This window comes from Microcebus murinus, chromosome 16 (assembly GCF_040939455.1).
Source record: "Microcebus murinus isolate Inina chromosome 16, M.murinus_Inina_mat1.0, whole genome shotgun sequence".
Classification (NCBI taxonomy): domain Eukaryota; kingdom Metazoa; phylum Chordata; class Mammalia; order Primates; family Cheirogaleidae; genus Microcebus; species Microcebus murinus.
Genome location: NC_134119.1, coordinates 31,171,116 through 31,272,216, shown reverse-complemented (window position 1 = coordinate 31,272,216; position 101,101 = coordinate 31,171,116). Strand labels below are relative to the sequence as shown.

Genomic DNA, 101,101 nt, shown 5'->3' with positions numbered 1-101,101 from the left:
CTTCTACTTATTACAAAAGTTAACTGTAAAACAGCCTTGGGCAGGTCCTTCAGGAAGTCCTCCAAGAAGGCATTGTTAGAAGAGATGACAGCTCCATACATGTTATTTTCCCTGAAGACTTTCCAGTGGGACAAGGTGTAGAGGTAGAAGACAGTGATATTGGTAATCCTAACCCTGTAACCCTCGGCTTAACGTGTGTTTGTGTCTTAGTTTTTAACAAAAAAGTTAGGTTAAAAAAAAGCCAGGCATGGTAGTGGACACCTGTAAGTCCTGGCTGCATCACTTGAGCCCAGGAGTTCAAGTCCAACCTGGACAACATAGCAAGTCCATCTGAAAAGAAAAAAGTAAAAAAAAAAAAAAAGACAAAAATAGAAAAAAGCTTACAGAATAAGGATATAAAGAAAAAATATTTTTGTACAGCTGTACAATGTGTGTTTAAAGCCAAGCATTATTACAAGAGTTAGGAAGTCAAAGTTTATTAAGTAAAAAGCTACAGTAAGCTAAGTTTAATTTATTACTGAAGAACCAAATTTTTTTAAATTTTAGTGTAGCCTAAGTGTACAGGGTTTGTAAAGTTTACAATAGTGTACAGCAGTGTCCTAGGCTTTCCCATTCACTCACAAATCACTCACTGACTCACCCAGAGCAATTTCCAGTGCTATGAGCTTCATTCATGCTAATTGCCCTATACAGGTGTATCATTTTCTATCTTTTATACCACATTTTTACTGTACCTTTTCTGTATTTAGATATACAAACACTACTGTTACAGTTGCCTACAGTATTCAGTACAGTAACATGCAGTATAAGTTTGTAGTCTAGGAGCAATAGGCTGTATACCATAAAGCCGAGGTATGTAGTAGATAGACTACACCATCTACTATTGTTTAAGTACACTATGGTGTTTGCACAAGGACAAAAGCCAAACGACGATCATTAAATCAGTAAGCAATGCATGGCTGTGTTAACCCATTTACTTTTCACAGCTACCCTTTGAAGTAGGTGTACTATTATCCCCATTTTACAGGTGAAAAAATGGAGACTTGGTTTAAGTAACTCACCTAAGGTCACATAGCTGGTAAGTGATATAGCCAGGATGCAGTTCCAGGCATTCAGGCTTCTGAGTCTGTGTTCTTAACCATTCTGCTATGCTGCCTCTCAGAGACAGTGTCACACATCCAAAAGTAATGTCTGAGTACCTGTAGCAAAAGGCAGTCTCTGCCTCCCAGGAACTTACAGTTTGGTAGAAACAGCAGGTAAGCAAACTATTGGTAAATATAATCTGGTAGGATCTGTGGTGGAAGTAGCACGCAGGAGGCAGCTCTAATTTGGGTCAGAAAGGTGTCTTTGAGCAGGTGACTTCTGAGCTGAGCTACAAAGGATAACAAGGGTTAGCCAGTGGGAGAAAGCAAAGCATTTGCAGTAGAGTTCTTTCCACAGTTGGTTCTAAGTGGTTTGAGACTCGGGAGCAGTTGGCAGTAGGAGGGGAGTTGAGCTAGAGAGGAAGGGGTCAGATCCTGGAGGGCTGGCCTGTATGTCATGCCAAAGGGTCTGGATTTTATTCAGTAAGCAGTGAATAATTGATGGTGGTACAGGGGAAAGACTGGTAGGAAATAAGCAGCAGGGAGACTAGTTAGGTCAGTCCAAAATTCCAAGTAAAACATGAAAAGGGCCTAACCTAAGGCAATGGTGGAACAGGGCTTAGAACCAAAACATGCCATGGAAAGGTTAACATGGCAAATAATTAATTGGGGAGTGGAGATGTTGACATGGACAATAGGGTGGGCAGGGGTGACACTCCCCAAGATAAGAGATTCCTGAAGGCAGACAAAGATGGGGCTGGACATGTCAGGGCTCGACTGAAGTTCTTGTGGACATCCAAGTGCACTTGTCAGATGGGCATCTGTACCTGCATTCCCTGGTGTTCTTAAGGAGGTGAGTTAGAGGTAGAGATCATGGAGCCATGAGTGGAGTCTGAAGCCATGCATTAGGCCATCCAGGGAACCAGTACAAAGAAAGAGGATGGAGAGATACAAGCACATGGGGAAGTCAGCAAAGTTAAGTGGGGCCTGCATAGAGGAGAGTCCTGAGAGACTCGGCACAAAAACAGATTTCAAAGAGTCATTTATGACTGGGTAGGGGAAGGTTTGCATCCTGCCTCTACCTCCAAGTGACATGATCTTGGGCAAATTATTCACCCTTAAGTCTCAGTTTCCCAGTATCTCTACTCCTAGGGGATTACTGTGAAGAGTGAATAAAATAATGCAATCTGTGTAAAAAACTTAGCAAAGTACCCAGGAAATGCTGATACATATCCCTCTTTCTATAGAGCCAAATGCCGTAGAAGTGGAGTATAATTAAGAACACAAAGGTAGATGCTAGATTGTTGCTATTTGCTATCTATTTATTTCCCACACTGCAACTCCAAGCTCCACAATTATTTAGTTGGCCAAGTCACACATTCATTTTTAAAAGACTTATGGGCAAGGATGATAGTCTCTGGCCTTAGGTAGCTTCATTGGGTGGTCAGGGAGATGGACATTGGGGTTGATAGGAGATGCAGTATATGCTGAAGGTGGAGTTTGAGGGATGAGGAGGCTTAATTGTTAGAAGAGACTGGAGGGTCACGAAGGGGTCCAAGTCAGGGAGAATGTGTGACCCTGCCTGTGCACCCAAAAGAGCCAGACCCATGCACTTGCCCAAACAAGACCTGGCTACTGTACCTTTGTGTAGGATAGATCATCTGGGCTCCCCCAGGAGTTGAAGGGGGCTGAGGTGGGGTCTGCCAGGAGCCCACACAGAAGAGGGAGGTATCCATTCACTCAAGCACAGTGAGCCAGCTGGGCTTGCCCCACAGCCTTAGTGACCAACCGACATACCACTCTTGACTACAAGAACTCAAAAGATGTTGGAACAGCAAAATGTCTTCTTGCCATTATCTTCCTTCACCTAATTTTTATATAATAACATTTTATTCATTTTCTCTTTATAAGATGCCTGAAACGTTTTTTGGAACATGGCGGGTATGAAGAAGTAGGAAAAAAAGGAGGAGAGAAAATTATGGTCTGTTATCTTTTAAGAGAAAAATCACCTGAACAGGGATTGGATGAGGTAATAGCAAATGCTCTCATTTATTGTCGTAATAAGGATGTGCTCTCTCTGTTTTTCAGATGAGAAAGATGAGGCTCAGAGAGGTTAAGTAACTTGCCTAAGGTCACACGATAAAATAGTTCGGATAGGAACTCAGTTCAACACACATTCCATACTCTTAACCCAGTCCCCTAAAGTGGAGCAAGCTACTTAGCCTCTTTGGATTTCAGTCTGTTCTATGTACCAATCACAACAAATCACTCCAAAACGTAGGGGCTTAAAACAATGATCAGTTTATTATAATCCTCCATGGTGCTGGGCTTTGACTGGGGCTAGTGAGGTGGTTCTTACTCAGTTCTCAGTCAGATGGTGGCTGGAGACATCTTGAAGGCTTCCTCATATGTCTGAGAGTTGATACAGCTGTCAGCTGAACATGTACACGTGGCCTCTCCATGTGGCCTGGGCTGCTTCACAGCATGGTGGCTGGGTCCCAAGAAACAAGAAGTAGAAGCTGCTAGTTCTTAAGTCCTGGACTATAACACTGGCATAGCATCACTATCACCATATTGTATTGATCAGTCATAGAGTTCAGATAAAGGGGAGTATAGACACCACTTCTCCATGGGGCCATGCTTTAAAACCTCCCCATCTATAAAATCTACACAGTGGGCATAACCATAATGAACACTTGTTGTTTCTGTCAGCCAACCATTGTCTTTCTTGTGTGGATTCTCTCCTCTCCCCCTCCACCTTCACAGGCCCTATGGCCATGCTCTACCACCTCTTAGAGCCTGCCTCAGAACCATCAGATTCCTCATGGCAGCTGTTGGACCCAAATCCCCGTCTGAAGAGCTACCCCTGGACTTAACAATTCACAAGTCAGTAAACTTCCTCTTGCTAAAGGAGGTCTTACTTCAGTTTCTGTAACTTGAAACCAAAATCCTCACTATATCCACTAAGGGTTGGTTGTGGAGATTCAAGTGTCAAATGTGCCATTTAACAGCAGGTGTACAGGAAGTGGTTTATTATTATGGAATCAATTTATTATGAAGAATCTGGCCACAGATAAAGGGATTCTGATTTGCCCAAAGCCCCAGTGAACCAATAATCCGACTGGGATTCAGACCCAGGATGTCTGGCTCAGAATCTTTTGCCTTGCTCTGCTTTCTGTATTTCTGTGGTCTTGTCAGACAGGCACACTGCATAAAATGTCCTTATGGGACAGGTTGTGAGCTCATGGGTCATCTGGCTGGGATTGGCAAATACCTGACACATATCCACATTTCAATTCCTTGGCCATAAGAGACATCAAATTATCATGTTAGTATTTCCAAGTAGTCTAAATATTGCTCCAAATCCTTAACAAGGACTACTCCAGGCAGCCACTAAGTGTTCTGTGTTAGCAAGTGAAATGAGGCCTGAGGTAGATTTAAAACATTGTGGCCGTATTTTGAAGCTCTATTAAGAGGAATTTCAGCTTAGCCTTGTGACTTGTGTTGACCAATGGAACCTTACAAACATGACACAAGCAAGATCTTGAAAAGCACTTGTGTATTGGGGATGATCCTTTCTTGTTGCTCTTGGAACCCAGCTGTGATGTGAACGATATGGGTCAGCCTGCTAGATGCTGAGAACATGCCGCCCAGTTGCTCCTGTTGTCCAGCCAACCACCTGACATGTGGAGGAGGCCCTTTGAGACCAACCAGCCCCCAGCTCATTCCAGCGACGACAGCCCAGATAAGAACCAAGCTAAGCACAGCCCAAATTGCCAAGTCACAGAATCTGGCATTCATCAATGTTGTTTATTAAAGCTACTAAATTTGGGGGTGGTTTGTCATACAACAGTCAGTAACTGATACAAGGCCCATTTATTAACCCTGATCTAGACCAAATTTTCATTTTACAGCTGAGGAAACTTGAGATCTAGCAAAGAAACAAATGTGCCTAGGGTCACCAGCCCTGCTGGCCGCAATACAGGGGAAAGCCCCAGGCCTCTTAGCTCACGATCCAATAAATGCACTGGCTGCCATATCCTTCAACATGGCTGTAAGGATCACAAATGAGGCTTTTTTTTTTTTTTTTGAGACAGAGTCTCACTGTGTTGCCCAAGCTAGAGTGAGTGCCGTGGCGTCAGCCTAGCTCACAGCAACCTCAAACTCCTGGGTTCAAGCAATCCTCCTGCCTCAGCCTCCCGAGTAGCTGGGACTACAGGCACGTGCCACCATGCCCGGCTAATTTTTTCTATATATATTAGTTGGCCAATTTCTTTCTATTTATAGTAGAGACGGGGTCTCGCTCCTGCTCAGGCTGGTTTCGAACTCCTGACCTCGAGCAAATCCTGCCTCGGCCTCCCAGAGTGCTAGGATTACAGGTGTGAGCCATCACGCCCGGCCACAAATGAGGCTTTAAATCTTGAAAACATTTAGAGACAATTGATCATTTGGTATCTGGTATCACATTTCTTCACCATCTCCTTTTGGAGTTTTCAGAGGTTAGACAGAAGAATGGCAACTGTTGACCAGCAAATGGGAGATGTCTTTGTTGTACCCAAGCTCAGAGAAGGAGGGCATATGTACACAGGGCTTCGGATGCCAGTATTCCACTCGGGCCCAATTGTGAATGTTCTCAGGGACTGAAGTCGTTCAGGGTCTTCTCTGGGGTGCCAGGATAGGACTCCCATTCTCCCTCTGTCTAGCACATGTCCTGGTGCCATGGTGATTAAGCAGGGTCTTATGGGCAGAAGTAGGTAAGGACAGATGCCTCCTGTCCTTAAAGGTGTCTTTCCTGCTCTCCTCATGGCCCTCCCAAGCTTGGCATACTAAGGAAGCTCATGGTCACTGCTGGTCAACCTGCCCCCTAAACTCTGAAAAGTCAGTGTCTCAGTTGACACCAGGCTCTGGAGATATAGGGTAACAATGCCTGGTGCTATATGCCTTCAGCGTGAGGTTTGCTAGACTCCAAATCTTTGGATTTTGCCCACAGTACAGTCCAGGGCAGCTGTTCCCCATGTTGTACAGATGGAGTTATCAAGACCCAAGAACAGCTGTGACCTGCCCAGTTTACAAGTGGGTCTGTTAGAGCTGGCTATGATCTGGGAGTGGAGGAGTGTGTTCCAATGGACCTAGCCCCTTCCACTGTACAACTTCTTCATCTCTCCAGATCGAAGCCTTTTGATCTGGAGGCTAAGCCAGCTGGGCCAGAATCCGGCCCAGTTTCAAAGGGCCTATTTCTAACCCACACCTCAATCTCTCAGCCTGAAGGCCTCAGCTTCTGCCATGTGGTTCTTCATAAACCCCTACCTGCTCTATTGCTCCTGCCCAGGGTCCCTTGGCAGACATACGGGACTATGATCCCACTGGGCAGCTAACACTAAGAAGGGGCAGAAATATTCCTCCAAATCACACCAAGAGGCAATGCCAAGCAGGGATTGGAGCCTTTGGCTCAGGTGTGAAGCCCGATCTCTGGCTGCCTTGGGGCTGGCCTAGTCAGGCCCCTGCAGAACTCAGGACTGCCTAAGCCTAGAGCCACACTGGGGCTTCAGACAGCTGGCCTGCCAACGACGGTGGACAGGAGGGCTGCCCAGTGAGGGAGACATGAGACAACAAAGACTTCCCTGGGGAGCCTGAGCACTGTCCCAAGCCCAGCCTGCAACCTCCACCTAAACCTAGAGCCAAAGCACAGGAGGAAGCTTTGGTGAAGGCTGTGATAATAGAACTGGTAGCCTGAAATGGGATTTTCAATAGGATTCCAGCAGGGCTGCAAACTGTGAGAGACATGTAAAGATGGAGGGAAAGAACCCAAACCCTTTCTGATGATGGGGCTGAATTCCATGTGTTGGGGAAAGGCAGCCCAGGAGGGGAGGGGTCCTTACAGAAGAGCAGTCAGCTGCTCCGAGAGAATTCTCAGAGGTGCTGACACTAGAGCGGCAGCTTCATGCTGAGCAAGTTTTTTTCCAGATGGAGAGAGTAGTGAAGGGAGCAGAAGAGTCTGTGCTGGGCTTGGGACAAAGTATGTTTCTGGGTGCTGCAGTCTCACAGCCCCACACCAATGAGACCAGCCTATGTGGCCACATTTTATCTCCCAGTTCACTGGACCAGGATGGGAACTTGTAACCTATGAGTGACTCAAAAAACTCTGCTGTGGCACTTGATTCTCTCTTGGCAACCTGAATGTAGGGAAAATTTATCAATTCATTGTGGGGAATAAAGGGAAGGGAGTGAGTTAGGAGGACATCATGGGCCACGTTGAGTTGTGAAGAAGTGGAAGTTAGAATGAAACTGGCCAATTGTTTGAATGCCAGCAAATGTCTAGACAAGTGGCCCGAGAGGGGCAGACAGTCCACTTGTATCCTGACACAAACTTCCCACTGCTGGAGGCCACTGGGGTATCTTTCCTTGCTTCCCAAACTGCCCAGAGTGAAGAACTTGTATGTTTTGTGAGGCTGAGGTGCAGGGTCTGTGTGTGGGCAGCAAATAATGGTGCAGGCAGGAGACAGAGGCCAGAGCAAGCAGCATCTCGAACCTCACACATTTGTTCTGATGAGGAAGGGATGTTTCAGAAAGGACACTGGTGGGTGGGTGGTGGCTGCTGAGAAATGATATAGGGGAAAAGCTGAAGACTGAGAGGCTGGTAAGAGGACCAAGTGAAAAAAACCAGTGTCCTAAACCAGTATAGAGAAGGTGGAGGAAGTGGTGGATTCTAGAATCATTTTAAGAGCTTAGTGAAAAGCTAAGGAAAGAGATGAGGCCTCAACTTAACTACTGGGTGACCAAGTGGGTCACACCTGCTTAACGTTTCAGCCAGCAAGGTGCTCATGGGCACCTTGAGCATATCCAACCCTTCCCCAACAGCTCTACTGGCCATTTTTATCACCACTTTAGCTGAGGAAACTAAGGCCCAAGTGGATCAGTATGAGGCACCCTAGACCATGTTCTCTGGCAGGGAGGAGTGAAGGAGGTAAGAGCAGAAGGGGTATAGCAGACCAGCTTTCTGGAGAGAAGGGCCAGGATACCTTCGTGAGAAAACACAAACCATCCTGTCTCAAGAGCAGGTTGGGATCCAATCTCTTTATTGTCAGGGTCCTTCCTTTGGGCCCCCCTCCAAACCTATAGAAAAACCCCAAGCCTAGGAGTGTCCTGGGGGGAAGGGAGGCAGAGTGTGGGGAGACACTTGTGCTCTGCCCTCTGGCCTGGACAGTGCACACAGGGAAGGTGCACAGGGAAGGGGTAGGCTGGAAACTCCACCTGCAGAGGATGTGACATTGTCTGGGATGCATGGGGGAGGAGGAGCCTGCTGCCCGCTCTCCTCTGATACCCGCTGGGGGGTGGCATCCAGGGCGGGTGCCCAGCTTGAGGCCTGGGGCGGCGATGCCTTTCTCCTGCTGGTGACCATTGCTCCTGTCAGGCTGAGAAAGAGAGAGGCAAAGGACACTAAGGCTGAGAGGAAGAGCCCCTGGTGCTCCTAGTATGGGTAGGGAAGAGGAAAGGGTGGGATGATGCCTGCAGACAGAGCTCTGGCCTCATAATCTTCTGGCCATGTAAACTTGGGCAAGTCTCACCTCCTTCCTGAACCTCCACCTCCTCGCAAGAGCCTCTGTAACTCACCTGTGAACTAGCTTAACAAGGTAAAACTTAGCCTGCCAAGTAAAGCCATGAAGTTCCAACAGAGATTATATCTATACAGAATTTTCTAAACTTAACTGTTCTTGAAGCTCCTTTGGTGGAGCATTTTACAGCATGAATGTGTCCCATAGGAAGACACCTCCCTGGGAGCACACTGGTGTTTGAGACCTTCCTCCACTCAAGCCTGTCTTACTCTGAACATGGCCCCAAGGGAACAGGTCAGAGAGTAGACAGGGCTAGTTGTGGCCTGGCTTCCCTCCAGGGTATGACAGAGTAGTAGCGTAGCAAACTGTGGCCAGAGAATGGGCTTTCAGGCCACGCACCACTGGATTCAAATCTAGGCTCTACTAATTACTACCTTGGAATGTTGTGAGACATGTGGTACCTCCCCATACCCTTCAGTTCCTCAGTTTTCACATCTATTATACTGGCACAACCATAACCTTGTGGGGTTGAAGGTGAAATCAAATAAAGCAGGTGCAGCTCCTGCCACCCAGGGCATTTCCTCCCCACAAAATGATGACGTCTAAGCCCCTAAGCCTGGTATGTAATGACCTTCACAATCACCACCCTCTGATGATGAGTAGTGCCTCTCCCTACCAAGCGGACTGAGGCTGCAGTCACAGGAGGCTCATGGCCTCACCACATACCAGGGACTGTCACAGCTCTGTGCCTCTGCTAAGGCTGCTCCCTCAAGCAACAGCAGGCTCAGCTACACATAATTTCTTCTACCACCTGGGCTCCTCTCTGCTGTCATCCTCCTCACGTTGGGTGCTTAACAGTTTGTGTCTTTCTCCACCAGATTAGGAGCTCCACAAGGGTGGAGACAGGTGATATGGCTCAGAGTATGCTGAGGGAGCCACTGCTGGGCAGGCTTGGCCAGCCCATCCATAGCACCTATTTGCTCAGTCTGCCAAGTCCCCACCACAGAGGTGTGGCAGGATGGCTGGACATGGAAGGGGCTTCATTCCTGGGCACAGTGCTACCTTGCTAGGTCTGCTTCATGATACTTCCTGTCCCACCCAGGGAAGAGGCACGGCCTCAACTTCATTGCTTCTCTACCCCTGCCCATCAGGACCCCATACCTGCTTACTGCAAGGCCCCATCCTCCGCATCTGTGTCCTGGCTGTGCTCCTGATAGGGAGAAGGCAAGAAGAGAACACACATCACTCACTGCAAGCTCCAAATTCTGTCCTAGGCCATTTGTCTAGAAAGACCTCAGGGACCAGAGCACACCTAGAGGACACAGTCAGAAAGCGGGAGAACAGCCAATGGGAATGCCTATGGGACCAGACAACAAGGATGGCATAAGATCTTGAGAGAGTGGTCTGAGGGCCCCATAGGAGAGACAAGGGGCCAGTCAAGGAGTTCTGGGAGTGGCATGGGGCACATTTCTGTATATAGAAAGAATTTGGATTGGGGCAGCCTGAGAGCCTTATAGATTGGTGAAAGGGTTAGGGCTTTTATAGAGACTGCTATGCTGGAAAGAGTAAGATGAAGTATCAGGCTAGGTTCAAAGCAGGAGATGTGAGCTGGGCATGAGGAAGACCCCTTGACTATCATGGCCATGAGCCGATCTGTCCTCATGCTGGAACCCAGCAGTGATGAAAAGGAGAATATTCCAGACCGAGTGAAGAAGTCTGGGCTCCAATCCTGGCTCAGTTCTTATTAACTACGAGGCCCTGAGCAAGCTACTCAACACCCCTCTGAGCCTCAGTTTCCTCGTGGGCTGCAATGTGGGAACCATAATACTATGCATGGTACAGGCTGTTGTTAAGGTTAAATGAAGTTAGAATGTATGGACTGCAGGGCCTGGTGCTCAACGAACGTTCCTTAAGTAAGTGAATAGCAAGTCAGCAACAGATATTTTACAGACTCAGAGTCCGGTCTACCCTCCTTCTCAACAGAGGCTCCTTGTCAAATGGCCTCCCAGCCTCAGCCTGAGTCATTACACTTATAGGCAGGGAGCTCACTCCCTCATGACACAGCTTGCTTTGTGTCTGAGCAAGAACGGCTTTTAGCAAATCCTCTATGGAGGTAACACCCACCTCCCCATGCCTTCCCCAAGCAACCCCAGTCCTGCTCTCTGGAATCTGCAGGCTGTGTGCTCCCTTGTGCCCAATTCTCCCCTTTCTCCAACTCATGTGGAGAATGGAGGCCAGAATGGGCCCTGGACTTGAGTCTGCCCCAGCCCTTAGTGGGACTTCTGACTGGCATCTGAAATAGGCAATTGCCCCCTGCTCTTTCTTCCCTCTTCTCTACAGGACTAGAAGCCCCAGGAGGAGGGAGCTCACAGGAGGACCAAGCAACTCAGAGGTTCTCCCTGCCTTATTGCCCTCCTGAGACAAGGAGTGCAAAGTCCAGTCCCAGCCCACCCTGCCATGCCCCTGGCCAGGCCCTCACCAGCTCTTCCTCGCTATGTGCCAACAATCCCTCTTCGTCACCATCATCTCGAGCCTGTGCTTCTCCTTGGGGCTTGCCTACCCCGGAAGGCGTGTCCTCTTTGGGGGCTGGTGGCCGGCCGCTGCTGCCACTATTGCCACCACCACCAGCACTGCCGCTGCCAGCGCTGCTGTCGCCCTTCTTCTTGCCATCTTGAAGAGGAAGGGGTAGAGGATGAGGAAATAAAACTCAGCCTGGGGCACTTTAGGAAAAGCTGGCCTCAGCACAGTGGGTCCAGGTGGGCTGGGATCTGCAGGGCCATCCCACCCCCTTTCACCTATGTATCTTCCCACCCTCTGCCCTATGCCTTGGCCATGTAGCTGGGTGAGGACCCTCAGAGGCTGACCTGGATTGGCTTTTTGCTCCTCAGCGATCTGTTCCAAGCGGCCCAGCAAGGCATCAATGTTGGACTTGATCTGCGTCAGCTCTGTCTTGATGGCCTGCAGCTCACTGCTCTTTACTGGGAGTGGAAGGAGGAGACAGAGCTGTCACCTAAGGGCTGAAAGCTTGACACACAAAACCTCAACCCTATTCTGTCAACTAGGAATGCAGTTCTTTTTTGGTTCTTTCCCTGGTCATGGAAAAGGCCTCCTCCTGAGACTTCCTGGAGGCCATCCCTACAGTGACCAGCCCACACTTCTGAACCTGGCTCTCTTTTCCCCAGAGCTCTCGATCCTGAAAGGGACTGAGGATGGACAGGAATGCAAGTGTACGGTGTGCTCTTCTGTGTGCACCTGAGGAAGAACATGAGTCTTTGTGTTATGGGATAGGGCCTTCTTTCAAGGTATACAAATGTAGGTCTTTTGTGATAAGATTTCCTGGGTGTTTGACTATAGTGTGTGTACACTGGAGTGAATGTGGAATTGTGGGCCTGTGTAGACCTGTCCTTGTCCTTACTAGAGAGGAGAGATGATGCCATCTCCTATCTGGGCACCATGTCACAGCACTAATCTCTCTGTGCCCAACCCGCAGCCCTCCTCCTCAAATGTCAGCCTTTTCCTCTTAGAAATGGACGAAAATACTCACTTGGTTGTGTTAGAGCTGCAGAGCTGTGGGAGATTTGTTCCTTTATCTATTTTCCAATGTAAAAAAATGTGATTCTATTATTTTGCTAACGATAACAATACAAATTATCTCGGAAGAAGATATAGTCACTCACACTTGATCTTGGCTGAGCTGGTGGTGATGGCTGTGGAGCGGGCAAAGAGCTTGACAGGTATGGTAGTTTTGACACGCCGGACCAAAGGGACTGTGACCCGGGGTCGCTTCACGGGGACCACCCTGGGCACTGGCACAGGCGACAGGCGGCCCCGGTAGTCAAAGAGCCTGTAGGGCAAACAGGCCAGAGGCTGCAGCATGGCCTGTGGCCACCACCAGGGGGCATTGTGGCTGGGAGGCCAGCACTATACACTGTGGCTTGGCCCCCAACAAACCCTGGGGTGAGAAGCAGGGCTTGGGCTCTTGGAATCCTCGCTACATCCAACTCTCCCACAAGCTACGGGAGGTAAGAGCAGATGAGTAGGTGGTAGTGATTATATCCCATTCAACGGAGGAGCAAAGTGAGACCAGCCCCACAGAGGTGCCTTCCCTAGTCACTCTTGACACTCAGGCCAGCTCTATTGCATGACCTGGCTTCTGCCCAGTCAACTGCCACCCCAACCTCTGATCAGAGTTCAGAAGTCTCAAAGCAGCACAAATCCCCAGCTGGAAATAGAGAGGTATGAGAGTAAGGATCAACCCCCGAGCCTCAGTTTCCCTACATGCTTAATAAGGATGGCTACCCAAATTCAGTGTCTACCCAAGTCTTCTGTAGGGGTAGAGCATGAAATAATTTAGCTAAAAATATACTTTGAAAGATGTGATAGGTGACAGGTAAAAGGTTAGGGTACTGAGACCCTCAAGGCATGAGCCCATAGTCTCAGAGACATGAGGCTAGATTCTGAGCCCTTTCCTGCTCTGGGCCTCCTTAATCACCCCACCCTTCCTGCTCCACTTCAGAGACAAAGGCCAGGAGCCCAGTGGGAGATGATCAAGGCTGGGCAGTTCAATCAGATCCCAGGGCTCCCAGACTGTGTGCTCCTTACCACAGCCGTCACTCAGTCCTCTCCAGGGATTTGGGGGTCTTTTCCTGCTGACGAGGCAGAAATTTAGTAGGCTGAGAAGGGGTCTCCCCGCCATCTGTTGCTACCATCTTTCTGCAGGGACCCGCAGCCTTACTGGGTACACATTGGGACCACTTTCCGGATGACAGCCAGGAAACCTGCCATTCCTTGGTACTCCCTTATTCAGGGAGCCCTGCCCTAAGGGTGGTGATGGCTGGAGATGCAGAGTTTCTGGGAAAGGATCTAATCCCAGACCCTGCATTTCTGCCCCCAAGGGGAGGGGGCGGCTCTGGCCTTGGTCAGAATCACTGGACCACAGAATCCCAGAGCTGGAGGAGCCCTGAGAGATCAGTTGGTGCAAGCCCATTTCACAAACTTGGAAGGGGATTTGCCTAAAATCACATAATCAATCCAGTGGCAGAGCTGAGATTAGCACCTAAATCTTCTCACTCCCAGGTTAGGACACTTTCCATTATATCAGTTTCCTGAAACCATTCTCAGGTGAGAAAAACAAGGCTCAGAGAGGTTCTTCTACCTGGGCCCCTGGGGGTGTGCTGAGCTGGAGGTAGGAAGGAAAGCAGGGAGGAGAGGTCTGGGCTGGTCCCCACTATGATTTCCACTTAAGAGTATGGTGGAATGGGGGCCCACAGCCCACCAGAGACTAATTCAGGCCTCCAATTAGCTCTTGGCCTTGTGGCTATAAATATAAGGCCAAGAGGCTCAGTCTGAGCTCTGGAGTTCCTTCCAGCTGGTTGGGTACTTCACACAAGGAAGGGAACTGAAAATAGAAGTGTGAGGCTCACACTCCCTATAACCAATGCTGTACCCTGTTGTGTATTCCAACTGGCTATGTTTATACAGCCCTTGGCTGTACCATCGCCTTGAGTCTCACCCCAGAAGTAGTAGGAAAAGGGCAGCCAGAGTGTCAGCATGGTATGGTAATGGGAGCTTGGGCCTGGGCACCTGCAGAACTGAACCCTACACCCAGCTCTGCCATTGACTTGTGAAGCAACCTTAGGCAAATGCCTGTCCACACCTCTGGGCTTTGATTCCCATTTGGAGAACTGAGTGGACTGCACCAACAATCTCTCAGTTCCCTTCCAGCTTGGCTGTTTCATGCCTGGGCACGCCCCTCCCCTGCTCACCTGTCGTAGAAGTCGTCCCGGTAGTAATCATAGTCAAAGCTGTAGCCACTGGGGAAACAAAGGGGAGAGGGCCAGAGCTTAGGGACGGCCACTCAGCCCACTCTCCACAGGCCCTCATCTCCAAACACCTCCCCAAGTTCTAGGCTCAGCACACTATCACACTAGCGTTTACTCCCTCTGTGGGAAGAGGGACCATCCCACCCAGACAGACAGAGTGCCCCACCTGTATATGGCAGATGCTGCTCTCTTTAGCCCCTTGGGTCTGTTGGGCTTGGGCTCTCCAGCCATGTTGATGTCTGTGTGAAGGGAAGAAGCAGAGTCAGAATGCTGGCATGACAGCAGTATGCCCACAAACACATCCCCCTCATGTACACACACAATTCATGTGCTTACATGATGGAAGCATGGACTTAATTCACTGATATGGTCAACAAAAGTCTTCGTACATCTAGTCTTCAAACATTAGACTCATACCCAGACATCACATAGATATGCTTGTTTGCATGTCCACATACAGACACATCCATGTGTGCTCAGGGAACATATCACACACACACACATGCAACCATGTACAACATACATGTATGCATTCCCAAGTACATTCATGTAAACACATATCAGGTACACAAGAACATATACACAGATGCACCCTCACACACAAATTCACATGTCCACATAAGAAAGTCACACACACAGATAACATATGTACTCTTAAGTACATTCAGACTTGGCTCCAACATCATATTATAACTGGCCATAGGCAAATGAGCCAATGCACATTCACAGACATTCTACTAAATATCTCGATGCCTAGAACAGTACATGATAGGATCTCAATAAATATTTAGTAAATAAGTATGTGTATATCTGCTTATACACGCCAGTATATTTGACACATACACACACATACAGGTATGTGTTCACATCTCCACATGTTCAGTCACAACATTCTTATTCAGGAATACATATATAGATATTCCTTCTCAAACATACATGTATACACAGAATTACGTGCACACACATGAACACTGCACACACTCCAAGGCATAACAGGGTAGACTCTTCCTCCTAGTTCTCAGAAAGTGTTCTAAGTCATCTGTTGCCCAATGTAAAAGGCTATGTTAGTCCACTCTCTTCCCTTTTCCAGGGGAATCTGCATTTTAACAGGAGCCCTAAAGCCTGTCATTAAGAAGGACCAAGAAGGTAGGGACAGGATAGAACTATTTTCCAGGGGCTTCTAAAATTCTCCCCTCTAGGCATCAATTTTATGACTTAATTTATAATAAATATAGCTTATTTAATTTACAAAATCTCAGAGCAGTGGTAGTGGTAGGAGAAAGACAGGAGGGGGGCTGAGAGGGGAACTGGAACATGAAGGAAGAGGGGAAGTGGAAAATGAAGGAAGGACAGGAGCTACCCTGGAGAGCACTAGGAGAATACTGTGGTGAGAGGCTTACCCAGGGTCTGCCCAGCCAGCACCCGCCCATTCTCTCCCAGCACAGCTGCCCGGGCATGGCGCTCGTTGGCGTACTGGACAAAGGCATAGCCCTTGTGCACAGAACAGCCGGCCACACGGCCATACTTCGAGAATATGGTCTCCACATCTGACTTCTTCACCACAGCTGTGTTGAGATTTCCAATGAAGACCCGAGAGTTGATGGATTTGGGGTCATTCTTATTGGTTACATTGCTTGTCTGGATCTTCAAGGACATGGTGGCCACCTAAAGAGAGACAGAGAGAGAGAGATAGAGAGCCTCTGTAAAGCTAGGACCACAGGCTGGGCTCAAGGGCTGCCCAAGGCCCACATTCTGGCTAACTAGTTGCTTCTTGCCTTCTTACAAACGTATACCCCGACAGCATCGCACCTCCCTGTTTCTCCAACTTGTTTTCTTGTTATATTACGAAGTGTTGTTACTTACTCAGTTGGTATTCATGTGGTAAGCAGAGCACAACACTTCATAAGGGAGGAATCAAACAATCAGAGAGGTCACAATGCTAGCGAATGGCAGTGCTGGGATTTGAACCCTGGACTGCTTGACTCCAATTCTTTTAAGTCCACTCTGTCTTCAATGCTCATCTCAAATATTACCCCATTCAGGATCTACATGTGAAGATCTTCTACAGCTTTTCTACTATTCCTCCAATACAGAACCGTGACAAAGAGGTCCCATGGTAATTGCATGTAATGCTCACTTTAGAACAATACTATATCATGAAAATTGCTCAGTCTGATCCAGACATGGACTTAGCTATGTGTTTACTGGTATCAGCCATTTTGAAAAAGGTATGGTAAGTCTCAAAGTGGCATAAGCTAAGAGTGGCATACAATATTGGATAATCTCAAGACCCCATGAGTGTTATTATTGCTTATATTTTATCAGAAACTAAGTTCATTAACTTGCCAATAATGGGCATTCAAGCACAGGTCAGTCTGTCCCTAAAGCCCATTTCTTCCAACTTTATCATTCTGTTTCCTGGAGCTAAAGCCAGCTTAAATACTATAGTAAGTCAGCATATTTATCTGAGAATTGTTTTCAATAAATGAATTTTTTAAGAGTTACTCATTTCTATACCTACTCATTCAGATTTTGTTGTTTGGCTTAGAGATGAGACTACACCTACTCTTTGCTCTGGTAATGTCTTTTGCCCCAAAGAGCAGTACAAATTTTTGCTATTCTATTGCTGGATAGGTTATACTTGGGCACAGGCTTCAAGGTGAACAAGGAGAGGAGGCTCAATTTCAATAATAAAGGCCTAAAGTTAAGCCTTGGCATTTATACTTTCTGGCCTAGTCTTCTACTCATTGGCATGGGTTGGTGCAACTCCCTTTTAGGATCCTCCGACCTCAAAACCCTACCGGGCCATTTAAGAAGGTGCAAAGGCCCCAAACAGCATGTACAAAAACTCTCATCAGCCTGCCAGCCTATTCACTAATATTTTGGGGGAGAAGTGCTTCTTTTTTGTGAAATGGAAAAGAGAAATCTGTACCTTTTGTCCCACTAAGAGGTAAGAGACCCTTTTCTCCTAGATCCTCCCAGCCTGGAAGCTGGCACGTTCTGACCAGCAGATGGCATTGTTTACCAGGAATTCCTAGGCTGATTCTGGGGAAGATACTGCTCCTAGACCTGGGCTTGCTTAAAGTAAGCCCACGGGACAAATTATGGAAGAGTACACTATCCTAGACAAAGAAGGGGACTGAGAGGGTGCCATCACTCCTAATGATGAAGGAGCTGGTGCCAGCTTTGGAACTGACTTGGAAGGGATAGATTCTTGTTACTCAGTTTATCTTTGTATGTATCCAATCATCATTTATTAGACTGGTGCAAAAGTAATTGCAGTTTCAGACAATTTTAAATCTTTATAAATAGGCTCAAACACATCTTTATTAACCAAAATAGGAACCATTACAGCCAACGCATTTTTGCCAATGAGAAATAAGTTTGCTTATTCCTGTAGTGTAAAAATCTGTGCTTCAGGATTTGTGGAACTCTTAGAAAGCATTTTCTGCATCCTGCTGGTTGTGGAAGCATTTTCCCTGCAAAAACTTCTCAAGATGTTTAAAGAAGCGGTAGCCAGTTGGCAAGAAGTCAGGTGAATACAATGGAGGAGGCAAAACTTCGTAGCCCAATTCTTTCAACTTCTGAAGCATTGGTTGTGTGATGTGTAGTCAGGCATTATCAGACCTTTCTGTTGACCAATGCTGGCTGCAGGCTTTGTAGTTTTTGGTGCATCTCATCAATTTGCTGAGCATGCTTCTCAGATGTTATGGTTTCGCCGGGATTCAGAAAGCTGTAGTGGATCAGACCAGCAGCAGGCCACCAAACAGTGACCATGACCTGTTTTTGGTGTCAAAACATGACCTGGTTTTGGTGTCAAAAACAGGTCATGTTTGGCTTTGGGAAGTGCATTGGAGCTTCTTCTCAGTCCAAACACTGAGCTAGCCATCGCTGGTTGTCGTATAAAATCCACTTTTCCTCACACATCACAATCCAATCAAGAAATGATTCATTTTTGAATACAAAAAGAGAAGATAACACTTCAAACTGACAAATTTTTATTTTCAATCAGCGCATGAGGTACCCACTTACTGAGCTTTTTCACCTTTCCAATTTGCTTCAAATGCCAAATGACCTTAGAATGGTCAACGTTGAGTTCTTTAGCAACTTTTTGTGTAGTTGTAAGAGGATCAGCTTCAATGATTGCTCTCAATTTGTCGTTGTCAGCTTCCAATGGCCAGCCACTGCGCTCCTCATCTTCAAGGCTCTCAAACTTTGCAAAACTCCTTGAACCACCATTGCACTATATGTGAAGTGTTCATTAGCAGTTCTGGGGCCAAATGCACTGTTAATGTTGTGTATTGTCTCTGCTGCTTTATTTGAACTCAAATAAGAAAACTGCTTGAATTTGCTTTTTGTCTAACCATCATTTCCATAGTCTAAAATAAATATAAACAGCAAGTAATGTCATTAGCAAAAAAACACAAAGCGAGAAATGCACATTAAAACGAGGCATAACATAACCACATTTATTTAAGAATGTATTCCAATATCAAATGGCAGATTTTAACGCTATAACTACAATTACTTTTGCACCAACCTAATACTAAGCAGTGAGGGACATAAAGGAGGTTACCTGTGAAAACACCTAACACAATGTCCATGTGCAGCAGAAATGCTCAATGCATGTTGGTCTCTTTGGGTGCCCCATTCCTCACAGTTCTGATAGTCCCTCTCCTACCTGGATGACAAGCCATTCAAGGGTTAATTCCTTGTCTATTCAGGGGTAACCAAGAAGTTCACAGGGCTCCTGTATGAACATCAGATGATCTCTCCTGGGTGGTTCAGCTCAAAGTTATCAAGTTTTGGCTCAGAAAGAAACCACCTGCTTTGGCTGGAGGGAGCTGGTCTAGCCTGGATGGTGGACAAAGATAGTAAGAGAGCGAGGAATAATGGTTCAGAGATCTGCTGATGACTTCTAGCTCCGCCACTAACTGGCAGAGACAAGACAGTTGTGGGTTCCCTCAGACCTCTGCCAAAAGCCTCTAACACCACTGAACAGGAAGCATTTGCTGAGTATCTGTGGTTGGTACTGTGCTGAGATCAGCACTCGACTAGTAATAAGCATAGTCTTTTAGGTTTGGCCCTACTAGTCTTTTCTCTCATCCCCTAAGAATAGGGACACTGTACATAAAAGGATTTTGCAAACTATAAAGCCCTGTACAAGATCTAGTAACCTCTCTGGCTACAAGTACTCAAACACTGCCATTTGTGAGCCCATTCTACATGAGGATTTAAGGTCAAACTGGAGCACACTCTGTATGATGCCAGGGAGGGGCAGCCAGAAACCATGGCACGTGAAGATCAGTTTTCTGATATGTAAAGAAGAGACTTAGCAAGTGTACATGGCTGCTCTGGGTGAGAAACCTGCAGTGCTGAGGAAAAATGCCCACCTGGAGCTCCTTGTCTAAACAAACCCAGACCCACTTTTCAAGACCTGCACACTCCTCTGGGAGGGGCAGGCTGTGCTACTGTTGTATGGACTCACGAAGCCCAAGGGAATAGCTATCTGTGGGGATGTGGAAAGGCTTGAGTGATGGACATACATGTTCATGAGGCTCCTCAAAGTGAGGGATGGAGCTGAAGGTAAGAAATGAAAAGGAGACGGGTCCTGATGAGGTCTCTCTGAATTGCCAGGCTCAGGTACAAATCCCAAAGGGTTCAAGAATTCTAAATTCAGGCCGGGCAAGATGGCTCACACCTGTAATCCTAGCACTCTGGGTGGCCGAGGCAGGATTTGCTTGAGCTCAGGAGTTCAAGACCAGCCTGAACAAGAGGCAAGACCCTGTCTCTACTAAAAATAGAAAAAGTAGCCAGGCGTCATGGCACACGCCTGTAGTCCCAGCTACTCAGGAGGCTGAGGTAGGAGGATCATTTAAGCCCCAGAGTTTAAGACTGCTGTGAGCTATGATGATGCCACTGCACTCTAGCCAAGGCAACACAGTGAGACTTTGTCTCAAAAAAAGAATTCTAAATTCAAACATGGTATTACAACATTACAATTTATTAGCTGTACTTATAACTTTTAAATATTTAGACATATGGTACATAGGTCTCCATCTGTACTCTTAACTCTGCCCTGCAAATGTTAGAGGGCAGGCCTGACAAAGCCTGGGGCACAGTAAATGCTCAATGTTAGGGAGAAAGTGGTAAGGATATGTCCTAGGAGGTGGGGCAAGGTCTAGCTATGCTCTGGCTTAAGTGGTGGGGACCACAGAGGGCAGAGATCCCAGGCACCTTTTTCTAATCTCTGACCCAAACACCCACCTCCATAGACCAACTATCAATTCTTCCTACCTAATTCTTTCTAGCTTTTCAAGGTTTCCCTAAACTTAAAGTGGGAGCCCTCGAAAATACTGACATCCTATTCAGCAGAAGCTCCTTGACTTGATAAACTATTCCGGCCCGCTAGTCAAACTCTGCCTCACAGATTAGCTGTGTAATTGAGATCTAAGCATCTGCAGCACTGGGAGGCTCTGAGTTTAGCAATGAGCTAAGGAGAGGTGGGTAGAGGGATTGTTCTCAGTGGTGGGGGTGAGGGGAGGGAGAGACAACCAAATTTGTCCCTAGAGGCTTCTGCAATGTGAGATTAGCAGGGACCTTAAGTGAGCATGGACTTTATATATCCTCACTCTGAGGAGCAGAGGGTAAGGGACTTGGCCAGGATGCCACAGGTAGTGAGTAACAGAGTCGAGATTACCCGCAGGTCCTCTGACTCTAAGGTTCTTTATTATTGTTGTTGTTTTATTTATTTTTTATTTTTGCTTTTATTTTGTTTTTGAGACAGAGTCTCACTTTATCACCCAGGGCTAGAGTGCCGTGGCATCAGCCTAGCTCACAGCAACCTCAAACTCCTGGGCTCAAGTGATCCTCCTGCCTCAGCCTCAGCAGCTGGGAGCTGGGACTGCAGGCATGTGCCACCACACCTGGCTAATTTTTTCTATTTTTAGTTGTCTGGCTAATATTCTCTATTTTTAATACACACAGGGTCTCACTCTTGCTCAGGCTGGTCTCGAACTCCTGACCTCAAGCAATCCTTCTGCCTTGACCTCCCAGAGTGCTAGGATTATAGGCGTGAGTCACCATGCCAAGCCAAGTTTAGGGTTCTTAGGATACTGGAGAGCATATAGCATCTCAAAAAAATTGCTATGTTTGAGAAAACTAGAGACTAGTTATCAAATAAATGTCTTCACCTTGCCTACAAGAGAAGCAATTGCTGCATAAAAGCTGAGCTCTTAAGCTAATGAAAACCCACCAAAGACACGGGCTTTGAAATGCAATTTATAGCTCAAAGGGATGAGCTTGCTTCTCCAGACTAATAAGAACAGAAGAAATTTGGCTAAAACAAATTTGGTCTTTTCCCAGTTAAAATACTTCACATGGAAACTGTTTGGACCACAGGAGCCAAGTCTGAACACGTAGAAAAGTGACAGGGCTTTGCAAAGGTAAAAAGGCCCTAAAATGTACCTCCACCCCTGAACTTGGGGTAAATGAGACCCCCAAAAGAGACATCACAGTAAGAACAGCCCCTAATTACTGAATGCCAACCATGTGTCAGAGACTATACATACCTTACATCTCCTCACAATAGCCCTGTGAGGAGGTATTTTAGATAGGGAAACTCTGATAGACTCAGAGAGGCAAAGTAATTGGTTAACAGAGCAAAGCCAGAAGTAGAACCCAGGTCTGTTTGACTCCCAAAACGAGAAAACAGAAAGGGGCAAGATGACATATGCACACAGATGACTTGGGTACTGATTTCCATGGTAAGAATAAGTTACCCAGAGTCAGCCATACTCTCTCCATGGTCCTTGCCCTTCCCCTTTTCTACTACAGTTCCTTTTAGGTGCACAGAATTTTAAATGAACAAAGTTTGTATCTATTATGGTCTGAAGGTACCCCCTCTCCCAAATCCATATGTTGAAACCTAATTCCCAATGTATTAGGAGATGGGACCTTTGGGAGTGATTAGATTATGAGGGCCCTGCCCTCATGAATGGGTTTAATGTCCTTATATTAATAAAAGAGGCCCCAGAGGTTGCCTTGCCCCTTCTACCATATGAGGACACTGTGAAAAGACCATGAGCCAAGAGGGCCCTGACCAGACACCAAATTTTCCAGTTCCTTGACATTGAACTTCCGAGCCTCCAGAACTGTGGAGAAATAAATTTCTGTTTATAAACCACCCAGTTTATGGTATTCTGTTACAACAATCCAAACGGACTAAGGTAATATCCTTTATCCTGACACTGTTAGTCCTATTTCATAAATGAAAACAGCTGAAGATCAGTAGTAACTTACTTAAAGGCAAATAGCTAGTGAGGGGAATAGCTAGGGAACCTGAATCCAAGCTTCTCGTTCACACTGCATATGCCACTCTCTCAACAACTGTCCTAAGCCTCTGACTCTGCCATGTCACCCCTCAAAGTACTCCACGCTGCCTATCAGCAAGTCTGATCTTCAGCCTGAACTCTCAGGCACTCAACCATCAGAAAAGGCCCACTCTCCCAACTCTGGAAATCCTCCCCAGCACTGGACCCTTCCTCTTGAAATGCTCGTTTCAAAAGAGGTGCTGCTTTTGGTCTTCACGCCCCTGTGCTATTTAGAGCCTCTATCTTGGCCAATACTGCTGGAAACCTCTGGGCTTGTTTTCCTGCACAAGATGAGGGTCACAGCAGCCTGTGTTTGGCTCTATGCCCTTAGATAACCCTAGAGACATCTGGGTGGTTTTACAGGAAAATAGCTAGATTATTTCTGGAGAAAGCCAAGCAATTAGACTGATCAGTGTCTAGGGCCTCCTTGGTCCAGAGGCTCCTGGTTACTAAGTGGCCAGAGAAGACAGAACATCCATTACTCTCATTAAACTCACCATGCCCTGGCTCATTAGCATTGCCCAAATGATCATTACTGGCCAGACAGGACTAATTTCCCAAGGGGTGCTCTTTAGTTCCTGGCCATTCTCCCTCCTATGAGAAATCCCAGCTCCCAGCATGCTGAACATGGAAGGCTTCTGGATGAATTGAAGTGTAATGGGTGCACGCTATAGGTCTAGAAGGCTTGGCCTTGGCTCTGCTGTTCTTAGTCATGTGACCTGCAACAAATCATGGCATTTCCCTGACCCTTATTCTTACTCTAAAAACAGAAATAATCACCTCCCTGATTTCAGATCTGACAGAAGAATCTAACAGGCTAACTGATGTGAAAGTGTCCTGTCACATCTGCAAAATACTATAAAGGGATATGGGATTATACCTATTTCTGTTATTACCCAATCCTGCCCCATTCACTCATTCAACACATTGTTTTTTTGTTTGCGGGGGGGGGGGGGGGGGGTTTGAGACAGAGTCTTACTCTTTTGCCCTGCTAGATTGCAATGGTGTGATCATAGCTCACTACAACCTCAAATTCCTGGCCTCAGCCTCCCAAGTAGCTAGGACTACAGGTGTATGCCACCACACCCAGCTAATTTTTTCTATTTTTAGTAGAGATGGAGTCTCGTTCTTATGCAGGCTGGTCTCAAACTCCTGACCTCAAGTGATCCTCCAACCTTGGCCTCCCAGAACACTAGGATGACAGGCTTAGGCCACTGCACCCAGCCAACACACATTTCTTGAGTATTCTCCTCTGTGCCGGCACCGTGGAGGGGCTGGGAAACAGAGCACTCAACAGTCTTGTGCTCCACTTACTGATCAAGAAACACTCTCTCCAGGAACCTCTTTTTTGATTGTTTCCTAATAACAAAGGAAAAAGGCACACAAAATAGCAAACACAGCACAGGCTCTGGAAGTCAGACAGGACTAGATCTAATTCCAGCGCTATCACTTATAAATGTAATCATGCCATGTTCCTTAACCTCGCCTCAAACTCCTCAACTGAAAAATAGCAATTATACCAATCCTGGGATTAGGGTAAGGATTGGAGATAGTATGTGTAAACTGTTCAGTATGATGGCTGGCACCAGTAGGTATTTAGAAATTAAGAAACTGGATAACCCAAATGCCCTATGAAAGCAGATGAATCTAGCCTGGCATTCTAGGTCCACCACATTCCAGCTCCAGTGTTCTTTACCCATGTCTCCTCATGCTCCACACTTCGCCTGAAAATAAGGAGTCAGGGGTAGGGAGGCTATGCATGCTCTCCCTTGTTCTAAGTATCTGGAACCAAACCTAGAAACTTCATAAAGGTGTCCCTTCCCCACACCTGTCAGACCACTACTGAATGGGGTAGGGGGAATAAAGAACACTGGCCAGGAGGGGTTCCAGGCCTTGCTGACCACTGTCACCCCTCAACTGTACCATGAAGTCTCTAGTCCTATAATGTAGCATTGGTAGGCCCTGAAGAGACACCCCAAAGCAGAAATAGGTGGCAGGGCTGGGCCTCAGACATCTCTTTCCCCACAGTGTGATCTGGTTATATTCCCTACTTTCCCTGCATCTTGTACACTAACTCCACTCTTCTCTGAAGCCTTAGGCTGAGACTCACCATCTGTGTGACAAGCTCACCTTCGTAGCTATGGGGAGAAAGGTAACAAACGATGGGTAGGTGACAACCTTAGGCCTACAATCCCTAACACTGAGTTAAGAGTTAGGGACCTACAAATGACTGTCAACCTTTATTTTTGCCAAAGAATTAATCTAAACACCCCCCCATCCAAATAATCACAATTATAAATATTCAGATATTTAGCTAACTATAGGCCAAATGAATCATTTATTTATTCATCTAGCAATTCGTCTGGGACCTGATCTCAACTAACTCCCAACCCAGCAGGGGATATCCACCACTCCCACAAAGCACCTGTCCCTTGGGATGGAGTCCACTGCACCAGAAGCAACTCAAGCAAAGTAGTCTGGGAGATCTGAGAAGGGTTAGGAACATCACAGAAGCCTCCACCAAAGGGAAGAGAGTTTAAGATGAATTCCCACTGGGTGGTGACATGGGGAGAGGCCTGGCAGGAGAAACTACAGGAACAATGTGCAAAATGTGTCCCTTTCTCCTCTTTGATCACCCTATTCTCCCCTTCCTCCTGTAAGCAGGGCTGGAAATAGACATTTGAAACAGGAGAGCATCTTCATTGCTGTCCCTTGTTCCCCTGATAGATGCATATTTATTCTTGCCTTCAGAGAGAATAAAAAGAGAACATATGATTTAATATGCAGTAATTTTATACCAGGCGCTGTTGGAAGTGTTACAGGCATAATCTCTCATAATCCTAGTCACAACCTAATGAAATAAGTAGGTATCATCTGTACTCTACAGATGAAGAAACTGAGACTCAGAAAAAGCTTAAATAATTTGTCCATAGTCACAGTAGGTAGCTTGATTAGAAGGCAAAGACTCCAAGCTTTTCTAATTCTAAAGCCTATGTTCTTTCCATTCTACTAGATTGTTCCCATTGAACCCTTCACCCACAGGAAGAATAGTCCTGGCTTTGCTGATGTGCCACATGACCTTAGGTTTTGAACTATGTGACCACAAAAGGCCCTTCTAGGGCTAAATGTGTGATCATGATGACAATCATCACCAACATTTGCTGAGTACTCACTATGTACCAGAAACTGCACTAAGCCTTCTGCCACGAGACAGGCGATGAGATGTATTGTGATCATAGCACATATGAGGAAACTAAGGCTTGGTGCTTGCTCAGTCCTATGCAAGCCAGGAAATGGCAGAGCTGGGACAATTACGTGTGAGACCAGAGCTGGTCCTCTTAACCTTGGCTCAGAATGGCTCTGATGCTGAGTGTGCCCTGTATTTGCCTGAAGGTCAGTTTCTTCTCTTCCTCTATCTCCTAACACTGATCCTCTGGCACAGACTCATGGGGCCTTGCTGAAGGGATGCGCTCAAGTCCAAGAGCCAATCAGCACTTGCTGTGAGCTTGGGGGTTGCCCCTTTACCCTCAACGCCTTATGGGGCTGGCTCCTCGTAGTGATAATGTGGCAAGATTAGTCACTGCTTGCTGTTGGTTGATTATAGCTATTCTTTTCTGTAAATGAAGTTTAAAAATCATCAAAGGGTTTGTCAGCTGTGACTTATGAGCCTCTTTCCCGCAGGGAAGTTGGGCAGTGACAAATGCCCCTCTTGTTCTGCCATCCATTACAAGTTGGAAGGTGCCATGTTCCAATTACTGGAGACCCGGATGGAGCTCATGGAAAACCCTGCTCCAGGCTGCAGCCATTACTCAGGCCTGGCAGGGCTGCCAGCAGAGCTGCCCTAGGCCCAGGGCCAGTTGGGTAGGAATGGAATAAGAATGTTTTTATGACCTAGTGAGCAGGCCCCTTTCACCCTTTAACTTGTGTTATCCCTGGTGGTTTATCCTAGACATATATCACAGACAAGTAAAAACACAGACATCATGTGGGCTGTCTCGAAGTACCCAGAATCAAGACTCCTAAGACAAACATATACGAGGAAATAAGGTCATGTTGCCAGGTTGACTAGGTGGGAAATATGATGCTGAGGAAGGGGGAACAGTGGATAAAGTACCTAGGATGTTTAGAGAAAGAAGAGATTGAAAGAACCCTCAGAGACCCCTAGTGTAATCAATGGCCTCAGTATTGAATATCCATTACATACCAGCCCTGTTTAGCTACATGCTGTGGAAAAGATGAATAAAATATAGTCCCTGCCATTGAGGGTAGATGAGAAAATAATTAAGGTCCAGAGAAAGTAACTTACCTAAGGTCAAAATATACATTAGGGAATTAGAATGCAGATCTCTACTTCTAGTGACAAGGGAGTCTTCATGTGTGACAGGCTCCTACGTAGAGCATGCTACATACATAACTCCCATCCAATCCCACCTACTTACTTATTGCATGCTTAACTTCTGGCAAGTCTTATAACCTATCCAAGGTCTCAGAAAAATGATGATAAAACTTACTACAGCACTATGGTGAGTATTAAATAATACACATACAATGCACAGTGGTGGGTACATATTAAATACTAAAAATATTATTTACCATCAAATAATCCCCAAAATAACTCCTTGAAGCACTTATCATTAATCTCATTTTATAGACAAAAAGACCGAGGCTGTTTTTCACATTGCCACAGAACTAAATAATGAATAAGCCAGTGCTTCTCAAAACTATTGTGGTGAAGGACCAAGCTTTTGTTTTGTTTTGCTTTTTAAACTTCACTTTTGAGTAGTATGGCTCTAAACCACTCTGGCCCAATCCTGTCAACCTCTATGAAACCAAAGCAAAGAAACCATGAAGTTTATTTCACTTCTTTCAAGTTCTTTAGGCTGATTTCTTTTAGATTTTGTTATTAATTTACAAAAACTATCCTGTTTTTTCTCCTTTCCTTTTCTCTCAAGAGAGAAGAGGGTAGGCAGACTAAAGATTTGCCACTGAACACTTCTGGTGGTGATTTATCTTGGTCATCAGCTCTAGGTCATGCTATCTCCTGCAAGGGAAGATGATCTACGCTTAATGGGGACTGGAACAACTTTCCTGGGACCTAGGGGTGTGAAGAGAAGGTATATTCCCAAAGAAGCTGGTACTCTCAGACGTTCTCTCCCTACGCAAAAGAACATGAGGAAACCAGCCAGGAAGGGGAAAGGCACATAACTTTTCTTTTGTTCTTTCTAATTTTTAGTATTGTATCATGGCTATTTACAAATCAGCCTTCTCTTTCCATTTAAGGAATTGAGAACAAAATGGATACCTGTTTCATTCCCAGATGTTACTGTATATCTATGAGCATGACTGGCTGGGCAAATGAATAGCTCTTAACCAGTGTTCAAAGACACAGTAGGGTACTTTGAATCTTCCAGGTGCATAGCCGAATTTTTAGCAGTGTACAAAACTACTTTTTTACTCTGAGCCTATCTTTCAGCACAACCCAGAGCTGAGTAGATCATATGACACAGTGCAAAGAGGGGTACAACTTACTGTAAGTAGAAGTTAAAACCATGGTCGCCATCAAATGGGAGCCAAAACCAGAATCTTTACTATCGTTTGAGAGGCCATGCATGGAAGGTGGTCAAGAGAGTAATTTCTGAAATCAAAATGCCTTCATTCTCCTACTGAACTAGCTGTGGGACATGACCTTTGCAAAGTGTCTTAACGTTCTTTATGCTTTAGTTGTCTCACCTGTAAAGTGAGGATAGTAATATATGTCTCTACAGTTGCTAGAGGATATTTAATTCAATGTAAGCATTCAGAACAAGGTCTGGTACATTAGAAAGCATGCAAATATATTAGTTCCTGCTGCTGCTACATGTTGAGTATCCCTTTATCCAAATGCTTGGGACCAGAAGTGTTCTGGATTTCAGATTTTGGAATATTTGCAAATACTTAACTGATTGAGCATCCCTAATCCAAAAATCCCAAATCCACAATGCTCCAACGAGCATTTCCTTTGAGCATCATGTTGGCACTCAGAAAGTTTCAGATTTTGTAGTAGCATTTTGGATTTCAGATTTTTGAATTAGGGATGCTCAATGTGTATTATTATTATTATTTTGAGACAGAGTCTCACTCTGATGCCCTGCGTAGAGTGCAGTGATATCATCACAGCTCACTGCAACTCAAATCCCTGGGCTCAAGCAATCCTCTTGAGTCAGCTTCCCAAGTAACTGGGACTACAGGTGCTCACCACCACGCCCAGCTAATTTTTCTATTTTTAGTAGAGATGGGGGTTTCCCTCTCACTCAGGCTAGTCTTGAAGTCCTGAGCTCAAGCAATCCTCCCGCCACGGCCTCCCAGAGTGCCAGAATTACAGGCGTCAGCCACTGTAACCGGCCTTAGTCTGTATTATTACTGTTGTAGTAAAATCTGTAAGGATTTTTCCTTGTGAGTATAAAGGGAAAGGTGGTCAGTTCTACTAGAACATTAACCTAGAGCTGAACTGTAATCAAGGAAAGACTACTATTACTAGAGATATAATAAAGTCTCTTCAAGTATGTCACTAAAATTATAGTATTTGGAAATGAGCCTTGAACATAAAAGTAATCACAGGAATAGGCACTCATGAAGTGGTGAATGAACAAATATATGAGTATCTAGAGTAAAACAGTCACCAGAGCCCAAAAAGATACAACTTGAGAAGTGAGGCAGGAAGAGTCCCCTAAGCAAAGGTTCCCAGAAAGGCCTCTTTGTACCTTGAGGACCCCTGCAGACAGAGCTTCCCTTCTGGGGAACAGGAACCCAGAGGTTGATATGACAAGAAACACCCACTTGCTTAATATTCTGTGTCTCTGATGGAATCTTCACATTCTGTGGCTGCTCTATTCCAAGTAAGGCTGCAGAAGGCTACGTCATGGTAGAGCACACGTTCCCATTCCTCAGTCTATATTAAAGGAAGTATGGGACTCTGAGGAATAGAGATGGAGGCCTAACCCCTCCCCACAACAGGATTAGCCCTAACTTAAAACAGTAATAGTGGCTTATTAGCTTTGGATTCCTCCTTGCCAGTGGAGTTCTAGGACCTGAATCCATCTACTGCTGTGTGACTCTGGAAAGACACTTCACTGCTTAGAGGTTCAAAGTTCTGTGAAATGGGGATAAAAATCCCTGCCCTGTCCACCTGCAGCACAGGTTGTTGTGAGGGACAAAGAAGATAACATATTATATTACCTGAGTTGTGCTATATAAATTTAGACAGGAATATTCCCTGGATGCAGCTGCTGCAGGTCTTCCTGGACAGAGGCACACAGGCAGAAAGCCAGTCAGCTGGAAGGTGCATAACTTGGCACTGCAGCCAAGTACTGTGCCCCTCAGGTGCAAGGGCAGTTGATTAAAATCCTTTCATGTGGAATCACTATTTTCCTCATTATAAAAATCCTTCTTGAAAACACTGAATGCCACCCCTCACAGCCTCCCACAGACAGCATATACATTGGCATATTTTTTATTCCTCACATTCAGACAGGGCAAGGGAGGAAAGCTGACCTCTCTCCAGGGAGCTGATTCAAACTTAACTTAGGGCTCTAAGCACTGTCCCACAGTGGCACATTTCTGGTTCAAAGAGGACTACTAAGAATGACACCATAGTCACAGCCACTCTACCTTTCTCTCTCTGGCAACAACATTAACTCCACAAATATTACTAAGCTAAGCATCTGCCTGTGGTGTGATCAAGGAAGTGTGCCCCTGCTGCCTCTTTTTTTTTTTGAAACAGAGTCTTGCTCTGTTGCCCAGGCTAAAGTGCAGTGGTGTCCTGGCAGCTCACAGCAACCTCAAACTCCTAGGCTCAAGTGATTCTCCTGCCTCAACCTCCTGAGTAGCTGGGACTACAGATACATGCCACTATGATGGGCTATTTTTTTTTTTTTAATCTTCATAGAGATGAGGGTCTCACTCTGTTGCCCAGGCTGGTCTTCAACTCCTGGCCTCAAGTGATCCTCCTACCTCAGTCTCTCAAAGTGCTGGGATTATAGGTGTGAGCCATGGTGCTTAGCCCTGTTAAGATCCTTCAGGGGCTTGCCACCACCAAGAACCAAGTCCAAAACCTTTAATAAGGCCACCAAATCTATACATAGTAATCCTCTAAGTGGATATAAGTCACTCACTTTATAAATGAGTAAACCTAGTATAGAAAGGCAAAGTCAGTTGCCCAAGGTCATACAATGAACAAGGCAGTATGAATTAGGTTCATACTGAAGGGATGAGTATCATACTCCAAAATGCAGACTTATCTAAAAAAAACACTTCTCGTTCTCTCTGTGTCTCTCGATTTCTCACTATTATAAATAATAGCATCTGACGGAAAGCTTATTATACATACTGGATTATTTCCTTCGGACAGACTCTTAAGTGGAATTACCGGTTAAAATATATGAACACTTTTTAGAGCTGGAACCTATTCTACTAAGCGAAGTATCTCAAGAATGGAAAAACTAGCACCAGCAAATTGGTATTAACAGATCAACACCTAAGTGGACATATAGGAATAACATTTATTGGGTGTCGGAGGGGATGGGTATATACAACCACAACGAGTAAGATGTGCAACATTTGGGGGATGGACATGCTTGAAGCTCTCACTCAAGGGGGTAGGGAGGGCATGGGCAATATATGTAACCTTAACACTTGTACCCCCATATTACACTAAAAAAATAATAAAAGGAAAAAATATATATATGAACATTTTTATGGCTCTTGAGATACACTGTCTAATTATTTTCCAAAGAGTTGTACCAATTTACATTGCTCTTCCTGGTAACCTGAACAGGATCATGTCTCATCATATGGGGGTGAGGGGTTAAATTAGAGGGGAAAAAACAAATCCTCATTGCTGTTTTTACACATATGTGAAGATGGATATATGTGAAGACTCTCCTTTGAGTCTGCAGAGTTTTGAATGCCACAAAGAAGCTACTGTAGGATGCGGAAAAGATTTAGTTATTTACTAATTTATCATGAAATCACTTATTGAGCACCTATTACTGCCAGACAGACACTGTACAAAGCACAGAGATTAAAAAAGAACAACCCCTGCCCTAGAGGAATTCACAGTCCAGTCACTGGTATAGATCTCATGAAAACCAGAACATATGTTTCATCTTGATAAGAGCTAAGACAGGAGCAACTGTGAACTCAGAGGCATGTCACTTACCCAAAGGTCAGAAAGGAAAGGAGAACAGAAAGTCAGAGAAGAGTCATCAAGAAGTTCTGATCTTGTCCCAAAGAATAAGTTCAAGTTAGCCCACACATAGGTGAAGGAGAATATTTAGGCAAGAAGAAAACAGCATAAGCAAAGTTACGGAAGCTTAACAGAGCTTCCATATATTTAGTGAATAATATGTACTGTGGTTTGGCCAGAGTCTAAGATATAAGAATAAATGTTGCAAATGACACCAGAGAGCCTGGCAGAGGTCAGTTCAGAAAAGGCTTTGTGGCCATTGAAGAGCCTGAACTTCATGCAGGCAACGACCACTCCTATGTCATATGCAGCACAGTACTCAGTTAAGGAGGCACTCATTAGGTCCCTACAGCTTTTTTGTTGTTGTTGAGACAGAGTCTCACTCTGTTGCCCTCAAACTCCTGGGCTCAAGCAATCTTCTTACCTCAGTCTCCCAGGTAGCTGGGATTACAGGTATGTACCACGACTTTTCTGTTTTTAGTAGAGACGGGGTCTCACACTTGCGTTAAGCTGGTCTCGAACTCCTGAGCTCAAGGAGTCCTCCCACCTTGGCCTCCCAAAGTGCTGTGATTACAGGCGTGAGCCATGGTGCCTGGCCCCTACAGCTCTTGAGAGTCTGAACCGGCAATCCAACCCCTAAGCAGAGCATCTCATCTTGTGCCAGCTCCTTTTTGTCTCATATTAGTCTTCTCTTATTAAGCTGCACAGAGCTTTTTTTGGAATTTTCCACATTACCTAGGCACATTGCTAGGCACATGACAGGAGTTCCAATAATGCTCATGGATCAATTAATTGGAGGTATCTCATGCAATAATACATATACTCATGAAACCCTAGCTGTCCTGGCTCCTGCCTATCTCAGCAGCTGCTCAGTCACTGCCTCTCTTGCAGATGTCTTGCCTCAGAAAGTTACCTCCCCCTTCTTGCTTATTCTGCAAAACAAAAATGTGCCTGGGTACAAGAAGCTATAAAGTATGTGATAACTAAGGAGCACATCAGGTGGCCTGGAGGGAAGTCTGGGTGGACATAAATCCTTCCCCACAGTACATTTCTCAAGCCTGGGACTCCCGCAGCTCTACCAGCAGTTTGGAACACCACCACCTTCCCCCACCCCCTAAAAATAAAATAGGCTTTTCCAATTGAGCATGTCAAAAGTCTCTTTTGAGTAGCTGCTGGCCTTCCTCTAAGGTATTACTACTTTCTACATTAATAACAACTGCTTTAATTATGTCAAGGATATTAACAAGACGATTATTTTAACAATATAATAGCAAGGCATTCTTGCCCTGCTAGTTGTAGTGTGAGCCATGGGCAGTAGGGGCTGATGGGCTGGCTAAAATCCACCTGAAGAGACTATATTAAAATAATCTGTTTCAGTGTCATCTCTGCTCCTAGATGGCAGGAACCACAATATACTTCATCTTGGCATCCCCAATGCCTTTCAGGATATGCCCTAGCTCAGAAGGGGTTCTCAGGGAGTATTTACTGGATTGAACTCCAGCTGAGGCACACCCCTACCTTGCCCCATGCCTCACCCATGCTGTTTAAGAAACAAAGAAGCAGGCTGAACAGATGCTAAAGCCAGGAGAGGTTGGGGAGGGGCAGAAGGAAACATCTTTGCAGAGGTCCAATCCACCCCAACCTTAGGAAAGGCTATTTTGTAATATAAATGATTGCTATAATTTATTAATTGCTTATTATGTGGTAGATGCATTATTACTGTTTCACTTCTAATCCTTAACAACTCTTTGAGGTAAGAACCCTTTCTGGAGAATGACTCTGGATTCAAACTACCTGTGTTCAAAATACCAGCTCTGCTATGCATCAGCTGTATGATTTTGGGTAAATAATTTAACATCTCTGTGCCTAGTTTTCTCATTTGTAAAATGGAAATAATATTACAGTACCTTTCTCGTGAGATTGTTATGAGTATTCAATGAGATAATGTATCAGCAAGAACTCAGGAATTTTCTAAATGACAATGGTATTAACTACTATTGCCTCCATTTAATAGATGGCTCCAAATATCATACTCTTAACATTGTGTAAGGTGGATAGAAAGACTACTTCATCAATGAAGCAGGACTAGAACCCATTTCTGATTTGGTGATGGAGGCTGGGGCCAGGAGTTTTCTGAGTACAAGTGTGCTGATGTGATGCCCCTGATGGAAATTCTTCAGGAAAGCCTTTGTTTCCCATGCCCAGGCAGATCCAACCATTCCTCCCTCTGGACCCAGATATACTTTACAGACCTCTTCTGCAACAACATCTGCTGCACTTTTGTATTCATACATCTGTCTCCTTCCGTTAGATTCTGAACTTCTTGAAGACAGAGACTATTTTGGTAGCCTTTTGCAGTCCTAGTCTCCTATACTACCCTGGCAACCAGTAGATGCTCAGGGAATTTCTGCTGATAAACAGGTGAAAGAATCCTAGGTGTATGCTGCTTCAGTGAAGGGTTTCCCAGGGTTCCTGACCAGGCAACTCCTAAACAGTGAACCATACTCCTGGTATTCAAGAGATTAGCTCAAGTTCCACTAGTAGGGCAGAAGGAGAAGCAAGACAGTGATAAGAGAGAAAATAAAGGAGGGGCAGAGTGAGAAGCTGGGGGTCACTGGTGTCTTTGCTCAGTATATTACAGGAAGCAGAAGCAATAAGAGCTTGAATGTACAGCCCAGAGACTAATAATCTAGGATTTCTGTGATGGAGAGAATATACGAGGTCCTCACCAAGCAGAGAGCAGCAAAGGCCAGAAAATGCCATCCTTGTCAGCAACCAACACAGTGAGTGAGACCCAGCCCTCTTTCTCTTTATTATCTGGTGACCCTGAGATGAGCCCAAACACTGGGACCCAACATGCTGACTTAATGGAAAGAATATTGGACCAAGAGTTAGGAGACCTCAAGTTCATTCCTGAGAATGTACTAAATCTTTCAATTAATAAATATTTCTTGAACATCTACTACATGTCAAGCTTGCACTAGGTACCTGTGACACAACAAAGAATCCATCACTAATTTGCTGTCAGACTTTGGACATGTCATCCCTTCTGAGCTTTAATGTCTTCATATGACGTGTGGAAGATAACTTCTATGTAACAGGATTGTTTTGAGATCAGATGTGCTTTGAAGAGTCTACTGTATAACCTTGCAAATTTAAAGGTGACATTTTTATTAGATTTGAACTAGAGGGCTTAGTACAATAAAATGCAAGGATAGCCCCACCAAATGCCAAGGACAACTCTCTCTGCCAGATCTGGAGAGAAATCTAGCAGCACATTCCTACTCACTAAATTTTGTTGTGGAGATGGTTATGGAGGAGCAGAAACTTGACACCTCTCTTCAAACCTCCCTCAGAATCCTTCCCATAATTACTGGTGTCAGAGTAGTTCTCATTAGGAGCTGCATTGTGGACCTCCAAGATGAATTCCCAAGATGCAATTCAAACTTCTTATAGCAAGAAGAACAGAGTTCAACTTTACAAGGTAGGGGCACCTTTCCAGTCACTGAGCTAATTACCTGACCCCTGGACCTTCAACTGTTTGGAAACATTTGGTGGCCATTAAACCTGTTATTTCCTCATTTTCCTGCTTACTGGAATAAATACACATCAAAACAGAAAGCTTAATGCTGTAACAATACTCTCTGATTAGTGGTTTGCAGAATCCTCTGTAACTTTAGGATTTGCTGGCTAAAAAAGGAAGAATGGTGGAGGGCAAATAATGGCACGGCCCAAGAAGGAGTCAGGCATCCTGAGATTTAGACTTGGTTTTGCCATGGGCTAGCTCTGTAAACTTGGTTTCAGACCTTACATGTCTCATCTAGAAAGTGGAAGAACTGAGGCCAGGTACCATGGCTTGCACCTGTAATCCCAACAATTTGGGAGGTCAAGGTGAGGGGATTGTTTGCGCCCAGGAGTTTGAGATCAGCCTGGGCAACATAGCGAGACCCTATCTCTACAAAAAATTTAAAAATTAGTTAGTGTGGTAGCATGTGCCTGTAGTCCCAGCTACTCAAAAGAGGCTGAGGCAGGAGGATCACTTGAGCCCAGGAGTTCAAGGTTACAGTGAACTATGATGGGGCCACTGCACTCTAGCCTGGGCAATACACTGAGACCCTATATCTAAAAAACAAATAAGAAAATGGAAAAACTGGACCAGATTAGGGTTATAGGAATTCTTTTGTGGAAAACCAATATTCTTCAAGATGTTAATGAGAGTTCCTCATAAAAGGGGCTCCAAGGTCAAATAAGAATAGAAAACTTGGCATATTCTACAACTATCCCCTCAAGAGTCACATGCACAGTAAGACTCTGAGAAGTCAGCAGTAAAGGAATGTACTTTGCGTTATTCGATCTGACATTTCCCAAATTATTAAATCTCTTCTGAGAAAGACACAGTTTGAGGGAGACACACTGGGACAGATGTCTAGGGTCCCTATCAGCTCTAATCTACTGTGATTTGCATCAGAAGTACTTAGCCAGTGCCTGGAGCACCCTGCTTCCCTCTTATCTACTTCTGTTAACCCAGTGAAGCACTTAAATGATACTCTGGTTAATGGAATTTATTATATGTAGTTCATTTAACCATAGTGAGAGTAGCAATTTTCAAAGTCTTGGACTACAACACACTTAAAACACTGAAATGGGAAACCTGCAGTTACTGAGCTCCTAATACTTGTTCTGCACTATGCCAGCATTTTCCATATATTATATCATTTAATCCTTATACAACCATAAAAAGAGATACTGTTATCCTCATTATTACAGAGAAGGAAACTGAGGCTCAGAGAGTGTAAGTAACTTGCCCAAGGTCACACAGCTAGAAAGTAGTAAGCACCAGATTTCAAACCCAGGACCACTTGTCTCCCAACTCTTGGTTTTGTTTTGGGTTCTGCCACCATGATTATCAGAGAGTCCCTAACCCTCCTTGGGCCGTAGTCTCCTACACTATCAAGTGGAAATAGAAATCCTTATACTGCTTCCTTCACAGAGTTGCTCAAAGGCAGTAACAGGTATGAAAGGGCTCTGCAATGTATAAATGCATGATTATTAGTAGCATTTGAAACATCATGAATAAATGTTGTTATTTCTGTTCATGATTTCTAAGGTGCTCAAGGTTCTTGCAGAGTTCCCAGTCATCACCACCCCTTGCCCCCAATGGCGCTCCTTAAAATTTTCCAGTTAGGATTTTGGATAAACAGGAAACACGCCAGTTTCTCTCAGTATTAATTACTCTTTAGGAGTCACATTAAGTTGCCAATATGCTTCTTAAGGAGTCAGGAGTAAAAAAACAGCAGATTGAGCAGGAACCCAGTAGCCAGAAGTTATCTAGATAGAGGAGATGCCAGATTGGCTGTGGGGCTAGATTCCTTAACCTCTTCTTGGAATATGGCTATGAAGTAGGTCCAAAGGGTCATCTGGACAGCAGATCCTAGCAGCCTTTGTATGAGATCTGTCCAGAAAACTAAGGCCAGTATGTGGGGTGGTGAAAGTACATAGGTGCAAAGGGAGGTGACTGGAGATGAGAGATCAGAAATTGGACTAGGTTAGCTAGCATCATTTTGCTTTGGGGTGGAGACTACCTTGGCAGTGGCCTAGGCACAGAAACAGCAGTAGTTGGATGCAGGGCTCTCAAATCACCCTCTAGCCCTGCCTGGGATCACATCCTTGTGACCATCTGACCATATTGCTGTGGCCATCTGCTCCCTCCAGCTTCTGGCAGACTAAGACCAAAAACAGCAGCAAAGCATTTTTGGATCTAGGCTCTGGCTGGAGACAGAGAAGTAAATAACACAAGCCCCTGCTCTTAAGTAAGACACTGCACCAAGATGGTCTGAGCCTAATTAGAGGTTCTCTTGCACAGCAAAGTCTCTGGCACATGGAGTATACTCAAGAATTGTTTGAACTAAATTGAATCTAAGGAGCCTACATTCTATGACTTGAAAGTACCTGTTGGTATTGGGATCCTATTTCAATCCTGGTTCTGGTATGAATAATTCAATGACTAGATCTCAGTTTACCCATCTATAAAGTTGCTATGAGTAGCCAGTGAGATAATGGCTGAGACAGTGCTCCGTAAAAGGCATGAGATGGAACAGCAGGAACTGATGGGAGCTCTGGGGCACATGGTCTTAAAAGTTCTGAGTCCAGCTTGGGGAAGACCTGAAATAAACTCCCTTTCTTTCTTCCTAGCCAGTTTAGGTCTGCTTTTCACACACAGTAGACATTCTTTGCATTTCTAATAACTCTGAAAGAGGAAGAAAGTAAACAATTTGTCACTCAAGTAGGGGACAGAAAGAAAGGTTGCCATCTTTCCACTTTTCAAAGTTTGTTCAATCCACTGCACTCCAAAATAGAACACAGGATTTGGATTTATAATCCTAACTTTTGTTAATCAAAAGCTGTAAAACCATGAACAAGCCTGAACCTCTGTGACTCTTAATTTCCTCATCTTTTAACCAGGGAGAAATTTGCTAAGTCATAAGATTGTAGTTAAGATTCAGTGAATTAATGTGAAAAGTGTTTTGTAACCCACAAAATGGCAAACTAATACCAGTCATTACAAAGTTGTCTTCCCATCAGCTTATGAGCTACACTGGACAGTGGCTATTTACCATCCAACAGGTGAGATCATCAAAGCCCAGAGAAAACGCTGAAAGTAACACAGAGCTCAAACTCTGACTTCCTCCAACAGAGGTAACTGTTCCTTTCATTTATTATAGGGGTTATTAGTCTGCTTGCCTCATTAAACTGACCGATGTCTTAGGGAGGTGACTACATACCTCTTATGTACTTTTGTACCCTAATCCCCAGCGTGGCACACCTAAAAAATGTGAAATAAATGTTACCGGAATGATGATTAACATACTGGTAGCAGAACCACATCTAGAACCTGGGACTCCTAATCTCAGGTCCAGGGTTTATAACCATAAAGTAGCCCAAACTCCATAGATTTTACCTGCCTCAATTTCTCATCTCTTCTCAATTCCTCCACTCTAGCAAGACTCAACTTTCCCTTCTGAGTCTCTGGCCTTTGTAGGCACCAGTTCCCCAGCCTTAACATTCTTCATCTACTAATGGGCTTGGTGATCTTGGGCAAGCCCCAGTTCTTTGGACCATTCATAAATGAGCTTCAATTATGAATAATCTCAGAAGGTCCTTCTAGTGCTAACAGTATATGAAACTTAGACTCATACGAAATCCTAGGGGTGAAGAGCTTTTGAAGCCAGCTGTATGCTCCATAGTATAAAAGGCTCAACACCCCCATCCCCCCGCAGTACCAAGCACATAGGACTCTGCTGTCAGCAGCCTCCCAGCCTGTTGGTTTACTTAATTTCTCCTGATGAAGTGCCAAGAATAAATTGTAGGTGAGCAGCAGAGCATTTTAATGAGTCCAAAGCCTAATGAATCTTTTCCTTCCTTTGTCAATTAGAATTTCAAAGCTAGGATCCCCAAGGACCAATTTATTGGGAACAGAGAGAAGCTTTTTGTTCATAAGCTGCTGCCTGAGATACCTGCCCTGGCCCTGTATATCTGCCATGTAACAATCCTGCTTACTCAGATATAACACCTAGTAGGATAGAGCCTGACCAGGGAGGCTCCTTCTTGCCTAACATTTTTGGATCCTGAACTTGAGGAAGGAAAGGAGAGGTCCAGGGCATTTCTGAGGGTGGGGATAGGGTTGGTCAGAGAATCAGAGCAGCCCTGACTTTACTGCCATCTCCTAGGGATACTAGTCTTCAAAGAGCTAATAGTAACAGATCAACTTGCCATTTACCCAACTGAGTATCAAGTATTGTATGATACCTATTTACCTTATTCTGAATCCTCACAACCTCAAAAATAGGTATTAACAGCACTATTTTACAGAAAGGGAAACGGGCTCTGAGAGATAAAGTAAGAATTAGCCTAAGAAACACAAGTAGTAATTGGCATGCAGAGATTTGAACTCAGGTCTGTGCAATTCTAAACACTAGGCTCTTTCTATCAAACCATAAAAATAACAGTCATATTCAGGAGCCAGCAGATGGTCCTGAATGGCAGACATGGCCTGTGGGCAGACACAGTCATGTTAGACACTTGCCACCAACGCACTATGTTTTGCCCAGGCACAAGCAAGGGTGGCTGTACATCGCTGGTCCTGGCACTCAACAGAGTTGGCAATCATCCATCCCTAGAAGATAATCCAAGTAGAGTCACCATCAACACTACCCTCAGCTTCTACCCCAGAAATCTTTTCATGTATTTGGTTTGTGAAGGATTTCTAATCCTTGATGATCTAATGGCTCGCACACACCAGTTCTCTACTGTTAAGTCACGCAGGGTCAGCTGAGTTACTACTGCTTTGTCATCAACCACAGGCATATTTTCCAAGGTGAGCATATAAGCAAGTCAGGTTCCCAAATGCTAACAGAGTTGAGTTTTAGTGCTTTGTTGGGAAAAATACCTAAGAGTAAGGTCAAGAGGCTTGTCCAAGTTTACACAGCTAGAAAATCAAACAGCAACAACTAGAATATAGGTTCATACTGAATTCTAACCTGGCTTCTATCTATATACAAGAATAACACAAATAGGCCGGGCGCGGTGGCTCACGCCTGTAATCCTAGCACTTTGGGAGGCCGAGGCGGGCGGATTGCTCAAGGTCAGGAGTTCGAAACCAGCCTGAGCGAGACCCCGTCTCTACCAAAAATAGAAAGATATTAATTGACCAACTAAAAATATATATACAAAAAATTGGCCGGGCATGGTGGCACATGCCTGTAGTCCCAGCTACTCGGGAGGCTGAGGCAGGAGGATCGCTTGAGCCCAGGAGATTGAGGTTGCTGTGAGCGAGGCTGACGCCATGGCACTCACTCTAGCCTGGGCAACAAAGTAAGACTCTGTCTCAAAAAAAAAAAAAAAAAAAAGAATAACACAAATATATAAAAAAAAGATTAATGCTTTTAAAATTTTTTTAACTTTATTATTTTAAGACAATTGTAATCCTCCTGCCTTGGCCTCCTAAAGCAGTAGAATTATAGGCATGAGCCACCATGCCCAGCCCTAAGTGCATTTTAAAAGCACTGGACACTTACCATAGTGCCTGGCACATAGAAACCCTCCTAAGAAACGATAGCTATTAGATAATTAAGAAAAAGGGAAAGGGCTTTCAGGAGGGGCCTTTAAGGAGGAGTGAATCCAAGTTTCTCTTTACAGAATGCTTAAAGTGTGTACACATACAATACCTTAAATAATCCTTCCAGGGGAAATGGGCATTTATTGAAACCTTAAAATCTGTACCCCCATAATATGCCAAAATAAAAAAAAATTAAAAAAAAAATAATCCTTCCAATAACCTATGAAGTAGTTAGTAACAGCCCCATTTACAGATTAGAAAACTGCTCATAGATGTAACTTGTCCAAGATTACTATGGCCCCCGTATGTGCCAAAGTTGGGATTCTAATCCAAATATATCCAACTTCAAACTTTATCCTCTTCCACATTGCTTTTATGGGGTAAGACTGGGGCTGGGCTTCAAAGGCAAGCCTGTATATAGATCGGTGGTTAAGAGCAGGCTGCCAGTTCAGGTGTGGGGGTAGCATGAAAAAGGACACAGAAGTAGCAACCTGCTATCTTTGCAAGGGGTGGTAGTTCAAATAAAACAGTAAATTCAGATGACAAAACTCAAATAAAAAGCTAAAGTAAGGGCAGGAGGCAGAGGGCCCTGGAATGCCAACTGCTCTTGCCAAATATGTGGGTTACAACTTAACTCCCTTCTGATGGAAACTAAAGAAAGGGAGGCAGTATGCAGAAAACAAAGAGCCAGACACAAGGAGGCAGGGGAACTGGGGAAAGCAACTCAAACTATTAATAGATAAGTGGCCTTAGGCATGTCAATTTCTCTCTCTGGGTTTCTAAAACCAGGGCTTGAACTCAAACATGTCCAAGGACCTCTCTAGCCTTAACCATCTAGGAATCACTCTATTGCCAGGTCATGTGAGCAAATATGGGTCTAAGAAATGCTGGAAAAGAAGGCTGCGTAAGGTAGGTGATTAGGTATTCAATGGGATTCAAGTTAATCTTGGGCAAAAGACAGAAAATGGCAGGGAGCAAAGGAAAGGAGGCTGAACCAGAATGGTACCAATCCTGGCCTTGCTCTTACTTAACTTGTTGTGCAGCCCTGGCTACATGCCAGCCTCATTTCCTCATCAGCCAAAGGGCCCTCACAATGGCTGCCTTCTAGTTATTCTACAAACATGCTCTGCCTCAGGGCCTTTTCACCTGCTCTTTTCTCAGCCAGAAATGACCTTCCTGCTTGTAGAGGCCTTCTCTTTCTTCATAATGCATATGAAATTATGTAATAATTATTGATTTATTTATTTTCTGTCTCCTCCATTAAAACAAGTTCCCTGTATGGTCTGGCCTCAGCTGCCCACTCTCTAACCTTATTTCCTGCCTCTTTCCCCCTCACTGGTGCTGCACCAGCCACAATGGCTGCCTTCTAGTTATTCTACAAACATGCTCTGCCTCAGGGCCTTTTCACCTGCTCTTTTCTCAGCTAGAAATGACCTTCCTGATTGTAGAGGCCTTCTCTTTCTTCATAATGCATATGAAATTATGTAATAATTATTGATTTACTAATTTTCTGTCTCATCCATTAAAACAAGTTCCATGAAGGTAGTCCTTGCTTTGTTTGTTACTATATCCCAGCTGTAGAGCAACATCAGGCATTTGTTGAATGGATAACTGAATAGATATATGTATAAACTACTGGTCCCTAAGGTCCCTTCCAATGCTAGTACTCTGTACTAACTTAATGGCTTATGAAACTGGTGAACATCTCAGAAGTTCCAAGCCTGGGTGAGCTTAGGTCTAACCTGTCCATCTGGCTCCAATTTTTGATACCTGCCTCGTCTCAATGGTTCTTCAAAAATGTAATACACATCCTACCATAGCTGCATACATGTACAAATAGACAAATACATATCACTTAATTCTTGAATCATTATTGTATGTTATGTGTGAAACACAGTGTATATATATATATATATATACACACACACACACACACACACACACATACATACATACATACACACGAGAGCCTGGAACATTGGGTACTTCAGAGTTTGGTCTCAACTAACTTCTATAACTTTAACCCTTACCACACTCCTATTCCTGAAATCCTTATATTCTGGCTACACTGGACTGTTTTCCCTTCTCTGAAACACCTATGTAAGGCTTTATGCCTTTATGCTCACTGGTCTCTTTGCTGGGAAGCTACAGTCTCCCCTCTGCAACTGCCAAATACCTCATCTTTGAAGTCCAACTCAAGTATCACCTCTTCTGTGAAGCCTTGCTTGATCTCTCAGTTAGTGTTCCCTTCCTCCAAGCTCCTAAAGCACTCCACATGCTTCCATTTATAGTGATCACCACTATAGTCTACTTACTTTACCTCCCTGTCCTTCTTAATCAACTGTGGGCTCCAAAGGCCTTAACCATGTGATTGGCTTCTTCTTATCCCTGAGGACCTATTCTTGTGCCTGGCACAAATGTTTACCAAATTGTATCTTAACATGGCTCCACAACAAAGAATGTTTCCTGACCTTCATTGACAGACTTGATCAGGAAGTTCTTCCTTCACACTGTCTAAAAGTTGGTTTCCCTAATATTCCTACCTACTATGAACCCCCATGAAACAGAGAGCATGAGGAAAAGGAGGCTGGAAAGAAAGTGGAGATGTGTCTTTGCAGAGCCTTGAATGTCATGCTAAGGAGATTAAGATTTATTTTAGAGGTTTCATGAGCAGGGAAGTGACAGGAATAAGATCTGTGCCTTAAAACTAAGGAGAGAGATAGAGAGGTTTCAAGGACCAAGGCTAGACATAGAGAGGCAAGTGAATTGATAATTAAAATAGTCCCAGCAACAGATAATTAAGGTCTGACCTTACATAGTAGCAATGGGGATGGGAAGATGGGCAAAATCTGTTCAGAGAGAACACCACATAATGAAAATCAGATGCCTACTTTACTATGAGTAGAACTGGCTCTGTGTGCAAAATAAACTTCCTCCAGGTGGAACTCTGTAACCTCTTTGCATCCATAATGGCCCCAAGGGCAACTGCCAGCAAGTAAAGAGCCCCCTTGACCAGAGAAAGGGGAAGAAACAAGTCTAGGATAAGCAAAGGCCAAAAGCCCCTGCAAGAAAACTCAAGATCTTGCTGATAGCTACTACCCACAGAAACTTCAGTAAAGAGGTCAGGTCTGTGCCCTGAGCAGAAAGGTGCCTTCCTGGGTTGGGATGGCTATAGCTGGCTTTAATACAAGAAGTTCTAATTATTTTCAGTGGCTGTGTATTAAGAAAAATTATCCAAACTTGCAAGTAAGGCAAAAAGATGATTGTGTGACTCTTAAAGTCATGTTAGAACATTATTTATTATGCATCTGAGAGTCATCTGACACTCTTGGAATGGAATTTTGTATGACTTATCCTTTATGTAAGAAACTGAAAAGCATTTTTTAAGTAGAGAAAATAACTCCCAAGGTTAATTTTCATTAAGATATTAACCTATTTTGGATCTAATTTAGCAATCTTATTTCAGCAATCCTTCTAATAACAACCTAAATCCAGTTTCTTAGCTATTTTCTTTCTGCTGGTTTCTGCACCAATCAGTTAAACAAAATTTGACACATGCCTGCTAAATGTATGAGAATTATGCCCTGATACACATCCACAGGCCTACCTACCTCACAGGAACCAGATGTAAAGAGGCAAAGAGAAGCCTAAGCTAGGCACAAGATGCCAATAAAGTATTATAGGTAGTAGTCACTTATGAAATGACATAAAATTCAGTGTAGTAGAAAGGACACTAGGCTGAGAGTCAATGTATCTGCTACTAATTCACTGTGTGACCTTGGGCACATTACTTACTTTCCTTTGTTGGACTTCAATTTCACAATTACAAAATGAGAAAGTTGGTCCAGGTCAGAGTTGTTTGACAAACTGTGATCCTGGGAACTCTACAGGTTTAAGGCAGATGCCTCAGGGGCTGTCTTTGGTAAGGAAGTGGGGAGGCTGAGCCACCAGGCCTCCTGCTGCTGCTTCAACGAAAGCAGCTATTTTAGATGTTGTTTAAATAAAAGGTTCCTCAGTAAACTTGATTGTTAAGGTCCTTTCCCACTCTGATATCCTAAAATTTCATGATTTTATGGCAAATGGTCCTAGGGAAAATGCAGAGAAAAAAAACAACTCCTCTCACCTTATGCCTAAAAATACCTCTCATTAAGAAGGGTAAGCCCAAGGCCAGGGACAGAACCCTCTAAGGGAGGACTCAGACTCACCAGCATTATTAAGACTATGGATTTGGGATTCTAGCTCCTGATTCTGCTACACAAAGGCAGATTCCTTCAGTTTCCTCACAGTACTACTTCTGAAGGTAAAGTGCTTTCAAACTGAAAAGTGAGTACAGATTTGAAAACGTATCAGAACAATCTTATACCTAAAATGTTTTATGTATGTATATCTCCTCTCCTGTTAGGTCCCTGGAGGAGGCTCATCAAGGTTGAAGTGTATAGACCCTTTCTCTTTCCGTCCCTGCACTTCAGAGTCAGGCGTACAAGTAGGGGCTTATTGCTTGAGATACTCTCCCCACTCAACGTTGAAAATGACAAGTATGCTTTTTACTAGAGACTCTATTCCATGTTGAAGATGGAAACTTGGCTTCTCTGTTACTGCTTGGATCTCTGAGCTCTACGCCTGAGTTCTGGAGAAGTTGGTTTGAGGCCAGCAGAGCAGAAACTCTTGAGAAAATGCACTGAAGGCATGAAAGATATTCCCATCATACCTAGGCCACCAAATGCCTCTTTTTGGGCACTCCTGAATACTCTACCCTCCTGGATGGGCTGTGGCCAGAGGCCAAGGAGGCAGTATGGTACTTACGGTACTCATGAAGGAGCTTAGTCTATGGGGTCAGAACCTGAGTTCAAACTCCAGCTCTTTCACAGACTAGATGTGACCTCAGTAAATTCATTGACTGCACTGAGCCTCAGCTTTCCCCTCTGGAGCTATTAATAGCTTAATGAGTTATAAAGATTAAGAGAGATTATCTATTTAAAGTACCTATCACAATACCTGGCATACAGTATACACACAATAAATGTTACTTCTATTCAAGAGGGAAAGGGCAAAAGCAAAAAACAACTAAATGTCATTTATATAATAGGTAGGGAAGACTTGGGGGACAAACCCCAGCCAGCAGCAGATCAGAGCTGTGAGTGGCTCAGAATGGGAATGGGCTGATTTGGAAAGTCTGTTGTGCTATTCTAAGAGCATCTGTATCTTGTACCAGCCAAAGCAAATCAAACAGGAGTGCTTATGGAGCACTTGTTTCTAAAACAAGTACGGGCTGTGTTATTGACACACGCCACAGGGGAATTGAGGAGGCAGTTGGCAGAGATGTTAAGAAAGCTGACAGGCTTTCAGTTCCAATCTTTGCTACTACATAATATGGGCACAACTGACCTTGGCTCTAGAGGAGAAGAACACCCTGATATGAAACACAAGAGACCTTGGATTCTGGTCTGAGCCTGAACCCGAGCAGATAGATGACTTCACCTCTTGGGCCTGTTTTTTCTTTCCTCTTCTGCATAATAATTTTGTATGTTCCTACTCTATTATCACTATTGCCACTTTCAGATGATGCTATGGTCCAGAAAGATTATGCTAGTACTGGCAGCAATCTGAATTCAGGGTCTGCTATCAAATACTGTAGTCTTTCTACTCTGCTGTATTCTCTTTCAGGATCAGGTGGACCAAGGCATTTCTAGATTTGAAAACTGAATGGTTCTTAGTGGCCTAAAAATGTAGTTTCAAGAGCATTCTAAATACTTTAGGGTTAGACAAAGCCTGGCTGGTTAAAAAGCCTTCTCATATAAATGAAATCCTTAATACCAAGGACAAAAGCTGGGGTACAATCACAACTTAAGAACCAGAAGGAAGTGGATAGTAAAATTTCAGAAAATCGTCCCTGGAGAGGACCTTGGAGAATATACTGCCTAACTCATTTTCATATATAGGGATACAGAGGATACAAAAAGAGAAACAGCTTGATTGGGAACACCCAGTAATATGGAGCACAAACTAGGTCCTATGCCTCATGGTTCTTCTCACACTTGCTAGCTACTCAGTTTCCAACCTTCTAAGCCATTATGATCATCTCTTGGATATTTCTTTTCCAAATGCTGGGTGGCAGGCAGGTCACTGTTCCTGCAGCAGACTTCTAGTCACTTCTAACACCTTCTCACTGCAGATGATGGCTCTTTCTTTTTAACTGTCCCTGCTGTAGCCTTCACCCTCTTGGTGCGGCAGGCCGAAATATCGGCTTTTGTGTCTAGGGTGAAAAGTGCGGTGGGCCGATATATCCTCCTACATAGGAGCCAACATATTGGTCCGCCGCACTTTTCACCCTAGACGATATATCGGCCCACTGCACTAAGGGTTAAGCAGCACTGAAGTTGAGGCTTCTCCTTAGGTCTCTCTTGACTCTTTAATCCCTTTGGACCACAGAGCAATGTGCCGTTGGAGGCACAGAATAGGAAGAGACATTAGCAATTGCATATCAACCTTCTACATCTTTCCCTCTTTGCAGAACTGAGGAAATTGAGGCCCAAGTATAAAATGCTTTCCCAAGGTTGAGAGTTAATGGAATACGGTTAAAAGCCTGGGTTACCATACTCTCCTACTTCAATCTGACACTGAACACACTAGTATCAGAATTTATTCCAATTACTAGTAGTTGAACACCAATACAGGACAGGCAGTTTTTTCACCATATCTTATTAGCAACACAATAACCATATAAAGTAAGCATTATTATTCCCATTCTGCAGATGAGGAAACTACAACTCAGAGAGGTTAGTCACACAGAAAATAAATGTCAGAGCAAAGACCCAAATCTTAGTAACTTTGGCTTTAAAACCTCCTCTCTTTCCCCAACATCATATGGCCTAAGGTTTTAAAGAATATACAAAAATGGCTGAGGCCAAGGCAGGTGGACCGTTTGAGCTCAGGAGTTCAAGACCAGCCTGATCAAGAGTGAGACTCTGTCTCCACTAAAAATAGAAAGAAATCAGCTGGACAACTAAAAATATACAGAAAAATTTAGCCGGACATGGTGGCACATGCCTGTAGTCCCAGCTACTCGGGAGGTTGAGGCAGATGGATCACTTGAGCTCACGAGTTTGAGGTTGCTGTGAGCTAGGCTGACACCACAGCACTCTAGCCTGAGCAACAGAGTGAGACTCTGTCTCAAAAGAAAAAAAAAAAAAAAAGAATATACAAAAATGGTGGGAAAGATATAGCTAATTAATCTTCCCAAAGACCAGTTACACCACAGGTATCTTTAGTCTCTTGCCCTATGAGACCTTTAGTCTCTTGACAAATTGGGGGTATAGAGGGTGGCAATGGGGAAGGGGGGTAGACAGTGGAGACTCAGGTAATACAAAACGACAGAAAATTCCAAAGAAGCAATTTCTGCTTTGCGTTAATGAGGTCTTTTATAAAACAGGTGTTTTCCCCTCCTGCATCTGCCCCATTTGATGATAAGTCCCTTTTATTCATCTCTTACTCATCTCAGGGTTCTAGCACCATAGTTGCTGATGGACTTTGCTTTCCTCAGATGAGGAAAGTTGTTTCTCAACTTAGATTTTGATCTCTTGGTCGTATTCTTAAGCTCAGGACCTTGTCTTACTGCCATAGCCAACATCCCTAGAAGTGCCCTCTAGCTGATCTGACCTGTTAGAACCTGTCAGTCCCTCTTCTGTTTGGCTGATCTCTTGCTCTGGCCTGCTGCTCCAGTGGGACAGAAAGATGCTCTCTAGTTTTAATGGAAATTGGAGATGAAGCAGGGGGACCCAGAATTCAATAGTGCCCACAGCCCTTTGCATGCTATTCTTTTCCCCTAGCAAGCTGGACCTTATTGCTTTGCTATGACAGCAACCCTCAAGAAAGCCAGCCAAAGTAATAAAATATGGCCAAAATCCCTGGGTGGGGAGTGAATAGGGACAGGTGCTTCTGGTGGCCTCCCTCAAATTCCACTCCCACACACAGAATCCTCTGGGAGCCATATGATGATTACACTGGCAGATAATGAACCTTCTGCCCTTCTAAGCTACCAGGTCCACCTTGGTCAGACATTCATCCCTATACCCTGAAGAATGATGATGCACTTCCACTGCTTCTGGACCTTCTCAGACTCTGTCCTAGGTCTCTATCACTATAATTACTAACATTAATAGTCCCTTAAATTTGTACAATACCTGAAAGTTTTAAATAGCACTTATTCGAAATGTGCCTTATACAGTAGACTGGGTAGAAACTATTATTCTTTGTTTATAGATGAAGAAACTAAAGGCTGCAAGTGTGTGCCCAGCAAGCCCAGGCATTGCTCCCACCTCAATGTTACCTATGGGACCTGCATTTTAAGCCGTATTTAATGGAATCAAATCTCTGTTTAGAATCGCATGGGCAACAAAGGTGTTCAGTAAGGCGCCCAAAGCCATCTCAAAGCTTCTGAAGTCCATGAGGTGTGCAGCAATCTCCTCCAGCTCTATATCATGCAACCTTCCTCAGAAGCCTGGGAGTTCTGGCTTGCTGTGTGTTACCTGACTTCCTGCCAAACCATCCCCTATTTCATATTTGAAGCTCAGGCCTGCCTCATTAAATCAGCCTGTCCAGTGCTGACTTAAGGGCAGGCAGGATCCCAGCTGCCCAGAGCTACAGGTCTAGCCCTAGCCCCCTTTTTGTTGGTAACACACATATACTATAGACCACTTGTCTCCCCTATTGTTTCAGAAAAGGCCCTCTCTGAAGCTCTAAATCAGGTGTCCTCAAACTACGGCCCACGGGCTACATGTGGCCCACCGAGGACATTTATCCTGCCCGCCGGGTGTTTCTGCCGCTGCCACTGCTTGTCCTGCTTAGCAGCCGACTTGTCCTGGGCCCACAGTGCGCATGTGTGGAATGGGTGCCACACTCTCCAACGGCCCTCCAACGGTCTGAGGAACAGTGAACTGGCCCCCTGTTTAAAAAGTTTGAGGACCCCCTGCTCTAGATACTTCACCAAAGACTCCTACATCAGAAGGAGCAAACTGATAGTCCCCAGATATAGTCAAGCTGAAAAGAGTTTGGTTTAGGCTGCACAGTACCTCAAAAGTCAATAACCTAATACTTAAGAATCTAGAAAAAAGGCAAACTAAACTCATAACAAGCAGAAATTAGGAAATAATAAAGGTTAAGGTAAGAAATCAATGGAATAGAAAAACAATGAAACCAAAAGTTGGTTCTTTGAAAACATCAAAAAAATTGGCAAACCTTTAGCGAGACTAAAGAAAAAGAAAAGACAAATTACCAACAAATTAGACAATTTTGGATGAAATGGATAAATTCCTAGAAAGACAAATTATCAAAAGTGTCTCAAAAAGAAAAAGAAAAACTAAGTAGACCTATAACAAGAAAAAAAAATTGAATTAGTAATTTTTGAATTTTCCCAAAAAGCCCAGGCCCACATGGCTTCACTGGCAAATTCTATCAAATGTTTTTAAAGAAGAAATAATACCAACCCTTCAAACTATTCCAGAAAACAGAGGAGAAATGAACACTCAAATTCACTCTATGAGGCTACAATTGCTGATACCAAAAACAGACAAAGATAACAAAAGAAAACTATAGACCAATATCCCTCAGCAAATCAAGGCCAACACCATATAAAATAATTATACACTACAATCAAGTGGGATTTGTTCTAAGAATGCAAGGTTGGCTTAATATATGAAAATCAATTAATGTAATACCATCTTAAAAGAATAAAGGACAAAAACCACACAATCAACAAAATCCAACACCCATTCATAATAAAACCTCTCAATAAACTAGAAATAAAAGGCAACTTCCTTAGCCCAATAAATCATTCCCTCCCCCCCTCCCTCCCTCTCACACACACACAAACGTACAGCTAACACCACACTTAATGGTGAAGACAGAATAATTTCCTCCTAAAATTGAGAACAAGGTAAAGTCATCTGCTTTCACCAATGGTATTCAACATTGTACTAGAGATCCTAGCTGTGCAATCAGGCAGAGAGATTTCTTTTTTAATTGATGTTAGATTATATCATTCCTCTACTCAAAACTCTACAGTGAAACTCATAATTTTCTAATTATTTTACTATTATCTATACTCTTAGGGTTATTTATGTCTATTAGGACTTTAGGTAGAAATACTATATAATGATATGATACTGTGCATCTTTCTCACCTCTCTGGTTCAGTGACTTCTTATTGGTAGCTTACAACTGACCATAATGGAAGTATTAATATTTTTTCCAGAGAAGTTGGCAAATGCTATAAATCAGGGCTTGATTTATTGCTTTGGTATATATCTAGGCTTAAGATAGTTATGGAAAACATATTAATAATGCAGATTAAATTTAAAAATGTGCTATGTTTGTAGCTATTAAATAGTGAATAGCACAGAAAAATGAGGAAATATTCTTCTAGTATTCAAAAACTATTTCCAAAGAAGACCTTCACATCACTGATGAATAAGTAAAGTTATTCATTATTTCATCTTACTGCCTAATGTAAAGGGAAATAATCAGTCTTCACATTGTAAGTATACTAGTTTGTCAATTGCAACTACAGGTTGGCTGTGGGCGCAAGTTCAGCAAAAATCAACAAAAGCATTCTGTGACAATCAGTTGGCTATATGGAATTTACAATAAGGAATATTGTATATATTATTTGTAAATTGTTATACATCATTATTGTCAATAAAATTTATAATAAATTTATATTTGTATAAAAAAAAAAAACTCTACAGTGGCTTCCTAGTTCGCTCAGAATAAAGCTCCATATGATCTGGTCTCTATCTACCCTGTGACTTCTCCACATTCCACTCTCCCCCTTGCTTTACTTCATCAGTGGCCACACTGGCCTGCTTTTGTTCCTCAAACACAATGAACACACACCAGTTTCAGGGCCTCTAACCTGTTGAACTCTGCATGCCTGGACTGTTATTCCCCAAGATATACTAATAGCTTATTACTATTTCAGTTCCTGCATATTTCTGCACAGATTTTATTTTCTCAGAGAGGCCTTCTATGATAATCCAGTCTCTCCCTATTCCCTTATCCCACTTTATTTTTCTTCATATTTATTCATTTGTTTACCAGCTTTCCTTCACTAGAATTTAAACTGCAAGAAAGAAAGCCTATTTTATGCACTGCTATATCTAAAACACTTGAAACTGTGCCTGGTACATGATAGACGCTCAAATACTCAATGAACAAATGTCTCCAAAAAGAAAAATTTATATAGGAGAATGAGTTTAAAAGGGGGTGGGGGAGATAATACTGGCCCAAGAGGCTGAGAAGGATCAGGGCTTTAGGTCATAAGGAAAGAGCCAATGTAGTATAATAGAAAAAACTTGGTTCTATGGAGCCACATTCTTCTGGGTTCTAAGCTTAGCTCTTCCAATCACTGCCTACACGTCCCTCTCTAAGTCTCAAATAATTTATAAAACAAGAATATCACCACCTACCTCCCAAGTTGCTATGAAAATGAAACAAATTTAAGTAGAGAATTCAGCATAGTGCTTGATAATGTTAATATATTAATAGCAGAGACTATAATCAATTTAACATTTTCTGATAACTCTGGCCTTCAACAGGAACCTAGAACCACAGAAATTACCTAGCCCCATCCCCATCTTACTAAGCACACAGATGTTTGTAGAGCTGTTGCTCCTAAATTCAATGGCCTCCAGACTGCTGTCTTAACTTCTCATCATTCTTTCATCCCTCCCCTTACTGTCAGTTTTCAGCTTTCACATCTAGCTGCTATTAATGTAGCAGCTCCTCTTCCTTTTTTTACATGCTGCTTTTAATCTTATGGAGGGTTAGAAACCAGAATGCTAAACTTGTTACAACAACAAGTAAAAATAAGAATAAATTAGCAGTGTACAAGGGCTTAAGGATGACAATACTTTGTTATTGTTTGTTTTTTAGTTCGGCTCTGGAAAAATGAGGCTGTTAGATAAAAAATCTATTATATAGATACCTATATATTATACACTTATCTGCATTTACATGGAACCATTCATATTTTAAAACTGTCAATACTGGAACTTTTCCATAGGGCAGTTATTACAGGAAAAATAAGATCCAAGCTTGGCACCAAGGCCAGGGAAAGGCCAGAAGCTACAGAACTTTAGGTTAATTAAGACAAAAAGAGGTGGCAGCAAAATCCTGGAGTAGGAGGGAAGGTTGGAGCTGGCCAGTGTGACACGAGCCCAAGATTACCAGATGGGTGCCAAACCCCTCTATGCACCTTCTGGCAGACAGAGGGAAGAACAGACTGTTGTTAAACAGAGTATAAAGAAAATGGCCTACATATCATTGGCCAAGGGAGAAAGCAAGATGGCAGGCAAACTGGAATGACCATGACCTCCATAAGATATAAGGCTTTAGTGTAGTGTCCCTTCAGAGGGACAGGCAGGGAATCTAGGGCCAAAATAGGAATAGCCTTCCTCTTCTGAGATGACAGCAGGGAACAAGGTAACATCTCAGTGGGATGAGTCGCATTAAGTGGCGACTCATTTTGGGAATGGCTCTTGAAAACAACTTTAATTTCTATGCCAGCAATAGTCTTGCAGCCAGGGTTTATAAATGCACTTAAACCTGCACCCTACAAATTATGGATGCCAATGCTGCCTGGCTTTGTCATTTATGCCCCAGAATCCTTTTCCTCGCAGAAAGATTGAGCTATGGGTAGGGCCTGCAGAAGGAGAGAAGGGCATGGGAGAAGATTTACGGTGCTAATTTTAAAAGAAAAATTCTCCCTTTTACCTTTGGGGACTGAGGTGCCCCAATACTGCTATAGTTTGGATGTTTGACCCCTCCAAACCTTTTGTAAAAATTTTATCTCCAGGCCGAGCATGGTGGCTCACATCTGTAATCCTAGCACTCTGAGAGGCCGAGGCAGATCGTTTTGAGCTCAGGAGTTTGAGACCAGCCAGAGCAAGAACAAGACCCCATCTCTACTAAAAAAACAAACAAAAAAAAAATAGAATGAAATCAGCTGGACAACTAAAAAAATCATATATATAAAAAAATTAGCCAGGCATAGTGGTGCATGCCTGTAGTCCCAGCTACTCAGGAGGCTGAGGCAGGAGGATCACTTGAGCCCAGGAGTTTGAGGTTGCTGTGAGCTAGGCTTGACGCCATGGCACTCTAGCCCAGGCAACAGAGTGACACTGTGTCTCACAAAAACATTATCGGCCAGGTGCAGTGGCTCACGCCTGTAATCCTAGCTCTCTGGGAGGCCTAGGCGGGCAGATCGTTTGAGCTCAGGAGTTCGAAACCGACCTGAGCAAGAGTGAGACCCCGTCTCTACTATAAATAGAAAGAAATTAATTGGCCAACTAATATAGAAAAAATTAGCTGGGCATAGTGGCGCATGCCTGTAGTCCCAGCTACTCCGGAGGCTGAGGCAGTAGGATTGCTTGAGCCCAGGAGTCTGAGGTTGCTGTGAGCTAGGCTGATGCCACGGCACTCACTCTAGCCTGGGCAACAAAGTGAGACTCTGTCTCAAAAAAAAAAAAAAAAAATTATCTCCAATGTTTGAAGTGGGGCCTAATGGGAGGTGTTTTGGTCCTTGGGGGCAGATCCCTCATTAATAGATGATTAATAGATGATGCGGGAGTGGAGGAGAGTAAGTTCTATTAGTTCTCAGGAGAGCTGATTATTAAAAAGAGCCTTGGCACCTCCCCTCTCTTGCTTATTTTCTTGCCATGTGATCTCTGCACATGCTGAGACCACATGCTGTCTTCCCTTTACCCTTCCACCAGAAGTAGGAGCAGCCTAAGGTCCTCACCAGATGCAGATGCCCAATCTTGAACTTTTCCAGACATCAAAAAATAAACCTTGCCTTCTTTATAAATTACCCAGACTCAGTGATTCCTCTACAGCCATACAAAACGAACTCAGACATATTTACAATGCTTTCTTCTCACTTTACTGTTTCATTCATGCTGCTTTACAATTTGTGAAGACTCCCAGCGTACATTTCTCATTTGATTACCTATAACATCCCTGCATGGCTGATACACACACAATAGACATGTAGGGTGACAAGAAGGCACTCTAGTTATACAAATAGGGAAATGAAGATTGTCCAAGGGCACACATGGAGAGAGAAGATTAAAACCAGTTTTCCTAACTTCAATCCAGCTCTCCAGGTCCCTATCTTGTGCTAGACCAAGTGTTTATGGGACTCCATATGTTACAGACGTTTTCTTCTCCTTCCAGTCACAGCAGCCTCTGCCTGAGTGAAGGTTCTATCTTTCAGACTATTAGCCCTCTCAGAAATACCACTGCTCAGAGGGACCCCCAACTCCTACCTGCTCTGCTGGGTCCCTCAACTGAATCTCCTTCCTCAATCTCTAAGGAGGTCTGTCTTCTTTAACTCTGTAAGAAAAATCAGAATTACAGGGAGATAAGCAGCCCAAGAAAAGCCTGCCCAGTCAGGAAGAACAATGATATTTATAGTCAGAACAGGGTCCTAACATCAGCTTTGTGAATTCCCAGGTGTGAACCTTGGGCAAATTATTTCAGATTCCTAAGCCTCAATTTCCTCATCTATAAAATGGGGTTTTAGAGCCGGGTGCAGTGGCACATAGCTGTAATATCAGCTATTCAGAAGATCACTTGCTCAGGAGTTCAAGACCAGTCTGGGCAATGAAGAAAGATTCCATCTCAAAAAAGAGGGGAAGGGGTTGTCTAGACTAAATGAGATCCGTAACACAGTAAGTTCTTAATGTATTGATTTTCCTTCACTTTTCACCATCAGTGGCCTCCCCATTGAGCTTCCCTTTCATTCAGCCCTACTCTATCACTCCATCTTCATCACTTGTCATGATCACATTTTTCAGAATTGAGAAAACTACAGGATTTCCTGAAACTGACATATGGACTTGATAGGTCACAGTAGAAACCAAAGTCAGGAAAGTCTCTAAGGGCTGTGAGACCACATTAAAGATCTTAAGGGAGGACATGTATAGCTGTCAGGTCCCCAGATAACCTCTGGCAAAAGCAAGAAGGAAGCAAGCCAGTTCTGCCTTATTCATGGCAAATGATGCTAGACATTCTCATGGCAGTTCTAGGAAAGGAATCTCAACCTTGCTCCCAGTTCAGGATGTTGCCTAAGCCAATATCTAATCTCTTAGACATGGAGTAGGAAAGTAATCACCTGTAAGTTATCTGTACTAAAGGTAAAACTAATCCCAAAACAAGTTACCCTCTATCTTGGCCCAAGCTTGTCCACAGTTTTCCCAAGCACCCTCACTCACCAGTACCAAGGCTGTGCTTAGCACCAGCTATTTCCTCCTTTGGGTTACAGGGTCAGCACCAGCTGCCTCTGGGAACAAAGCTCACCTACAATAGAGAGAGAAGACCATTGGGTGTCCTGCTCAGAACAGGTACGAAGTCAGGGTAGTGTGGGCATTCAAAGTTCCTGCCCTCACACATTTTACATCCTAGTAAATACTAATTATTTTAAGTATATATTCAAGTAGGTAAGGGGAGAAAGAATAACAAGGGTTAAAGCAGAGTCTACTTTTAGATGAAATGGTCAGGGAAGTCCCTTCTCCAAAGAGTGACATCTGGATAGAAATCTGAATAAAATGAGGGTGTAATATATGCAAAGATCTGAGGAAAGAGTGTTCCAGAGAAGGAGAATAGCAAGTGTAAAGGCTCTGTGGCATAATACTTAGGCAAGAATAAGCTTGGTAGGTTTAAGGAACAAGATGACCAATACAGCTAGAATGGAGTGATAGGGAGAATGAAGTATATACGAGAGACACATGGAGGAACTATTTTTGTTCTCTATTTTACATACGAGATAACAAAGGCTCAAAGGTCAGGTGACTTGCCCAAGATCAAAGCTAAATCAGTGGTAAAACTGGGAGTGGAACTCAGGTCTTCTAGACAGCTCTACTCTGTCTCACTCCTGGTTCAGGTTCTTCTAGGCTTAGATAACCTGGACCCTAGTTGAGACAAATTTTCAAGCATTCTGAGATTCCTTCAGGTTTCTGTAGCTCACCTCCCTCCTCTGCTGGGTGAAGACAGTGGAAAACAGAGAACCTCTACATATTCTCAGAAATGGGGGGTAGAGGTGACTCTGGAATGAGGAGAACAGTAGCACATATTGGGCACTCTTCTAAACCTTTTACTGGCATTAACTCATTTAATCTTTACAACAATCCTGGAAGGTTGGCGTGTTATTATTTTATTAATGGGAAAACTGAGGCATAGAAGTTAATTAAATTTGCCCAATTCATACAGCTAACAGATGGTGGAGCTGGGACTTGAACCCAGAAGTCCAAATCCAGGACTTGCCCTCCAAACCACACACTGTACCACTTCTCAAAAAGAGAAGGCAGAAAAACATGTTCTCCAGTTTTAGTTGACACAGCTGAGAGCCCCCATCCATTTATACCCAAGCCTGACATCCTCTTCCATTTACTTGCAGTCCAGGCTTTCCACTGAATACAAGTTGGATGACTCCAGAGTCCTTCAGCCAATTGGTTCCAAAGGCTCTTCTAATCTCTAGCTACTGTGATCTCAAAATTACGATGATAACAACCAACAGCCATTTAATAGCCTTTTTTTTTTTTTTTTTTTTTTTTTTTTTAGAGATAGAGTCTCGCTTTGTTGCCCAGGCTAGAGTGAGTGCCCTGGCGTCAGCCTAGCTCACAGCAACCTCAAAGTCCTGGGCTCAAGTGATCCTCCTGCCTCAGCCTCCTGAGTAGCTGGGACTACAGGCATGCACCACCATGCCCAGCTAATTTTTTCTATTTATGTTAGTTGGCCAATTAATTTCTTTCTATTTATTGTAGAGTTGGGGTCTCGCTCTTGCTCAGGCTGGTTTTGAACTCCTGACCTCGAGCAATTCGCCTGCCCTCAGCCTCCCAGAGAGCTAGGATTACAGGCGTGAGCCACCGCTCCCCCAGCCTAATAGCCTTTTACTGTACACTTGGAAACAGACTGAGTACTGGGCTCAGCACTGTCTTATTTCAGAGAAGGAGTGGGAGTGGGAACTGCTCCAAGACATCAGTGGAGAGATCGTGGGGGGCTCCAGGCTTGGAACAATGCAGCAAACACATAGAACTGAAGGATCTTTGCAGCTCCAGGTCAAAGGACAAGGCAGAGGCACCAGGGGGTGGGTAGTAAGGGGACTGGACTATCAACGCCTTCAACCCAGCCAGTCAAACCAAAATCATGTCCTACTTCCCAGCCTCCATGGCTCAGCAAATGATGTAGCCATTCTCCCAGGTACTTAGATTCCAACTGTTCATGCTCTAAACCCCTCCTTCCCACAATTGCCAAATCCTTATGGGATATTTCTTTTCTTTTCTTTTTTTTTGCTCTAAGAACCCTATATCCAAACCATTCTTCTTTATTCCCTACAGGGTCAACTTCCTCTTGGTTCAGGATCACATTATCTTTTGCCTACACTGCTGGGATATTTCTTAAAATTTATTGCCACTGCAAGGACAGAAAGTTATAGTAGTCTCTCCTCACCTTCCTGCTCCAATCCATTGGACTCACACTGCCAGACTAATGGTCCTAATGCCACTCTCCTGCTCAAAGATGACTCCCAATCATCTCAGCCTTGCTCTCTAGGTATGCCAAGATCTAGTCATCACCTACCCTTACCTCTACCGTGGGCTTTCCAGCTCCCATACTTTCATCGGTGGGTGATGTTCTCTCACAGGAATGTCCTTCTTCATTGTACATACACAAACTCTTCTTAACCTTCAAGGCATAATTATCTATGGATTTACCCTGAACCCATTCTCACCACTCTTTCTCTGCCCTGTTCTTGAAACATCTCTGGCATGTGGCTACATTCAGTTTTGGCCTCGCCATCAGCTAAGGCCTCAGTAATACAGCTCCTCTGTTCCCCTTCTTCCCTGTCGAGATTCCTACTGCTTCTAGAAGTATGGAGACCTGGTCCCTTCCAAGATTTCTGTTCCCATTCCCCCTACTCTTATCTCAGTCTGGATCTAAGAGACAATAGACCTGGGTTCTAACCTGAGCTTCAGATTCCTCATTTGCAAAATGGGGATACAATTTCCACACTACCAACATAGAAATGTGAGAATTGATGTTATAATAGGTGAGGAAAGAGCAAGAGTTAGGATGGGAGTTCTCCCACCCAGGTCTTTAACAACTCTGTCAGCTGAAAAACAGTGAGTATATACATGAGTCTTCTACCCAACCAGTCAAAAAATATTTCCTGATATTGGCCTTACTGTGTAAAGAGCTCTGAGTTAGGTGTTATGGAAGATGCAGGGATGATTAAGAACAGTCCTTAGGCACTCTGCAGTCATGGTGGAACTGTATCGACTTCCTGAAATGGACTATTAAGAATATTAGGCAGGCTCTAACAGTTCCGAGTGTTATGAACTGTAAAAGTAGAGAAAGAAATGAGTCCGACGTGGGTGGACCTCAGAAGCTCACAGAAGGAGCAAAGATTTACACCAGTCCTTGATTTAGGTGACAGAAAGACAAGGGCTGCTACTATACCCTACCTAGGCACTGGGCTAGGTGTTAAACTGTTAATTCTAATTAACACCCTGTGAAGTAGGTGACAGCATGTCCATTTTACAACCAAGGTAACTGAAGACAGTCAGGATAAGTGTACCATTCAAACAGCTAGTAAGTAGCAGAGCTAGAATTTGAACCTAGGTCTGCTTTACTTTACTCCAAAGTCTATGTACTTTCCCTTCCTTTACAATCTGCCTTACTTCATTACATGGCAACATGAAAGGAAGAGCAGAAACCCTAAAGTGCTTTCTACCTTAAAACTCAATGATTTGATTTGTGGGGCGGTCACTACTATATCTTCCCCATAAGACTGTGATTAGGGTCTCATCACTGTGACAGCACAAGTATCTAACATAGAGGAGCCTGGCAGGTAGGAGGAACTAAGTATTTGGGGAACATATGAGTGAATAAATGAATAAACAAACACCTGCCCCATCAACTCTTCTTCTGAGGACTAAAAAGTTAGGTCCAAAATCTCAAGCTCCATGTTCTGACACCTGTCCCATCAACTCTTCTTCTGAGGACTAAAAAGTTAAGTCCAAAATCTCAAGCTCCATGTTCTGAGTCTCAGTCCCTGTAGCTATATAAATCACATACTACTAATCTGTTGGCTGAGGAGTCCTTTCCTACGGTTGTTTTCACGAGTTAGGGAAAGAACTGAAGAAAGATAGGCTAGGAAGAGATGTTGGATAGGGAAGAGAGGAAATGGAAAGAGAGAAAGGTGGTTGAAGGAGAGCAGGTAAGGAAGGAGAAGCTTGGGCAGGAGTGAAATGTCTGAGGCCTAGACTTTAGAAAAGGTTTATTTTTCCTTCTGGTTCCAAAACCAATGACTTTTTTTTTTAAGAGCAGTAGTAGTCCTAGCACTCTGGGAGGCCAAGGTGGGCGGATCGGTTAAGCTCAGGAGTTCGAAACCAGCCTAAGCAAGAGCGAGACCCCATCTCTACTAAAAATAGAGAGAAATTAATTGGCCAACTAAAAATATATATAAAAATTAGCCGGGCATGGTGGCACATGCCTGCAGTCCCAGCTACTCAGGAGGCTGAGACAGGAAGCTAGGCTTACGCCACAGCACTCTAGCCAAAGCAACAGAGTGAGACTCTGTCTCAAAAAAAAAAAAAAAAAAAAAAAGAGCTGTAGTAGGAATTTCTCTTCATGAATTTTTTTTTTTTTTAAGACAGACTCTCATTCTGTTGCCCGGGCTAGAGTGGCTTGGCATCAGCATAGCTCACAGCAACCTCAAACTCCTGGGCTCAAGCAATCCTCCTGCCTCAGCCTCCCATGTAGCTGGGACTACAGGCATGCACCACCATGCCCGGCTAATTGTTTTATATATAGATATAGATATAGTTGTTTTTTTAAGTTGTCCAGATAATTTCACTATTTTTTTTAGGAGAGACGGGGTCTCACTCTTGCTCAGGCTGGTCTCGAACTCCTGAGCTCAAATGATCCTCCTGCGTCGGCCTCCCACAGTGCTAGGATTAATGAATTTTAAATGAAGGAAATTTGCTTGTCCAAATCCTGGACTGTCAGCAGGATGTGAAGTGAGGCACTTCATGACAAGCTTCTCAGGGCTTCCATCCTCAGTCCTCACTAAGGTCCTGTCCCAGCCCAACACCTGCCTGGTTGAGGCTGAAGCCTGTAGAGATCAGAAGATAAGCAGGTTCTTCCTCTTGCCACTGCTTCATCCCTACCAGCATTACTCCAGGCTAAGAAGCCCTGGGAGTCTATCCTTCTTCATGGATAAGGGGATACTGACATCCTCTAGATCCTTCCCCACTGCTCCCTGTCATGAAAGCTTCTTTGAGTTCTACAGGAAGGTGTTTCTCCCTTTCTGTTAAATTCCTCAAATGCAGAATTCACCTGGGGTGAAGATGTGGATGGAGGAGGCAAGGCCCCTTCGGAATCCTCTAGATCTACAGTTCAACTCTCTTTAGGTCTTATCTGCACATTATATGCATGTACCTCTCCTTACTAAATTAGACAGCACTAGGCTGAGAGTCAGAAAGCCTAAGGATTAGCTCCAGCTCTGCCTCTAATTCACTGTGTGACCTTGAACAATTCATTTCACCTTCCTGGACCTTAGTTTTCAGATCTGTAAAATGAGGGTGCTCATATCTGCTCTTATGAAGGATTTTCTGAAGGTGTATCAAACAAGACTGACAAGAGCAGGTTAACTGTTTAAATCTATGACTGGTTTGATATGAAGCAGTAAAGAATAATGGGCTGTCTCTTAAAAAAACAGTGAGCTCTACTACCTTTTCAGTTAAAATGATCTGCCCTGAGTGAAAGAATTCGAAAGAGCTGTGGCAGACACAGTGTCACACTGTCTGTACCTCCATCAAAAGACAGGCACCAAGACTAGATAAAGTGCAAAAACTACATGCACGCAAATCCCAACAGGTGCAAGTAGACACCAAGAACCACTAGAAGTCAAATATTGCTTAGAGAAAGTAACAGTAAGGTAATTTAGTGGTAAAGAGCGCTAGAATCAAAGACACCTGGGTTTGAATTCTAGCTCTACCTCACTAGATTTTTTACCTTAGGCAATGTACTTACCTTCTATGCCTCAGTTTCCTACGTTTGTTTTAAAAGTTTTCTGTCCCATAAATAGGTTATTAAGAGAAATAAATGAGACAGCATGCTATAGGAGTACTTATATGGAAACCAGGCATCTACAGCTGGAGGCTAGGGAAAGGAGCCAGGAAGTGAATTAAGAGAGAAATTATGGGAAGCCTGGGGCCTGCACATCAAAAGGTAATCAAAAGGCCTGGGACAAGAGAAAGGGAGCATTTCAGGGGGCAGAAGAAAGATTTTGACAGAAGAAATCCTCTCCTACATTTGTAAAACAAATTTTTTAAAAATAGCATGTCCCGGGCCGGGCGCGGTGGCTCACGCCTGTAATCCTAGCTCTCTGGGAGGCCGAGGCGGGCGGATTGCTCGAGGTTGGGAGTTCGAAACCAGCCTGAGCAAGAGTGAGACCCCATCTCTACTATAAATAGAAAGAAACTAATTGGCCAACTAATATATATAGAAAAAATTAGCTGGGCATGGTGGCTCATGCCTGCAGTCCCAGCTACTTGGGAGGCTGAGACAGAAGGATCGCTTGAGCCCAGGAGTTTGAGGTTGCTGTGAGCTAGGCTGACGCCACGGCACTCACTCTAGCCTAGGCAACAAAGCGAGACTCTGTCTCAAAAAAAAAAAAAAAAAAAAAAAAGCATGTCCCTATAGAACCCTTGCTGTTTAGAATAAGCAAGCCCCATGGCCTGTAGGAAGATTGGTTGAAAGAGGTGTTGCTGAAGTGGTATCTTCCTCAGGGAGGAAGGAAAGGGCAAGCTGGGTTCTCTAGGCCTCTGGGGTGGCAACCAAGGCAGGAGTGAGCAGCCAGGAGACAATCAGACCTAACAGCTCTAGGCTCCCTCAAGCAGGGCTCACTTGAAGGTGGCCTCCAACCCACTTCTACTACAGTCAGTCAGCAATTGAGGGCTCATGAATGCCCACACACACAGAGAAAAAGACTGGCACAGGACAAACATCCCATGAGCCAAGCTTGCCAATCTACTTGCTAGCTCTGTTCTGGCTGCTCCTAACCTCTCAGCCTCAAAACTACCTCAACCCTTCTGGGAGGCTTGTCTATCCCGGCCTTGACCAAACCCCATGGTCTTGCAGTTCTACCAGACTTCTCCCACTCACAAGGATATGTGACCTTGACTCTTGTGACTGGCTGTACTATATGGATGCCTATGTCCCAGCATAATAAACCAACTGGCTATGTTGCTGTGGGGGTTAAAAAGATGACCTCACAACATAATAAAAATGTAGCCAGGACACAAAATGGTTCAGTAAAACCCTCCCCTAACTCCCCACAAAAGACAGGTGTCAGGATGCCCAGCATATCAAAAAGGAGGCCCTAGAGGGGCAGCTGGTTTCTCAATGACAGGTGACATCAGGGCTCTTGAGCCCAACCCATGTCCATGTACGAGAACATAATACATCCCATACATAGAAAAAACTCAATCTAGGCAGTTTCCAGGCTGCTTGGAGGAAGGTCCACAGAATATAACAGACATGCAAGACAATCAGTCTTCTCTCCGTATTTTCTGGGCAGCTAAACTGCATTTCTCCTTCCTCAGCTGAAGCTGTCTCCGGTTTTTTCCCCTCCTCCTTCCCTAGAAGAACCAACCCTGCAGGAATTATCAAGGGAGGCACAAGTAATTACTGTTTTCTTTTCTCCATGCTAATGAGACAGTTGGATGGTTCCCCTTCCCCCTCTTGAGCTGCAAGCGAGAATCTAAGGCTTTATAATCAGTAACCAACACACCAAAGCCTGGGCCAGACAGTGCTCTGTGTAACTGAGACTGTACAGAAGATGGCTTTCATGCCCCTAATGAGACCAGAACTGGAAGGGCCCCACCTATATAGAAAGGGAGGTAAGATAGAGCAGCGAGATCTGTCCAAAGTCACAGAGGCAAGTCAGTGGCAGGGCCAGGACCAATCTTCTTACTCCTAACCAGGGTACATCCCACATCACCCAGACTTCACACCGTACAGAATGACTTTGGAGGTGTCCTTGATGTGGAGACTGGAATTGCAAACTTCAAACTCCCATATCAGTTTTTGAATAGGTATTCAAAAAGCAATGACAATGCTTTGCAAATGCAAACTTGGCCCCAAAACCTCAGTTCCATGGTGAAAGGCCAAGACCTGAGAGATGATGCCAATTTTAGCCAAAAATTAAAATCACAAAGCAGATGGCCAGGCAAAAAGAATCTGTGAATTGTAGCTGGGATTCAGCTTCAGCTCAGTTAAGTGAAAACTGTAGGTAAAATGGTGGGGTTTGGAGTTTTTCCTAAGACTGAACTTGAGGTCTGGTAGATACAGGAGCTCTGGAATATAGAACATTAGGGCTTCAATCGGCTAGTTCAATCCCCTTAGTTCAAAGATAAAGATAGTAAACCTAGCACTATCAGGGGCTTTACAGAAGACAGCCCAACATGATGTAGGAGGACTGAAGGATGCTATAGCCCAGAGCTAGCCATGGCATGCCTGGCTAGCCATGATCAGAGGAAAGGAAGACAAGAGTCTCTGGGAAAAAGAGCCAGCATTTGCAAATGATTCAAGTTTTTAAGCTGAAGTAACTTGTAGATCTAATAAGGCTTGTTTTAAACCTAAAGATTAGCTTCTGTCAGTCTCTAAAGTCCCTTGCCTTACCTTGCCTCTTACTGCCTAACCTAGCTCTACCATTTCAGATGGGATTCAGCAATTCAAATCCAGTTCTCAGACTAATTCTGACTCTTTCACCCATAAGGCCTGGATATCAACCCTTCCTCCATATTATTCTTATACCACAGCTAACTGTGGAGCTCTGATGGTATTCTAGGATATGGTCAGTGCTGACCACCAAGGCTTCACCTTCTAGAGCGGGCGTCCTCAAACCACAGCCCGTGGGCCACATGCCGCCCCCCTAGGACATTGATCCGGCCTGCCGGGTATTTGTGCCGCAGCTGCCTGTCCTGCTTAGCAGCCAACTCGTCCTGGGCCCACAGTGCACACTCTCCAACGGTCTGAGAGACAGTGAACTGGCCCTCTGTTTTGAGGACCCCTGCTCTAGAGGGAACAAAATCAGGTGCTTTATTCTATAAATAGGCCCAGGTCCATGTGAGAGACCCTGCCTTGGTCACCTGACTAAGCTCTCAGGACCCTCTTAGGACTATAAAGCCCAGCTCTAAATCCAAGGCCAGCCCTACCCCCTAATGGCCATTCTCCAGAGGCTGCCTGCCAGCCTAGACTTCCACTTGTGCTTGCTGCTCCCCCCACTCTTCTGCAAGGCAGACAGCATGGTTTAGTAGAAACAACATGCAGACAGACCTGGGTTTGAGCCCTGGCTCTGCCACCAAAACTGGATAGCCTTAGTGCTTTGATCACTATGTTTACTTGTCTGCCTCTTCTACCACTCTTCCCTTCTTGGAAGCAAGGAATATTTAGTTGTATCCTCAATGAGTCAGTCACTGTCAATTGAATGGTACTATCTAAAACTTAAGATCTCACATGTGTAAAATGTTAGTCACCTACCTCAGAGTTGTGGGGATAAATGGGGGAAAGAAAGTATGTCAACTGCCTAGCTCAGTGCCTGGCCCTTCTTCCTGTACTGTATCTTAGATGCCCAGGGCCAAATGTCTGCCTGTACTAAACCAGACAGGAGACTAAACCATCTTGGAGACATCATATCTTGCTGAATCCCTGGAGTGAGTGAGGTGGACCTGACCCCCAGGGTCTGTCTACTGTAATAATCACATCAATTGCCAGTTCTTAGAACCAATAAAAATAGCTAGAGAAATGACTACTCTCCTCACAGTTGAAGGCAGTGAATTTGAAGCTAATGATTTGTGGGCATATATTAATATCCTAGATTAAAAGAAGGGGGGACCTTTGGGAGAGCAGATACAATGAAAAAAGCTGTGCTATGAAGTTTGGGCCTCTGAGAAGAAATCCCAAATCAAAAAAATGTCTGAAGATATCTGCACTGGAGCTTACAGAAGAGCCAGAGACATGAAATGAATTGGCTGAGGTCACACAGTAAGCTGAAGGCAGAAATGAGCCTGGATCCCATCACTACAATCTCCGTATATAGTGTTTTTTCCAACCTACAGGGCAGATGCACAGAACTGTAGGCAAAAGGGAGTGAGGCATATGGAGCTCAGTATAGTGGCACTGAGAGGCACACAGACATGTCAAGTGGGACTTAATGCAGTTTCTGCCTGGAAAAGGAGACTGAGCGATAAATCCGTGCTTTAGTTCTGTAGGGATCTTATGTGCTCTGTCAGTTTAAGGGCAGAAACAAACTCAATCTAGCCAGAACAAGCATCAGCAGTTATGGTGGGAAAGGGTACAGGGTATGATCAAAATATCATGAGCTAGCCGGGCGCGGTGGCGCACGCCTGTAATCCTAGCACTCTGGGAGGCTGAGGCGGGCGGATTGCTCGAGGTCAGGAGTTCGAAACCAGCCTGAGCAAGAGCGAGACCCCGTCTCTACTATAAATAGAAAGAAATTAATTGGCCAACTAATATATATATAAAATTAGCCGGGCATGGTGGCGCATGCCTGTAGTCCCAGCTACTCGGGAGGCTGAGGCAGCAGGATTGCTTGAGCCCAGGAGTTTGAGGTTGCTGTGAGCTAGGCTGACGCCACGGCACTCACTCTAGCCTGGGCAACAAGCAAGACTCTGTCTCAAAAAAAAAAAAAAAAAAAAAATATCATGAGCTTCTCCCCACATCATCAGCTATTCTGGGTGATCTACTTTGGGTAGATTCTGCCCACCCATCCCCAACTTCTCAACTCAAACTATGTTCCAGGTTTTCTAGGATATCTGCCTTTCCCACCAGAGGGCGTTCAGACTTATAAACTAGAGGTGAAGTATAAGGTATATAGAAGAGGCAGAATAAAATCTTCCTCATGAAGAAGATCTGATTGATGAATCTTTTCTTTACTTACCAGACTCACCTGAACTTCCGAGAAGTGAAGTGACTGGCCCAAGGTCAAACAGAAATAAAAGCAAATCAGCATTTGCCTATGTACCAAGTGTCCCTTTTTGGCCATTGTGATCATGGTTTGTATGTGTCCCCTAAAGTGCCTGTGTTAGAAACTTAATACCCAACATAGTATTAATAATTTAAGAGGTGATTAGGCCACGAGGGCTCTGCTTTTATGGATGGATTAATGTTATTGCAGGAGTGGGTTTGTTATCTCAAGAGTGGGTTTGTTATCTCAAGAGTGGGTTTGTTATAAAAGCAAGTTTGGCCCTCTTGCACACATTCTCTCTTACCATGTGATGCCTTTCACTACATTATAATGCAGCAAGAATGCCCTTATCGGATACAGCCGCTCAATCTTGGACTTCTCAGCCTCCAGAACCATGGCCAAATAAACTTCTATTGTTACCCAGTCTGGGGTATTCTGTTACAGCAGCACAAAACAGACTAAGACAGTGACTTTCAACAAATCTGGCCTTTACAAGTTTTGAGAGGTAGGTAGGTAGAACAGGTGTTCTCTGCTAAATCATGTTGTCCCTTCTTCTGGAGTTTTATTTAATTCCTCCAATCCATTTTAGGCCTAGTTCTGACATTTATCTTCTCTTACACACTTGTATAACTACCTTCTAGCTCAGGGGTCAGCAAACTTTTTCTTTATAGGGCTAAAGAGTATTTTAGGCTTGGTGGGCTACAGTATTCTTATAGTATTCAACTCTACCACTGTAGTGCAAAAATAATCATAGACAAACAAATGAGTGAGGCTGTGTTCCAGCAAAACTTTACAAAAAGCAGCAGTTAGCTAGATATGGCCCATAGGCCATAGCATGCTGACACCTGTTCTAATGATTTAATCTGGCTCCCATAACCTCTATAACCCAATCCATCATACATACTCCTATTATAGCCTTGCAACCTCCGCAATGGATCTCCCTGGCCTACCAGATAGTTTAAATTCTACTGGCATTCTCCACCATATCCTTTTCCTGCACACTGTACTCCAATCACACCAGGCCGTCACGTGGCAGTTCCTAGCATTTCCTATGCTGTTCCCTAAAACCTGCAATGACCTTCTTCATTTCTCTGCCAATATTACCTGTTCAAGGACAAGCCTGAATACCTCAGGGGCTGGGAATGGTCTTATTCAACTCTGTGCCCCTTGCAGCACCTAACATAGCACCCAGTGTTTGCTGACTGAACAGGCTTCTAGGCTGAGAGTAGACTACTAGAACATGGGATCTCTGGTTCTAGGAGAACCCTGAGATGACTCACAACACCAATGGATTCTTCACTTTGCTTCAAGGGCTTACTCCCACCCTCCACCACATCATGTTTTTTGGGTCTAGCCAGGTAACTAGTTAAAGCAGGGGCTAAGACCAGGCATCTCACTAAGTGGCTCTAGACTGTACTGAACTGAAGGAACTGGAGATAGGTGAAGAGAAGAGGTATCCTATTTTCAGGCCTCCTTGTCTCTGACCTCAAACTACATCCTTGATACTAGTCATAAACTGACCACTGATCCATATTTAGCACTAGGCCAGCAGACAGCCTTCCTTCTAACAAGTACAGATCCTTGGTCCCCCAAGGCAAGGGATTTCACTGAGGGAAAGGTTGCAGTCTGACCTCAATTGAAGAAAAAACTTGAAAATGTGTGGTAAGAATCATCAGTGGCATCATTTCTGGGTGCAAAAGGATAGCTATTGAGATTGAGGGTCCTAGGCAAGCCTGTAGCCCACAGGTACAACTATTTCAGCTTGAGGAATTTGTGGGGCCAAAGACTAAACTGTTGTGGGGGGATGCGGGGGACACACGAAAGGATTTTTCTCTTAAGCCCAAAACAGAACAACATTCCATCTGGGTAAGTGAGCTTGTAACAGGCATGGGGTACTTAGCATATCTGCCATTCCAGGATTACGGCTGTCAAGTTTTAATTAGGGTAATTAGAGTTAAAAATGTAATTTCATTTCAGGGGTATTTTGAACAGATTTGATTAATTTTTTTTTTTTTTAAGAATACAGAAAGGAGGTGCAGGCTATGTGAAGCAAACAGAGGATTTTGCCATGAGAGTAGCAAATCCATTTTCCTGGGCCAGGCAAACCTTCGAACCACTGCCAAGAACCCACAGCACCTCTGCAAGCTTGACCCAGAGGACAGAGGGCTGCTGGTCTGCAGCTTTCCTCCTTTTTCCCTCACAGAATTCTACAAGTAAGTTTCAGTTGGCACCTGCTAATAGATATACCTTCTCCTTCCCACCTGCTGCTCCTGCATTACTGCCATCCAATGGCTACTACTACAGCCCTAAATCTGGCAAAAGACAAAGGCTCAGAGCAGTCAGTGTTTTGCCACATATTAGGGACTGCTCTAATAGCCACTCCCTTATCAAGATTCACTAGACACATCCTTATGCTTTTGTTTGTGCCAGTTCCTGGTTGAGTGCCCCCACCCCCGCCTTAACTCTTACACTTCCTTCAAAACACAAATCAGTTATATCCCCCAGCAGCAAAGCCCTCCATCATGCCTCTGTAACCCCAGCCTTGTACACTCTTCTTTTAAGGCACACACATTATACTGTGGTTTGTATCCTTGTATGACTCTAATGCTAGACTATTAGGGCATCTAGGGATCCTTAACACTAGCACAAGGAGATACTCAACAAATATTTGTTGAATGACCACCTGTAAGTAGATTTTGGTCTGACCACACTGGTTGCTAAGCATGTTAAGCCTTCAGGTTCTCCAATGCCCAGGAATATCGAGTCACAAGTCCCTTCCCACTCCTTGCACAGGGCTAGTTCAGAAAACTGACTCTGCACTCCACACAGGAGAAAGCCCTCACATTGATCCCAAATGATGATTAATCTCTCCCATTAGAGCCTGGTCATTCCTCAGGGACCTAGAAAGGTGATGAGAAAGCAAAAGCAAGCAGAGCATCTCTCCCCACCCCATGCACCTGCCTTACCACTGGTTTTAAAGATGTTCCTCCAGTTCAGTCTGTAGAAGGGTAAGAGAGGGCCCTAGTAGAAGACAATTTTTCAGCTTGGAATCAGTAATACAAATTCTAAGAAACATAGTACAGTACCAGAGAGACTTCTCTGAGCTTCAGTTTCCCTTGCCAACCTTCCAGTAGATTGTTAGGAAAAATAAACACAAAAGGCTTAGCCCAGTATTTAACAGTTAGTAGCTATTCAGTAAGTGCTATTTCCATCTGAGGAGGGGGCCTGAACAATGTACCTAGCACCACATTATAGAAGAGTTTATAAAAGGTGAGGGAAACATATTAAAGGGTGATATAAGTTAACCACTTCCCCACTTGCGCAGGGCAGCCCTGCCCGCTGGGCCCAGGGGAAGAGGACTATACCAGCAGAACTGTTGTGTTGACAAGTGTAACCAGATCCATTTCACGGTAATCAGATTCTCCCTAGCTAGGAGCACTCACTCCTCCAGCCTCCTCCCAGGCCTGGCTGCAGGCCCATATTGATCCATTTCTAATTAGGAGCAGTGTCAGTGCTTCTGACAGAAGGTCAGGGTCTAGCCTTCTTCTGCTGGCCTCTGGCCAAATGCCCTGAAATGCCCAGCCCAGGGAAGACCCAGAGAACAGACACTTTGAGGTAGAAAAAGATCCCAGATAAACTCACCATAAAGCAGCATGAAATTTTAGAATTGAAAGAGTCCTTTATAAGCACAGGCTTTGTTCTATTTCAATTGAAAAAGCTGAGGTCCAGAAAAGACACTTGTCCAAGGTGGTATAAGAAGATAATGCAGATCTTCTTACTTCTAGTTCTTACCTCTAGATAAGTATTTCCCAACCTGGCTACACAACAGAAAGACTTGGGAAACTCTCAATTTCTAGGCCCCACCAGAGATTCTCATTTGGAACACATGCAGTGGCTCTGGCTCTCTTTTGCTAAGCATATGATCATCTTTCAAAATAAATCTAAAAGCACAAGATCTAGCTTGGACCTAGGTTCAAACTCACCTTGGATCATAACAATAACATTTAGTAGCAGCCCACTATTGTCTGATCCAGTCCTCCCCTACCCCGATCATAAAAGGGTTATTCTAGGGGCCTGAGGCCAAAGGATCTATCATAAATGGTTCAGAATTCCTAACACAGTCTGCTAGCCTGGCTGCCAGCAAAGACATTTCTTTTTAAAACTAGTCTGAAACTAAAATGTCTATTTTAGACAGAGAAAGTGAAGGAGGGGCATAGTAGTAGCACCTGGTATAAAGAATATGGGGGAGATGCTGTGCTATTGAGTGTGTGGCACCTGGGGCATTGGCAGAGATGTCAGTGTACGCACAGGCATGTGTGGAAGGAAGGACTTGTGTATGTTTATGTAAGGGAGTGGACAGTGTGGTGTCTGTGAGATAGGCTTACAGATACTTTTGTAGCACACACAATTCTGGGTATCTGGGTAGAAGACAGCATGATGAGGAGTCTAAATAGGTAAATGTGTGCATATATAGGAGGAGGGGGAAATAGATGACTTGAAAGTATAAGGGAGATAGTACAGATGTATACAGAAGAAAAGAAATGTATCACATTCGTGACTCAATTGTGTGTGTGTGTTGTGCATGTTGCAAGGCATATGAGCTTGCAGGGATGGGAAGCAGTGTGTGTGTGTGTGTCTGTGTGGCCTACACATCTGTATGTGTGAGAAAATAGATCCGTGAACATTTCTGATTCATCCAGCCCTGGCTTTGCCTGAAGGCTCATACCACTCAAGGGCAGGCCCATCTACAGAAATTTCTCATTAAAATTGACATTTTGACAACTACTAAAAAATAGAATGATAACGACACCCCCAGAATCATGGGAGGTTAAAATAAAGTCAGTGCCAATAAAACACAAGAGACAGATGAAAAGCAATTATGCCACGATTCCTTCTCATCTTCACAAGGGGAGGTGTTACTTGGAGTTAAATATTGTATGGCTGATTCACATCTCCACCCAAAAGCCTGGGCTTCTTGAGTTACCTGGGAAGAGGGCAAGAAAAAAGAAAGCAGATAGAGAAAGGTAAATAATAAAGTTAAACAAAACAAAAAAAAAAAAGGACTGGAGAAAAGGGAATATGAAAGAAAGGGAAAGAGTTGAGAAGAAATAAAAAATAAAAGGCAACAGTTATCAAAAGACATACGGAAAAGGGAAGAAAAGAACAGGAAGAGGAATTTCCCAGAGAGCACACATTTTAGCAGGAATTCTGGATGAGGGGATGGGTAGATTAGTTAGTGGGGCCTGACCTCTGTACTTCCTCATTACTCCAACTATTCTCTCCACCTGGAATATTCTTCCCACCATCTTTTGCCAACAGAACTTATTCTGAATGTTTAAGGACATACCCAAATGCTACCAGCTTCTAGAAGCTTCCAAGATGTCTCAGTTAGAAGTTATTTCTCAAGAATTCCAGTAAACTTCCAGAGCACTCTGTCGTATTTCATCTGTAGCACTTAAATGTCCAGCTTTATACTATAGGTATCAGTACAGACACATTTATGTCATTCAATTTGCAAGTAATATTTGTACAAGGCATATTACAGAGATGCAAGGAAAAGAGAGATAAGTAGCACACTGTCCTCTGGCCTACAAGGTCTCAATCTTATGAATGAGAGAGGATTTGGATAGGATAAAGCACTACAGTGCCACTATAGAACCAAAGTGCACAAAGGCTCAAAATTAATTCTGCCTGTGTAGTGATCAGGGAAAGTATTACTGAGGAGGTAGTAGCATGGGAATTGGTAGGAAAAGATGAATAGGAGTTTAACAGGTAAAGGGGGCTGGGAAGTGAGGGGCTTTGTACTTACAGGAACTACAGATGCTTCTTGACTTAGGATGCAGTTACAGGCCGATAAACCATTAATTGAAAATATCTTTTTTTTTTTTTTTTTTGAGAGAGTCTCACTTTGTTGCCCAGGCTAGACTGAGTGCCATGGCGTCAGCCTAGCTCACAGCAACCTCAAACTCCTGGGCTCAAGCAATCCTCCTGCCTCAGCCTCCTGAGTAGCTGGGACTACAGGCATGCACCACCATGCCCAACTAATTTTTTCTATATATATTAGTTGGCCAATTAATTTCTATTTATAGTAGAGACAGGGTCTCGCTCTTGCACAGGCTGGTTTCGAACTCCTGACCTTGAGCAATCCGCCCGCCTTGGCCTCCCAGGGTGCTAGAATTACAGGCGTGAGCCACCGCGCCCAGCCTGAAAATATCTTAAATTGAAAATGTATTTAATACATCTAGCCTACCGAACATCCCAGCTTAGCCTAACATACCTTAAATGTGTTCAGAATACTTAAACTAGCCCATAGTTGGGCAAAATCATCTAACACAAAGCACAACGCCTATTTTATAATGAAGTGTTAAATATCTCACGTAATTTACTGAATACTATATTGAAAGTGAAAAAATAGAATGGTTGTATGGGTACTCCAAGTACAGTTTCTACTGAATGCCTATCACTTTCACACCACCACAAAGTCAAAAAACTGTCAAGTCAAACTGCAAGCTGGGGACCATCTATAGTCAAAACAAAGTCATGACAGAGCCTCACACATCAGGGAAACTTAGAAGTACAGAGCAACAGGTGGTAAGCACTGTGCCACTGACATAAGGCAGCAAAGTGACATGACACCAGACTATATGAGCCTCAGCCAAGGCCAGAGTTTAGATTTTATCCTTTACAACTTAGGGTGGGGGTGGAGTAGACAAGGGGGGACAGTTTAAAGTCCAATCTCCCATATTTAGTTGCCCTACTTTTTAGTGCAAGTTCCCTTAAAAAACATGGAAGGTTCAATCTCAGGTTCTGCCTATTGGAGCGGTACTATAACAATTTCCCAAGGAGGAGAAGAGTAACAGTGAGAGAAAAACAAAGGAGAGAGGGGGAAAGTGAGGGAGAATGTAGAAGTGGGGGTAACAGGAAGGAGGTGGAGAGAAGGAAACATAAGACAAGAGACAAGGAAAGCAAAAGGAAGGACAGCTCTATCTCAGCTCTGAGGCTCCTTGTTGCTGAGCTGTCTTCCACATCTTTCTAGGTAAAAAAAAAAAAAGAAATAAGGTCAATCTGATGCTAGCGACAAAAATAGACCCTCTGCACCAAGAAGAGGCTGAGCACATTACCAACTGCCACATCAACCCTCCCCCACTTCAGGATGATAGGGATGCACCAAGAAGTGGCGTTAACCCAGCTCTACCAACCCAAGTATGCCAGCAGCCCCTTGCCCCATGCCCTAACAGTGTATGAGGCAGGAGCACCAAGAAAACGTCTGGAGTTTGAAGTGGGGCCTGTCCAGGACCTATGGCTGCTTCTAAAGGTCCTAGAGGAAAGTTCAGGTTCCTTCTGGGACCTCAGTTTCACTGCAAAATAAGAGTAGTAAATGAGAAGGACTAAGCCTGTGAGTTACAGATACTGCTTCCCACAGAGGGTGGTGTTTAATGTGGGAATTTGTCCTAATCTATCAAGTCTCTTGGTTCATTCTTTCCACTCCCAGCTATAGCCAGTTGGAAGCCTAGAAGGGGCCAGATACAGAATAGCAGCCATCCCTGATACCACCACCTATTTGGCCCCATCCGAAGTCTAGTTCCTGCCCCTGCCCAGAACAGTATTTTTATGTCACAAGTCACAAACACATACGCAGGCCCAAGGATATGTTTTGTCTGATCTACCCAAATTTGTTAAAAAATCTGAGTTAATTGCCAACATTCAAAATCAGGTCTCACTTTTTAAAAATTGAGATTTCTAGCTGCTCTTAAAAATGTCAAAGATCTGGCAACACTAGACCCTCCGGGGTAGGGGTCAAGGGGCTTGCTATAATCCTATAATTTATTTGATACCTTCTCATTTTATCTCAAAAATTCATGTTAATTTATCATCCATCCCATAATATGATTTAATGATTACCGTTAAATTACCAGTTATAATATTTAAACTAATCCAACTACAAAAAAACCTGAGTACGCTAACACTTCAGGAAGATACATGTTTTATCCTGTGATTGCATGTATCACAATATGCACAATATGTCCCATGTGTCCCAGTTTGAGAAGAATCTTCAACACAGTATATTTATTCACTCCAAAAATACTTGGATCCTGTAACAGGCCTTAGAAAAACATTCATTAACAAGACGGACATGCTTTCTGCCTTCATGGAGCTCACTGTTAGCTGGGATATAACGTAAAGAAGTTTCACAGACTTAGGAGGCACAAAGAGATACTAGGCTAAAGATCTAGAGTTTATTCCACAAACAGTATAGTGACCCCTTAGGCAAGTTGCTTAACCTCTCTGGACCTGTTCCCACCTCTGTAAAAGGAAGAGGTGTAATTAGGAAGTTGCAGCTTTCAGCTTATAATTTTACTAGCATCACATGAATTTAGCCAGATACCTTTTCAACTTCCTAACACTTATTGGCTTCCTGTCTTTATCTTGGAAATCACAATCAGTTGTCATGGAAATTACCATGGTGCTCCACATACTAGATGATGATGTTACAGTGATTACAAGAAGCCAAAGGGAACAGGCAGGGAGAAGAGTCACTTACTCAGAAAGTCACCTACCTTCCACACATAGGAACTGATGCGCATTGCAGCTAGGAGGAAAAAAACACCAGGTACTAACTCATAAGTAAAACAGTTTTGATTTGAATTAGATGTCATGGTTTCTTTCATGAGGCATCAGACTCACTTCACCTCATCTTGCAAGTACATATTAGAGACTGCTAAGGATGCCAACTTTGACAAGGACATGGTCCACTGAGACTTGACTAGTTTGCTGTCCTTGTGAAGTCCTAAGACAGGCCAAGAGACAGATTTACTAGCCAATAGGGGCACAGAAGTTCCAAGTAAAATAAAGATAATTCACTTAGTCCCAGAGGATTTACCAGCACTTTAACTGGGTAGTGTCTTCAATAACAGAGAGTTCCATCTAGAGCTGGGTTGGCACTGCCTGGCACCCAAGGGCCAACCCAGTAGCAAAAAATGAGTTAATCAAGTGTTTCAAAGAAAAAAGTGCTAGCCTGGTGATACATGAATGGCACTGGGTATGGGTATCAGAAAGACAACAAGAAATGGTGTGGATTTGATAAACTTAAGAACAAATATGCTCTGTCTAAAGGAGCCAGTGAATAAGGGAGCAGTAATCGGGAAAAGTAGAGAAATAAAGAATGTGATGTTGTAAACTTCTGCCAAGTTGGGCTGGTGCCCCAAGAGGTTGCCCAAAGATCAGAGGTATATCTCTTTGTCTCAGAGTCCCAAAAAATACAGGCTGCAAGCTTCTTAAGCATGTATTAGCCAGTGTAAGCCAGTGCACTAGGAGTCATAATACAAGAGCGCCCTGGTAGAGGAGTCAAGGAGTAAAGCCTTCCATAGAACACCTGGGGCCTATTCCTACTCCAATAAATAGGAAAATTGTTCATGGTCAGCCATCAGGCTCTAGCCCTGCTACTTCTCAAAAATCCTCCTCCCTCTTCATGTAAAATCAATCACCCTCACAGCCCACATGCTAGGACCTCTGATTTAACACACACTACATCTCTACTGAAAGCCAGCCTAATCTCCCCAGGCTGGGATTTAACTCAAAATAAAAACACTACAGGCCACCAGGCACAATGGCTCACGGTAGTAATCCCAGCAACTTGGAAGGCTGAGGTGGGAAGACTGCTTGAGCCTAAGAGTGTGAGACCAGCCCGGGCAACACAGCAAGATCCTGTCTCTAAAAAAACTGAAATAAAAATAAATTAGGCATGCATAGTGGCACATGCTTGTAGTCCCAGCTATTCAGGAGGTGCCTGAGGCAAGGGGATCACCTGAGTTCAGGAGTTCAAGGCTGCTGATTGTGCCACTGCACTCCAGCCTAAACAAAAGCAAAGACTCACCTCTTAAAAAAACACTGCAGGCCAAACCAAGTATGTATGTAGGCCAGACACAACCCAAGAGGCTGCCAGTTTGCCACCTCAGAAGGTAAGACTCTGAACAGACCTAAAAGTTCCTTTCCTCTGCAAAAGAATAAAATTGCCCCATTACAGTCAGATGCCCTTGGGAGTGAAGAGAACAATGCTGAATGTATGCTCTCCCCTGAAGCAGGATGGCATTCCCCATGCTTCATTCCATCATTATCATTTCATTTCAAGATTCCTTTAGTGTCTACATAAAAGCAGTAACACCCTTGCAAAACAGAAGAGAAAAAGACTAGCTGCCCTTGAAACAACTCCAAAGAGGGAAGGTTTATTGCTGGAAAAACTTTGTTTCTTTATTTACCAATCTTCCATACCAGATTTATGAGCAAAGGAAACACAACAAAAATGGTTTTTAGTAAAAGACACCCAGCAGCAGTGAGGAGCATGGCACAGAAGAAGGCAAAACAGGATAGCAAGAAAGCTGGTTAGGAAGCTTTTACAGAAGATTAAGGATTTCATAGCCCCATGTTGACTGTGTCTGAAATAGGATATGGTTTTAAAGTCCCTGACTGACCACATGCACCTTGCAGACAGTCTTACCCAAGAGTATCATTCACAGCATGTAGGACCATATCATAATAGAGCAGGCACTCAAATGGTCATAGATACACAGAATACTCCTGTAAGAGACCTTAGATCACAAAGAAACACATCAAAGAAACTAACACCCAAAGAGCATAAAATGATTTGCTTAAGCTCACGGAGTGGGTTAATGGTGAAAAAGAAGGAGCAAAAGCTTTGGAGGCAAGTAGATCCTATGTTCAAATCCAGGTGTGGCTTTGGGCAAGCCACTCAACCTTTCTCAATCTGTTTTCTCATCTACAAAATAGTAGTAAGAATAATACTTTTATAGTGTTGCCATGAGGTTTAAGAGATACTGTCTTCTAGTTACAACCACCAATTTACAGGAAATACAGAGGACAGAGAAACATATCAAACACACTGCAGGGATACAATGAGCAAAATTCAGAATATGGAAAAATTTTTTCCATAGGAAAAATCCAGTTTCTTCAACAAATAAAGAGGTAAAAACTACAGTCATGCATTACTTACTTAACAACAGGGATACTTTCTGAAATATGTGTCATTAGGCAATTTTGTTCTTATGAGAACATCAGAGTGTACTTACACCATCCTAGATGGTATAGCCTCCCACACATCTAGGCTACATGTATTGTCTACTGCTCCTAGGCTACAAACCTGTACAGCACGTTACTGCACTGAATACTGTAGGCAATTGTAACAAAATGGCAAGTATTTGTGTATCTAAACATATCTAAACATAGAAAAGGTACAGTAAAAATACAATTATGATATTATAATCTTATGGGACCACCACCATGTATGTGGTCCATCATTGACTGAAATGTCGTTACACAGCACATGACTGTAGAAAAGACTATAAAAACTAAGTGAGACTTGAAAGACGTAACAACCAATTACATGTGGACCTTATGTGAATCCTGAATCAAATAAACTATAAAAATAAGATTGTGACATTTATGAGACAACTGGAAATTTGAACACAATCTGGATTTTCATGATATTAAGGAACTGCTAAATTTTGTAAAGTGTAATACGATCACCATACGATGATTCTTAAAATTCATATCTCTAACTACCAACCAAAATGGCTTCAGATGGCATTTTTAAAAGTCATCTTTTAGAGATACATAGTGAAATATTTAAGGACAAAATATGATAGTTGAGATTTTCTTCAAAGCACAGAATGGGGGAAAGTAGGTAAGCATATAAATGAAGTAAGACCAACCATGAATTGACAACTGTTGAAGCTGAGTGACGGGTACATCATACTTCATTAACCTACTCTGTCAACTTTGTATCTAATATATGTCTGAAAGTTTCCATATTAAAAATAAAGAATTGCGTTGGCTCACGCCTGTAATCCTAACACTCTGGGAGGCCGAGGCGGGCGGATTGCTCGAGGTCAGGAGTTCGAAACCAGCCTGAGCAAGAGTGAGACCCCCGTCTCTACTATAAATAGAAATAAATTAATTGGCCAAGAAATATATATATATATATATAGAAAAAATTAGCCGGGCATGGTGGCGCATGCCTGTAGTCCCAGCTACTCAGGAGGCTGAGGCAGCGGGATCGTGTGAGCCCAGGAGTTTGAGGTTGCTGTGAGCTAGGCTGACGCCACGGCACTCACTCTAGCCTGGGCAACAAAGTGAGACCCTGTCTCAAAAAAATAAAAAAATAAAGAATTGGTTAGGTTTAAATCTCAACAACTCCATTTACTCCAGCAGTGTTACCTGAACATACTCCTTAACCTCCTTGTGTCTCAGTTTCCTGTTTGTATGATGGGGACCAAAAGAATCTACTTCTTAAGGTTGAAGTAAGAAATAAGATATCTATAAAAGGCTTAGCACATAGTAACCTTCAGTAAATATTAGCTCTATTAGTATGAACGCAAGATACCAACTATGGTATCTCAACACAGTGGGCACCCAATTCATGGTAGCTATTGATATTACTAATATGAAAGGCAGAATTGGGTTTAGAACCCAGGTCAGATTTTTAATCAAGTACTTGACTAGTCTCCTTGACAGGATGCGTAGAAACCCCCAGTGAATATCCCTAATGGCAGCTCTAGCCCTCTCAATCTCTCTTGACAAACATCCCAGGTCTTGACACAGGATCAGGAGCTGACTAATGTTCAACATGAAACTGCCGCTGCCACCTTATTTCCCCCAACCAGGTAATTTAAGGTACATTTTCTAATATTTGCTGACAGAACAAAGAAGAAAGGCTCTAAGATATGATCAATGTTCATGCCAGCCTTCAAAGTGATTTGGTAAAACTACAGAAAATAAACACCCAGCTAGGGTCCACCAGCAGGATAAAAGCTGACAAAGAAATGGCAATTTTTCCCTGAGCAAATATACAAGTAATAGATTTGCTCTGAGAGCCTTTAGCTTTTGGTATTCCTTTTTCTTCCCCTCCATTTAAGATGAAGACAAACTCTTTCAACATACTTCAAATATGATTGTTTGCTGGATTAATTTCTTCCCTGAAATGATGTAATTATAGGCAAAGAATCATTTGCATCCTTCTATCCAGTTTAAATGCAAATTGGCTTTATAACGACATGACCTTTTCCACCTGCTCTGGAAGGCTATGTATGAGAAGGTATCATCCATCTCCAAAGTATGGGACACCGTTCCCACCCCACCCCCAATTCTTTGGCAGGAATATAAATGCTACTTGGTGTGGATACTCATCTGTGTCTCTGCTCAAGCTGTTCCCATTGCACAGAATATCCTCTATCTCTGCAGCCTAAATCACCTGTGACCATACTTTCTAGAAAAGGGAGGAGGGAAGAGAGTAGCATATAAACTGAGAAAAGCTATCGGGGTATTGTTTCTGAATAGTCTGGGAAGCACAGTACAGACATGGAAATATTGGCATGTCATAATTTATAATTTATAATCACTATCCTCATCCTACAAGGCCCAGCTCAAATGCTCACTCCTCCATAAACATTTCACAGGCACTGCACCCCCCCAACAGGAAGCAATCTCTCCCTTCACTGAAGTTCCCACTTCACCCCTTTATCATACTTGCTATGTTCATACTATGATTCTTTTTTTTCCTAGCACTGAGCATTGAAACCATACAATGATTCTTAAAATTCATATCTCTAACTACCAACCAAAGTGGCTTCAGATGAAAAAAAGAGACAATGCCAAGTGTCAACAAGGACATGGAGCAACAGGAATTCTCTGATACACCATCAATGACAGTGTGATCTGGTATGCCTTTAAAAACTATTTGGCAGTAACTGCTAAAACTAAACATATGCCTAACGTATGACACCAAATATGAGGTTTGAGAACACTCACTGCCCCAGCAAAACAGTTTGCCTACCATCTTTTGCTCCATCACTGCCTAAATCAGGGGTCCTCAAACTTTTTAAACAGGGGGCCAGTTCACTGTCCCTCAGACCGTTGGAGGGCCATAGGAGAGTACAGCGCACATTCCACACATGTACACTGTGGGCCCGCTGCTAAGCAGGACAGGCAGCGGCGGCAAAAACACGGGGCCAGATAAATGTCCTTGGCAGGCCGCAGGTGGCCCGCTGGCCGTAATTTGAGGTCACCTAGCCTAAATGCTAAATCACACTTTCTCCCAATCCTAGAGACTACTTCAGACCATTCTTCCTGATCACTACAAAGACATTTTCTATGGAAAATCCTGTCACTTATCTATCACTTCTGACAAATGACTCATGGACTCTTCCCATATAAACTGCTTCATCTGATTTTATGATGTACTTTTAGTAACATAATCTAATTTGCTCCTCGCAATGTTATTGTGAAGAAGGCAAAACACAGAGTATTACCTCTACTTTATATATGATAAAATGGAGGTTCAGAGAGAGAAAATGACTTCTTCAGTTTACCTGGCCTTATTAGTGCCAGGGAACAAGAGCGCATCTTAGTCATCTGAAGCAAGCTCTCTACTTATTATCAGCTTATATCTTCATGATTTTATTATCTTATCTCCCCTAAAGAGACCATAAAGTCCATGAAGATCAGAGTGTGCTTAACACATTTCTATTTCTCCCAGAAGCAAGTAAGGCACTCAAGTGGGTTCTAAACAGTTTGGCCAAATGATTTCAACATTGTACCTAACCCTCAAGGATTGACACAAGCATACTTCCCTCTTCTTCTAGACCCCACAGGCAACATTAAACTTGTTGGAAGAAATCATGAACACAACACAGCATCCCAAATAACATTTCTCTTTCGGGGGTAGAGAGGAGGCTCGGAGAGGAAAAGCCCTTCAAGATCAGGGGATCCTCAATGTGCCCTCCATTTCCACTTGATAGGGCTCCACGCAGTAAAGCAAGGGTCCTCAAACTTTTTAAACAGGGGTCCAATTCACTGTCCCTCAGACCATTGGAGGGCCGGACTATAGTTTATAAAAAACTATGAACAAATTCCTATGCACACTGCACATATCTTATTTTGAGGTAAAAAAACAAACGGGCAAAAACACCCGCAGGTGGCCCGTGGGCCGTAGTTTGAGGACGCCTGCTGTAAAGTGTTCAAAGAAGGCTGGCAGAGGCAGTGGCAATGGACTTTGAGAACCACAATTTAATCACAATTATTAAGTCCCAATTGATCAAATGCCAGAAACCATACCTTAACTAATTCCACTTGCAAACAAAATATAGAGCTATTTTATTTCAAAGTGGAGTATAATAAAACTTAAAATAATTTAATATGAAACTTAATTTTCTTCATTCCTAAATAAGAAGCTAGACAATACTCCGTCTTTTTGGAAGCCAGCCAGAGAACTGATGTGAGGAGAATACTCACTAGGCAGATGTCTGGATACCCAAAACCTGAAGGACAATGTTGTTCCCCTTCCCTAACATTCTTAACTTTATACACTGGGTGTTGGACACCTTAGCAATGGAGGATAAATCTGGGTAACAGACAGAAGAAAAGGAGACAAGAAAGGAATGCCAAAAATAAATCTACACACTGGAAGTCAGATAATCAAAGAGGTCTCTTTGTCTAGTCATACATCCATAAATTATGCTATTTCCAATTTGAACTCTCAACCCAAATACCTGAGCCAAGGCAGCAGGGCTAGGATCTGTTGTACTTATTTGTCTCCCTCTCAAGACTGAAAGCAATTTGAGGGCAGGAATCATGTCTTGCTTAGTTTTTATGCTCTCCACAGAGAGAACACTCAGTAGGTACTCCAAGCCCCTGGAATAAAAGGTTGAGATTAAGGATGAAAGGCTGCTGGACTTCCAAGCATAAACAATCCTGTTAAAGTAGCTAGGTAACCTACTTAGCATGGCAACTCTACCCAAAACTCTAATTTTAGTAAGGGTTGATTTTAATTGGTATGAAAACAATTTGAGTCCTTAAGGTTTAAAGAAAAGTTATTCTTGAGTACAACTGATTCATGCACAGCCCTCATTACTGTATTGACAGCACCATTTCTCAGTATCACCTTACAGCTATCTGAAAAACAAAATCCCAAAGCCTTAAAATGGTCTGTGTAAGCAGGAAACATTTGATTTCTCAGTATAGCATGATCATACTTTCACAAAGAAAACCCAGATATAGATAAATGATGAGTTATGGAAATGACCCTTTTAAATCTACACCTGGGCTTGCTTTCATGAGCACAAAGAATTACATAGGGAACTAGACAAACAGATCAGCAGACACCATGCAAACAGTACCTTTAACAACGCTTACTAAAATGCTTAATAAAACAAATAAAGAAAAGACAGTTAAATACTAGATAAATGCCTCTGGAACAAAGAAAAACTAGCTGACAATACTAAGCTTTTTTTTTTTTTTTTTGAGACAGAGTCTCACTTTGTTGCCCGGGCTAGAGTGAGTACTGTGGCATTAGCCTAGCTCACAGCAACCTCAAACAATCCTGCTGCTTCAGCCTCCCGAGTAGCTAGGACTACAGACATGCACCACCATGCCCGGGTAATTTTTTTTCTATATATATTAGCTGTCCAATTAATTTCTTTCTATTTATAGTAGAGATGGGGTCTCGCTCTTGCTCAGGCTGGTTTCGAACTCCTGACCTCAAGCAATCTGCCTGCCTCAGCCTCCCAGAGTGCTAGGATTACAGGTGTGAGCCACCACGCCTGGCCAATATTAAGCTTCTAAACCTGGCCTTCTAAAAGAGAATACTTACTTGGAACAAAGCAATATTACTTGACAAATAAACAGAACTATCCAGTCTCTACAGATGGCATTTCAAGGACCAGGTAACCTCAACAGAGGTATCTACCTCATAATAATAAAGCTCCAAGGAAATGAAGGTTTCTGGGCTAGCGTTTTTTCCACTCCTACTACCATGTGAGAATCTTAAAGTGTTTTTGATTTTCCCATAATCATGTGATTTTAAACAGTTTCCTACATATTTAAATATAATTTTTATAGTCTTAGACTCCAAGTTTGTCCCATGGGACTACAGCTCCAAGTTTATAAAATTCAGGAATTTGATAAATTCAACTCATAAGGAATTTTTCAGCAATCTGTCCATTCTAAAAAGCAATATCCACCTGTTTATATACTGAAAAGTATCTTCTGTGAATCCAAAATTTAACCCTCTGAGATAACTCTTAATGCCCTAGCAAAGCCCTTTCTCCTTCCAGAAATAAATTCTTAAGCCACTGCCATAAAACTGTGAAGAGGTAGAAATATCATTCATGATTATCCAGTCTAACCCCTTGTTTTAGACAGGAAGACTGAGATCCCAGAGAATATTAGACAATTACAATTAGTTTGGCAATCATCAAAAGCCCACTGAATGCTACTTCCCTCAGTGGAACTCACCAGGTGTGTTGGGAGGAGAGCCAGATGCGCACTTTAGTAAGTAAAGCACTCTCAATGCATATGCCCTCTGGAAAACCCAAGTATTCAGCCTCAACAGCCCATCCCTACCCTAGCACAGAGAGTTGGGGGGTGTGGGGGGGAGGAGGGAGTTTGCAGTGGACAGCTTGAATGGCTCTTCTGGAGACCCAGAGATCAAAGCCCAGGGACAATACCCCATCCTTCCTCCCAGGAGGCACAGCACACTTATTACCATGAAGGCCATTATGAAATGACAGAAGACACTAATATTAAGGAAACAAGAAGGGCTTTGGAAACAGTCAGAAAAGATGACAATGCTACTTGGGCAGATGCCCATTTCTATTCCTTCATTTAAGAGGAGGCGTGGTGAGTAGAGAGTCACCTCCAGTCGTTTTTCTGTCTCCACCTTCCCACTCCACTCTGGGCATTTAGAGAATTCCAGGGTCCTCCCAGATTATTTTATGAGGAAAAAGGGCCAGAGAAGGAAATGGGTTTGGTCAAGCCCACACACTGACTAAATGATCCTCAGGTTAGTGACTAGCCTTCTAATTTATCCCACTGCCCCATATCTCAAGTCCTAAGGGTCTGTGAGCTGCACCCTGAGCATAGGTCTGAAACTTTACTTACAGTACCCAGGGACTGGTACTGTAGGACAAGCAGGCTAACATTACTGCTATAATTTTCTCCCCTCTAGTTATATATTTTATATACAAAGCTAAAATTGAACAAAGCCAGGCTTTTAAGACACTCAAGTGAAAACCCTCTTACTGTCTCCACCCCACCCCCTCTATTATCATAAGATGTTAGAAAGGACACTGGGGGTCATCTAGTCATTATTTCCCTTCGTTAGGTGAATAAACTTGAACATCTGCCACCTGACAAAAAGACTGGAGCACAGAGTGGGGTCTCCTGATTCCTAGCCCCAATAAAAATCCCTCCTGAGCTCTTCCCATCCTGTCCCACGCTGCCCTGCCCCATCCCACCCTCTCCCCTACTCCACGCTGTATCTAAGCTACTGAGATCTCTGCCTTTCTGGAAGGTGAGCTCCTCAGGCTACATTTTACTCATCTTTGTTTTCCCAGTGCCTACCAGAGAGTAAGCAGAGAAGTGACTTAAAGAGAGACACACCAGTACACAAAAAGAGCAGTACCGAAGACGTTGCGTGGAGAAAACATAAGCTTTTCTTGGCTTAACGTAAGCAGTCTTCTGGGCTGCACAGGGCCTGGATGTCTAGGATCTAATGTATTTCCTCCTTTCCAAAACTAGTGTTTGTATTATCCAGTTTAGCCAGGGATAGTGACCAGATTTGTTGTGCCATACTCTCACTCCCTCCCTTCCACTATGACATGAAAAACTAGGATCCATAACTAGAAGTAAATGAAAGTATGTGTAAGGAGACTCTGCATGAGAAATCCTCCTCCCTCCCTTATATGCTCCTTCTTCTGTGTTCCCACCTCAAAAAACAGCATCTACACAACTACACCATGTAGAAACGCAGATGTCACCATGATTCATTCCTTATCCTCCACACCAATCTTTGTCTTATCATTCAATTCCTTTTTTCTACCTTCATTTGAAACACCGTCACCTCTTGCCTGTATTACTGCACCAGCCTCCAAACTGGTCTCTTTACCCATGGTGCTCTAGCTCTCTCCAGTCTACTACCCAAACATGTAACCAGCAATATCCTGAAACGCACATAGAATCCTGGTCCCCTCACCTCAGGATGAAGTCCAAACTCCTCAACATAGGCAACAAGGCTCTTTCCTGACTGGGCCTGTGCTATGACTGCCTTGCCAGTCTCCTCTCTTGTCACACCCACCCACCTCATGCTTTATGCTCCACCTGGGCCTGTTTCTTCAACTACAGAATGGGAGTAATGACAGCACTCAGCTCTCAGCGTTTATGGAAAGAAATGAGTTAACGCATGTTGAATTCATAGAATAGCACCTGACAGATACAATAAATAGCCAAAAGTCTTACCTATTAGCACCACCATCTCTGAACTTGCTGTTCCTTCTACCATGTTTCCCCGAAAATAAGACAGAGTCTTATATTTATTTTTCCTCAAGAAGACACCCTAGGGCTTATTTTCAGGGGATGTGTTATTTTCCCCTCAAAGCCTCAGCTTGCAGCATGCACAGGATGGCCGGGACCTGACGGGGGAGCCGACCTTGTTGGTGGTCTGCCTGCACCTTTTGGGTCACCTCCAGGATAGTAGCTGTCACGATGGGGCAGATGAGAAGGGCTGTTCCGTCTTCTTTACCGCTCCACAAAGAAATGCATGAGTTGTGCAGATATGCTGCATAGCCATGACCATCACCTACATCTTATTTTCGGGGTAGGGTTTATATTGCACAAATGCTTAGAAATCCTGCTAGGGCTCATTTTATGGGTAGGTCTTATTTTCGGGGAAACACGGTATCTAGAATAGTATTATCTCTGCTTCCTCCCTGACTCCCCAAATCTCTTTTTTTCCCCTGGCTTATGTCTATTTTTTTCCTGAGGTCTAGGGTTAGCCAACTTCTCCTCCAAGGAAGCCTTTCCAAACCCTCCAATGCTGGGTTAGATACCATTCCACTGTGCTCTCGTGACGTCTGTCCATCACAACACTTCTCACATTGCCTGTTTTCCCCATGAGGCTATGTGCACCCAAATCCCCAAATTTACAACTATGCCTAACAGATGCCTAAGAACTGTTCAGTGAATGAAAAACTTTTCAGTAATGAAGTGTCCAATGAAACAACCTCAACACGTAACTGATTCAAATGTTGGCCAGGTGGCTGGTCTAAACGACTTAAGACTCCTCAACTACAGGATTCTATCCAATAAACAATTCAACACACTCTGAACTCACTGGTCACACTGGTTTGAACTTTAATATGTAAGCAATATTGGGCCACCAGATTTTTAAGGAGAGCATGACATGACCATACATATATGATCATGTTATTTGTTACCATATTACCCATTTCTAGAACACTTCTTACCCCAACCCCCTGTTGATATCAAAACAAAATTCCAACCACCTTTCATAAACATAAATACCTCCCTCCCAAACAGACAGACACAGAAACAGTCAAATCAAAGGGAATTTTGAAAGGCTAAATGCTGCATCTAACTCCATTTAAACCACCTATAAGCAGTGAGGATCCATAAACACCCTCTAGGAACCCAAAAGCTAATCCCTCCTGTGTGCTTTTATGGAAACAGGTGGGAGGAGAGAAGGAGCATTTCATAAAGGTAATCCACTTAATCGTCCTCTGAGTAGTTTTGATCCAAGCTGCTGTCATAGCAGTGTTATTCCTGATCACTGCAGCCCCATATACCCAAACCCAGGATGGTCAGAAAGTAAGTGCAAACAAGGTGAAGCTAGAGAGCTGTCTGGGTTCTATTTCAAAGGTATGAGGCTTATGAAGATACAGAGGGGGCCAGCAGAGATCCAAAAAAGACTTCAGTGATAAGGAACTTCAATCCATGGGATGGCAGGTGTTGGAGAGAGATTCAAACAGAGATATAACCACCAGGCCGTGGTTCCTGCTCCAGGATTGCATGCCACATCCCTACTGGAGATGAGGACTAATAATCATTTTGCATTTACACAAAGCACACTGAGATTAAGGAAGGCACTAAGTGTGACAGTTTACCAGTCACAAAGAGATAAACACTGTATGATTCCACTTACATGAGGTTTCTAGAGTAGTCAAATTCACAAACTGAAAGTGGTTGCCAGGGACTTGGGGGGGTGGAATAAGGAGGGTACAGAGTTTCAGTTGAGGAAGATAAAAAGTTCTAGAGATGGATGGTGGTGATGGTTGCACAGCAATGTGAATGTACTTAATGCTACTGTACATTTAAAAACTGGTTAAAATAGTAAATTTTATGTTATATATATTTCACCACAATTTTTTTTAAAAGCATGCCAGCTTTAAAGTTACACTGTCTGCAGTTAATCCTGGCTTGGCCACTTACCAGTTATATGACTCTGAGTAAGTCATGTAACTTCTCTAAGCTATTTCTTCTTTTGTAAAACAGAGATGATAATAATAGTACCTAATTCATAGGTTACTCTGAGGATTAAATGACATATGCCTCAATAGTCTGGTGACTCGTGGTACATGTTAACCACTTAAAAAATGTTAGCTATTATTACTACTAATCGCAAAGCATTTTCACAGCCATTTTCTCATAATCTCCACAACAACCCTCTGAGCATTTATAGATAAGAAAACTGAGAGTTAGAGAGCCACAATGAGTTGCTCAGTTTAAGAAGTCACGTCAAATCCTCTGCCCATGTTGTGTCCTTACCATTTGTTAATTCTTTAAGGCAAGTGCCCTAATCTTGCTATATCTTTAATCCCTTACAGTAAAAAGAAGGCAAGTTCTGCAAAGCCCCTCACAGAACTATATTAGAAATGAAATCATATAATGGTTACGGAAGAATACTATAAACCATATATAAAATAATATAAAACAAAACGGGAACTTAGAAGAATTAGTAACACCTGTAAAACCAGGTCTCCCCGTAACACTAAACATGAGGCACAGAGAGTGGCAGAGACTACAAACCTCCTTGGGATTTCCAATTACTCAGGATTCCTGATCTTCAAGGCCTAAATAAGTAGTTTAGTGTCCTTTTACAAGGTGGCAAGGTATGGGAGAAATAAAAATATTACTGGACTGAGAAGAAGACAACTGGGAATTCTAGTTCCGATTCTATCACTAAGGCAGTCTGTGAATTAGACTATTTACTTCCCCTTTCCAAGGTTTAGTTAGTAGGGAAGAGGGAAAGGCAAGTATGAAAAGTTGGACCAGATGATCTGTAAGACACCTTCCAGCTCCCACATACCATGACCGCTAAATCCAAATCTTTTTTTTTTTTTTGGGGGGGGGGAGACAGACCCACCAGACTCCAAAGAACTAATGCAAACATCAGGAGCCTGGTCTTAAGACCTGGCCCAGAAACTATCCTGCCTGATTTTAAAACACTCCCCCAAACCAGGATCAAAGACATCAGAAAACTGGGCCTTATCAGAAAACAGGACAAATGAGCACAGAGTTGAAGCAGATGACTTGAGCTAGCCATCTCCTCAAACTAAGATCAATAAAGCTAAACAACACAGAGAACATGCAAAGTTTGGGGGAGAAACATGCCATTAACAAAGAATGGACCTCACTGTTTATACAGTCTTAAGTCTTCCTGCAACCAAAACCCCAGGGAACTTCAGTTGTTTGAGATCTGGAGTCCTTCCAACCATCAACTTCTACCGGCGATATTAGTAAGAAATTCATCCTAACCTCCCTTCTCTCGGTGCTATGGTAAATCCAGAATGGGATTTCATCAATTGTATCGTGTACAATGGCCCAGAACTCAGGGAGAACCCGGAGTTTTATCTGTAACTAAATGGTGTGACCCAGGGTAAGTCAAAATTCCTCTGCACTACGAGATGATATACGCTCACACCACAAAATAAATAACACGTACTATCACCACTGTTTTACACTTTTGTGGCTTGAGCAAATTATTTTACCTCTCTGCGCCTTGATTTCTGCTTCTGTAAATGGAGATAACCCAGAGGGTCGCTGTAAGCATTAAACGAAATAAGGCAAGAAGTCTCTGAGTCAAGTCTCATTAAACGTTACCTGTTGGTATTTAAACACTTCTCTCACATATTAAAATAGTTTCCTCTCTGATTCCATGAACAAGTTTCTCTCTTTCCCCATTTCACCGAGGGGCAAACTAAGGCTCGGCCACAAAGGGGGCTGCGTGAAGTGCGGAACAGGGCCCCAGCTCGAGGGCCTTGTTGTTCCTCTCCGACGCCGAGGTGTGCAATGAGCCCAGGATCGACAGAGGTGGGAGCGCAGTGCTCAAGCCCGCGAAGAGCGAGGCAGGGCCAGTTTCGCGCGCCTCCAGGAGCTCGCAGACCCAGCCCCGGCGGGAAAGCCGGAAGATGCCCCGGGCTGGGGCCAGAGCCAGGGCCCGGCCCGCCAGAGGCCTCCCTCGCACGGCCTCCGCTCCCCTCCCTCCTCCCCTCGCCGGGCGGGGCGGGGCGGGGCGCGAGCACAAAAGACTCCAACTTCCGAGCGGGCGCGGGCCCACCCAGCCAACTCCTGGCCCAGCTCCGCCAGCGGGGAGGAAGCGGACAGAGAATGCCAGGCGGCCGGGAGCGGGTGCGGATGGACCCGAGCCGCGACCCAGGGCGACGGGTCTGGGTGGGAGAAAGGAGCAGGAGGAGGGGGCTGGAGTTACTCTGGCTCCCGGGACTCCCCGAATGGCCGAAATAAGAGTTTCTAAAAATAGGCAGTGGCCAGCCCGAAGAAGTAGGCGAATGAATAGGCACAAAGTACACCCCCCCGCACCCCTAAGGAAACGCCCGCGGCCCCCACTCACCCGCACCTAGAAGTCTGGAGAAAGCTGCGCTGCGCGGAAGGAGGCGGTGCCCCCGCACTAGGGGTCGGAAGGAAGGGGGGAGGAAGGCGGCCGCGGCGTGAGGAGGCTGAGCCCAAGCGCGGGAATCGCCGCCGCCGCCGCCGCTACCGCCCCCTCAGCTTCTCTCAGGTCTGCCGCCCCGCGCCCGCGCCGACCGCGCGCCCAGCCGCACTGACAGCGGCGCGAGCCCCGCAGCCGCGAGCCCTTCCCTCGGCCGGCACCACCGAGGCCCGCGGGGGTGGGGGCACCTGGAGAGGCTTCCCTCAGCTCGGCCCCGCCCGCCGCTCTGGCCCTAAACCCGGGCTCTCCCTCCTCCTCTTCTCTGCCTCTGGGGAAGGACACGGTGACACGAGCACTAGGAGTCTGCAGCCCCGCCCTGACACTGCCCAGCCCGCTTTCCCCACCCCCTCAGCCCGGCTTTGGAAAGGTCCAGAGCTTGGGCGGGGAGGGGAGGAAGGCGGGGCTAGGGCGGGGCCTGTCAGGGAGGCGGGACTGAGATGGGGGTCTGGAGGCGGGGCCAAGGCGGGAAGAGCGAGCCTCTTACACCAGTTTGCGGCCGAGGGCGGGGCGGGGCCGAGAGGCTGGTGAAGCCCCTGGATGATGGGCAAGACAGGTAGGGAAGACCGTGGAGGCCTCGGAGAGCCGGGAACCAGGGAGTGCTAGAAAGAGGGGGCCGTGGGCGGGACTAAAGGGGGACTGCCCAGAGGAGGAGTCACGGGTGGAGGGAAGTGCGGTCAAGGCTGGAAAGAGGCGGGCCCTTCAGAAGCGGAGAGGGTGAAGGTGAAGCTGAAGAGAAGCCCAGGAAGGGCGAGATAGGACCTGACCTGAAGTAGGCGGGCCCGGAAGCAGGGCGGGGAGGCGGGAGTTAAGGCGTGGCCACTGTGGGAGGAGCCGGAAGGAGGCGTGCCCCAAAGGATGGTCGAGTGGGCGGGGCCTGGGTGGGCGGGGCCTGGAGTTGGGTCCCAAATCAGTGTGCTGGGGGCGGTACCCGAGGGATCCGGAAGAGATGAAGTAGGAAGAAACAACTGGTCCTTTCACTTTCCCTGGCCTCGTGGCCTGGGTGAAGATTAAATTCAAGTACCTTTACCTTTCTGGAGTGCAGATGTTTTTATAACTTGATTCAGGTAGTGGTCCTCCCTCCTAAACGTCTCTCCTGTCGGGATTTCTCACTTAAATGAGTGTTCTAGCCTCCAGGGTCTCCCACACCCAACCTCCGGCCTCCGCAGAACAGCCAGAGGGCTCTTGTGCTTCACAAGAGCACCGTTGTCCTTCAGTCCTCAGCTATAGACTTTCCTCAAAGGCTGGGAGCTGACCAAACAAATTCTGCATGCCTCATCCGACCTGTGATTTTACGATTGTATTTTTTATGTTGCCTCCACAGAACCTGCCTAAGAGATGAGATTCCTGAGAGCAGAGCAGAGTTTGAATTCAGAGTCCCAGCTTTGCCAGGCCAGCAGTTATAACTGCCCTTCTGTTGTTTGACCTCTGTGCCCTCTTGAAAAGGAAGAGAAATAAAATTAGAGAATTGGTGACCCGGAGAGCAAGGCCTGGGATGTTCTGCCCCAACTCTCTGCTTAAATATCACCTTCTCAGAGAGGTCTTCCCTAAGTACCTTGTCTAAAGGTGTTCTCTAATTTGTCCTGTTGTTCTGTCATTTGTCTGTTCATATGTTTTTGACTGTTGTGTACATCACTATGTTCCCAGACTTAGTGCAAGGTCTGGCACACACCTAGTGCTCAATAAACACTTGAATCCATCAATCAATGGATTAATAAATCCAGACCCTGCTAACTTCCTCTGCTCTGTTTCTGGCCACTTCTGGGGTTCCTCACCTCCCTCCCTATGCACTAGCCTTACCATATTTGCTTAAATACACCACAGCCTCTCAGCACCCTCTGCTGAGAATTTTCACTACTTAACTTGCTCCTCCTCTTCTGCCCAGATGCTTCTAGTTCTTCCTTCAATGCTCAATTCAGTGGCCACCCCCTCTGAGAAGCCTTCTGTGACCTCCCTTCAGCCCCACCACCAGGCAAGTTGAGGCTCTCACCCCTCTCACCCCATCTATGGCCTCGGTTATAAAACTTAATTCTGCAGATGATGTCCTGTTCCCTGCTGACCCTGAGGATTATGTTCACACAGAACCTAAGGTCCTGTGTGACGTGCCTCCCTCCTGCTGACCTTCTGACCTCATCCCCTAATGCTCTCATCCCTCTCATTCTGTTCTAGCCACACATTGACCTCTTTCCTGTTCTTTCAATATGCCAAGCATATTCCTGCCTTGGGACCTTTGCACATGCTATCATGTCTGCCTCAAATGCTCTTCTCCCAGATACTGGTATGGCTTACTCACCTTTTTCAGGTCTCCACTCAAATGTCACTTCTTCAAAGAGCCTTTCCCTGGCCCACATTTAGAATATAATACCCCACACCTTTGCACTTCCTCATACTCATTCCTGCTGGATTTTTCAACATAGCATTTATCACCACCTGAAATATTATATTTTTTTTATTGCTTCTCTCCCATTCCCACCTTCCACTACAGTGTGATCTTCACAAGGGCAGGATATTATCTGTTTTGCTCATTCCCCACTGCTTAGAACAATTGGTCCTCATTAAATATTTGTTGAATGAGTGACTACAAATTCAACAGAGAAATGTCAGGAAGACTCAGTGTTGACCAGAAGAATGTGAAAATTACAGTATGAAGGGAGATGTTTCTAAGGAAATATGCTGGCAACACTAGTTAACACGGAGCGTTTACTAATTGCCAGACAATCTGCTAAGTGCTTATTTAATTCCTACAACCGCCCTATGAGATAGGTACTATTATTATCTCTATTGTACAGATGGGGAAACTGTGGCACAAAAAGATTAACTTTCCCAATATAACAGAGCTAGTAAGTGATGGAGTCCAGCTTTAGAACCTGCTTACTGAATCACTATACTATCCTACCTCCTAATTATTAAGGACCTAGGGTTGTTGGTCTGATAAAGGTGATGGATGAGGAAGGAACATTCTTTTGCCTTCTGGGTACTGTGGTATAGGGTATGATGTAGCAGTTATTTTTTTTTTAGCCACCATGAGGGAAGCCAGCCAGAAGACAAAACCATCACATGGAAGAAGGCAGGACCAAGAAAATATTGCAGAAAAATTGAGCCAGAGATCTGATGAAGGCATTCCTGAAGCTTGACTCACCTCTGCACTTCAACATGAAACAATACATCTCTATAGTTTAAGTAGTTTGAGTTGTAAATTTTTTTAACTTGAGGCCATAATTTCCTAACTAAAACAGATGAATAGAGTTCAACAAGTAGAGATAAAATATCAAGGTCAAGGTTGGATGAACTTTAAATGTACTCTGATTCAGCTGGATTTTTAATCCTCCTAGTAGTCCTGTAAGGTTGGTTCTGGTTTTATCCCCATTTCATGGATGAGGAAATGTGACATTGCTGATGTCTCACAGATGGTAAGTGAAAGAACCAGGAACTCATGCAGGGCTGAGTTCCAAGGTGTGTACATTCAGCCACTTTCTCTCTCCACCACTGGACTTAATTCTGCCCTCTGAACTTATCGTGAATGGGCTCATTCCTCTTCAGAGATGTGACAGTGATTGCAGAGCTACCTGTGCCAGGATTTGGAAGATGGAGTCAAGAGAAAAGAGTAGAGGGTTCCAACAGGTGTCTTCATCGAAGGCAAAGAATAAAAAGGAGCAGGTGAGGGAGAGGGTAGTGGGGGAGAATCAGCAGGTGGGGATGGAAGGATATAAGAAGGAAGAAGACAGGCTTGCCATTAGAACAGGCTTTGCAAAATCAGATGCCTGTAGGGTCAGGCAAGTACCATAAATGAGTTCATGTCCCTTCTAGAGGAGAAAGCTACTACTCATGTGGAAATACAGGCACCTGCTGTTACCAGTTGTCAGATCTAAAAGGGGAGGTTTGGGGGAAGCTCTAAGTCCAAATTTTATATGAAATCATTTGATTTTTAAATGCTGGCAACTAATTCAAGTTTTAAAAGAAACCACCATGCAGACCGAAAGACACACATCTTAAGACTGGGTTTGGCCTGTGGGCTTCCAGTTCATGCCATCTAAACAATTTGGTCCAAACCCCACTTTACCATGTGATCTTGAGCAAATTATTCCAGCCCCCAAGTCCCAGGTTCTTATCTGCAAAATGGTAATAATTAATTCCCTACATCGCAGGGTTGCTTTAAGGGTTTTTTTTTTTTTGAGAAGACTATGTAATAAAATTTATTTTTTTTTATTTTAGCCTATTATGGGGGTACAAGTGTTAAGGTTACATATATTGCCCATGCCTCCCTCCCTCCTCAAGTAAGAGCTTCAAGCATGTCCATCCCCCAAACGTTGCACAGCTTACTCGCTGTGGTTGTATATACCCATCCCCTCCTCCTCTCCTGAGGATTTTTAAAAATAAGATAAATGTATGTAAAGCTCTTAATGCAATGCCTGACATAGAGCAAACATTCAAAATAGTTTTATTATCAGTGTGAAAGTCATTATGCTTTCCCCTGTAACTTATAAAATCATGAACTATTAGAGTTAGAAAGCCCCTCAAAGGGGTTTTCAAACTTATTAAGCTATAAAGCCCTCTTAAGCAAGACCTTTCCCAGAAAGGCAACACATAAAACATTGGGGAGGCCGGGCACGGTGGCTCATGCCTGTAATCCTAGCACTCTGGGAGGCTGAGGCGGGAGGATTGCTTCTGCTCAGGAGTTTGAGACCAGCCTAAGCAAGAGTGAGACCCCATCTCTACTATAAATAGAAAGAAATTAGCCAAACAACTAAAAACAGAAAAAATTATCCAAGCACGGTGGCACACCTGCCCCAGAGTCACTCCCCACCAATACATCACTCACTGCCCAGCTCTCATCATTCCTGCTCTGCTCAAAACCCTTCAGTGGCTTTCCATGGCCATGCCAACAGCATAGATCAAAAACTCAAATGCTTATAGGGGCCAGAAAGCAGGTTGGGGTGAGACAATAGGGAGCAGAGAGCATCTGCCACGTAGATAGGGGACAACCAGCCAGCTGTTGCTAGAATACAGGTGCTAAGATGCAGGGTTTTTCAAGAGAACCCCAAAATTTGGATATTCATATAAAATTTCCTAACCCATTTTTAAATGTTGGCTAAAATAGTAAAAAAAAAAAAAAAAAAAAAAAAACTGTGCAAGCCAAATGAACTATGTCTGCAGGCCAATTATTATAGGCTGTGGTCTGGAAATTGGCAATCTCTGGCCTTTAGAATAAAGTCTATTTGGGTATGCACTTTTGGAGTCTGTTTTAATTATCTGTTGTTACATAACAAACCACCCCAAAGTTTAGTGGCTTAAAACAACTATGATTTGTTACTTCTTTTTTTTTTTTTTTTGAGACAGAGTCTCACTTTGTTGCCCAGGCTAGAGCAAGTACCATGGCATCAGCCTAGCTCACAGCAACCTCAAACTCCTGGGCTCAGGCGATCCTACTGCCTCAGCCTCCCGAGTAGCTGGGGCTACAGGCATGCACCACCATGCCTGGCTAATTTTTTCTATATATATTAGTTGGCCAATTAATTTATTTCTATTTATAGTAGAGACGGGATTTCACTCTTGCTCAGGCTGGTTTCAAACTCCTGACCTTGAGCAATCTGCCTGCCTCGGTGATTTGTTACTTCTTACAATTTTATGCCTTGACCAGGTGGTTCTGCTCCATGTGGTGTTGAGTGGGAAAAGCTTCCTCCCATCCCCTCCTACACATGTTCTTTCTTTTCAAACCCAAGTACCAATGGTCCCTCCTCCATGAAGCCTGCCCCATCACCCTTGCCATGAACCTTGCCACTGGCTAAGTCTAAATCAGATGCTCTGCTCTCCAAGCTTTATTGCCCTTTATTTGTAACTATTAGAGCATGTGTCCTGCTCACTGAGAGAACAGAGGCCTGTCTTGCCCCTCTTTGTACCCTCCCAGCACAGTCACACAGGAAGTCCCCATAAGTGTTGTCATATTGGATTAAACTGAGCTGACACTTGAAGATATTTAGTCCAACTTGCCCATTTTACAGATAAAGAGTGAGGACTAGGCTGGGCGTGGTGGCTCATGCCTATAATCCTACCACTCTGGGAGGCCGAGGCAGGAGGATTGCTTGAGCTCAGGAGTTCAAGACCAGCCTGAGCAAGAGTGAGACCCTGTCTCTACTATAAAAATAGAAAGAAATTAGCCAAACAACTAGAAATAGAAAAAATTAGCTGGGTGTAGTAGCATGTTCCTATAGTCCCAGCTACTTGGGAGGCTGAGGCAGGAGGATCGCTTGAGCCCAGGAGTTTGAGGTTGCTGTGAGCTAGGCTGATGCCACGGCACTCTAGCCTGGGCAAGAGAGTGAGACTCTGTCTCGAAAAAAAAAAGAATGAGGCCTAGAGAGGGGAGCTGACACATCATGTACACTGACAACTGCCCATCAAAAGAGTTGCAGGACCAGGGATAGAGCCCTTGCATCTTGATCCCTAGAATGATATAGGTTAAACTTCTTGCTGATATAGATATCTAGGATGTGAATAGAAGACATTTTTCATTTCAGATGCACCCATCATTGTGTCTTAACTAGGAGCCTGGCCCTCCCAAGTGTTCAGTAATTTATGACATTGGAGCCAGAAATTGAATGAACAGGCCTCAGTTCAAACTCCAGTCCTGGCCAGGCACGGTGGTTCACGCCTGTAATCCCAGTACTTTGGGAGGTTGAAGTGGATCCCTTGAGGCCAGGAATTTGAGATCAGTTTGGACAACATAGGGAGACCTTGTCTCTACAAAAAACAAAACAAAACACCTCAAGTGAAAAATAATTTGGCTAAAAACAACAACATCCCACCACTTAATTGGAAAAGCTCTTCAAGCTCTCTAAGCCCCAATCTCCTCCTAAAGAAAGTGGACATAAATTACATTTACCTTGAAGGTTGTTGTGAAGATGAGAAATAATGTGTGTAGTGTCCCCTGACACGTAGAAGGTGCTCAAGAAATAGAAAGCTCTTATAATGATTGTTATTGATGACAAAGGGCATGAAAAGTAAGAGCTCTGGCTTCTCAAGGGGAGAGAATCATCTCTTGGAGAACATAAATCCATATCTTCTCTTTCCTAAACAAATTCCCCTTTGGAAGGGAACAAATTCCCTTGTAAGGAAGAATGGAAGGGAAGGGAAAGAGGGAGAAAGGGAGGGAAGGAAGGAAGAAGAGAGGGAGGAAGGTTTGGCAGATTAGAACTGTCTCTACCCACCCTGAGCCTTGCTCTGCTGCCGCACACCCCCACCAAACTCTGGTTCATCCCATTGCCATGCTGAGCTCAGGCCACATACAGACATGTTGGCCTGAGCCCACCAGCTTTGAGCCATCCGGCTGGGAGGGAAGAAAGTGCATGTGGCAGAATCGGGAAATCTCTACGGCAGCAGTTAGCAGGCTTAGTGCATACAGTTCCCATACCTGCAACTGATGGCTGGAGGCCTCAGGGTTATGGGGACACTCTCATAGATCAATACAACAAGGTTTTATGTCTCTCATTCCTCACTGGCTCAGCTCTCACAGCCCTTGTCTCTGCTCTCTGCCTTGCTACTGGGTTTCCACATTTGGTTTTTTTTTTTTTTTTTTTTTAGTTAGTTAAACAAAAGACAGGCTAGCATCATTAAAGTATGGTCTTCATCAAGTAGGGAGTAAATCATTCTACACTCTCCCTCCCAGTGCCTCCCCCACCAGAGCCTCAAGCCTTCAAACAAGAGGGGACATCTCTGCCCACTTCCCAGTGACCTTCTTCCGCCCGCCATTGCATCCCTGAGTGGCACCACTGAGATCAGATGGAGCAGCATTAATTGAAATTGACATTAAAGGCTCACTTGCTCAAGCAGAAGCACATTAGAAGAAATATAAACAAGGAAGGCATTGCATCTGTGACATTTGTCTGAATGTGAAAAACCATCTCTAGAGCATCTCATACAAAAAAGGATTGAGTGCCGAGGAAATGACACATACATGAGACCTTCGAGCCCCATCCCACCCCCAGTACTCAGAAGAGTCACACACACACCTCCAGAGACTTTTCAATCATTCTTGCTTCCGTCCTGGTGCCCCAGGTGACTTTCTGCAGGTGTCACCTACCATTCCTCTTCATGTCCTCCATCTGCTTCTCCAAATTCACTTCTCCATGTTATTTTAAGAGTTCGTGGCCACATGTTGGTATCATGTGCTCCCAGATGTTCTTATTTGATGTACTTCAAAAGTTCTTGACCAAGGGGCTCCATAGATTTTCAGCTTTGCATTCACTTAGGGGACTGTAAGAATAAAATAATCCTAGCTGGGTTAGAGAGAAAGATACCCAAATACCCAAGAGTCTGCACAGACGACATAAAGGTGTTCTGTAGATTGTGCTCTAAATGGCACATCGGATTTTTATGGTGATTAGTGGTGGTTGCAGGGTAGACATACTGGTTTTGCCTGCACTGTATCTTTCCCCCTCCCTTCTTTTTTCTTATTTTTTAATTTTTTTCAAGTCACAAAGCTAAGAAGATACCCCCTCTTCTTGATATTAGTATATGACTTTTTTTAAAAAACATGTACCAGTCATCTTTTATTTGGAGGTTAATTCTCATCAGGATATGAAACAAGGCGCTCAGGAAATAGTAAGCTGTTGTGATGATTGTTGTTGATGATAAAGTGGGTGAAGAATAAGAGCTCTGGCTTCTCTTAAGTCGGATTGATGATCGAGTTCCTCATGGAAGGATGCCAAGGAGGAGGCCAAGGTGGTCGTGGCCAGGAGTGCAGAGTGTGCCCTCCACGGTGGCGACGCTCCCTTTCTTCACATTGACATACTTGTAATACCCATAGTAACCTCTTTGAAACGCTCCAGCAGTGCCTTTAGGGGTGAAATTCCACCTCAGTGTCCAGCTTGGCAGTTGCCCTAGTTTGACACCCTTCACTGGTGCAACCGACGCCATCGTGGAGTCCTAGGGTCTGCTGTCAGTATCTGACTTTCCTATGAGCCTCTACTCCCTTTCTTGGTCCAGGCCATAAAGAACGTAGATACTGAAGTCAAACTACCCAGATTTGAATCCTGGCTCTGCTATTTACCAGTTGTGTGAACGTAGGCAAATTCCTTAACCTCTCTGGACCTCATATAGGAAATGTGGGGGATAATATCTACCTCACAGAGTTGTTGGATTACATGAGTTAATTCATATAAAGTGTTTGAAAGAGTGTCTGGCACATAGCAAACATTCACTAAATGTCATCTATGATTAATATTATTATTATTAGTTCAGAAGGGGTTGGCCCCATTCCCCTTGGCTCTGACAATGGCACCTGACTCAGGCCTGGCCAATCAGGACATTCTGTCCTCCCACCAGCTGAATGCAACCACAAGAGTGACTACCAGCAAGATTGCTAGAAAAACCACCTACGTGAGCCCAGCCCAGATTGAATAATCATAAGCAAATAAAATGGTTTTAAACCACTAAGTTTTGATTTTAATTGCTATGTTACATAGCAATAAACAATCGAAAAAGACCGGGCACAGTGGATCACACCTGTAATCCTAGCTCTCTGGGAGGCTGAGGCAGGAGGATCGCTTGAGCTCAGGAGTTCAAGACCAGCCTGAGCAAAAGTGAGACCCTGTCTCTACTAAAAATAGAAAAAATCAGCCGGGTGTGTTGGCGCACACCTGTAGTCCCAGCTACTCGGGAGGCTGAGGCAGGAGGATTGCTTGAGCCCAGGAGTGTGAGGTTGCTGTGAGCTAAGCTGACACCACAGCACTCTGGCTCAGGCAACAGAGCGAGACTCTGTCTCAAAAAAAAAAAAAAAAAAAAAAGAACAAAAACAAAAGAGCAATCATGTTCAATAACATTTCCTAGCTCCACAGAGTTCTCAAAGCCCTCCTACACCTAAGAGAGTAGAATTATTATTAGTTCCATTTTACAGATGAGGAAGCTGAGGCCCAAAGATGGGAAATAACAGCCCCAGTGAGGCAGGGGCAGAGCTGCCACACTCACATGCTTCCAAGTCAGCTCCTTCCACTGCACCTCCCACTGCAGTAGCTCCTGTCCAGATGAAAAAACTTAGAAACAGCAGTAGAAAGTAATGTGATATAAGAGCACAGGACTGGGAGTCA

General features: G+C 44.1%; 1 protein-coding gene and 1 long non-coding RNA gene across 13 annotated transcripts; one reads left to right on the top strand and one right to left on the bottom strand.

Annotated features, from left to right (window-relative positions):
* Positions 1 to 3,360: 3,360 nt before the first annotated feature.
* Positions 3,361 to 91,312, bottom strand: RALY (RALY heterogeneous nuclear ribonucleoprotein). Of its 12 annotated transcripts, none has more exons than XM_076011042.1 (11): positions 90,927 to 91,307; positions 56,436 to 56,520; positions 55,488 to 55,554; positions 15,858 to 16,122; positions 14,624 to 14,696; positions 14,401 to 14,448; positions 12,313 to 12,479; positions 11,500 to 11,613; positions 11,115 to 11,305; positions 9,797 to 9,845; positions 3,361 to 3,573 (listed from the first exon to the last, which is right to left on the bottom strand). In XM_076011042.1, the coding sequence occupies exons 4-10, from the start codon at positions 16,111 to 16,113 to the stop codon at positions 9,801 to 9,803; spliced, it is 894 nt and encodes a 297-aa protein (XP_075867157.1). In that variant the 5' UTR covers positions 16,114 to 16,122; positions 55,488 to 55,554; positions 56,436 to 56,520; positions 90,927 to 91,307; the 3' UTR covers positions 3,361 to 3,573; positions 9,797 to 9,800. The 12 variants fall into 12 exon arrangements, with proteins under 12 accessions (XP_075867157.1, XP_075867160.1, XP_075867159.1 ...); XM_076011043.1 differs by lacking the exon at positions 3,361 to 3,573 and adding an exon at positions 8,358 to 8,494; XM_076011045.1 differs by lacking the exon at positions 11,115 to 11,305 and having other exon boundaries at positions 90,927 to 91,311.
* Positions 91,313 to 91,955: 643 nt separating this feature from the next.
* Positions 91,956 to 94,652, top strand: LOC142876882 (uncharacterized). The gene is made up of 3 exons (XR_012923733.1): positions 91,956 to 92,089; positions 92,908 to 92,994; positions 94,041 to 94,652. It is a non-coding gene; the product is annotated as an uncharacterized LOC142876882 (long non-coding RNA).
* Positions 94,653 to 101,101: the final 6,449 nt, after the last annotated feature.

Excerpts from the sequence above, each read along its gene's own strand:
- RALY (XM_012754712.3), bottom strand. The coding sequence starts at position 16,113 with ATGTCCTTGAAGATCCAGACAAGCAATGTAACCAATAAGAATGACCCC. Across the intron at positions 14,697-15,857 it reads GCTGGCTGGGCAGACCCTGG|ACATCAACATGGCTGGAGAG; the intron begins GTAAGCCTCTCA and ends CCCTTCACACAG. Across the intron at positions 8,495-9,796 it reads TGGGGCCTTGCAGTAAGCAG|CCTGACAGGAGCAATGGTCA; the intron begins GTATGGGGTCCT and ends TCTCTTTCTCAG.